Source organism: Lissotriton helveticus, chromosome 11 (genome assembly GCF_964261635.1).
Source record: "Lissotriton helveticus chromosome 11, aLisHel1.1, whole genome shotgun sequence".
In the NCBI taxonomy this organism is placed as follows: Eukaryota; Metazoa; Chordata; class Amphibia; order Caudata; family Salamandridae; genus Lissotriton; species Lissotriton helveticus.
In genome coordinates this window covers 1,164,820,899-1,164,965,077 of record NC_136072.1, presented here as the reverse complement: position 1 = coordinate 1,164,965,077, position 144,179 = coordinate 1,164,820,899, and the positions used below count along the sequence as shown (strand labels likewise).

Here is a 144,179-nt window from a genome sequence, read left to right as displayed (position 1 = left end):
TGAAACTGTTTTTCTCTGGGAGTAGTTTGTTTGTTACCCTCCCACCTCTTTTTTGGAGTATTCCGATTATTTTTAATAAAAGTTTTTTCAGGATTTTCAATTAGTTGTGGTTTTAGTGGTTTCCCACCCAAACTATCTCTACCTAGTTCTTCATAGGATTTTTCTATGATTCTGGCAAGTTCAAAAGGTTGTTCTGCTATATCTGTATCTTTCAATTTCTGGCGGATCCCCACAAATGCTGCTTCTCCTTTTATGTTGGCTAATAATATAGCCGAGACCTGCTTGAAGTCTTTCAGTAATTTCATACCTAGAGTTAAAGCAGGTTCTGGACCGTATTCATTTTGAATCTGTCTTAGTACGTCTGGTATAACCGCCATGGACGGAACACCACGTGTTTTTGTGTAAATTGAAGCATAGACTGTGCCCCAAGTGTCACAGTCCTTCATATGTGGTGCGATCCCCATTGGAAGGCAGATAGTCAGAATCCTGTGTTTCTCATGAGGTGTGGTATCTGGAAATACTGCCTCTATTTGAGTGATTTTTTGAGCTAACCAGAATGGAATTTGTTCCCGTTTTGCTGGTATTTTGCCAATGGCTGATTGTATATTCTGTGGTGTAATTTTATTTGTGTTCCCCTGTTGAGGGGTGTCTTGTGGAATTCTTATTGCTGGTTGGACTGTTGAACTCCTCATGACATATTGGACCAATTGTCTATGTATTTTAATTAGTTGTTTTAGCTGAGCTAAAAGTTCCCGGTCTGACATTTTTTCAATGTCTGGATGTGGTGTGTAGCTGGCTAGAACCGGCCATGTGCCTCCTGGTCTACCTAGTGGACCGAGCCTGGTAATGTGATTTTGATGTTTTAGGGCGCCATTAAACCAGAGCAGGTGCTCTTGGTATGTTAGTGGAATTTCAACGTCCTCGAAAGGAGCGTATTCATCCCGAGGTTCCTCTATTTTGTAATAGTCGAAATCTTGTGTTACAGCGTGTGCTGCTGGAAAATGTATTCATGAATAGAATACCTCTGTCTGCCGATATTCATGGGCCTCTACCACACATATGACTGTACCACCTCTTCATGATAGTCCATTTTCTATAAGTTTAAGAGTTATAGTTCTTCTTACATTTACCGGAATGATTATAGCATTCGGGTCTTCTTCTTGGAGACTTGTGTCATCCGCTAAAAGTTGAGTTGCCAAAGCATCTCTCTCTTCGTCACCTTCCGGCATTCTACTGAGGGAATTCTTTTTGTTGCAGAGCAAGTTTCAAGGAAACAAAGATTAGGTGCACAATATTTTGGAACACTGTATCCTGCAACGTTGACTAAACCAAAAACTAATACATAGGATTCTCATACTACTAAGTTCTGGCGGATACTAACCTTTTACTCACTCCAGACGTCTATTGGAGTTTTTACGGGAAAAAGGGGTCTGTGTGAAAAAGCACGACTGAGTTACTCTAGTGTCTAGCGTTAGATTATCGCCTTACCAAACGTTGGGTGCCAAGTAGTGTAGTTCCTATATTCCCAATAGGCTCTGCGCACTGGAATAACATAAACAATAGTTTAGACATAGGACTGAGGTCGACTAGGTCTCTACTGAATATGTTAGACTTAATTATGAATGCCAGCTAGCTCAGAGGTCACTAGAAACTTTCTCGAATGAACAGCAAGGAGTTAACTTTCCTGATTAGACAAGAAGGGATTAGTTTCTGACAACCGCATAAACATGACAACTTTGCTCCCTCCAGAACAAGGAGAATATCTCCAGAGTCGTGTGAAAACAATAGACAGCTATTTCACTCAGTCAATCGTGCATACTTAGTTTCACCAGGAGTGCAGAGAAATAGAGAGACGGGCGTTTTCAATAAAAGGTGTTATTTATTGAGCAGTCCTCTTTCTCATGCAAGAGAAGTGAATTGCCACAATTGCAATACTTATCATGAAGTAAAGTGCGTACAGTGAAAGGAGTATTATGAAATAATACTGTAAAAGCATTTATATGGTTTCTCAGCCATATGATACTTAAAACGGATAAAATATATACATACATAAAATCATTGACTAAACGTACTCAACTGGTGCTTCTAAGATACGCCTACCCCGGTGTACCTAACCTAAGCCTAGTACGTGGGAAGGAGTAAGTGAGCTGCATTTTAAGTTAAGTTAGTTTTTGCCAAGAATCTGAGTCAAGAATTCTATAAAGATCTAATCAGCTCCGTACCTTGGTTATAGAATGAAGGAGGTCTTGTATCTCTTTCTCAGGACTCGATCTCCCAGCAACCCGCAAGGGTGACTGGAAACACTGGAGCTGGAATTTCTCGGCAGGAGAAAAGACAGCGTCTCTCTCAGTGCGTCAATGGGAGGGTCGGTTTCCTTCGGCTCTCATTACAGCTGGGCTTTGGGTAAGTAGACAGCCGATCTGCTCCAAACCACTGTGTGTTTGCTTAAGGCAAACGTTGGTATATTTATACCTGGAAGGGGCAGAGTCACTAAGAACTTACAGTTCTTTCTGGACTCCAGGAGTTCTTGTACAAATCAAAACAAAAGCAGGGGGAATTCCCGGGCTGCTGGAGGCTTGGTTTGTTTAAAGAACGCGTTGTACTTTCTAGGAGTCTATGGGAGTAGCCTTGCCGTATTTGGACTGCATTGGCTATGACTAAATATGGATGAGATTCTTATGCCTTTATAAGGATATGATGTGTTATAACCACATAAGGGCATGAATCGGGAATATTTAAATAGGGTCCTAGATACATTCACAACACCCACTCCACGTATAATGTCCATCATTTCTAAATACTAAGCAATACTAAACATATAACGATGCATGTGTTTTCCAACCCACCCCAAAATACATCAATTGCATTTGAAATGGTATATGGTATATACACGAAAATGAGTATTTATACTGTACGTTTTTCAAGCAGTGGTATCATTCAAGTAATGCATATATGGTACGTTTGTCTGAATGATTTGCGAAAATTACATTTATTAAATGGCTCTTAATACAGAAAAGAAGGTCGAGACCATTTCATCACATATTTATACAATACTGTACATGTGCTAGAGGCTAAGTCAAAATATTGTCTCTAGAGTCTCTAAAAACAGAAGTTCTGTTCTCTAAGAATAGTTCTACTTTAAGCAGAGTACCATGTGCCAGAAAAAAGGTAAATATTTTGAGAAATGGAAAAAATAATTTCGCTTTCAGGGTAAAAATTAGTTCCAATTGTTTTCAGTAGTGTTGTCTATTAAAACTGAAGGCCGAATTCAGAGTTCAGGGAACGAGCATTCAGGGTTCTGTATGCTCGTTGTTTTAAAAGTTATTCTTGTTTTTGGGAGAGAACATCAGATCAAACAGGCTTGCGAAAAATTGGTCTACAACAGTAGGTGAGTGTTCGACCAAGTTCGAAAAAGATGAAATATTGCAAATGTGAGAATCATTGCCATCATCAGTGTCTGGATCAGCAATGCTCACAGAAGGTTGTACCTGTGTGGTGCTGCTTTCATCTCGTACTTCACCGCCACCTAATCGTAATGGTGAAGTCTCAACGAATGCCGTCATCAGAATAGGTAGCCGCTGGGGACAACACGTTGCATGAGCGGTTACCGAACCAAGCAAAGTATCAATATCCATTGGTACTGCTGATGGTAGTGTAAGACAGACGTCCAACACGCATTCTTCTCCGCATAGCAGGCATCGGAGCACAGGTAAGATGCAATCTTGCCAGATTGGTCTGAATGAGAGAAACCAGGTAGTACTCAGATCTCTGAGCCGGGCAAAGCCGAGGACATTAGTGATCCGTTCTCGGTATCGTATAGCTAGGATCATTTCTTCCATTGTTGCCTGAGTTTTCTCTGTGGCTTGACTTGTCATATCGGAGCAGAAGGAACAAAAATAAAATTCCTGCTACGAGTCCCAAAAGAAGAGGCAGTCCGCCGAATACTGAATGCACAAAATTCGGGAAAATGCCAAGAACTGTCTCAAAGGGTGCTAACAGTCCCGAAAAAATTGTCTTAAATACATGTGCAATGCCACTGGTATCTGACATGTTTAAGATTTGGCTTAACATTTTTACGAAATGCACGGGGCAATTTGTCGATAATAGGGAATGTATCTCTGCCGCTGTCCTTGCAACTTGCAGATCATACGTCTCTTTGGACGAGGTTAAAGGCACAGTTGTCTGTAAAAGAATAGACTTCATTCTGCTTAAAGTATCAATTCGAATAGAAGAAATATTCAAAGAAGGCCATATTGCCGCCTCCATGTCTGGATTGCTGTTTGGATACAGTACTTGCATACAACAAGTGACCATGGAAGTAACGCTCACGAGGCTTTTCCTGGCACTATGCCACAACAGCTGCGATCACTTATTATAACATAGCTGCCGTTGGAAAGCTGTCTGAAAAAAGGCTCTATCTGTGTTGCAGGAGTGCCATGCAGGTGACATGAAAGGTTGTTTGATGAACCTTCGCAGGCTCCATGCAAGTTAATACCTTGACACAGAAGTGTACCGCTTAGTGATTTTTTACAATTGTTACCACTAAGAAATACCTCTTTTTTCCCTTCACTATAACATTTATGTGTATAAGGTAAATTCCATGTTGACTTGATGTATCCTTTACCTAACCTTTCATACAGGCCTGCTGGTATATATTCTTGGCAATACTGAAACTGAAAAGTTGTTATCGGAATTGTAATTGTACCATGTATTATCCATTCAATGACAGGTCTCTCTGACATTGTCAATGGTAATCTCTCAAGTTTTTCAATGCTCAGAATCATATAGTCTGCTCCTTTTTGTGCCAAACTGATTTGTTTATCAGTAAGGTTAAAGATAGAAAATAATGACGTTATGTTGAGTAGACGCCATGGCACGTAGCCTGAACGCAGATTTTGTAACGTCCAGCCTAGCTGTACCATAGAACGCAATTGGGACTGGCCATGTTGTAACATTAGCAAGTCCTGCTCTATTATATCAATAGCAGAGGATACAATGCTGTCCAGTGAATAAATTCTGGAGGACAGAGTCGTTAACCCATTGTCCACTGCAGAAAGTGATTTTTCCAAATTAATACGATCAATTTCTCGTATTTTTTCAGCAGTTTCAATTTGCATCACTTTCCAAGTTTCGTTGTAAGCAGCGTATATACCGGCGTTTATGAAATGTTTTTGACGCTGTTTTGCGTGGTCCCAGTATAAAATCTCGCAAGTCATCACCTTTTTTAAGTAAAGTCAAGTGTTGCTTAATTTCAGCCAGTGTGGATTTCTGTAGCCATTCGAGACATAGCTTTCCTACACTGTATGTTGTAACTATCCCTGGATGTTGTCTCTGGGAGTATCTTGGGTCTGGCCTGGTCTGTTTGAACCCCTGTGTTTTGTTCAGGAATCTATCTTGACATTTATTTGTGTCTGTGGGCCAGATCAACCATTTTTTCCAATCAGGATTTGTTCTGTTTTGTTGTAAAATACGGGATACGTCTATCTCCACATCTGTAGTGCTATTACTATCAGGTATGGGCTTTGGAATAGACGGTTTGTTTAAGTCATTTATCTTGTCTAGGCCGAGACAGGTTGTTTGTTTAATGGTGTCATTCAGGAATATTATCTGTTCTGGGATCATGTAGGCTCTGAATAGTGATTCTAAACCTTGTACCTGCCAGTCTTTTGTACCCCAGATGGTTTTTGTTTCAATGTTGTTTTTCCAAAATTCAAAACCAAATGTAGACATTTTTTCATAACATTTTTCAGAATAAATCAATTTAGTATTTGTCAACATGTTTTTCAATCCTGTCTTATTTAACATTTTGAAATAAAATGTTTCTGGATCAGTTGTGTTAAACCCTGAGAAGTATGGGAATTTCTCATAAAATGTTTTCGAGCTGCCTTTTGGCAGTGTTGTACAATGTTCCCATTGATTATAAGTAAAAACATTTCTAGGATTAGCAGATTTATGCAAATAGTGATGATCATAATGATTATAGCAATACATTTCTTCATAATTTGATGAACCCTGCAAATAATCATGTGTGTTGAATTGTGCTGACATTTCTAAATCTGACATCATAATATTTATATTTTCAAAGTCCCAATCATCAGAGAAAGTACTTGGTTTTACAAAGTCACTTAATGAAACCTTGAACTGGTGTGGATATTTCAAGAGCTCAATCGGGCCATAGATTTCGTAATCCGTTTTGTCCCATGCTATACCTCCAGGTATTGGAATGGCTGTGATGTTCACTGATGACAGTTCTCTTTTCTCGATGTGAGATGATCTGTGTGGCTTTAGGACCAAGTTGATGTTCTGGCTTGCTGTGTCCATTGTACTAAATTTTCCATCAATAAATCTACCCAAACATAAAATCATGATGAGCCAAAGTAGGAGGGAAAGTACACCTAACACAATCCATAATTCAATCCATGGTGAAATCAGATATGTTTCTTTGAGTTGATGAAAGAGTTCAGTCATTTTTTCTTTGAAAGTTTTGTTTGCTGGCGTTTCTTGATGTTCACTTGGATCATCAGAAAAGTCATCGAAATTGATGAAGTAGCCAGATGCAGTTCTGTCAATTGTTGGAATTGCTTCCGGATTTTCTTTATTATTTGAATCTTCTTTCGTCACATTAGTATAGTCTGAAGCTATATCATTGTAGACAGGTGTTTCTCGACGAACTGTTGCAATTTGAGTTTCAAGAGGCACAAGTTCCATGGCTTTGTTGCATAGTCCTTTTTTATTTACTGCAGGTTTATCAAAAGTGATTAGTCTCTCAGTTTGAACCTCTTAGATTGTAGCATGGTTTGGTCTTCTGCTACTTCTTGGGAGTCCACTGGGCCTACTACTTATTATTGGCCACATGATTGTGGTTTTACCAGGTCCATTGATACAACTCTGTTTTCCTTTTTACCAGCAAGGGGCGGTATTACTACTGATCTTGTTCCGCTGACAGCTAAGACAGGTACTGCTTTTCTGTAAGAAGGCGCAAATTCCTTCTTCACCGCGATCTTTTCTCTGACTAGATCCCCAATCTTTGGAATTCAGACAGGTCTTGCTGGGACAGGTGGTTTTTCATCAGTGGCTGTTGGATTTAACTTTGTGTTACTTAGAATTCTTCTTGTTTCATTTAAGTCCTGTAAAACAGCCAAACGATCTTTGATATCAAAGGATTTGAAGTCTGACAATCTAAGTCCTGGATTATCATTCTAGTACCGAACAATAGTTCGTATGGAGTGATACCTTTTAGAGAATTTCTTGGCAGAAGGTAATTGTGATGAACAAATAGGGTCTGCTTAGTGTTGTAAATGTTTTGCACTTAAAATGAAAAACTTTACATATCATATGTTTTTACTATTGGCCAAACACAACCTAAAGTATGCCCAACTTCATTTTGTATTTCTATGTGTCCATGGGCCGTTGTATGAACATTAGGACTCTTGATGAGCTTATTGTGATTTTCTGCAAATCGCAATTAGGTAATCGCTATTCTTAATGTTTGAAACTCCAAGAGTTCATTTAGCGATTCTAGGGGGTCGCAAATTGACCTGCCTCATTCATAAAAATGAGGTGGGTTGCAATTTGTGACCTGCTAGGAATCACTAAAATCACGGAGTCGGTGGCCTGCTGCGGTCAGCAGACCACCATGTCCGTGATTGCTTTTCAATAAAGCGATATATATATTTTTTAATGCAGCACGTTTTCTTTAAAGAAAAACGGGTTGTGTTTAAAAGAAAAAAAATGAAAAGTTTTCTTTTCCCTTTTTTAAGAGCAGGCAGTGGTCCGTGGGACCACTGCCTGCTCTTAAGAACTGTTTTTGCCACCATTCCCAAAGGGGAAGGGGTTCCTGAATTGAAGTTGGTGGTAAAATGCGAACATTTATACATACCACTACGATTTGGTATTTGGAAGCAACGCCGTAAACACTCCCCTTCCAAATACCAAATCACAAACCCATTTTGCGATTCGGTAACAGGTTTCCGAATCGCAAAATAGGGTTTGATAGATAGGAAAAGCCATTGTTGCATTCGCAAACGGGCCGATTCTGCAAATTGCCCTGTTTGTGTACGTAAAATAGGTTAATACATGTGGCCCCATGTTTTCAGTTCTCTCATCTCACGTAGCAAAATGTGCACTAATGAAATGCTTTGAGTTGACATAATGTTCTCAATGCACTCTGGAGGAAGCTTTCCTTCCAAATGTAACTTTTCACTGTCTTTTCTGTCTGTCTTTCAGTAGTCCTATTCAATATATGAGCCATGGTTTGTGTGTAACCAGATTTGTACTGTCACATCCAATGATATTAGCTCAAGACAGAACTAACAATGATGTATTTCAGATCTTATCAGATCATCAAAGATAGTGTCAACATCTACAACAATGGGCTTAGAGTAGGCATGGCGTAAGACATGCTGTGTGTCACGTTGGACACTTTACACTACATGTGCAATCTTTGCACACTTGTTACCGTGTACTCACCTATGGTTAAATATGGCAGTACGTGTTTCCCATGCTGTGGCCATATTTTAAGGGTGAAAAATGCAAAAAGAACAATTGATGGACAGAATACAGAACAATGTCATACATTCACCCCAGTACAGGCTATAAATCCATCTTTTTTTTGCTCACCATGCCCTTCCAGTTTGGAATCAGCCATATGCAAATGTTATGTTATGTTATGTTAAGCGTTTTTCTATAGTGTACAGCTGCCCCAGCAAAGGGGCGTCCCGGCGCTGCAAGGATCGAAATAGCACACACAGCTGCGAAGGTCGTCACAGACGTCACGAAACCAATAGACTACACTGAGGGGAAGAGGAAAGTTTTAATGGCTTTCCTGAAAGCGAGCAGGCCGTCCATACCACGAATACATACAGGCAGCGAATTCCATAATTTGGCGGCCAGACAGCGAAACAAACGCCCTCCTGCCCAGCAAAGTTTGACCCGCGGGACAATCACCAGGTGCTGCCCCAGTGAACGCAGCTGTCGGGGGGGACATACGGGGTCAAAAGGTCTCCCACAAGTGCCGGGCTAGCAGTTTTTAAGATCTTAAAGGATATTCATAGAGCTTTAAACTGGATCCGCTTCTCCATCGGAAGCCAGTGCAGCCCTTGAATAGTGGCCCCCACATGGCAAGAGCGGGGAAGACTCACCAGTAATCTAGCTGCGGAGTTTTGTACTCGTTGCAGCCGAAGTACCTCTGCTTTATTAGCCCCTAAGAGCAGGGAGCTGGCATAGTCCAAGCGAGATAGTATAGTTGTCTGCACAATTAATTGTCGTACTACTGGGTCAAAACATTTCAGGAGAGGTTTGAGTCCCTTTAGCAGTCCTACACAGGTAGCAGCAACCCTCTTTGTGTTGGTCTGGAAACTACGAGTCGAGCTCATCCAGACCCCGAGATTCTTTACCACAGTCTTAGGCATGGGCATAACTCCTAGGAGCGATGGCCACCAGTGTTCATTCCATAGAGCAGCATTTTTCCCCACCAGTAGAACCTCTGCTTTGCTTGCATTTAATTGCAGACAGTTATTGGCCATCCACTGAGCCACCGCCTTCATCCCGTCCCTGGATCTAGTAGCCGTTGTAGATGACCCCTCAGCAAAGGTATTGATGAAGCAAGATTTCGCACATTACGCGACTTGCTGAAATCAAGAACCTCGATTCACATTATAATCCTATAATTCAATTTGTATGTCTTACTAATTTCCTTTATTTTTGATATACATGTATCTTAGTGATGCTTGCCTATGTGTTTATTAATACGAATAATTCTTGTCTTAAAATGGCCGTCGCTTGGGAATTTACTACTGCGCATTCGTTAGTCGCACTCACGTGACGTGACGTAGTTGTAGTTCTGGTGGGAAACTGTGCGCATGCGTATTTGCCTCTAATATGGCTGTCTGGAAACTCACATGGTGAAGCTTGCGCAGATGCTCTCGTGTTATTGTTTGTTGCACTAATCCATAATGGCATAGTATATTTTTATGGTAAGAAATATAAAGTAGCTACTCAAATGTAGTAAAAACATTTATTTCTATGTTTTAATTTGTTTTCGCTTACTTTTCATGTACCGCGGTAGGGAGGGTTGATGGGATGTACAAGAGTCCATACTGGAGTACCGTACCACGCATGTCAGAAACCCGGCAAGTGGCATTGAATGACTGCCAACCAGAAGTGGCAGCCAAGACGTGCCTGGGAAGATGCACCTTCACCCAGCCGGAGAAACTAAAATGTTCTGTGTTGGATACATTTGTATAATTTCCTATTGTATTCTGTAGAATAGGTCATGGGAACCCCAAATCTGCTAGGTGGTTCCATAACATGCAAATACGAGCTTGTAGAAGTTTGTTCTGATTGGTGTGTTGACCTTTCCTACTTGGGGACCAATCGAAATTGGGGATTCTGACACTTTGCAACATTGGGGGGTGGTACACTGACCCGAAAACAGTATATCTAGCCTAGGTTCAGCTAGGGAAATTGTCCGACTTGTGTGAATAGCTGACCTGTCACTGACCCAACGCACTCAATAGGTGACTGAATACAGAGCGCTGCGGAGCACTCTGTCCGAATTTGACCATAGACTTTAAAGCTTTTACTAAACCTTAAGTGCTGGCGGAGCACTTTGCTGGGGAGTTCGCTAACCCAATCGGGGTTCTGCCTGATAGCTGCAGAGAGGGTGGAGCGCAGGCGTTACTTCCAAACTGCGGGTGCTGGTCGTGCCTTGGTGGTCCTGTCCTGATCCTAATCTGGTTTTCCTGTCCTGTCCTGGGGTGTCCAATCTGCACCTGCTGTCCCATAGATGACTGTCCTTCCTTGGGGTATTTCCTGTCCTTGACTGATCCGTGGCCAGGGTTGGTCTGCACACCTTTCTAGGTAAATATAGTGTGAAAAAACTCTCCACTGCATCTTCTATTTTTCTGTCTTTGCTTAAATAAAGACATTTCTTTGCATATGTCAATTTCCATGCTTTCCGCAACCTATTATAAAGGTCATTCAGTATATTTTCCTTAGCATGTTCCTATGTTCCCCTACCTTTTAGAAACATTCTCTCCATTCTGTTTATGAAACATAACTGTGGTATATAAATTCTCCTGAAATCTGATTATACGTAAAGATGCTAGAACTATAGCGTGTTCCAATTTTTCCCCCTCCTATAGATGTATAGGATTTCCAATCCTTACCTTGCAGTATTTTTCCCAACAGTAAAGTCTAGTTCGTGATTCAAGTTTCTAAAATCCGTTTAGTAGACCACATTGTTATAAGTTTCTTAGAGACTCATAAATGGTTGCCCTGATATTGTTCCTCTATGGCTATATTCTTTTCGTTATCTTGATTATTGATTGCCTTCTAACTGTGAACTTGATTATTTCCGAATCTGATTCCTAGATAAACTTTTAAAACTTCCCAGTTGTCTGTGATCATTTAATGCTAAATAGAAATAAGTTGGGTTTTGTATTTTGCCTGCTTTTCTTTTACAGCTAGCTCCCTGATCCATTGTGAATCTTAGGTACCTGTAACGGTGGATTGGTAAGTCAGGTACAATAGAAATAAATAGGAAGGAACTAGGGTTGCTGGTAGACGAAATCGTTAGGTCACCCGATTAATGTATATGATGAATTGGAAGAATATGGGCCTGGTACGTGTATGGTGAAAAAATTATTGGCCTGGTGACCTGCGATCTCTATCAGTAATTTTCTGGTAGCAGAGGTGATGGTTAGGGACTAGTTAAAGTTAGGTAGGACTAGTTAAGCTAGATAAGTTGGATGCTGCTAAAAAAAATAAAATGTTTTATTGCTGCTACAGGGGTAAACAATTTGTGTGATTTGATCACTCACTTGAAATGTTTGCTTTGAAAATTTATGAAAGGTGTTAAATTGTTTTTCTTATTAGTGTATTGATAAATGTACTAATCCATTCGTTAAGTTAAGTGTTATATTTTTGTTGGGAATCCCCGGGGAATTGAATAGCGAGTGGTGAAGAGAATCCACTTGCTTTGAGGTCACTGGCTCCAGGAAAGTTGGTGCAGGTTAGGCAGAACTGGAAGCACTAACTAGGGTTTTTTCTGAATGTATGTTTGAATAAAAGATAGCAACGAGATCACTGGCAAAACTTCTATCGTGATATAACCTAGTAAGGATCACATCGAAGGAGTAGCAGATTCATCGGGGCTTGAGTGATAGCAAAACTTTGGGCTTAGAATATATCCCGAAAAGAAGTGGATGAGTCAAAGAAGTAGCAGGTTCCCTAATGCTTGAGTAACGGGTAGGCAGAAGAGATCTATCCGTAGCGTGTGAAAAGTAGACAGAAGGAGTTTATTCGCAGTGAAACAAATCTTTCCTGTCTAGACACTTGAGTACAGTGGCGAATGTGTATTCGTTGTTAAATAACCAAGCACAAGCACTTTATAGAGAAATTAAGTTTCCGTTACCTTGTGAAGGAGGGAGTCAGTCGCGAAGCTGCTCTGACGTCACTCCGTGCCGCGCTGGGATTGGTAGACGCAGCGGGTGTGTAGCGGAGCTGGAATTGTAAAAAGGAGGGGTGAGTGCCGAAGCGTGAGAACCTGTCTCGCGAAAGGCCGCGCACCCATTGGTCGAGATTATTTGAATTCGTGCATTTCATTGGTAGCACGAAAATAAAAGACGCATTGGGATTGGAAGTGAGTTTGTAAACAAAGTCATTCACAGAAATCGTATGTGGCACTCGTATAGACCGCATACTAGACCTGATCCTCGACACTTAGGGTTTGAGAACGATCAGTGGAAAGGGCATAAAACCGACATTATGTACGGAAATAAGAGAAAATGATCCCTTGTAAATAAGGTGAAGAATTATTTCAAAAAGGACAAGCCGATTAAAACCAGAGAAGGTGTTGTCATTCCGCCACCTAATACTCCCCCATCTTTCATGATGTTTGATAAAGGGTACCACTCGTGTGTATGGTTGGAAAACTGGGCGGAATACACCAAGGATGACGGAATTTTGGCTTTTCCGTTACAGGGTACATTCAATGGCAGAATTCTATTTTATTTGAGAACCCGAATGAATGACTTACATCCCAGACCTGGATTAACGCAGTACGAAGCTTTAGAAGAATGGGAGATCGAAGCTTTCGAGAGAGACAAGCCCCGAATGGATAAAGGGTTAACAAAATTTTATCCGAAATTGAAGCAGGAGACCCGAGACAAAAAGATGAAACAGTGGAGACAGAATATGATTGTAGAAGGGTTGTTTCCAATGATGTCAATGGGTGGTCCTCCCGCAGGAGAGAAGAGAACAGAAAAATGCAAACATTGGGTGCCCATGGGGGAGTCGGATGATGAATTATTAGATGACATGTTTATGAGAAGTCCGCCTCCTTATAATGAAGGACACCGACCCTCTAGTGAAGGGGATAATTTACGGAGACCTCCTCCCCAGGAAGAGGCCAGATCAGTAAGTGTAGGAGAGAGTCGTCAAATACCTCCATATAATGAGGGTTTGGGACCTCTAGGTGCTAGAGATAGCTGTCAAAGAGCACCATTTTGTGGGGAGTCAAGATATTCGATAGAAAGAGACTTCTGCTCTAGACTTCCCTTCGAGGGTGAGGCAAGGCCTTCCACGTCAGGAATTCCGTTCTCAAGACCCCCGTCTGAGGAAGAACCAAGATCCCTAGGTACAGGAAGTCTGTTCCCAAAACCTAATTACGGTGAAGGACCAAGTGAGACACATCCCACTGCCCCGAGTTATGCCCCAACTTTGACCCCGCAGGTATTACATGACAATTCTTTAGACAGGATACTGGAGGACAGGGAACGAGAGGCTTTAGCTAAGCAGAGAGCCGAGATAATTCAGAAGATTTCCCAGTTAAATACAAGTCCTGAAGCCTTGACAATCCCGGAAACTATTGGACCAGTGGTTCCGCTGTATGGGGATAGACAGGGAAGTCCGAAGACTCCAGTTATTACTCCAGTTGTAGCACAGCCAAGACCGGAGCCCTTAATTGTGGATGACCAGACCAGTGAATGTGAGTCCGAGGTCTCACTAATGGACCTGCCCATTAGGGGTGCAGGGAAAAGATTACAGAAAAGACACAATCCTTTTAACACGAGGGAGATTCAAATGGAATCGACTTCGGGTACCAAGAGTGTCACCCTGGTGACTCCTGAAGAAATTGAAAGGTGGAGTCGAGAATTAGAAAAACAAACTCCTCAGTCGAAACCTTTAGATATTTTCAAGCTTAGAATAGAAATGGAAGAACTAATGGCAGGAAATGTAGGTTTAGACAGATTAAATACCTATTCGGAAGAAGAGTTGCTGTTTATCGGCAAGAGTTTTACCCGAAACACCAGAGTGCTCCATGAAAAATTAACAGACACTGCAGCTAGTATGGGAATCGATATTTCAAAATCAAAGCCACTGCAGAAACACTATAGAGCTGATTTTTCAGACAAAGATCTGGAAAATATGAATGTGTCAGGGATAAAGGCGCAGGTCAAAGAATTATTGACTGTGTTGCAAAAATGGGGAGACGTAGAAAAGTGGAAAGCCAGATGGGCAAAGAAGAAAGATGAGGCCAGATCTAAACAGACGACTTCTGAGTTCGTTCTAAAAGAAGCTGACAAACCTGAGCAGTTATACCCTATGCGTGAAGTGCCAGGTGGGAAATACATGCATGTTCCATGGTCCAGACAGGATATTGTGTCCTTTACCAATGACTTTCCAAAATTACGAGAAAAGCCTGTGGACTGGTGCAGGCAGGTGGAAAGGTTTGTAAAGGTGCAAAAGTGCTTGTGGAAGGACCTGGATGGGTTTTTCGACATTGTGGTTCCTGTGGATTTATGGACCGAATGCAAGGTTGCCATTGATTGGCCGAACAAAGAGTATGATAGGGACCCTGTAACTGGTGCTCCCTCTGATGAGGTAATGAGAAAATATGACCAGGTCATGTTACATCTGAAAATGAAGGTGCCTGCAAAGGAAACTGATTGGACTAAGATAGATAGAACTACGCAGGAAAGGGATGAGACAGTGCACTCCTTTTATGAAAGACTGTTACAGGTGTTCAAAACTTACAGTGGAATAGATAACATCGAGATGAAGGACATGACCCACTTCATTTACAGGTTTGTAAATGGTTTAAGACCCGAAATCTGCCAGTGGATCAAAGACAATAAGATTTGTTGGCAGTCTAAGAAAATGGATGAGGTCCTACGGTATGCAAAATACTGTGAGGACGAGATGGCAGATAAGAAAAAGGCACTCAAGGAGAAGGTCATGTGGGCACAAGTGAAGTTAGCAGAACAACAGGAAAAACAGTTGAATAAGATGAATAAGAATACCCAAAATCAAGGCTCTGGGCGTGGAGGGAAGCCCAAGGTAAAAATGAGCAGAGAAGAAGCTAAAAAGAAATTTCCCTGCCACCAGTGCGGAGAAATCGGGCACTGGAGAGACGAGTGTCCATATTTACAGCATGATAATACCCAAACCCCTGATTTAACTCCACAGACGCAGAATGAAAAAACAAGAAAGACTCAGCATCAGGTAAAGGCAAGTCAATTGCCCCGAGCGCCAAAACCGAGTTGTAAGGGAAAATCACCACAGGGTGATGACATAGAGATCTGGGGAGGCAATGAGAATAGAAATGCAGCAACTTCGCAGTTTTTGTTGAATGATACCTTTTTCTGTGACGACCAATACTGACGAGGCCTGAGAGGGGAGGACAAGGAGTGTGTTCTTGGCGCCTCCTTGCCGGTAGACCAGTCAGGGCCATACATTGAAGGAAAGGTTGATGGAAATGATGTCACCTTTCTATTGGACACTGGTGCTACCCGTTCTACTGTGAGAACAGCGGACGTTCCAAACCTACCCCTCTCGGGAGAAGCAATCCAAGTAGTGGGTGTATCTAATCAATTGATTAGTACCCCAGTTACCGAGCCCATGGAGATCACAATAGGGAATTTTAAAGAAATGCATAGATTTGTAGTGTGTGATACCAGTCCAGTAAACTTACTGGGACGTGATTTGTTGTGCAAAATGAACTGCACCATCTTTTCCACACCAAAAGGCGTCGAAATTCAAACCCCAGACGAGGATGGCATATACAAGTTGATGTTAATTAGACCAGACTCAGAAATTAAACAAATGACTATACAGGACTTACCGGAAGAACTCCAAAAGACAGTGAAACCAAAAGTATGGGACTTTACAGGAAAGGTTGTAGGATTAATGGCAAATGTAGACCCAATACAAATAGCCATGAAAGAAAATGCAGTTTATCCTAATACCAAACCATACAAAATGAGTGCCGAAGTGAAAGCAGGAGTTGCCATTGAAATAAAAAGACTGCTAGAAGCAAACATCATACAAGAAGTGATGAGTAGCCCATGCAACTCACCCATAATTGGAATCAAGAAACCTAGTGGAAAGTACAGGGTAGTGCAGGACCTGAGAAAGGTAAACAAAATAGTGGTTCCTTGTTGTCCTATTGTTCCAAACCCAGCAGTGATCCTATATCAGATTCCCTGGGATGCCGAGTGGTTTACCGTGATAGACCTATGTCATGCATTCTTTTCGATCCCATTGCATCCAGATAGCAAATTTCTTTTCTCATTTGCTTTCGACAGTCACGTGTACGTTTGGAATAGGGTCCCCCAAGGGTACATCGAAAGTCCCTCTATTTTTAATCAAATTTTGAAAAGGTATCTTGAATCTTTAGTGTTACCTGGAAATTCTGTCTTGGTGCAATATATAGATGACCTTTTGGTGGCATCTAAAAGTCATAGAGATTGTGTTGTTGACACCATTGCCTTACTGAATCACCTAGGTAAAAAAGGACGTAAAGTGTCCCCTGACAAATTGCAGTTCTGTACAAAATCCGTGACATATCTGGGGCACCAGATAGAAAAAGGCATCAGAAAAGTCACTTCTGAGAGAGTCAGAATAATTCGGAACATGCAGTTACCACGTACCCAGAAAGAAATCCGAATGTTCCTTGGAGTGGTAGGTTACTGCAGGCAATGGATTGTGGGATTTGCAGTCCTGGCAAAACCTTTGATAAAAATGACAAAGAAAGGAGCAAAGGACCCAGTGGAATGGGATGATGAAGGCATGACAGCATTCACTAAATTACGAGAATGTCTGTGTACAGCACCTGCTTTAGGGATGCCTGATTATTCTAAAGAATTTGCACTATTTTGTGACACCCGAGATAATTGTGCACTGTCAGGAGCATGGTTTAACTAGACGTCCAGTGGCCTATTTTTCTGCCACTTTGGACCCAGTGGCTGCTGGATTACCCGGATGTCTGAAAGCAGTAGCTGCAACGTGCACGAGTCTAGAACAGAGTGAATCTATTGTCATGGGACATCCTGTAACTGTGTATGTTCCACATGCAGTTGTAATTTTACTGACCCGAACTAAGACCCAGTATCTCACCCCTAGTCGGCTGACTAAATACGAGAGGATTCTCGTGGGTGCTGCAAATGTGGTTATTTCTCGGTGTAATATCCTGAACGCAGCTACCCTGCTCCCTGACTCAAAGATTATGGAAGCCGAGGGAGAGGATGAACATGACTGCATAGATCTGACAGAATTCAGTACCAAACCACACCCAGACATTAAAGAAGTACCTTTGCCTGTAGAAGATGAGGAGCTGTTCGTGGATGGCTCATGTATGAGACACGAACTTGTAGGCCTAAGGGCTGCTTATGCTGTAGTCACTATTGACGCCATTAAAGAAGCTTCCTGTTTATATGGTGTAAAGTCTGCACAAGTAGCCGAATTGATTGCATTGATAAGAGCCTGTAAAATTGGGAAAAACAAAAGAATAACAGTATATACTGACAGTCAGTACTGTTACGGAGTTGTGCATGACTTCGGCCAATTGTGGCTACAGAGGGAGTTTCTGACTTCTTCAGGTACTCCCATCAGAAATGGGAAAGTTGTACAAGATTTACTGGAAGCAATCCAATTACCAAAAGAATTGGCACTGGCCAAATGCGCTGCTCATAAATCTGGCATTGACCATGTAACTTTGGGAAATAACTTTGCTGATGAAGTGGCCAAACATTGTGCCAGAAATCGCATGTCTGTAAATGTTAAACTGGGGGGACCTGGAAACAGCTGCCAACTTATGGTGTTTGAAGAGGTGCCTACCTGGGAAGAGGTGAGAGATTGGCAGCATGCTGTGCCATCGAAAGAAAAGGAAAGGTGGAGGAAACTTGGTTGTCGACCGAGAAGTGAGGATGGTGTCATTGTGGGCCCAAAGGGTATGCCTGTGTTGCCTAGACATCTGCTTGCTTCTATGGCCAGACTGATACATGGAAATTCACACACTGGTAGGGACGCCATGGTTCTGGTTTTCCAACAAACATGGTCCAATCCGAAGTTCAGGAAGGTAGCAGAGTCACTCTGCCAGAGGTGCTTGACATGTCAGCAGTTCAACGCTGGCAAAAGAACAGTAGTTGAATTAGGAAAGATTGGGAAATCAGGGGGTCCCTTTGTGAGAATACAGATTGACTTCATCACCATGCCTCGTTGTGAGGGAAAAAGATATGTCCTTGTCATTGTCTGTACTACAACAAAGACCTAGTCCTCTGGGCAACATTTCTTCAAGACCATTAAACACACATGGATTGTCGGGAGAATCATTCCAAATACACCTCTAATTATAGAGATTGTTGCTGTGTCACAGTCTGTTGCCATGATAAAAAATAGCCATACTCTGATTAATATATTACACAACAACACAGGACGTACATTCACTAGAGGGACAACAAAAAATTGTGAAGAAGCTGGAAGTCACCTCACGGGCGCACAACCAATGGGACCCCTGGTTGGTACTCACCAGGATGGCCCTGTTCTCATCATTGGTGACTACCAGCTTAACGTAAACGTGTCCGACACCCAAAGTAACAGTGAATGGTGCAGTGTACATACAACTTATATGTGAACAGGACTAACAACATTCAACATATACCACAAACAATACTGTGAATACAAGATACAAAAAACCTTTTTATTCGCACTTTTCTTGTTGCAAACAGTATACACTTATACGTAAAAAAGAGAGTAGCGAATACTACCTATCGACTCGCACTCTACTTACAGCCGACATGTTTCATTGCCTTGGTTTATATCAGGCAATTTCTTCAAGGCAACCACTATTAAACTGCCACTGCCACTGTGTTTTTTTGTGCTAATTGGCCGGTTTGTCTTTCATGCCTTGGAAGAGAAACCTCTATCCCAAAAACGAACTACAACTCCCAACCGGTGAGTATGTTCGTATCTCCCTTCAAACTTTTGATCCATGGAGAATACTCGGTCGGCATCTTCTCAGCACCGGAGCCAAGGTATGAAAGACAAACCGGCCAATTAGCACAAAAAAACACAGTGGCAGTGGCAGTGGCAGTTTAATAGTGGTTGCCTTGAAGAAATTGCCTGATATAAACCAAGGCAATGAAACATGTCGGCTGTAAGTAGAGTGCGAGTCGATAGGTAGTATTCGCTACTTTCTTTTTTACGTATAAGTGTATACTGTTTGCAACAAGAAAAGTGCGAATAAAAAGGTTTTTTGTATCTTGTATGCACAGTATTGTTCGTGGTATATGTTGAATGTTGTTAGTCCTGTTCACATATAAGTTGTATGTGCACTGCACCATTCACTGTTACTTTGGGTGTCAGACACGTTTACGTTAAGCTGGTAGTCACCAATGATGAGAACAGGGCCATCCTGGTGAGTACCAACCAGGGGTCCCATTGGTGGTGCGCCCGTGAGGTGACTTCCAGCTTCTTCACAATTTTTTGTTGTCCCTCTAGTGAATGTACGTCCTGTGTTGTTGTGTAATATATTAATCAGAGTATGGCTATTTTTTATCATGGCAACAGACTGTGACACAGCAACAATCTCTATAATTAGAGGTGTATTTGGAATGATTCTCCCGACAATCCATGTGTGTTTAATGGTCTTGAAGAAATGTTGCCCAGAGGACTAGGTCTTTGTTGTAGTACTTGAATTGAGTGGAGGGCGACCTAGCCCGGTATTTTCCCTCTTGACTCCTATTTTTCTGGATACCTTGTCATTGTCTGCCTGTTTTCAAAATGGGTGGAAGCCAACCCTGCCAAGAAGAGTGACGCCATAACAGTGGCCAAATTGTTACTAAGAGAATTGATACCTAGGTTCGGGGTGCCAGTCACAATTGAATCAGATAGAGGAAAACATTTTCAGAATGAGATAATCGATCAGCTCTGTAAAGCATTCAAGATCACACAAAAGCTGCACTGTGCATATCGTCCAAAGGATTCTGGAGTAGTAGAGCAAATAAATGGCACTATAAAATCGAGATTAGGAAAGATGTGTGATTCTACTGGCATGAACTGGATAAATGCTTTACCTCTTGTTCTGATGGGACTCAGAAGTATTCCAGACCGAAAAGCAGGCCTAAGCGCTCATGAAATACTGATGGGAAGAGTGATGAGACAAGCATGGGTACCAGGATACAAATTGTTAAACATTTCTGATGATTTGGTACTTGAGTACTGCAAGCAACTGGGTGACCAAGTGCGTTCTATCTCTCGCCAGATTGGGGAAGACGCCGTCGCCAATCCAACAACCCCAGTCCACAAATTGGTTCCTGGCGACTGGGTTAGAATCAAGAAACATACTCGTTCGAGTTGCCTTGCACCGAGGTGGGGAGAAAAACACCAAATAATACTGGTGACCACGACAGCGGTGAAGTGTGCCGGCGTTCCAAAGTGGATCCATGCCAGCCATACACAGAAGGTGATTCCAGACGAGAAGACTGACGCTGAAGGTTGTCCAGCTGAGGGGTCTGCAGAAGTTGGTCCTGAAGTAGCTGATGACGAACAACCGAGCACCAGTCAAGAGGATTGGATACCCATAATCGACCTGACTGAGGACCCAATCAGAACAAGAAGCCAAATCTATGAAGATAGAGAGTGGAATAGAGAGGAAGAGATAGGCACAGGCGAAGATCCTCAGATTATTGAGATTCACGTCAAGTCTGAGGAAGAAGAAGGTCAGACAGGGACAGAACAAGTGATCGACACACCTCCACAAACTCCTGAAGTCGAAAAGGGACAGACAAGAGATAGTGAAAAGGTTCAAGCAGAAGAAAATCAAGGGATCGAAGTGCTTGAACAGGATCAGATAGAAATAGAAGAACGTGTTCAGGACACAGAAACAGAGAAGCTCGAAAGTCAAAATAAGAATACATACACCTGAACAAGGCCAGCTTAGTACCCAGGCAGAAGAAATAGAGACAAGAGGACCTGGAACTAGTCAGACAGGAAAGGAAGAATCAGAAGTGCCACAAACATATGAAAATAAAAGAGCATTAGAAGAAAGCCAAATCACAGTGCCAACTAAAAGACTCAAGAAAAAGAAACATATCGAACCAAGATATATTCTGAGACTGAGAATAAAAACAGTAGAGGAGAAACTTGCAGAAAGAAGGAAAAGTTCTCGTATTGCAGAACAAGTTGGAGAAAGTTCACAAAGGAGGAGTGACCGAATAAAAAGACTGAACGAAAAATACCAAGATCCTGAATGGACCTATTTAGTGTTAGAAGAATTCGAAGATCTTGATATTACTGACGAAAGTGACGAAGAACAGACAGCTGATTATTCTGCCGAGGAAGACGAACCAACCTGAAGTTGTGCAGGGTAAGCTACCTGTGCAGAGTTACAAAGAGGGGTTGAGAAATCTTCTTCTGAAACGAAAATGTCTGATTCAAATGTGAATGGAAGGCCTAGACGCAGTTGTTGCAAAACATGCTGCAGAGTATGTATATGTAGCATAGCTATAGTGTTAATAATTTGGATAGGAAGAACAGTTTTCATTCCTTATATGGTGAGCAAAAATACTAATATTGACCCTACTCAGACTGTGACCACTGACACTGAAGAACTGACAACACGAAGTGTAGAAAGACGTGAAAAGGCACTCAGACAAACAAAACGAGATTTAGAAGCATCAGATGAGGAAGGACTACATTATCATGGAGTTAAAAACCAGACACAGTTAAATGTTTTCGCTAATCTTTTAGTGCACTATGTAGAAACTATGGAAATAGAAGACTGCTATGTCTGCATGAAGCTTCCTACTTCTGTAGCTGAAGGCGTGACTTATCATCACCTACCTTTGACCTATGGAATTTCCTGTAGCATTTTAGCTAGTTTATTTTACAAAAGAGGACCGTTACAGTACTACTATTCTAACTCAGACGTGATATTTTCTGAACTTCCCAAACGTGGAAATTTGAATCCTGTACATAATAAAAGTGACGTTACACGTTATATGGGAGAATACTTTCTGACAATAGGTACTATAGACTTAAATGAAGCACACAGAGATAACTTGACCTGTTCATTACATGAACAAGAAAAAATGTTTTTAAACATGGCAGAGAAAAGAAGGGAGAGTTTCCAAAGAAAGGCAAATGATAAAAGACAGAAAACTCCTAAATGGGCTGAAAACATGGAAAGCACCTCAAATGGTGGGAGTGGTCCTGCTTTGTTGCTGGATTTCGAAAGAAAAGGGAAACTCTGTCTTCATCGCGAGAAGACTAGTTATTATAATAACATATTCATTGGTTCCAGTCAATGTGAGCATAATTACAAGGTAATTGGAGGTTGGGGTTTCAAAAATGGGTCAGAACCTGTGTTTCCCGGAATTTATTATATATGTGGAAACAAGGCTTATTTCAAATTGCCGGATCACTGGTATGGAAGCTGCTACTTTGGCATTGTCTTCCTGAAAATATACCATGTGAAGGAAATTGCTGGAAGCAATGAAAACACTAATGGTTTAGTGCGTAGTAAAAGAGAAAGTGTAGGTGAAATAATGGGTAGTATTTTTAGTGCACTGATACCTGGAGTGGGAGTGGTTCTGAACACACACAGAATTTGCAAATTATCCACCATAGTGGATGTGCTGTCTACTGACACAGCTCATGGATTTCTATTGGTCAACACCGAAATGGTTGCGATCAGATCAATGGTTTTGCAGAACAGACTTGCACTTGATACCTTATTAGCAAAAGAGGGCGGAGTCTGCCGGATGCTGAAGGCGCAACATTGTTGCACTTACATACCGGATAAAAGTATACAGATCAAAAGATATGTGAAAAACATTACTAATTTGGAAAAGGAACTCAAACCACTGGAGGTTGACAGTGCCTGGAAGAGACTTGTCGATGGTCTCTCCAATGTAGGTCATTGGTTTGCTAATTTAGGTAAAAGTTTATTGTTTAAGGTACTGATGCCAATAGGAATGATAGGTTTCATCATTTTCCTCATATTTGTCTGCTGCAAATGTCGCAAACACACAAAGAAATACGCTGTGAATAAGAGAGGTGTGAAACGGAGTGTGGATGAACTTGAATTGGAAGACTTGAATAATCAAATTTACAAAAGGGTGAAAAATGTTCACCCTAACAAAGATGTGAAGGAGAAATTGAATAGGATGTTGGAAGAAATCGAAATGCACAAAGTGTGAGAAAAGTTGGCATCTGGTTCCATTAGTTTGTGATGATAGTAAATATCATCAAAGAGGGGATTGATGAAGCAAGATTTCGCACATTACGCGACTTGCTGAAATCAAGAACCTCGATTCACATTATAATCCTATAATTCAATTTGTATGTTTTACTAATTTCATTTCTTTTTGATATACATGTATCTTAGTGATGCTTGCCTATGTGTTTATTATTAATACGAATAATCCTTGTCTTAAAATGACGTGACGTAGTTGTAGTTCTGGTGGGAAACTGTGCGCATGCGTATTTGCCTCTAATATGGCTGTCTGGAAACTCACATGGTGAAGCTTGCGCAGATGCTCTTGTGTTATTGTTTGTTGCACTAATCCATAATGGCATAGTATATTTTTATGGTAAGAAATATAAAGTAAATATAAAGTAGCTACTCATGATATGTAGTAAAAACATTTATTTCTATGTTTTAATTTGTTTTCGCTTACTTTTCATGTACCGCGGTACAAGAGTCCATACTGGAGTACCGTACCACGCATGTCAGAAACCCGGCCAGTGGCATTGAATGACTGCCAACCAGAAGTGGCAGGCAAGACGTGCCTGGGAGATGCACCTTCACCCAGCCGGAGAAACTAAAATGTTCTGTGTTGGATACATTTGTATAATTTTCTATTGTATTCTGTAGAATAGGTCATGGGAACCCCAAATCTGCTAGGCGGTTCCATAACATGCAAATACGAGCTTGTAGAAGTTTGTTCTGATTGGTGTGTTGACCTTTCCTACTTGGAGACCAATCGAAATTGGGGATTCTGACACTTTGCAACATTGGGGGGTGGTACACTGACCCGAAAACAGTATATCTAGCCTAGGTTCAGCTAGGGAAATTGTCCGACTTGTCTGAATAGCTGACCTGTCACTGACCCAACGCACTCAATAGGTGACTGAATACAGAGCGCTGCGGAGCACTCTGTCCGAATTTGACCATAGACTTTAAAGGTTTTACTAAACCTTAAGTGCTGGCGTAGCACTTTGCTGGGGAGTTCGCTAACCCAATCGGGGTTCTGACTGATAGCTGCAGAGAGGGTGGAGCGCAGGCGTTGCTTCCAAACTGCGGGTGCTGGTCGTGCCTTGGTGGTCCTGTCCTGATCCTAATCTGGTTTCCTGTCCTGTCCTGGGGTGTCCAATCTGCACTTGCTGTCCCATAGATGACTGTCCTTTCTTGGGGTATTTCCTGTCCTTGACTGATCCGTGGCCAGGGTTGTTCTGCACACCTTTCTAGGTAAATATAGTGTGAAAAAACTCTCCACTGCATCTTCTATTTTTCTGTCTTTGCTTAAATAAAGACATTTCTTTGCATATGTTAATTTCCATGCTTTCCGCAACCTATTATAAAGGTCATTCAGTATATTTTCCTTAGCATGTTCCTATGTTCCCCTACCTTTTAGAAACATTCTCTCCATTCTGTTTATGAAACATAACTGTGGTATATAAATTCTCCTGAAATCTGATTATACGTAAAGATGCTAGAACTATAGCGTGTTCCAATTTTTCCCCCTCCTATAGATGTATAGGATTTCCAATCCTTACCTTGCAGTATTTTTCCCAACAGTAAAGTCTAGTTCGTGATTCAAGTTTCTAAAATCCATTTAGTAGACCGCATTGTTATAACTTTCTTATAGACTCATAAATGGTTGCCCTGACACTGTTCCTCTATGGCTATGTTCTTTTCGTTATCTTGATTATTGATTGCCTTCTAACTGTAAACTTGATTATTTCCGAATCTGATTCCTAGATAAACTTTTAAAACTTTCCAGTTGTCTGTGATCATTTAATGCGAAATAGAAATAAGTTGGGTTTTGTATTTTGCCTGCCTTTCTTTTACAGCTAGCTCATTGATCCATTGTGGATCTTAGGTACCTGTAACGGTGGATTGGTAAGTCAGGTACAATAGAAATAAATAGGAAGGAACTAGGGTTGCTGGTAGAAGAAATTGTTAGGTCACCCGATTAATGTATATGATGAATTGGAAGAATATGGGCCTGGTACGTGTATGGTGAAAAAATTATTGGCCGGGTGACCTGCGATCTCTATCAGTGACAACAAGCTGCGTGTCGTCAGCATAGGAGACCATCATAAGGTCCCACTGTTTAGCGACAGCAGCTAGAGGCTGGACATATAGATTAAACAGCGAAGGGCTCAGTGCTGAGCCCTGTGGGACCCCCTGTCCAATGGAGTGGGACTGGGAGAGGAACGGGGGGCGGACACGCGGAAAGATCTCCCTGTCAAGAATGACCTAACCCATTCTAGGGCTGGTCCGGTACCCCCTGCTACCTCTAATCGGTGGAGAAGGATTCCATGTGACACCGTATCAAAGGCAACACTAAGATCAAACAGAATCAGCGCTGCACTTTGACCGGCATCAAGGATTGACCGGAGGTGTTTAGTGGTAGCTAACAGAGCTGTTTCCGTGCTATGACCTGGTCGAAATCCATTCTGCGATGGTTCCAGAATATTATTGGAGCACAGAAATTGAGATAAGACGTTATTAACATGGGCTTCTGCAATCTTGGCCACCCAAGGGAGAAGAGATATGGGTCTGAAATTCTCTGGTTTTAAGGGGTCTAGCGTGGGCTTCTTCATGATAGGTGACACCTAGGCCTGTTTCCAGGCACCGGGAACGGTAGCCGTGGAGAAGGAAGAGTTAAGTATTTGACACAGCGGCTGCCGAAAAATCGGAAGCGACTCAATGAATTGGGAAGGTCTCAGAGGATCAGAGGGTGAGCCAGATTTAATTCTACCACTCAGTCTGGTAAATTCATCCTTGTAGATCTCCGGGATTGCCGCTAAGGTAGGACAAGTCTCATCGCTGGTGGACGAGAGGATGGAATCAGGAGACGTGTGTGGAAATGATTGATAGATCTTTTGGACTTTTTCCACAAAGAAGGTCGCAAGCTCTTCACATTGCTGTGTGGATACTATACTAGGCATAGCCCCTTTTTTACTTCTGAGATCTTTAAAGATTTTAAAAATGCATTTCGTCGGATTAGCACTTAACTTTATTTCCTTAGCATAGAAGGCCGCACGAGCAGAGCAGATAGATTTATGATAGAGCTTGATTTGAGAGAGATAATTTATTTTTTTCTCACACGTATAGTCCCTTCTCCAATCACGCTCCGCTTTCTTACAAGCTTTCCTGAGAGTTCTCAGCGAGTCATTATACCAGGGACTGGAGTTGGATGTGCGCCCCTTGATCCATTTTGCAGGAATAAAGGTATCCAGGCCCTTTAAGATCCAGTCGTAAAATGCCTTGAAGGCGACCTCGGGATCCACCATGTCTTGCAGGGGGTTAGCCATAAGGAAGGCATGGAGGTCTTCTAATCTGAGTTTATGCCATGGACGTTTAAAGACCGGGTTGTCTGTATCTAATTTATAAGGTTCTATGACCGGTAACGACATTTCTATCAAGGAATGATCGGTCCATGCCATGGGTTTGGGCATTTCGATGTTGAAGGATTGTATGTTAGAAAAAACAGGGTCTAATAAATGCCCGGCAATGTGCGTGGGGTCAGACACTGGTTGCTCCAACTGTAGAGCATCCAGGTCAGCTAATAGACTGCAAATAGCGCTGTCCTGAGTCAGATCCAGGTGGAGATTAAGATCTCCCAAGAAAGTTAAAATTTTCGGATCCTACAACAAGTGCGCTGACAATCTCCAGCAAAGCTTCTATGAACTTAGAGGCCGGCCCTGGAGGGCGATAAATAAAAAGTCCAGAGAGGGTCATATGCGGGCCAATAGAAACCCTAAAGCGGGTGCATTCACATTCAGTAATGTCTTCCTTAATAAATGTGCAAGAATACTGAGATTTATAAATTATAGCAATGCCCCCACCCCTTGATTCCCTGTTTATGGTACAGATCGAATAGCCTGAGGGGAGGGTGAGATTGGATACTGCTGTCATATCGTCCTTCAGCCAGGTTTTGCATAGAAAAAAAATGTCCGGGCAGTCCTCTGAAATGAGGTCGTAGATTTCCATATAATGTTTGACCAGTGACCTCACATTCAGTTGGAGTACTTTAAGCTGGACTTGATGATACCTATCCGCTACTGCCAGAGAGAGGCCAGGGGCGGGTGTGCTAAAACTGCACGTTGAGCATTTCAGATTTATGTCCCCCACGATGAAAGTTGGCTTACCGCATACCCCGGTTCCTGGGTTCAGTGCCAGGAGGTCCTCCCTACCATAGCATAGTGGCCCAATCTGTTTCTGCCCAGGGGTCTTGGCGAGAGGCGACGTACAGACGTGGACGGGTGCAGACGGGCTTGCCTTTGGTGCACCTTCGGCGCGCCGCCGGCGTGCCCGCTGCGCGCGTCCTTTCTAAGGGCAGCATATTAAGCCTCACTGTGTCTAACAACTGGAACGCTACCCGCTCCGCTACCTCTAAAATGGCGGCGGTGGACCCGGGTGTTCTCAGCGTCTCTGCCCAGTCCTGATCGACTGAGAAGGTAAGTGTGTCTGCCCCAAAAGAGATACACTATGTGCAGAGTAAAAAGCAATTCCTGCGAAAAACACACAATTAAAAATAAGCTCCCAGCTTTCCGCCTCAGGAGTCTTGAACTGGTGAGCAAAGGCAGGAGCAATACACAGAGGGGAGTCTTTTAAGCCTCCCTGTGTCTAACAACTGGAACGCTACCCGCTCCGCTACCTCTAAAATGGCGGTGTTGGACCCGGGTGTTCTCAGCGTCCCTGCCCAGTCCTGATCGACTGAGAAGATAAGTGGTGTCTTCCCCAAAAGAGATACACTATGTCCAGAGTAAAAAGCAATTCCTGCGAAAAACACACAATTAAAAATAAGCTCCCGGCTTTCCGCCTCAGGAGTCTCAAACTGGTGAGCAAAGGCAGGAGCAACACACAGAGGGGCGTCTTTTAAGCCTCTCTGTGTCTAACAACTGGAACGCTACCCGCCCCGCTACCGCTAAAATGGCGGGGGTGGACCCGGGTGTATTCAGCGTCCCTGCCCAGTCCTGATCGACTGAGAAGGTAAGTGGTGTCCGCCCCAAAAGAGATACACTATGTGCAGAGTAAAAAGGAATTCCTGCGAAAAACACACAATTAAAAAAAAGCTCCCGGCTTTCCGCCTCAGGAGTCTCGAACTGGTGAGCAAAGGCAGGAGCAACACACAGAGGGGCGTCTTTTAAGCCTCCCTGTGTCTAACAACTGGAACCCTACCCGCTCCACCACCTCTAAAATGGCGGCGGTGGACCCGGGTGTTCTCAGCGTCTCTGCCCAGTCCTGATCGACTGAGAAGGTAAGTGTTGTGTCCTGCTGGACACATTCTAGTTGATCACAGGATGTGATCTCACACTTTACACCCACCCACTTCTGTGTCAAGAGTCACGTGACACAGTCAATAAAGGGACGCGGGGCGCACGTGCTCGAGGCTCATTAACCCAGCAACCAGTGTGTGTCTGCGTCCAGTCATTACCATAATGCGGGCCTAGGGCCCTGATACAACAATGGTGACGAGGAGTGGTGGCTGTGCCCAGCGTGCCACAGCCATTTTCATTGTGGGTGAAGGGGGGAGAGAGAAGCAGGGCGACATCGTGCCCCCTCCACTCCCCCAGGATCGGCGCCGGCCTCCGAGAAGCCCGCAGGGCGAGTGATAAGCCCCGGGCCTGACGTTAATGAGAAAGTGACCGGGAGCCCACTCCGCACCTCTCTAGCCATGCTGAGTGCTGCCGTGCTGTAGGAGTGCCCACGGAGATAAGCGGACCGGCCAGAGCCCACCTGCACCGGCCGCAAGTGAGCCCGTGTGTGAGCGGACTGACCGGAGCCCACCCGCGACGGCCCCAACTGTGAGGCGACCTCCGCGGAGCCCACCCGCATCAGACCGCAATGGAGATGATTCCGAAGGTGAGGAGTGCCATGTCCCGGGAGCAATGGGAACACCGGATGCTCACCCCGCTCCGTTAGCCCCGCAGCCCCAAACAAAAGTGAACTGAAGCGGAGCCCACCCGCATGACCATGGCGCCTTGCCGGACGCTAATGCGTCCGAAAATGGACACCCAGCGAAGCAAGGCCAGCGGAGCCCACCCCCGGCCTTCTACCAGCGACCCCCACCGCACAGCGCGTGTCTGAGGCTGCTGCGGTGACGTAGAAATGAGGCCCGCAGGCCAGAGGTGAGCCTGTGTGAGGGCAGCGGCCCCAAACAAAGTAAAGCCGGTGCGGAGCCCACCCGTGGCTGGTCTGAACAGCGCCGACGAAGCTATGCCCTAGCCCCCCCTGCCCGTTCGAGGACTGTGAGGCTGGCGGACAGGGAGGGTGGAAAACAAAAAAAAAACACAGTGTATGGCTGCCGCAAATCTGCCCCCACCCCCTGGGTCCCCAGCAGAAGAATGAGGGGTCTGCAAGCAGCCAGCGCGAAAAATAAAAATAAAAAAAGGGACTCACCGGCAATCAGGAGGAGTCCCCCGGTGGTGCCTACATCCGGGTTCCCTGAGGAGTGGCCTGGGTGCGTCCGGAGCAACAGGCATCGGGAGAAGTGCCTCATTCATGAGGAGTGGAAACAAACAGCGGGAAAATGTTAGGAAGCTGCCAGAATAGAAGAGCTCCCCTGCCATCTAGTGGACTGTACCAGGTACTGCAGGAGGGGATACAAACAAGCCTGTGACAAGCCAAGGAATCACAGCAAAAGCACAGCAGGGACCGCCACGTGCAGGAAGTAAGTGCGCAGCAGCGCAGGACAGACGACAACCACCACAGCAAGGAGTCTGCAGCTGCCACATCCAGCGCGACGTGTAAAAAAATAAATAAATAAATAAACACTTTGTGGTACTGCGCCAAAAGAAATAAACAAGCACAAGACAAGCCAAGGGAAAGCCTACAGAGGGAAAGCAAGCCTGCAGCGACGCGGACGAAGACTGAGACCCATCATCACTGTTGAGGTGACGCCTAGTGGCCACAGGTGATCACCGCAACCGCAGAAGAAGACAGGATTACCCTGGACAGTAAGGGAGAGTCAAAAGTCTACTGCAAGCAGCAAGATTCAAAGGCAACCGATGGAGGAGCGCAAGGGTACCCCGGACGCGGACGGTACAGGACAGCGCCTGACAGTAAGGAAGCCACACCTCAAGTACTAGAAGAAGTACGCAGCAAGTACCCAAAGTACTGGAAGAAGCAGAAGTGCAGCATGCATGTGGAATAGAGCGAAGGCGCCAGAGAAGATGAAGAAACGCAAGGAACAACGCTACACTGAAGATGTACCACGGACGGTACGAAGTGAAGCATGAACTTGCAACCGCCACGCACAAAGACAAGGCAAAGCAACAAGACAAGGTTGACGCCCCAAGAAGCAAAAGAGCCTCACCGGCAGCGAGCACGAGAGTGTGCCCACGGGAGAAGGTCCAAGGAGCGGTGAAATAACCCTCCGGAAACAGCAGAGCACAAGAAGAGCGCAGACGAAAGTGCGCCGACGCAAAAGCCCTTCAGCAGAAGAAATGGCGATCACAACGATCGCGGACAGCAAGAAGACTCACGAAGAGGAAGCTGTCTACCCAGTTCAAGTCACAAGGAAGGTGAAGTCGTATGGCAGACAAAGCCAGATTGTCGCCAGCGATGAGAGACCTGTCAGGAGGTCTGCTCAAAAGAAAGAAGATGTCCGTGACCTGAGAGATCAGGATAATGTTCGGAAGAAGACCCGGAGAGACGGATGCAACACCTACAAGAATTGGAAGCAAAAGGAGGCAATAGAAAAGATCGTAACGACCGGTCCAGTCACAGAAGAGTGGAGAGAAGACAGTGTCCTAAAGCCAGGACAAGACCAGAGGGAAACAGGCGGAGTGCACACTGCTTGAAGAAGCCTGGTCAGAAAGACTAAGATAGAAAGGTGACCGCACCGTGTCGTGAAAAGAAAGAATGAAGAAAGAAGTCATGTGGCACGACGCCAAGAACAACATCTGGAAAAGGTGAGGAGAGGTGTGATAAGTCTACACACTTACAAGAAGAAGAGGTGACACACACCACAACATCGTGTACAGTGACCCACACGTCCAGGAGAACACTTATGGCACCAGGAACAGAACAGGCACCTATTCACAAGACCCCGACGACCAGTCGACTACAGGAGAGCACAGGCCGGACCATTGGCAACACCCACCTTTGCGATTGAACGGAAGTCTGGAAGCGGAGGGAGCTCAGATGTCCTGAAGAAGGAGAACTGACCAATCCACACCAGCCCGTGGAGATCCAAGGGGCAAAGGCCTCAGGGACACCGGTGGCAGAGGGTCCCGACAAGAGAGATGGATCCGTCGCGGTCTACCCTGCACGTCCCAGGATGAAGAGGAACTTGTGCGCGAAGGCAGGAGTCAACAAGAACCCTTCGGTGGAGCTACGGACTCTGTGAGGTAGTACTCTCATCAACTCCTCCATTCATATGCAGACTGTGGAGTTGGAGCAACGCTGTGGAGAACACCCGGCCCAGTAGAAACCTGATGAAATGGGCCTCCGGGACATCTCGTGGCAGGAGAACACCCGCGAGAGGGACGTCCTAGTGAGAAGGATATCTTTCAATCACTCCCTCCTTTGCAATGTAAAGCCAAGCTGTCTACAGTGACGAAACCAGACGGACCAGTAGTAGACAACATCCATCAAGTCTACCACCTGGTCATCCTGTTCGGCGTCACCTCAAAAGGAAGATCTCTGTGGACTGACCAACACACTTCCAGGCCGCAAGTCCAGAAGAGCACGCCCACCGAGAACCAGGACGTCGAGCCCAAGAGAACTAACGTTTCAGCAGCAATTTACACCATCGTCATCAAGCAAGCGGCTGAAGAGACTCATTGTAAATTTGTAATTATTGTATATTTATGTATTTCCTCCCACAGGTTCGGACTTTTGTCTTTCCTTAATTTTTATAAAATTTTGGGAGGAATGTTGTGTCCTGCTGGACACATTCTAGTTGATCACTGGATGTGATCTCACACTTTACACCCACCAACCACTGTGTCACGAGTCACGTGACACAGTCAATAAAAGGAGCCGAGCGCACATGCTCGAGGCTCATTAACCCAGCAACCAGTGTGTGTCTGCGTCCAGTCATTACCATAATGCGGGCCTAGGGCCCCGATACAACAGTAAGTGGTGTCCGCCCCAAAAAAGATACACTATGTGCAGAGTAAAAAGCAATACCTGCGAAAAACACACAATTAAAAATAAGCTCCCGGCTTTCCCCCTCAGGAGTCTCGAATAAGCATGAGCGCTAAATCCGCTCCTCTCGCGGATTTTACGAATTTTCGGTAAATTCGCGATCCGCGAACTCTCGCGAATTTACCGAAAATTCGCAATCCGCGAGCGGGGGATTCCTAGGTCAAAAGTTCAAGCCTTGCTGGCCTGTTGTTGTAACTATTTTACGATGGCGCCGGCAAGCTGCAGCGCCATCGTAAAATAGTTACTAAATTAGCTTCAACAGGAAGCACTAATAGATAAAATCAAGTAGGCGCTCGTGCATCTGCTTTATTTTATCTATTCGAGCTTCCTGTTGAAGCTAATGTAGTAACTATTTTAGGATTGCGCTGGCAGCTTGCCGGCGCCATCGTAAAATAGTTAACAGGCCAGGCAGCTGTGCCCTCTTCCCAAAACGGTGGCGTCTTCTTGAATAAATATGAAGGGCAGGGTTCATTCTGGCACGATGGTCCTGGCACAAAATTAAACCTCAACCGGAAGCACTTACAGATATCATGTAAGCATGTGCCCTAGTTGAAGCTTAAATTCAGTGACTCATTTATCGGCCCAAAAAACAATCGTGAGCGTTGTCAAGGCTGGCCAGCTGTCTCTGATCGGTATCTGACCTTTTATACACACAAGAGGCATGTGCACTCGCATGGAATTGAGACCAGTTTATTGCGGAATTAGAGTTTCATGAGGAACCACCGTTCCATGCATACCTTTGGGGAAAGTCAAGGTGGCGGGCGTCTCCGTCAAACGCTGTTTTATTCTGAAGCCACTCGAAAATTCTATCAAAGAGAATTCGAGCGTGTATTAAAGAGACATGCTTACAACCATATGTGCATCACTATTCACAAGGTGACTGCGACAGCCATAACCCTAGTGGTGTGACACAAAGTAGCACCATGGGAGTTGGCAGACCTGCACATTATTTTTCTCCGCATATGATCGTAATATCTCTTGATCTCAGATGACATGCCCAGTTTATTTTAATGCGCAACTCGAGCTGCCTTTGCTGGTGATTTCATCGTCACAGTCATCAGCACACGAGCACAGCGCCATGCCCTTTCACTCAGCACGCTCTGTTCATTAGTCTGCAGGAATGCACTGTAAACTGTCTCACATGGTGCATTTGATGGCAGGCAGCAGTTTCCATCGCTTTAAAAGCTTGAATTTTGGAATAGCAACACACGCCGAACTTTGCACATAATGTGTTACCACAGCATAAAATAAAATAAAACAGCCATTGGATAAATATTTGCTCTGCTAAACAGAAAATAAACTCCCAGAGTTCGGTTAAAGAACAAATTTAATTATACAATCCAAACTTTTTCAGGGTCTTGAGCTACTTTCACAGCTTAGCACGCAATCATTTTATGTTTTATGATTTGCGTGTGTGTTCTGTCAAGGCTGGGCAGCTGTCTCTGATCGGTATCTGACCTTTTATACACACAAGAGGCATGTGCACTCGCATGGAAGCCCCGGCCCAAATACGCAAATATGCAAATCCGCAAATATGCGGATTTTGCGGATCCACGATCCGTGAATACGCAAATCCGTGAATCGTGGATCCGCAAAATCCGCCCATGCTTAGTCTCGAACTGGTGAGCAGAGCTGAGCAAAATCAGTCTTGACCCTGCGCCCAATGGGAACAGTCCAGCCCGAACTTCCAGGCCAGGTCCTCCCTGGACTGGAAACAAGCGTCCTAGGACCGGTGGAGTGAGCTAAAGAATGATGATGGATTAAAGCCAGATCCGTTGACTAGGGGTGAGTGGTTGATTTGCTCAAACGTCCCGTCCATCATCCCCTTTGGTATCGCCATACTTTAAGGGGGCAATGACATCCCTAGCCAAAGGTGCAAAAATGTAAGCCATTCATCAATTGAAAACAAATATTAAAGAGCATGAGAAGAAGAATTCCTACATTCATGATATATTATCTGTGTTTATCAATAACAAACAATGCTGAAGAGCGTGAATATTAATTACATTTATGTGCATTTATATCTAAAGTGAAAATATGAACAAGAATACACAATTTACACATTTGAAAAGTCGTTGACATGCGAGCGGGTGTTATCTTCCTCCATGTGAGCCTGGATCAAAGCTTCCTTTTAAAATTAATGAAACATAATTCTCTGTGAACTAGTCCTGCTCTGAGAGTTGTTTGGTTTCATATCTCTGTGTTCAGAGCAGCCCAGGCATCTTTAATTAGATGCAATATTGGGACACGTCCATTCCCGGGAATGAGGAAGATATTATTTTACATTATTGCTGAACGCTTGAAGCAAGTGCAACTCTAGGAAAGTAATAAAGCTTTAAATTCATAATCCAGGAAACTTCACATTTAAATCCCACAGGGGAAGTGTGGGCGTCAAAGTCTGGAGATTCGTTTGAGAAATCCAGGTACACAATATCCCTATTCATAGAAAGGTCAGGGCTGTCGAAAATGCTTAATTTGTTTTCAAAAGAAACAACAGGTACCGGTTGCAAAAACTCTTGGGAGCCTGAAGTGGGTAAATGCCAGTGAGGAAGAGTTTTCCCTCTTTCCTGCAGCTGGAGCTGCACTTCCGGTGGTGCATGCACCCATCACCTCTGATGCTGCCTGACTTCCTGTTCAGCCTGGCCCGGAGCAGCATGCTTGCCTGACCATGGAGGCCACCGACCCACATCTTGCAGGTTTATCTTGCAATTATGGCTCCTTGCCTGCTGGCCTCAGGGTGGGGCTGGGTGATGACTCCTGTCACACATGTATGTTTCCTGCACCTTTAACACTCTCACAGGACAGGCAGTACCCACACCTTCAGCCCATTATGAGCTGTAAAAGTCGCCCCTGTCAGTGGATGGAGGGAGGAGCCTCAGCACAGGAGGGGTCCTGCACGAGGCAGCTCCAGGAGCAGGTCAGCTTTTGAGATGCAAATCCAGACAGCTGTGAACGAACAGCCTTGAATATGCAAACAGAAGCCCTGCTGGCCACCTGTGCTGCGCGCGTGCCCGTGGGGTTCATTCCTTCAAATAAGCCTGTTTCAAAGTGCTGACATATTGACAGGTGAGTGGACGGAGGCACAGGGACAGTACGATTCGCCCAGGATTACACAGTTTGTTAAAGTAGTAGACCCAAGACTGCAGCACACAACTACTTCCTGCAAAACTCATGTGATGCCCAGTCCATATGCTATTAGCAGCTTTCACATTTATTCTTAAAAGTCCAGATCTTGGCAAAAAGGAAGTAGAGGAAAAAGCGATTGCCCAGGAGTACACGTGTGGCTGGATTAAAAACTATGGGTCCGATTTAGAGTTTGCCAACTGGGTTGTTCCATCACAAACTTGACATATATCCCACCCACCTAATTTCAAATATATCTATATTATACTCTGAGGGGCAGATTTACGAGAAAGTGACTCAGTGCATTCCGCAAGCCATTTGGCTGCGCCACGCTGAGTCACTTCAAGGCAAAGGAATGCGACATATTTACAATGATATGTCGCATTCCTGTGCTCACACCTCCCTGCATGAAAACTAATACTACAGGCATTTTCCTCTTTCAATGCATGCTGTAGAATGCAGGGCGCATTGAAAGAGGAAAAAACGAGAAGAAATGAATACATTCCTCCTTGTTGCAAATCCGGAAATGTGTCATGTTCCATGGGTGATGCGTGGGAACACCCATAGCAACACCCATGGAACGCCCCTTTTACACAAAGTGCTGTGTGTAAAGGGGCCGTATTTACAAGGACAGGAAAAGCCACACAGGGTGGCTTTTCCTGTCCTTGTAAATACAGAGCAGTGAAATACGCCACTAGTACATCACAAAAAGTGACATACTGATGGCGCAGGGGGCTGTAAATCTGCCCCAGAGACTCTACATGTGTAACAGGATTAAAAAGCGTTTCCGACTATCTTCTAGACCATAACTGATTCTGACTCGGTCCGCCTGCTGTGCTGTGGAAGAGCATTCCAGAGTCTAGGGAACAGGAAGGCGAACGACCGCCCTGCGCTCCTGGCTCCTATTATCCTGGGGACTACAAACAGTTGATGGTGGCTCGGCCGCAGTAATCGGTGGGGCTGTAAGGGTATACACCCGTTACAACGCATCTTTTACTCCGCACTACCATTACAACGCGACTTTTACTCCGCATACCATTACAACGCATTGCGCTGGGGGGCGCTCTAGGATAGGGAATAAGTATAATTTACTATCCAACACCTTCCCTAGGGTCCACGGGGACTGGAGTTAGAATAGTAAATTATACTTACCACTATCCAGCGCCCCAAGGCGCTATGCGTTGTAACGGTATGCGGAGTAAAAGTCGCGTTGTAATGGTCTGCGGAGTAATAGTATGCGTTATAACATCATACATCCGGCTGTAAGGAGTAAGCAGCCATTGGATCAGTTTAGGGCCCTTTCTATGCATCGCTTAATGGGTGAGGCAAAGTGCTTTGAATGGTTTCCGTTTTATTTTTTATGAATCTTTTTATTGAACAATACAACAAAATGAATGGTATTCTTTAAACCGCATGCGCGCTAGCGGTATTCCCGCTGTGCGCGGCACTTTTAAAAAACCCGCGTTACATGACGAGCTCAGCTCGTCATGAGCGTACGAGAGGCGTAACTCATGACGAGCTGAGCTCGTCATGAGCGTCGAAGGGGTTAAGCACTGGCAGCCAGTGTAGGCTAGCCAGCACCCCGGTTGCTGAGTGGCGTTTGGGCTGTGGCATTCTGGATAAACTGGAGTCTTTTTATGACCGCTTTGAGACTTCCCAAGTGAAAGGAACTCTCATAGTCTAGCCAAGATATGACTAGGGGCCCGATGTAGGTGGATAAATACGGGTTGGAAATCGTGAAATTCCGTAAGATTCACCGTCTCCGACCGGCATTTAGCCATGTGTGATGTAGGTAAGGAATCGGTAAATAAGGAATCGGTAAATACCGTTTCCTTAATACCGAATCCTAATAGCTCTTGCATTTAAGGAATCGGTAATACCGATTCCTTAAATGCAATGTAGGAAGCACTTTAAAGAGTGCTTTTGGGCCTTAAGAATTCGATAATTACCACCAACTTCAAGTTGGAGGTAATTACCGAATTCCTTTAAAAAAGCACTTTTTTGCTTTTTTAAAAGTGCCATGTGGCGCACATACATGCCCTTAGGGCATGTATGTGCGCCACATGTGCACACATGCACATTTCAGGGGTGCAACAGGGTGTCCTTTGGACACCCTGGCACCCTTGAAATACCTCCCGGTATTACGGATTCGGTAATACCGAATCGGTAATACTGAATGACTTCACATTCATTCCTATGTGCCTCCAAGCCCATAGAAATGAATGGGTAGGTATTCATTATTACCGAATCTCAATTACCGATTTGGTAATAAGGAATATTACTGATTCAGTATTTTTTACCAAATATTTACCTACATCAGAAATACCGATTTCTTAATACCGAATCGGTAAAATTCGGTATTAAGAAATCGGTATTTCACATTTACCAACATCGGGCCCTAGGTCTTGTGGCCTGCGTGATGGTTCGGGTAGCCATCTCAAAAGCCTTCTCGGGGTTCACCAAGGTGACTTGCTGCGCTGCCCTAAGCCAAAATAATGTAAATGAGGGCCTATGTGCATTGCATTTCTTCATGCATTTAAAGCCACTCAGACATTTTGGCACCTGTGGTGTGGCATGGGTGGGGAGTGGCCTGCAAGGCTGCCTCATCCATGCATCCCCACCAGAAGAAGCACCATCATGGATACCTCATCCATGCATCCCAGAGGAAGTAGCACCATCATGGCTACCTCATCCATGCATCCCAGAGGAAGTAGCACCATCATGGCTACCTCATCCATGCACCCCACAGAACCTAGCACCATCATGGCTACCTCATCCATGCATCCCAGAGGAAGTAGCACCATCATGGCTACCTCATCCATGCACCCCACAGGAAGTAGCACCATCATTGCTACCTCATCCATGCATCCCAGAGGAAGTAGCACCATCATGGCTACCTCATCCATGCATCCCACAGGAAGTAGCACCATCATGGCTACCTCATCCATGCACCCCACAGGAAGTAGCACCATCATGGCTGCCTCATCCATGCATCCCCACCAGAAGCAGCACCATCATGGCTACCTCATCCATGCACCCCACAGAAACTAGCACCATCATGGCTACCTCGTCCATGCATCCCAGAGGAAGTAGCACCATCATGGCTACCTCATCCATGCATCCCAGAGGAAGTAGCACCATCATGGCTACCTCATCCATGCACCCCACAGGAAGTAGCACCATCATGGCTGCCTCATCCATGCATCCCCACCAGAAGCAGCACCATCATGGCTACCTCATCCATGCACCCCACATAAACTAGCACCATCATGGCTACCTCATCCATGCATCCCAGAGGAAGTAGCACCATCATGGATACCTCATCTATGCACCCCACAGGAAGTAGCACCATCATGGCTACCTCATCCATGCATCCCAGAGAAAGTAGCACCATAATGGCTACCTCATCCATGCACCCCACAGGAAGTAGCACCATCATGGCTGCCTCATCCATGCATCCCCACCAGAAGCAGCACCATCATGGCTACCTCATCCATGCACCCCACAGAAACTAGCACCATCATGGCTACCTCATCCATGCATCCCAGAGGAAGTAGCACCATCATGGCTACCTCATCCATGCATCCCAGAGGAAGTAGCACCATCATGGCTACCTCATCCATGCACCCCACAGGAAGTAGCACCATCATGGCTACCTCATCCATGCACCCCACAGGAAGTAGCACCATCATGGCTACCTCATCCATGCATCCCCACCAGAAGTAGGACCATCATGGCTACCTCATCCATGCATCCCCACCAGAAGCAGCACCATCATGGCTACCTCATCCATGCACCCCACAAAAACTAGCACCATCATGGCTATCTCATCCATGTATCCCAGAGGAAGTAGCACCATCAAGGCTACCTCATCCATGCATCCCAGAGGTAGTAGCACCATCATGGCTACCTTATCCGTGCACCCCACAGGAAGTAGCACCATCATGGCTACCTCATCCACGCATCCCAGAGGAAGTAGCACCATCATGGCTACCTCATCCATGCACCCCACAGGAAGTAGCACCATCATGGCTACCTCATCCATGCACCCCACAGGAAGTAGCACCATCATGGCTACCTCATCCATGCACCCCACAGGAAGTAGCACCATCATGGCTACCTCATCCATGCACCCCACAGGAAGTATCACCATCATGGCTACCTCATCCATGCACCCCACAGGAAGTAGCACCATCATGGCTACCTCATCCATGCACCCCACAGGAAGTAGCATCATCATGGCTACCTCATCCATGCACCCCAGAGGAAGTAGGACCATCATGGCTACCTCATCCATGCACCCTAGAGGAAGTAGCACCATCATGGCTACCTCATCCATGCACCCCACAGGAAGTAGGACCATCATGGCTACCTCATCCATGCACCCTACAGGAAGTAGCACCATCATGGCTACCTCATCCATGCACCCCACAGGAAGTAGGACCATCATGGCTACCTCATCCATGCACCCCAGAGGAAGCAGCACCATCATGGCTACCTCATCCATGCACCCTGCAGGAAGTAGCACCATCATGGCTTCCTCATCCATGCACCCCCACAGAAATTAGCACCATCATAGCTACTTCATCCATGTACCCCCATAGGATGTAGCACCGTCATGGCTACCTCATCCATGCACCCCACAGGAAGTATCACCATCATGGCTACCTCACCCATGCATCCCAGAGGAAGTAGCATCATCATGGCTACCTCATCCATGCACCCCAGAGGAAGTAGGACCATCATGGCTACCTCATCCATGCACCCTAGAGGAAGTAGCACCATCATGGCTACCTCATCCATGCACCCCACAGGAAGTAGGACCATCATGGCTACCTCATCCATGCACCCTACAGGAAGTAGCACCATCATGGCTACCTCATCCATGCACCCCACAGGAAGTAGGACCATCATGGCTACCTCATCCATGCACCCCAGAGGAAGCAGCACCATCATGGCTACCTCATCCATGCACCCTGCAGGAAGTAGCACCATCATGGCTTCCTCATCCATGCACCCCCACAGAAATTAGCACCATCATAGCTATTTCATCCATGTACCCCCATAGGATGTAGCACCGTCATGGCTACCTCATCCATGCACCCCACAGGAAGTAGCACAATCATGGCTACCTCATCCATGCACCCCACAGGAAGTATCACCATCATGGCTACCTCACCCATGCATCCCAGAGGAAGTAGCATCATCATGGCTACCTCATCCATGCACCCCAGAGGAAGTAGGACCATCATGGCTACCTCATCCATGCACCCTAGAGGAAGTAGCACCATCATGGCTACCTCATCCATGCACCCCACAGGAAGTAGGACCATCATGGCTACCTCATCCATGCACCCTACAGGAAGTAGCACCATCATGGCTACCTCATCCATGCACCCCACAGGAAGTAGGACCATCATGGCTACCTCATCCATGCACCCCAGAGGAAGCAGCACCATCATGGCTACCTCATCCATGCACCCTGCAGGAAGTAGCACCATCATGGCTTCCTCATCCATGCACCCCCACAGAAATTAGCACCATCATAGCTACTTCATCCATGTACCCCCATAGGATGTAGCACCGTCATGGCTACCTCATCCATGCACCCCACAGGAAGTAGCACAATCATGGCTACCTCATCCATGCACCCCCACAGGAAGTAGCACAATCATGGCTTCCTCATCCATGCATCCCCACAGAAATTAGCACCATCATAGCTACTTCATCCATGTGTGGAAAAGTAAATTTTGCCATGTTCTGTGTCCCTACGCCTCATCCATCATATGTTATGTGTGCATGACCAATATGCATATGTTATTCCCCATGTCCGATTAATGACGCAATTATAGTTGTGTCCCCCTCTAGTATGCCAGTTTCCAGTCCTCGTGAATACTACGAATATCAGGCCTATGTAAAGTTATGTTGCCACGTTTCTCAGTGTGCACGTTATTCCATTATAAAGTCCCCGTTTCTAGGCCTCAAAAGGGCCCGGACATCAGACTCAGCTCCTGTCTCCTGAAAAGCCTCGCTAAGGAGCGATACAGCCCCCACCTGTATCCTCGACCCTTCACTTACTTCCTGCCTCGCAGTGCCCGGTGCAGCTTGGCTCTGCCTCTGAGTCTGCCAAAAGTATGTTATAGTTCCAGCTATCAGTTCAGTCCTCCTTCTCTGCATTCCTAAGCTACTGAACTGCATCAATAGTTTCCGTCATTGTCTAGCCTTCTCGTCTCCACGTTAGAGAAATACTGCATTTACTGGTCATTTAATATTCCTCATCACGCACTACATGTAGAATAATGCATGGTCCAGTCTTAGAATCAAGTTAGCTTTTTCCCTCATGACTTCTAGTTTATATCAACATGTTCCCTAAACATCAGATACCAGATAGGGTTTAGGTACATGTCGCTCCGACCCTCCAGACTCTAGTCTCTGCTCCTAGCACAGAGTTCATAGCCCCCAGCTTCTCCTAGTAACACGTCATTGCCAGTTTTCGCGCACCACCAGGTTAGAGGTCCCGGCTCCTTAGGTAGCCCCCTCCAATGTTTCCGCCCCATTCATGACATATTCTGTTACGTTTGCACCACATGTCTATGTATACGCCCAGTTACACCTACTTTCACTGTTATCTTTCGCGACTGCTACGCGTCACGCCTTCTGCTCCACCCACTGCTACGCCTACTGCAATGTAATGCTATGTGTTTGCGCTATGTATATAAGTTGATGTATTGTTATTAAAAGTTAGCGCGCTCATCCCAGACCTAGCCCCAGCAGCTGCTGGGCCCCTGTTCCTATGCAGGTTGTCCTGATCCTGTCCTTATGCTGTAATAAACCTGCAAAAGCTCCTACTACCTCGAATCTTGACTCTTATTTATTGAGCTATCTGTTATGCTATATGCCTAGTCAAAAATAGGGTATTATTTATTTATTTACCACATAATGGCGCCCGATTAGGGACTTGCCCTTTCCCCACGCGTCGGTGAAGCCACGCCGACCCCCTGACCCTCTGCAGCCGTGACGGAACCATACCGGCCACGTGCAGATATTTCTGCTTCAAGTATCCCTCAGGCCCACGGAGGAGACGGAGGAGGCGGTCCAGCATCCGAACGAGACGGTGGAGGAACGCGGCGAGTCCCGACCAGAGCCCAAGCCAAGAGTCCAAGGTCCGAGGTATCCGGAGGCCCACCCGTAACTGAAGTCCGAAGTTCGTCGTCCGTCGTTGTAGCAGTCCAGTCCAGTCCGAGGCCTTCCGCTCTTGCTGCCCGGTGAGTACCGTTGCTGGGGTAGTATCTAGACAGGGTCACTTTAATTGACTCTGGTCTGTGGGTTGGTGGTACACAGTCCCACAAACGAAGTGTCCACTTCGGTGGATGCGGGTTCTGACGTGTCTCTTTATGAGACCGGTAAATGTCGTACTGTTACAGCAGTGCATCCAGTAATTCTAGTCTGTTCCGTTCTCGAGAAATTCTGTTCTGTTTCTGTTTTCAGTATTCCAGGTAATATTCTGTTCGAACTGTTATTTATAATGTTTTTCATGTATTTTAATGTTGTGGTATGAGTGCGACGTGAATTCGTGTTTTCATTGTGTATCGTATTATGTCTAGAATACAGTTCAGTCATGCCTATATTTTCCAAATTACGTCAGTTAAAAACTAGAAAGGGTTTATTGGAAGAAGCAGTTCCTGTCCCGCCCAGGGACAGTCCAGGTCATTTTATGTATCAGAAGCATGGCATAAGCGCCATATTATATCTAGATTTATGGGTAGAGTATACCAAACAGTTAGAAGAAAAGTATAGATGGCCCGTATCGGGTACATGGGATGCCGAATGTATCATGCGAGTAGAAGAAGCATTATGGAAAAAGAAAGCCAGACAGTCACAGAAAGATGCCATCGAGTTATGGCGTAAAGAAGCTCATAAAAGAACCGAAAAGGAAGTCAGAAAGTCAGAGTTAAGTAGAGAATCCCAAGAACGAGCCCAAGAAAGAGAATTAATCGAGATAGGTGAACGAGTCAAAGCCGAACAGTCAGACAGACAGAGGCATGCCCTCATTAAGGGTATGTATCCTCTTCTTGCCGAAGGCTTGCCAGGAGCGACCCCGGAGGCATCCAGTAATTTCCCGCCACCATTAGTTCCGACCAAGCTACGTCACAAACCGACCGCAGCTGATATTTTTATTTCGTCCTATTTGGACGACACAGTCCCTGAATATGCAAATCCTGTTCGCGCTCCGCCAGTCCCTGTAAATCAGGTAGTTCCTGCTCCTCCAGCCACCGGGGTGCCCTTAACAGCACCCCCGGTTCAGCCCGCCATACAAGTCCAGCCCACGTTACAATTACCGACCCTGACAGCACGAAAAGCATCAGTTGATGATTCTGGTTTAGGGGCCGCGGGAGGAGGTCTTCCTCAAACCCCGCCGCCACACAAGCGTTTAACATTACTCGAATTACATGCTCAAGCGTTACAGCGTACGCCCAAACATCAGTCTGTTACAGAGATCAGGCAAACCCTTACCGAATGTGTCTATGATCCAGTTCCAGGCGAATATAATATGGTTTTATATTCCTTACGTGTAAGGAGAGTGACCGAGTATCTAGTCACCTTGCCGAATATGAAAGAAGATCTAGACAGAATATATCGTTTCATCCGTACAGGGGATGATCCAGAAAGTATTAGTGATGCCATGTCTCAAAGGAAAGCTGAGATTCAGCGTATGATATTAAAGTTCTTAATTAATTGTCTAATAAGAGAACAAGATTACCCGTCTACAGATCCAGTCGAAATGAAAACTCTAACAAAGTGGAGTGATAATATAGCCGAAGGAAAGCACAATACCATTGGTGCCATGGAAAGTATGTACAAGAAAATCCGTAAAGAAATAATAAAGATACACGAACAGCGTAAAGCAGCACAAGTAAGCGAGAAAGAAAGTACCTCTGATATTGAAGAGGAAGAGGACGAGAATCCCGTCAGAATAGCGTATGTAGGAAAATCTAGATTTCCAGATCGCCATTTACGCCTAGAACGCAAGTCTATTTTTCATCATTCAGCACCAGAACAAGGTTCCCTAGAACAAGTATTTCAAGCTACCGATCACATTCTGAAATCACGAATCGGTTATAGTGAGTTAAGTACTATGCATGAACAAGAACTAGCCCGATCAGCAGTCCGATGGACTACTGATTCTACCACTTTTCCAGACGAAATAGTGGCACAAATGTTTCTGAAATTGCCCCCAGCCGAGCAGCGACTGGTGGGTATGTATATGATCCAGCACCTCATTACTCTGTATGAGGGTCAACATTCTGATCCAGGCCCGTTACACGATGTCCTGAACGAGTTACTCCAGTATAGATGGAGAGGTCTAGGTACCGATTTAATTAGTGTCATTTTAGAACAGCGCCACAAATATAGAACGTTCTTGAACCCGCATTTTGTTCATGTCTCACCCCCAGAAAGTAAATCATTCTACATAGACAGACAGAATCCGTTACGAGAAGTCCACCCAGTCCAAGGGGCGGGTGGCGAAATGCAACGAGTGTTTGTATACACTCCGATTTCAAAGATGGAACTCCTTGAAATGAAGAAATTAATTCCCTGTCATGACAAAGATCCAGCGGGGTTCCATAGAGAATTAAAAGACATGCTCCGTATGGGAGAATACACTTACCCAGATATCATTAAAATGTTAAAGGTCCTGTTACCCGCAGGGGTGTATGAAAAGCTAAAGGAAAAGGAATGGGAGGTGGGAGAGAAAAAGATCGATTGGGCAGTTCTAGAAGCTGAAGACAAGGCACGAGTACCAGGTACCGGTCTTGGAGATAAATGTAAAGAATTACCAGAATTATTGATTCAAGTTTTACCCAGATTATTGACAACGAGAAAAGAAGACTGGGATGCAATCTCAGCCTGTAAACAGAAACAAGATGAAGATATTAGTGATTTTTATTCTAGATTTGAAAAATGTTTCAGTATCAACAGTGGTCTCAAGAAAAGTAGTGAGTCATATCCTCACCTTTTTGTTACTAAATTAGTCGAGAATTCAAGTCCACAAATTAAAAATCGAGTTTTAAAAGTCGAAAGCACCTGGCAAGCAAATACTCCGTCCCAGATGCTCCAGATGCTCCAGTACCACCAGAATAGAATCAGGGAAGAGCAAGAACATGAGAGAAAACGTATGAAAGACACGAAAATGAAAGTGCTAGTTGCACAATCTGTTCCTCAAGACAGTCAGAAGAGGGGTCCAAATCAAGCCAATCAAGCCAGTCATTCTGCAGCTCCCGTTAGAGGGAACTGCAATTATTGTAAACAGCCAGGTCATTTTATAAATGAGTGTGCAGTTCTGAAACACAACATAGCTACTGGTAAGACTAAAGAAAGACCACGTCCGCCTAGACAAGAACAAGTTTCACAGATTCCTCAGTCACAGAATGCACAACAGACAGTTACAGTACCGCAGCCTATTGCTGCAACACAGCATGTCACATCGCAGATGTACCAGTATGCTCAGACAGAGTATCCAGAGTACCAGCCATATTCATGAAACAGCCTAGAGAGGGAGGTAGGCTTGCCTCTCATCGAGATACCTGTAGATCAAGAAGGTCCCTATGTTCACAGTCAAGTATTAGGGAAAGACAGAAAGTTTTTGATCGATACAGGGGCAAGTAGGACCACAATTAGTCATGCCGAAGTTCCAGGGGCTCCGCTCTCAGGCTCAAGAAATGTTTCCCTTGGATTTTCAGGAAAGCCAATAGTTAACGAGATTTCCAAGCCAGTTACTCTAGAAGTAGGTCCATTGTCCCGCACTACTGATCTGTTACTTACTAAATCATGTCCAGAAAATCTATTAGGCATTAAGACACTAAAAGAATTAGGTGCAGTTATTTGCTGTTCCCCAGAGGGAATACGTCTGTTCCTACGTGACTTTAAGGGTCACTATGTATTACGAGATTTTGATTCAAGATTGTCTAACGTTCCGCAGCATTTATGGGCGCAAGGTCCAACTGATGTAGGTTACATGCAAATCACACCCTATCGTGTGACTCTCAAACCAGGTGTAGTGTTACCACGAATCAGACAGTACAGATTGCCACCCGAGGCTGTAGCCGCCTTATCCAAAATTATCGACGAGCTCATCGCTCAAGGAGTAGTTGTAGAAACTGACTCCAATGTATGTAATTCCCCGATCATTCCAGTCATGAAACGTACTGATCCAAATGCACCCCCAGTTTATCGATTAGTGATTGATTTACGAGAGCTTAATAAATGTATTATTCCGCAGTACCCAGTTGTCCCAGACATCTCTTCCCTATTAACAGCCATTGATTCCGAAGCCATGTTCTTCACTGTCATTGACCTCAAGAATGCATTTTTTAGTGTTCCAATTCATCCAGACAGCCAGTTTCTTTTCGGATTTTGTTTAAATGGAAGGAGCTATATGTTCACACGCGCTCCTCAAGGTTTCACAGAAAGTCCTAGTATTTACAGTCAAGCACTTAAGAGACAACTAGACAATATTCACATGCCAACTGACACTGCCCTGCTCCAGTATGTCGATGATCTACTGATCACAGCCCGTTCTGAACGTGATTGCGAGCGGGCATCCCTTACAGTCCTGTATTTTTTAGCCGAGATGGGGCACAAGGTGTCACCTTCGAAGCTTCAATTCTGTGTCCAGCAAGTGGTATACTTAGGACACTTGCTGTCCAAGAGGGGTAGGCAGTTGACACCAGACCGTATCCAGTTAATAGCGAGTCTTCCCCAGCCCAGAACCCAGAAGGAGGTACGTGCCTTTATCGGCCTTACTTCTTATTGTAGACAATGGATTCCCCAGTATGCATTTCTAGCCAAGCCACTGATACAGTTAACGACACAGGAGGCAGCCGTATCGACTGTTCTCCCTTGGACATCTGAACATACACTTAGTTTCAATGAGTTAAAGAAAGCCTTATGTCAAGCTCCAGTTCTAGCTACACCGAACTACAGTAAGCCTTTTACACTTTTCGTTACTGAACGTGAAGGTACAGCATTATCTGTTCTCACACAAGATCAAGCAGGACAATACAAGCCCTGTGCTTATTTTTCGAGCACACTAGATCCAGTCGCCCAGGCGTTGCCTGCGTGCCTCAAGTCAGTTGCAGCCACAGCACTAGCTATCAGACAAAGTGATTCCATAGTTTTAGGACATTCCCTGACAGTACAAGTTCCACATTCAGTAGAAGTTCTTTTAAACCGAACACAAACTCAGCACTTAACAATTGCACGTTTAACAGGTTATGAATTGACACTGTTCCAGCCACACATAGAAATCAGACGCTGCAACGTCCTGAATCCTGCTACACTGTTACCATCAGTTAGTTCAAATCCTGACCCACATGACTGTGTGGAAGTAGTTAATATTACGACAAAGCCAAGACAAGACCTGACAGACATTCCGTTACCAGATCCTGACCTGACACTTTATGTGGATGGTTCATGTATGAGAACTAGTACAGGAGAACTAGTCGCCGCGTATGCAGTGACTACTGACACCGACGTTATTGAAACCCACCGTATTGATACCCTGTCCGCTCAAGCAGCAGAGCTAGTCGCTCTGACACAAGCCTGTATACATGCCAAGAACCTGAAAGTCAATGTTTACACAGATTCACGTTACGCATTCGGAGTTGTACACGACTTCGGAGTGCTCTGGCAGGAGAGAGGTTTTATGACTTCTCATGGAACCAAGATTCAGCATGGTCTCCTTATTTCAAGCTCTGTTAGATGCAATACATTTACCGACATCCATTGCTATTATGAAATGCAAAGCACATACGAAAGTCACTGACATTATTTCCCAAGGTAATGATCTAGCAGACCGCACAGCCAAGCTTACAGCACAGACTCCAGACATTCCAGTTAACCTGACACATACTCCAGATCCGACTACATGCATGACAGTTAAGGACCCTACACAAGATGTCATAGATATCCAGTTACATGCTACTCCCGATGAAATCAAGAAATGGTCTGAACAAGGAGGGGTCCAGACAGATCAAGGATGGTTAACGAAGGGTAGAGCCACATGGTTTCTCCCCGACTCTATGGTTCAAGTCATTATCAATACCGCACATAGTCCAGCACATTTAGGAGAAAAAGCTATGTTAGACAGTATCCAGAACATTTGGTTCAACAAGCATTTACGAGCTGCAGCCAAGCAGAAAGTTCGTACCTGTATGATATGTTGTCAGTTCAACCCAGGTAAAAGTGTTCCGGTGGAACGAGGTGGTTTCCAGCCTCCTGACCACCCTTTTGAGGTCCTCCAGATGGATTATATTCAGATGGAGCGATGTCGAGGTTTCAAGTATGTCCTTGTAGTTGTATGCGCTTTGTCCAGATGGACAGAAGCATATCCAGTCCCAGATTACACAGCCGCGACCACTGCCAAGCAGTTGGTTCGTGAGTTTTTCCCTAGATACGGACTCCCTAGAGTCGTATATTCTGATAACGGTCAGCCATTCTCATCTGAACTCATGAAGCACGTTTCCCTGTTGTTAGGGTACCAGTGGAAGTTCCATTGTGTACGCCATCCTGAAGCAGCCGGTCTGGTCGAGAGACATAATCAGACTCTGAAAATCCGCATTGCAAAAGTCTGTAAAGAAAAAGGTGTGGACTGGCTAGTAGCTCTGCCAGTCGCTTTGTTTTATATGCGCATGGTTGCACATTCCAGATCAGGTCTGTCCCCGTACGAGGTCGTATTCGGCCGCCCCCCTAACATGTGGGGTACTCCTAGACCCCGAAGTATTACCGATGTTTCATGTAATATGCTGACAGATTACCTAGCTTCCTTGATGTCTGCCCTCAACTCATGTCGTTCACAGGTTGCCGCCGCATTTCCAGACAATACCGAGGTGGCACCACATGAAATCGTTCCAGGTTCCCTTGTGATGGTCCGGAATTTTGACAGATCAAGTCCGCTGGAGCCCCGATGGAAGGAGCCCCGTCAGGTCCTCCTCACCACCCGTACAGCCGTGAAGTTGGAAGGCAGGAAAGGATGGATCCACCTGTCTCATGTTAAACTTTTTAAAGGACTGAAATCAGTTTCTAAAAACATTTCCCAGGATTCGAAGGACTACCAAAATATTGCTCTTAAGGACTGTCCCGCAAAAGACATTGTTACAACCCCTCCCTTGGTAGAGAAAACTCCGCAGCAGGAGTATAAGCAAAAACTACGGTCTAGTAAAATAAGTCAGTCAGTTTGATTGTATAAGTCCTCCCCTAGGTGAAACGGTTAGACTGTTTCTGACATGTATAAAATAGACCCCCATAGTGAGAGAGTCAGTCTGAACGCAAACCGATGTATCGTTTTTCTGAGTTTCATATTATTCATCAGCATAATGATTTCTTGCACCAGCTATGCATTCTATCTGTATTTTCCAGTTCCTCATGTAAATATGTCTGCTAATGCTACAGTAGAGCACACGTTTAGTGATCTGCCTCCTCACGAATATTCATACCGCCTCGCTATGCGCAACAATTCATTCATCCGTATGTTACATTACTCACACCAGACCAGCAATGCCACTAATTGTTGGGTGTGTGGTCGACTCCCCCCTTTCCAGACACCGAAGGGAGTTCTGCCACTCTTTCCTTATCCATTCTCACATAATGGTTCGTGTGGAGCATGGTCCACGTTAACGTCATCCTCAACAGATATGTCTTTTCTTAACAGTACATGTTTCCCAGACAAGCAAGGTCTCCCCCACAGAACAGGTTTAGATCTAGAAAATGAAGTATATAATTTAGGTAATTATTCATCGAATTTCATGGTCCTGAATGTTCAGTCTGATACTACTCCAGACTTACCTGCTATTTCAGTACTACCAGTCAAAGGTGAATTATGTGTCCGTAATTATGGTTCCGTACACGTAGGACATAGTGATTGTACTACTATTGTCAAGTATAGTGACAGTGGGAAATCTATTTTTAAAGCTTCACGTCATTCCTATTTTATTTGTGGTCAAACTGCCTATGTTCGTCTGCCCCTCGATTGGGAGGGAACCTGTTACATTGCCTTCCTACTGCCACCTGTTTTTCTAGCCCCATCTGATTATCACAGAAACACACATCTAGTACACATTAGACATAGAAAGGAGTCCCCAATTGTCGATTATACTGAAACTACTCTAGAACAGTATACAGATTTCAATAAAGGTTTCTTCTTCTTCGTAGGACCTGTCCAGAATAGTAAACTGATCCGTAGGTTAACAAGAACCCTTGAAGCTGTAGTTAATGAGACTGCCTCTGCTCTAGGTAACTTAACCGAAGAACAATCTGCTATGAGATTTGTCGTTTTGCAAAATCGTCTCGTCCTTGACGTCATACTGGCCGATAGGGGCGGGGCCTGTAGAGTCATCGGATCTAGTTGCTGCATTTTCATTCCAAATAACGCGCCGTCTGTTTATTCAGCTATAACCAGACTCCATAAAATTGCCCATCTGTTACACCAAGATCCAGGCACCTGGACATGGTCCGGTTGGTTCTGGAACATAATTTCCGCATGGGGATGGAAAGTCCTGTCCTTTCTAGGTATTGCAGTAGCGATCATATTTAGCTGCTGCCTCTGTATACAATGTGGCCCTGCGATTTGCGGCATTTGTGCTACCTCTTGTATTCCTAGTCCCAAGCCCCGTTCTAAATCCCGTTCCAGGATAATTCGAGACGAGCAAATGATACTGTATGAAATGATAGATGGTATCATGAATATTGATGTTTCCTGATGGAAACGTAGTGACAAGGAGGGAATGTGGAAAAGTAAATTTTGCCATGTTCTGTGTCCCTACGCCTCATCCATCATATGTTATGTGTGCATGACCAATATGCATATGTTATTCCCCATGTCCGATTAATGACGCAATTATAGTTGTGTCCCCCTCTAGTATGCCAGTTTCCAGTCCTCGTGAATACTACGAATATCAGGCCTATGTAAAGTTATGTTGCCACGTTTCTCAGTGTGCACGTTATTCCATTATAAAGTCCCCGTTTCTAGGCCTCAAAAGGGCCCGGACATCAGACTCAGCTCCTGTCTCCTGAAAAGCCTCGCTAAGGAGCGATACAGCCCCCACCTGTATCCTCGACCCTTCACTTACTTCCTGCCTCGCAGTGGCCGGTGCAGCTTGGCTCTGCCTCTGAGTCTGCCAAAAGTATGTTATAGTTCCAGCTATCAGTTCAGTCCTCCTTCTCTGCATTCCTAAGCTACTGAACTGCATCAATAGTTTCCGTCATTGTCTAGCCTTCTCGTCTCCACGTTAGAGAAATACTGCATTTACTGGTCATTTAATATTCCTCATCACGCACTACATGTAGAATAATGCATGGTCCAGTCTTAGAATCAAGTTAGCTTTTTCCCTCATGACTTCTAGTTTATATCAACATGTTCCCTAAACATCAGATACCAGATAGGGTTTAGGTACATGTCGCTCCGACCCTCCAGACTCTAGTCTCTGCTCCTAGCACAGAGTTCATAGCCCCCAGCTTCTCCTAGTAACACGTCATTGCCAGTTTTCGCGCACCACCAGGTTAGAGGTCCCGGCTCCTTAGGTAGCCCCCTCCAATGTTTCCGCCCCATTCATGACATATTCTGTTACGTTTGCACCACATGTCTATGTATACGCCCAGTTACACCTACTTTCACTGTTATCTTTCGCGACTGCTACGCGTCACGCCTTCTGCTCCACCCACTGCTACGCCTACTGCAATGTAATGCTATGTGTTTGCGCTATGTATATAAGTTGATGTATTGTTATTAAAAGTTAGCGCGCTCATCCCAGACCTAGCCCCAGCAGCTGCTGGGCCCCTGTTCCTATGCAGGTTGTCCTGATCCTGTCCTTATGCTGTAATAAACCTGCAAAAGCTCCTACTACCTCGAATCTTGACTCTTATTTATTGAGCTATCTGTTATGCTATATGCCTAGTCAAAAATAGGGTATTATTTATTTATTTACCACACATGTACCCCCATAGGATGTAGCACCGTCATGGCTACCTCATCCATGCACCCCACAGAAACTAGCACCATCATGGCTACCTCATCCATGCACCCCAGAGGAAGTAGCACCATCGTGGCTACCTCATTCATGCACCCCACAGGAAGCAGCACCATCATGGCTACCTCATCCATGCACCCAACAGGAAGTAACACCATCATGGCTACCTCATCCATGCACCCTACAGAAAGTAGCACCATCATGGCTGCCTCATCCATGCACCCCACAGGAAGTAACACCATCAAGGCTACCTCATCCATGCACCCCACAGGAAGTAGCACCATCACGGCTACCTCATCCATGCACCCCACAGGATGTAGCACCATCACGGCTACCTCATCCATGCACCCCACAGGATGTAGCACCATCATGGCTACCTCATCCATGCACCCCACAGGAAGTAGCACCATCACGGCTACCTCATCCATGCACCCCACAGGATGTAGCACCATCATGGCTACCTCATCCATGCACCCCACAGGAAGTAGCACCATCATGGCTACCTCATCCATGCATCCCCACCAGAAGCAGCACCATCATGGCTACCTCATCCATGCACCCCACATAAACTAGCACCATCATGGCTACCTCATCCATGCATCCCAGAGGAAGTAGCACCATCATGGATACCTCATCCATGCACCCTACAGAAAGTAGCACCATCATGGCTGCCTCATCCATGCACCCCACAGGAAGTAACACCATCAAGGCTACCTCATCCATGCACCCCACAGGAAGTAGCACCATCACAGCTACCTCATCCATGCACCCCACAGGATGTAGCACCATCACGGCTACCTCATCCATGCACCCCACAGGATGTAGCACCATCATGGCTACCTCATCCATGCACCCCACAGGAAGTAGCACCATCACGGCTACCTCATCCATGCACCCCACAGGATGTAGCACCATCATGGCTACCTCATCCATGCACCCCACAGGAAGTAGCACCATCATGGCTACCTCATCCATGCATCCCCACCAGAAGCAGCACCATCATGGCTACCTCATCCATGCACCCCACATAAACTAGCACCATCATGGCTACCTCATCCATGCACCCCACAGGAAGTAGCACCATCACGGCTACCTCATCCATGCACCCCACAGGATGTAGCACCATCATGGCTACCTCATCCATGCACCCCACAGGAAGTAGCACCATCATGGCTTCCTCATCCATGCACCCCACAGGATGTAGCACCATCATGGCTTCCTCATCCATGCACCCCACAGGATGTAGCACCATCATGGCTACCTCATCCATGCACCCCAGAGGAAGCAGCACCATCATGGCTACCTCATCCATGCACCCCAGAGGAAGCAGCACCATCATGGCTACCTCATCCATGCACCCCACAGGATGTAGCACCATCATGGCTACCTCATCCATGCACCCCACAGGAAGTAGCACCATCATGGCTACCTCATCCATGCACCCCACAGGAAGTAGCACCATCATGGCTTCCTCATCCATGCACCCCACAGGATGTAGCACCATCATGGCTTCCTCATCCATGCACCCCACAGGATGTAGCACCATCATGGCTACCTCATCCATGCACCCCACAGGAAGTAGCACCATCATGGCTACCTCATCCATGCACCCCAGAGGAAGCAGCACCATCATGGCTACCTCATCCATGCACTCCACAGGAAGTAACACCATCAAGGCTACCTCATCCATGCACCCCACAGGAAGTAGCACCATCACGGCTACCTCATCCATGCACCCCACAGGAAGTAGCACCATCATGGCTACCTCATCCTAACTTTACTCCTAAACTGAGAAAAATCCTAACTTTAAGACTTTCGGTATTCACAGAAGGCATTTAGGAGTCCTAAAGTTAGGACTCCTAACTTCTGTGAATACCGAAATGAGTAAGTGCCTTCTGTGAATACCAAAATGGTAGTAAGTTTAGAATTTTGTCTTAAGTTAGTTCTGTGAATCGGGCACATAATGTCTGTCCAAGTCCATAAATCTCCTAAATCAACTCGACTGCTTGAAACGTAAATGTTTGCATGTATCACAGACTACAGATTAAAACACTAAAAATAAATTTTGATCAACCACGTTCATTGTAGATCTATCAGCAAATAAAGTTAATACAGTACATAAGGCTCATAACTTTGTGCATGTGCAAGTAAAGTTACAGCTGGGCCCTAATGTTAAATGAATAGCAACCATTTGGGAAATTTTGTGAGAACGTGCAAAAATGTACCATTGACTGTAAACGGATGTATGACGTTACAACGCATACTTTTACCACGCATACCTTTACAACGCGGTTTTTACATCGCAAACCTTTACAACGCATAGCGCTTAGAGGTGCTGGATAGTGGTAAGTATAATTATCTATTTCAACTCCAGTCCCCGTGGACACTAGGGAAGGTGTTGGATAGAAAATTAAACTTATTCCCTATCCTAGAGCGCCCCCCAGCGCAATGCGTTGTAATGATTTGCGTTGTAATGCCTGCGTTGTAATGGTAGTGCGTGGTAAAAGTTTTGTTGTAAACGTTGTTTACCACTGCAAACATTGACCTACACCCATGCTAGCCGAGTTGTCATATACTGGGCAACAAAAAATCAACGTGTAGGCTAACCTGCACATCCTTATGCTGTACAACCTTATAATAAACTGTACTGCTCATTAAAATGTGACCATTAATAATCACAATGCAGTGGGGGACATCTTAAATAAACTCTTTGTGTGCACCACATGGAAAGCAAGAAACCTGCGACCAAAGAAACTATATGTACGCTGGCATTGTAATTCAAAATCCTGTAAGCCTCTACGCAATGCCTGATCCCCAGGTGTCTGCAGATCTGTATAAGCCATCATTTTCTAGCTTTCTTATATCCAGGGCAAGGGTGGACTATTTTCAGTAAAAAGGTGAGTTGCATGGGCACCCTCTCAGCCTATGAAATAATTCAACAAATGAATTTCTGTGGAGACAAATGACAGAAGTACTGTGTAAACCTAAATCCTGCTGGTACCATGCTTAGAAAAGTCCTACCCATTACAGAAATGATCTTTAGGCTTCTGACCAAGAACATACCAATGTTTTTCAATCCAAAAGGGATGTTGCTTTACAGTGGTTTCCTGAGGCCACTGAAGACCAAACTCGCAAGGACGTTCTGAGCATTGTGAAGCCTTTTTATCAACCAAGAAGTCAAAAAAGGAACACGAGAAAGACAGCAGTCCAGAAGATTAAGAATTGTCACGTGCACCGCTAGTGAGCGCACCCAGGGTGGTACAAATGTTAATGTTATTGGCATTTATAGAGCGCACTGTTACCCAATGGGTGTCCTGGCGCTTAAAGATTAGTGTCCAAACCAAGGCATGACCAAGCGGGAGATAACCATGTTCACAAGGATTGGAAAAGCCAGGTTTTTACTGTTTTCCTGAATTCCAGATGGTTCGAGATGTGTCTAATAGGCAGTGGTAACTCATTCCGTGCCTTAGATGCTCCAAGCATACAACGGTTGCCTCCCCAGTTAGCTCTTCTAACCCGGGGAACCTGGACCAATTTCGCTTCTGATGAACGCAGCGCTCTCCTCGGCACATACCAGTGAAGGTTTTGTCTAAGATATTTAGGGCTCAGCCCATAAAGAGATTTATGAATCATGCATAGAGCCTTAAAGCGGACCCGCTTTTTGACGGGCAGCCAGTGAAGCTTCTTTAGCTCTGCTGATGCTGCAAATGGAAGAATTTTGTGCAATGAGTGCAAAAGAAAAGAAAAAGGTGGCAGATATTTGGAGGGCCTGGCTACTCAACAACTCTGTCGCTAAAACAAAACCTACATCTTGAACACTGCTTGGATGAGTGGTGAAGCTCATAATAGGACTGGCCATACTCTGATATGACGGGCAGAGGGAGAACTGAAGTCAGGGAAGAACAGCACCTCAGTCTTGATCAATCTAAACTTTAAGAAGTTGTCTAAAACCCAAGAGGCAACAGCAGCCTCGAGCTGGGTCGAGCACCGTCTTATCAATGGAGATAAAAAACTGAACATCATCAGCTCCATTCATGACATTGACCCCAAACCATCGCTTCAGCTGGGCCAGAGGTTCATATAAATATTAAAAAAGGGTAGGGCTCAATGATGACCCAAGACCTTACGCCCAGAGCAGAGGGTGGGCAAATAACGAGCCGGGTACCCGGGCTCCAAACAGGAGCTAATCCATTAAAGAGCTGGTTCTTGAATGCCAACCTCTGCCATCCAATGGAGCAGCTTATCATGGGACACTGTGTCAAAGGCAGCAGACAAGTCTAACAACACCAGGGCCACAGAGTCTCCTTTAACTTCCATCACTTGACGATCATCAGAAACGGACATCAACACGTTTCGGTCCCATGAGCTGGGGGGAAGCCTATTTGTACTGTGTTCAATGTGTAAAGCAATGTTGAAAATTGTGGATGCCGGCTAATAGTTGCACAGGATGCCAGGGTCTGTACTAGGATTCTTCATCAACCATGTTTTGTTTCCAGATACCTATCACACAAGCTTGTATGATGGATTTATTACAAATGTTTACAAGGGGTTCATCTAGACAAAGAGCTGTCATCTTTCAAATAGTTGGAGGAGTAAGATCCAGTGGAGAACCTGACAGTATTGGAAAAATCCCTAAAGTTATCCAGTTTTAACTCCAAATCATTAACACACACAATCGCTGCAGCAGGTGCCACTTCATGTGCCAAGGTTGCCAAAATGGTGGTAGTCCCTGGGCCAGTTACCAAGGCTCCCTGGTAATTTTGACTCAACACATTTGGAGAGGTCATCTCAGGATTTCTGTAACGCTCAAAACTTTGCATGGAGCAAGAAGGAGCAGCTACTGAAAAACCCTCCTGGGAGGGGCTCCAAGTTTAAACTTATGAACACAAAATTGCCCTTAGCTCATTGTCCCCATTTTTATTTGACTTCACTGCTGCTTTTACCTAAATATTTGCTTTGGAGCTTGGTCTACTCTTTACAAACTTTTTATCTTATTGCATCCAATTTTTACTTCTCACAAAGGAGCATCGCTGGGTATTGCAAAATTGTTTCCTCTCAGAGTATTCCTAAATTTCTCATCTGATAATTTGGCCCGGGAAACATCCTTTACAATGCAACTTTTACCACGCAGTGCCTTTACGACGCAACTTTTACAACGCAAACCATTACAACACATTGCGCTGGGGGGCGCTCTAGGATAGGGAATAGGTTTAATTTACTATCCAACACCTTCCCTACTATCCATGGGGACTGGAGTTGGAATAGTAAATTAAACTATTCACTATCCAGCACCCAAAAGCGCTATGCGTTGTAAAGGCATGTGTTGTAAAAACCGCGTTGTAAAGGCATGCGTGGTAAAAGCATGCGTTGTAATTTTCATACATCCATTTGGCCCTTCAGCAATCGTTCTTTTTTTGTCACAGTACCGCACACTTCAGTATCACCTTAAATGATCTTAATATAAATTTAACAAAATGCTCAGATCACACCAAGAGAACAACCCACCAGCATGCCAGGAACAAAGATTAGATCAAGCGTATTTCCATTTTGATGCTTACTTGTAACATTTTGTAAAAGATCTAACGTGAGCAGTGTACAGATGAAAGTCACAACTTGTGAATTATTGGGAATCTTTGCCCAAGTATTTAATCCACACAAAATTAAAAAAGCATTGCGGGTAACTAACAATGGAGCTAGAATATTCACAAAATTAGAAGAATTTCCAGGAAGACGATATGGAAAATAGCATAAAATACCTCTGAAGAATGAGGTAAAAGTGTGGTTGTGACCCTGTCACTTCTGCCAAGGACAAGGGTATCAGCTGTAAGGCCCTGACGTCAGGTCTTCTTTAAAAGCTAAAGCCACTCCACCACCTCTTCTATCCTGGTGGGGGGAGGGGAAAGATTGTATAGCCTTCAGGACAGGCGGCAGCGGAAATAAATGATATAGTTTAGTCGGGGCGTGGACGGGCACAGACGAGCTTGCCTTTGGTACACATTTGTTGAACCTGCTGCACACTCCCACTGTCCAGATGTGCTGCAGGAAACCTTGTCCACCAAAATGGCTAATGGTCGCGCCTACATTGAGCAGAGGAAACATGGTGGTCATGCTGACGAGTACCCCACGTCTGTCTGTCAATGAGAAACGTGTCTCAGACAGACCTTGACAGTATATGTCTTGGGCGTATGCCTACATAACCTAACGTGTGTATTTGTAAAGCGCACGTGCACCCAAGGGGTATCTAAGCACTGAATAACAGATGTTTATTGTTACCTAACGGTACCCACTTTATCAACCTCAGAAGGATGAAAGGCTTAGTGGACATGCCATGATTTGAAACTATGGCCATGAGATTGAACACAGGGTCCTAGGGGTAGACGCATTAGTCCACTGAGCCACCAGACCCAGACGATTACCTCACTATTTCTGAGTATTGCCTGGGTGAAAAGAGCTGAGACAAAATTACTAAATAATCCCTCGCTTACCATCTGTCTGTCTCCACTGGCCCTCTTCTCTCACCCCCAGGCCCTCAATTTAGGTCTGTCATAGCCCACTGAGCCCCACTCTTTGTTTCTCGCCACATCCTCCAATATAACTGTTGTAAATATAATCATCACAGGAACACAAGATGTGGGAACATCTATCAGGTTTATTCGTAGTACAGGAACAGCAAGTGACAACAACGCTGACCAGTCACCAACTGACCAGCATTGGAATCATAGCAAGGAAAGAACACATTACTAGAACATTGGTAATGTTCTAGGGTGGTACACTTAGCAAACAATATAAACGATAGACTACACTAAAGTAAAGAGTTAGAAACCTATTTACAACACATCTCCTTCCCTTGGGACATGTAACAAACAAAACAAAGAATAAATGCTCAACAGATATAGTCATTCAAATATACTTGTGGATGACGAGACCTTGAACTTCTAAAAGAATTGCTAACTTGATTAATGTTGGCTTGTACTACATTTGGTATTCCAGAATCAAATGGTCTATTCACATTGAGACTATGTGAAGCATCACCATCACCTTCCTCCCTTCTACTCTCTGATTGTACATTGAAGTTTTCTTGTGTTGTAAACATATAACCATTGCTGCACAATTCTTCATCACATGTCTTGTTATACGCATCTGAACCAGGATTTTTTTGATACAATGCAACCCTGCGATTATTCCACTTCTCCCCATTTTTCAAGACAACGTAATGAGGAAAAACTTTCCTAACAACAAATGGTCCTCTAAATTTTGTGAGACCTTTTCGAAAATCTACCCGGTTTTACTTTCACAAGATCCCCCACTGAAATGGTAGAACACGGTTCTGTTCTATTCCGAGAAGAAACTACCACATCTAAATTCTTTAACCAAGAAGGAATTAATTTTGTGCTTGGTGGTCTCCCTCGCATCAATTCAAGAGGAGATTTCATATCTTTCTTGTGAGGTGTTGAACGATAGGCCATACCATCTCTTTAACCTTATCACATGAAAAGCATCCCAGAGCAGTATACATTTGAATTTTACCTTTTACTAGCCTGTTTACCCTCTCACAAATTCCATTTACCTGAGGATTATACAGACAAGTACGATGATGTGTGACTCCACAATTCTCTAAAAATACTTTCATTTTGTTTGATGTCAACTGAGTTCCATTATCAGTTATCAAAACCGAAGGGAACCCTTCATCCAAGAAAACCCTCCTAAGAAACTCAATGGCACAATCTGTAGTTATTTATCTGACAAATGAAACGGACAACCATTTTGAGAAAACATCGATGACAACAATAGCAAACCTCTTGTCATAAGGTAATTCAGCAATAGGTCCTATAAAATCTAAGCATATACTATGCCATGGTTTATCTATGACATCCAATGTCCCAATTTCCTTGCTAGGCACAATCTTCAACCTTTTCTCACCTTCTCTACAACTTAAACAACGCTCAACACAAGACACAGCATCTGAATCTATTGAAGGCCACCAAAAATTCATCTTGACTCTGCGCTGAGTAAGAGACTGGCCTACGTGTCCTTCATGCGCTAAATTCAACGCCTTCTTCCTTAGGGAAAATGGAGGAACAAACCTATCACCCACTCATTAAAACAACTCAACTCGAGATTGACAACTCATCCAGAACTTTTATGTACGGTCTCACTGAGGGATGAACTGTACTCTCACGCCTACTTCCCTTCCTAACAAGGTCCATAACATTCGACAAAGTCACATCTTCTTCCATGCCAGTGACCCACTCCAACTTGGAAAATGTGCCTTCACCCAAAGAAACAACATCTTGGAGAAAAGCAATTGCATTATCCTCTTGCCTGTCAACACTGTCATCTCCATCAACCTTTACCGGAAGCCTCGATAAACAATCTGCTTGAACATTGCGCCATCCATGCACAAACTGTATATCATACTGAAAATCTTGTAACTTTGACGTTAACCTCGCTAACCTTGGAGATCCTTTGCCTGCTCCACCAGGAGCCAATACATTCAATAAGGGCTTATGGTCCGACCTCAAAATAAATTTTGTACCCCATAAATAATTTCGAAAATATTGCATACCCCAAGCTGCAGCAAGTGCCTCTCTCTCTATCACGGAGTAATTTCGCTCAGATGAACTCAAAGGGCGAGACGCAAAAGCTATGGTCTTGTCCTCATTACCTTGCCTTTGGAATAAAACTGCCCCCAAACCAATGCTACTAGCATCAACCATTAAAATGGAAGTGCGTCTGATATCAAACGGTGTCAACACTTTAGAATTGCACAACTCTTTTTTAATGTCATCAAAACACTTGGTATGTTCATCACTCCAAATGAACCTAACTCCTTTCTTCAGTAAACTCCTTAAAACTGCAGTCTTACATGAAAAATCTTTGACAAACTTTGCATAAAATTCGATTAGGCCCATGAAAGACGTTGGTCCTTATCCCCCGGGTAGGGAGCTGATTCAATGGCCAATAACAATTTTTTTTTTGGTTTGATACCAAGCGCACTAATGGAATAACCCAGATACTCTATCTCTTGTACCATAAATGAGCATTTCTCCTTCCTTAACTTTAAACCTGCCATATCTATCCTAGATAAAACAGCTCTCAACACATTGTTATGTTCATCCACAGTGTCTCCAAAAATCAGTATGTCATCTTGAAAAAATAACACTTTGTCAATGCCTTTCAGAATTTCTGTGACCATCCTCCGAAAGACACTGGCTGCAGAAATTAGCCCAAATGGTAGCCTTGTGAATTGAAATGTTCCTTCACCAGTTATAAAAGCAGTCAGATGTTTCGAATCCTTGTGTAGATTAATCTGGTGATATGCACTCTTAAGGTCCAGTTTACTGAAGAACTTTGCACCACTTAATGTTGAGACAAGCTCACCTATATTAGGCAAGGGCAATACATCTGCTATCACACTCTTGTTCAATGATCTGAGATCCACACAGAATCTGATCTTATTATCCGCCTTTTGGGTGATAACGACCGGAGAAATCTACATTGAAGATTCAACCGGCTCAATTATCCCCCCTTGAAGCATTTCTTCTAAACCGCCTTTGACTTCATCCCTCACTGCTATTGGGACTCTTCTCGCTTTATGCTGAACTGGAAGTGAATTCTGCTTCAACATAATCTTGTGTTCATACCCTTTTAACTCACCCAGTTCATTTCTAAAGACATTCTTAGCACCCATTAAGATGTCATTTATATTTAGGTCATCTATGACCATCACTTGTTCATCCGCTCTTGGATTAACTATAATGTAGAGATCATACTGATGAAACCAACCTAGAATAGGCAGTCCATCAGCTGATGCATACATTTTCCCAACAATTGATCTATTTTTAAAACAGAGATCAATTCTTTCTCCCTGGAAGCCTGTGGGGAAAAAGGACTTATCACCCCACACCTCTTTCAACATTGATTGTGGAATAATAGTCCACTTTGATCCAGAGTCAACCATTAGGCTAACCATTTTCTTATCAATTACAAAGTCTGCTTTAGGTCTTTTTTCCCTTCTCTCCTGACATGTATTGACATCTGAATCTTGCACTACTAACAACTTACTGAACTCTCTCTTCAACTCTGACGCATCCTCCACTATAGCTACTTTTGATTTTCCTTTCGACTTACACATCTTTGCAAAATGTCCCAATTTTCCACATTTCAAACACTCCTTATTGTTCGCAAAGCAGAACTTTGCATCTGAGGAGTGTGCAGAGCTACCACACTTACTTCAGCATTTCTACTGACTCTTATAAACAGTGTTCTTCTTTTGCAAAGTATAGCCTTTTTTTTAACAAAAGCTATGGCAGCACTCTCATCTTCGCTACCATCACTCATAACATTTTTCTTTTCAGAAATCTCAGCTACTTTCTGATCTAACCCACTTTTCTGTAACTCCATCATACATTTTTCGGATTCTTCCACTACTTTTGCTAGATCTATAGCAACCTTTAATGTGGGTTTTTTCGCCTCCCATAGTCTTTCTTGGATTTTGCGATTGTTGCACTGAACAATCAATTGATCTCGTATCAATTCATCATTCATTTGCCCAAAGTAACTGACAACTCCCTCAGTCTAGCTACAAAATCATCAATTGATTCCTCATCTCTTTGTTTGCTAACACTTGCGGAAGGTATTTGAATACTCTCTGACCTTCTTTTCCTATTGTGGTCATAAGCAAGGCTTTTTTCCTTTTAGCAGAAAACACTTCCCCATCAATTGCTTCAATATAGTTATAGAACATTACAATCCAATCTTCCCATGAAATAAGGGGATTGCCGGGTTCACTTAAAAATTGTGGTGGCAAAGCTACATTTATCTGTTGTGCCGTTGTTGAAAAATGTAATGTAGTCAAATATGTATATATATATCTTCTTTTTAGAAACTGTATGTTCTAAAACAAATAAATTAAACACTAAGGGCCCGATGTAGGTAAATCTTTTTTACCACTTCTTAAATACCGATTCATACCGAATCGGTATTTAAGAAGTGGTAAAAAAGAGGAGGGGAGATGTAGGTATTTCAGATTCGGTAAATACCGAATTGTTAAGATTCGGTATTTACCGATTCTGTAAATACCGAATCGGTAATGCCCATTGATTCCTACGGGCATTGAAGCCCATAGGAATCAATGGGCATTACCGAATCGGTATTTACAGATTCGGTAAATACCGATTTCAGCAAGGGTGCAGGGGGTGTCACTTTGACACCCTCTGGCACCCCAAAAATAGGCATGTGTGCCATGTGGCACACAGACATGCCCTAAGGGCATGTCTGTGTGTCACATGGCAGAGGTGTGCATGCACACATGTGCATGCACACCTGGATTCGGTATTTTACCACCCAATTGGATTGGGTGGTAAAATACCGATTCTTAAACCCCTGTGGCACTCTGACATGTGCCAGCTATATCTGCATTTACAGAATCGGTATTTTACCGAGTCTGTATTTACCAATTCGGTAATTTTACCGAATCGGTAAATACAGAATCGGTAAAATACCGATTCTGTAAATGCATGCCCTACATCTGAAAACCCTAATACCGGTCGGAAACGGCCAAAATCGGCCGTTTCCGACCGGTATTAGGGCTCCTACATCTGGTCCTTAATGTTAGTACCAGAAGATTTTTTTCTTAAAATTATATATATAATAACAACTACACTATATTGTATTATATCTCATATTTATAATATAATGCCTTGTATATGAGATCTTTCTTGTTGGTCATATATATGTATCCTCTTGCAATCGTTCGTGTCGAGATGAATCCTGCAACTGAAATGGAAATAAAAATGAAGAGATCGCTGTAATAATAAATACAGCAAGTCAAAGTACCGTTTAAAGTAAAGTATCCTTCCTCCCAGTTGTCTGTGGGTGAGCGTATCACCGTGTGAAGTGACGCTCCTTTCTCTTCAACAGACAGTGTCTTTACAAGGGTTCACACTTCTACACTTCAATAAGATGGCCGCTAGCGTGATAAACGTAATCACGTCAAAATGAACCTTTTGATAAGAGACCGACTCACAATTCCGCAAATAAATTCCAGTGAGCTTTCAAATCATTGGTGTTCCCTTTATATGACGCGCTCGCTTTCAGATGATTGGTGTTCTTTTCCAATGACGTGCTTGCTTGCACATTCAGCATGACGCGCTCACCAACAGCATCATTAACTTCATCGCGCTGCATTCAAGAATAAACAGAGCACGATCTGAAACAGTTGACATGCGACGTCAGAACACACTCCAGTGTCACGCTCACTCTTTGCCCACAAAATAAGCGGTTAATTCACTTTTTTTTCAATTCTTGATCAATGATGGAATTACATACCACAGATTTCCTTCGCACGCTGTGAGTCCTTTTTCGTTTTGTCACTGCTTCTTGGTCCTGAGAATTATCAGTAAAAATATATTCTTCTACTACTGATAGAGCGCGCAGGTCACCCGGCCAACAAATTTTACTACATACGTATCGGGCCCATATAATTTCAATTTACCATATTTATTAATCGGGTAACCTTACACTCTACTATCAGTATCCCAGTTCCTTCCTATTTTATTTTCAGCGTACCCGACTTACCAATCCACCGTCACGGGTACCTATGACCACAATGGATCAGGAGCTAGCTGTGAAAGAAAGGCAGACACAAAAATACAACAATACTATTTACTCTATTTGCATTCATATAATAACCATAGACACGGGAAGTTTTAAAACCTTTATCTAATATTCTTCAGATTCCATAAGCATAAGATTTACAATGAGTAAGCAATCAATGATCAAGATTACAAAGAGCACGTATCCAAGAAAAAGGAAGTAAATGAGACCAACCATTTATAAGTCTAAAGGAAGGTAAAACAGGGAACATACTAATATAGGTTTCAGAGTTTGGACTCAGTATGTTGTCTAAAAGACGGGAAAAATAAGGAACATACTAGAATTTCACAGTGAAATATTTCCCCATGAAGAGGAACTATAGGTAAAGTAAGAATGAACCATACTAATAAAAAGGTGCAATTACTTGAATCGGCTAAAGGATGGGTAAAGAAAAGGAACATCTATATATCATCAACTTAAAATAAGAATGTACTTAAAGAATGGGTAAGAAATGGAACATGCTAGAATAACAACGATAAGGTATGACCTGTTCTTTTAGTGGTGCGAAAAGCATGGAAAATCAAATATGCAAGAGTATGACTTTATTAAAGCAAAGAACAGAAAAATAGAAGGTGCAGTATAGAGTTTCAGCACTATATTTACCTAGTATGGTGTGTAGACCAACCCTGACCATAGGTCAGTCAAGAACGGGAGGGACCCCAAAGAAAAACCGTCATCAGTAGGACAGCAGGTGCAGAATGGACAACCCAGGACAGGACAGGGAAACCAGATTAGGATCAGGACAGGACCACCAAGGTAAGACCAGAACCCGCAGTTCGGAAGCAACGCCTGCACTCCACCCTCTCTGCAGCTATCAGTCAGAACCCCGATTGGGTTATCGAACTCCCCAGCAAAGTGCTCCGCCAGCACTTAAGGTTTCCAAAAACCCCGCTTCAGTCTATGGAAATTACGGACAGAGTGCTCCGCAGCAGTCTGTATCAGTCACCTATTGAGTGCGTTGGGTCAGTGACAGGTCAGCTATTCGGACAAGTCGGACAATTTCTCTAGCTAAACCTAGGCTAGTTATACTGTTTTTGGGTCAGTGTACCACCCCCCAAATGTTGCAAGTGTCAGAATCCCCAATTTCGATTGGTCCCCAAGTAGGATAGGTCAACACACCAATCATATTTCATTTCTACAAGCCTGCATTTACATGATCTGGGACCACCTATTGAATTTGGGGTTCCCATGACCTACTCTACAGAATACAATGAATAAAATACAATTGTTGCAGTTGCAGGACAGTTCATCTTCTTCTGCTAGGTGAGGGTGCATCTTCCCAGGCACATCTTGGCTGGGACCTCTGGTTGGCAGGGATTCAATGCCACTGGCAGAAGACTGTCATGCGCAGAAAGGCTGTTCAAGATGGATTCACGAGTGTACCTCAGACCCCTAAGACCGCAGTACATGAAAAGTAAGCGAAAACAAATTAAAACACAGAAAAAAATGAATACACTGTATACCATGAATAGCTACTCTATACCCCTTACTTTATAATATCTATAGCGTTAGGGTTAATGCAGAACAAACAACTTTGCAAAAGCAGCTTTGCAAGCACAGAGCATATGAGAAGACAAAGCGGCCATTTTAGCTGTATTGCGCATGAGCAAACATTTCCCACCAGAACTGCGAGTACGTCACGTCACGTGAGTGTGACCAACGCATGCGCAGAAGAAAATCCCGCCAAGCAGCGGCCATTTTTAATGACAAGCGTTGTTAAGGTTAATACACACATAAGCAAGCATCTCTCGGATACCTCAAATGTCAGAATAAAAGGGAAATTAGTAAGACGAACAGGTTGAGTTAATGTATTATAATTATTCGAGGTTCATGAATACGAGCAAGTCGCGTAACGTGCGAATCCCCTCTTTGATGATATTTACTATCATCACAAAACAATAGAATCAGATGCCAACTTTCTCACATTTCGCCCAATTCCATCTCTTCCAACATTCAATTCAATTTCTCTTTATTTTCTTTGTTAGGGTGAGAATTCTTCACCCTTTTATAAATTTGAATATTCAGTTCTTCTAATTCAAGTTCATCCACACTCCGTTTCACACCTCTTTTGTTCACAGTATATTTCTTTTGATGCTTGCGACATTTGCAACAGACAAATATGAGGAGTATAATAAAACCTATTACTGCAATTGGCATCAGTACCTTAAACAATAAACCTCTACCTAAATTTGCAAACCAATGACCTACAGCGGAGAGACCATCAGTAAGCCTCTTCCAGGCACTATCAACCTCCAGTGGTTTAAGTTCTTTTTCCAAATTTGTAATGTTCCTTACTGACCGGTCGTCTCGAGTTAACACTTATTTCACCTTGCATGTTTAAAAATAGATTCCAAATGAACCGAAGGTATTTTAATTTTAATGCAATTCCGAAGGTGAAAAGTGGAGCAGTGAATCTGTTTTCTTGAGAGTTTTTGTGGACGCAACTAAAACAAACACGACGAGTCCTTGGGTGTATCTTTCAACTCGTGTGTCGGACACTTGTATATAAAGCCATTAATAAAGTACTAAAAGGTTTTCAGCTGCACTGTAGTTTTATATAAGTTGTAAGGGAAATGTATTTGCTTATTAAAAGTGGGAAAATATATGAGGTGCTAAAGGGAGTTTTTTTTTTTTTTTAGAACCTGTATACTCGCATTTTCCTGGGGGTCAAAAAGTATGGTCTGTTTTGTGATGGCGGGCCGCACCAATGCTATGGGAGGGAGGGCGCATGGGGGTGGAAGGTGAAGGCAAGGGAATCGAAGCATGTATATAGTGTGCACAGCGAGTTGTACAGTTATTTTGAGGGTTATGTTCTAAATTTGCCTTTAAATTAAGCCCATAGTATCAAGAAAAATTATAAATTTGACAAAACTGTGTTGCATCTCAGCTGCTATCCCTCTACAGGACCCCAGGGTGAGCCTTTGATAGCGTTAAAAACCAGGATCAATACTGTTTCCGTACTTGACCAATTTGTGTGCTTCTAGGCCATTAATTTATTTCATTTTCTCCTTCCCCCTCCCCCTATTATCGCTAAAGTGAGCACCCTGAAATGAGTTCAGGATTTGTGCTGTACAAAACCTATTGTGTTTGATATAATAAACTGTTAAGTGTAAAAAGGTAAGCTAGGCCACATCGAGGGTGCACATGACAACCAACTTGCCTCTTGGCTCACAAATGGCATTGTTGTCAGGGTGGGGAAAGCATGAATGCTTCCACTCACTTAACAAAAGCCTTTAAATGTAGTGAGCGTTTGAGCGAGGTGGTGGCAGCGCCTTGCGATAGCGCTTGGAAAAATTAAGGCGAGCAGACTGCGAGTGAATCTCTTCTGCCCTCCTTGTCTGCACAGTACTAGCGCAGCAGGCGCTCTTAACCATTTTAATCCTTTTTAATAACGAGTTCGTTTTCACTCACTCAATTGATTTGATAATTGTGTAGTGTTGCTATAACTTGTGTGTTTTTTAAACTTACCTAACTGTTGCTTGCTGGTCCCCCTGCTCCCCGGTCCACCGCGGCTTGCCAGTGCCGATTGTGTAGAGGGACAGGTCGGGCGCCATCTTGGGAGTCCCGGACCCCTACTGGAACGGAGTTAGCGCTCCAGCTCGGGGAGGGGCTTGTGCATTAAATAGGATTAGTTCTGGCAGTCCTGGGCGTTTGAGCGAGGTGGTGGCAGCGCCTTGCGATAGCGCTTGGAAAAATTAAGGCGAGCAGACTGCGAGTGAATCTCTTCTGCCCTCCTTGTCTGCACAGTACTAGCGCAGCAGGCGCTCTTAACCATTTTAATCCTTTTTAATAACGAGTTTGTTTTCACTCACTCAATTGATTTGATAATTGTGTAGTGTTGCTATAACTTGTGTGTTTTTTAAACTTACCTAACTGTTGCTTGCTGGTCCCCCTGCTCCCCGGTCCACCGCGGCTTGCCAGTGCCGATTGTGTGGAGGGACAGGTCGGGCGCCATCTTGGGAGTCCCGGACCCCTACTGGAACGGAGTTAGCGCTCCAGCTCGGGGAGGGGCTTGTGCATTAAATAGGATTAGTTCTGGCAGTCCTGGGCGTTTGAGCGAGGTGGTGGCAGCGCCTTGCGATAGCGCTTGGAAAAATTAAGGCGAGCAGACTGCGAGTGAATCTCTTCTGCCCTCCTTGTCTGCACAGTACTAGCGCAGCAGGCGCTCTTAACCATTTTAATCCTTTTTAATAACGAGTTCGTTTTCACTCACTCAATTGATTTGATAATTGTGTAGTGTTGCTATAACTTGTGTGTTTTTTAAACTTACCTACCTGTTGCTTGCTGGTCCCCCTGCTCCCCGGTCCACCGCGGCTTGCCAGTGCCGATTGTGTGGAGGGACAGGTCGGGCGCCATCTTGGGAGTCCCGGACCCCTACTGGAACGGAGTTAGCGCTCCAGCTCGGGGAGGGGCTTGTGCATTAAATAGGATTAGTTCTGGCAGTCCTGGGCGTTTGAGCGAGGTGGTGGCAGCGCCTTGCGATAGCGCTTGGAAAAATTAAGGCGAGCAGACTGCGAGTGAATCTCTTCTGCCCTCCTTGTCTGCACAGTACTAGCGCTGCAGGCCCATAACCATTTTAATCCTTTTTAATAACGAGTTCGTTTTCACTCACTCAATTGATTTGATAATTGTGTAGTGTTGCTATAACTTGTGTGTTTTTTAAACTTACCTAACTGTTGCTTGCTGGTCCCCCTGCTCCCCGGTCCACCGCGGCTTGCCAGTGCCGATTGTGTGGAGGGACAGGTCGGGCGCCATCTTGGGAGTCCCGGACCCCTACTGGAACGGAGTTAGCGCTCCAGCTCGGGGAGGGGCTTGTGCATTAAATAGGATTAGTTCTGGCAGTCCTGGGCGTTTGAGCGAGGTGGTGGCAGCGCCTTGCGATAGCGCTTGGAAAAATTAAGGCGAGCAGACTGCGAGTGAATCTCTTCTGCCCTCCTTGTCTGCACAGTACTAGTGCAGCAGGCGCTCTTAACCATTTTAATCCTTTTTAATAACGAGTTCGTTTTCACTCACTCAATTGATTTGATAATTGTGTAGTGTTGCTATAACTTGTGTGTTTTTTAAACTTACCTAACTGTTGCTTGCTGGTCCCCCTGCTCCCCGGTCCACCGCGGCTTGCCAGTGCCGATTGTGTGGAGGGACAGGTCGGGCGCCATCTTGGGAGTCCCGGACCCCTACTGGAACGGAGTTAGCGCTCCAGCTCGGGGAGGGGCTTGTGCATTAAATTGGGATGCCTCCTAGGACGCGCAGCGGTCGCGCGCAGCGGGCGCGCCGAAGGAGCGCCAAAGGAGGGCCCGTCTGTGCCCGTCCGTGCCTCGGACGGGCCCAGGGCCAGCCACTCTGCTCGGCGATCTCTGGGGATGGCCATATCAGAGACACGCAAGTACTCACGCCATGACCTCTGGAAACTTGCTCCCCCAGCCAATAGTGTGCCTTGCACACGTGCGGATTTGAACTGTGATATGCTCAAATGCCCCACCTGTGGTTTTCTCCCCCAACCCTCCCCCCTCCCCCGCTCTGTTACTAACGCCTCTGTTACTAACATTCGGGCGGGACTGATCAACGCTAGATCTGCGGTTAGGCATGCCGCTGAGATCTTTGAACTACTGGTGGACGGCCAGCTGGAGGTGTTGTTCCTCACGGAGACATGGATGACCAGCACCTCCGCACCTAGCGTAGAACTTGCTGTCCCCAGGGGGTTTAAGATCGTTAGGGTGGACCGACCCCTGGGTAGAGGGGGTGGATTAGCAGTTGTTTTCAAGGAAGAGTGGAGCTTTGCTTCTGAGCCTCCGATTGCGGATGTAGGGGGTGAGATTCTCCACTTTTCTATCAAAACTTCTCCCCATTTTACCTTAGGGGGAACTTTGATCTACAGACCCCCGGGTCTGGCTACCCACTTTCTGGACTCCCTAGAAGAATATTTAGTCCCGAGGGCCCTAGGTTTTCCTAAGTTTCTTTTGGTCGGGGACCTAAATATTCACATGGATGTTCCTGACTCCCCTGAAGCCTACAGGCTTGGTGAAATCCTGGAGCTCGCTCAGCTCAAGCAATGGGTGACTGCCCGACACATACGGGTGGCCATCTGCTTGATCTGGTATGCTCTAATTTCCTCATCCAGTCCGTGGCTGTTGAAAAAACGACCTGGTCCGACCATGCTCTGGTCAGATTTAAGTGGGAGATTGCGGAGCTTTGTCCCCCGCCACCTATTTGTCACTCTCAAAAGATCAATTTACCTGCGTTTAGACAGGCTCTGGCTAAAACTCGCCCTAAATCTAAGTTGCCTCTGGTCGATGTGGTCTGCGAATTTAATGTGTGGGTACAGCAGGCGGCTACCGCCTCCACTAAGCAGACCACGCTGACCAGATCCAGACGCTCCCCTTCCCAACCTTGGTTTTCCCCAGAATTGAGGGAACTGAAACTGGGGTGTAAAAAGCATGAACGTGCGTGGAGACGTGATTATAGCCCTGAGGCTAAATCCACTTTACGGCTTGCCCAAAAAGATTATTATACAGCCATTAAGGTTGCTAAGGGGAACTACTATGCTGGGCGCATCGCCAAGGCAGACAATAACAGCAGAGAGATCTTTGCTATTGTTAAAAGCTTTGTGGCACCCGTCGCTGAGGCCGTCTCCCACCCATCCTCGATGCAATGGTGCGAGGAGTTGTCCTCCTTTTTTATTACCAAAATAACGAGGATCCAGCAAGACCTCTCAGCGGCTCTTCCCGCCGACTGCTTAACAGCTGGCCCATGTCCCTCCCTATGCCCTAGTTCCGAACAGCAGTTCACGAACTTTGAGCAAATTGCGGAGGATATTACTCTCCCTCTACTCCAGTCCCTGAAATCTGGCTCTCCAGCCGATCCGTGCCCAGCCCGGGTGCTTTCGGAGGTAGCAGAAATAGTCTGCACTGCGATCACGCAGATAGTGAACCTCTCTCTGGCTACGGGCGAGGTTCCTCCTGTTTGGAAGCAGGCTAAGCTTCTGCCGCTTCTGAAGAAACCAGGACTGGACTGGACGGCTCCTGGGAATTATCGACCCATTTCCCTTTTACCGGCACTCACGAAAATCTGTGAGAAGGTGGCATTTCAACAATTAGAGAGCTTTGTTGAAACCTCTAACGCCCTCCACCCTGCTCAATCGGGCTTTAGGGCTGCTTACAGCACCGAGACGGCCCTGTTAGAGATGAGCGAGGCCATTCGGGACTGCTTAGACGGAGGTGGCAGAGCGGTCCTAATCCTATTGGACCTCTCTGCCGCGTTCGATACCGTCCCTCATGAGCTTCTCCTTGGCCGGCTGGCTGACATAGGCATTGGGGGGATTGTGCTAGACTGGCTGTCCTCCTTCCTTTCTGATAGGACTCAGCAGGTCTGGTTGCCTCCCCATGCCTCCGAGCCCAAACCTCTGCTTACAGGTGTCCCGCAGGGATCAACTCTTAGCCCCTTACTGTTCAATGTTTACATCACCCCCCTGGTTTATCTAGCGGAACAGTTCGGGGCTAAGATCATAGGGTATGCAGATGATACCCAACTGCTGTTCACCTGGCCAGATGATAACCTTGACACATCTATAGTCCATTTGTGTTTGTCCTCTGTATTTCGCTGGCTGGCGAAGGCACAGTTGAAGTGCAATGAGGACAAATCTGAAGTGCTTTTTTATGGTTCCTTTCCCCCCTCGTTCATGAGCACTTTATGGCCTCCTGACATTCCCAGCCCGAAAGAGATGGGGAGACCTGCCAAAAATCTTGGCATTTGGTTCGCAGAGGATTTAAGATTCGAACATCACATTAAAAAACTTACTGGCACCTGTTTTGCTACTTTAAAAATGCTCCGCAAATTCTTTCCCCTGCTCCCAAGAGAGGCCAGGGAGTCTGTTGCTCGAGCGCTCATACTGGCCAGGCTGGACTATGCAAATGCATTGTTCAGTGGTATACCTTCTTACTTGGTAAAACGCCTGCAAATTATCCAGAACGCGGCTGTCCGTCTATTATTTAATATCCCTAGATGGAAGAGCGTTCGCGCTGAGATGCGCACACTCCACTGGCTCCCTGTTGCACAGCGCATCTTGTTTAAATCTCTGGTTCTGGCGTTTCGTGCTACCCATAATCAGGGTCCCCAGTATTTGAGGAAAAGATTTACTAGCTATGCCCCTGCACGCACCCTGAGATCCTCCACTTCGTTTAAACTGTCCCTTCCCCGCTTTAAATGTGCCAGACTTGGCGGCCAGTCGATCTCGGTGGTTGTGGCTCGCGCCTGGAACGCTCTTCCTTTTCATCTGCGCTCCACACCTACAGTAGCTGCCTTCAAAAAACATTTGAAAACATATCTGTTTAATAGTGCAATCTAAGATTCTTTCCCATGTTCTGCTGTCTGCTTTTCTTCTTCCCGCGCCAGGATACTCTCCAGTAACGGAGCGCGCTATAAAATGGTTTATACATACATACATACATACATACATACCTTTTGATTTCCACACTTTTGTCCGGTATGTAAGTGCAACAATGTTGCGCTTTCAACATTCGGCAGGCTCCTCCCTCTTTTGCTAATAAGGTGTCAAGAGCAAGTCTGTTCTGCAAAACCATAGATCTGATCGCAACCATTTCGGTATTGATCATCAGAAATCCACTAGCAGTGTCAGTAGACAACCGATCCACTATAGTTGACAATTTGCAAATTCTGTGTGTGTTCAGAACCACTCCCACTGCGGGTATCAATGCACTAAATATAGTAAGCATGGGCGTAAAATCCGTTCCGCTCGCGGAATTTGCGGATTTTTGGCAAATTTGCAATCTGCGAACTCTCGCGAATTTGCCTAAAATTCGTAAATTTGCGGATTTTTTTTGCTTGGTGATACAATTTTGCGGCGCGCGGCATTCACTTACCGTCATTCAGCGTTTGCAGAGTTTTTTTTCTCCATATTTTGCGTGTGCTGCGCCATTTTGGATCTTGCTGCGGGATCCCGCGGGAGTTTGGCGACCGCGATTACGTCATCGCGGCTTGCCACCTTGCACAGCACGCATCGCGAGAGTTCGCATTTGCGAACACGTAGATGCGGCGGGCAGCAACAATTTCGCACTTGCGAAATTGCTAAATTTGCAATTCTGTACAAGAAATCCACCAGCAAGCAGCAAAAACCTTCTGGAAATGATGATTTTTATCAGATTAACTCCTCAGGTTGACATTTGCCTGCACTTTTCTTTGCAAGGAGTCCACTTTGGGGGGGGGAGGAAGGAAGTGCCCCACAGTCTCCAACTTCCTGTTCCTGTCCAGCAAGCTCCTCCCAGTGCTTTCTTCATGTGCTGGTCACTTTCATTTGGATCTTGACCTGGAAGGATTACTTTTTGTGGATGCTGCTGGATATTTGGATTTGAGGCCTTTTTGACTTTCTTTGGATCACTTTTGGATTAGAAATCAACTTTCACAAGTTAGTTTGTCTGGGGCATTACAGTTGCTGCAACTACAATTTTGGAACTTTTTCAGAACATTAAATAAAATATATTGTGGGTATCCACAGTATCCAGTAGGACCAGGGTTAGTTATGGGTGCATGATACAACTGTTTTGTTGAATTTAAACATCATTGAGGGCATGGATGGCCTGGGATTGTGCTGAATTTTGTGGGGTTTTTAGATTTTTTTGGGCTGCTGTTGGGGCCTTTTGTCCAGGGGTAGTGAGTGGTGCATGGACTGATTCTGCCTGTGGGGTCTCTTTAATGTAAACATCCTGGATGGCATTGGATTGTGGTGATTTTTGTGTGTTTTTCGTTTTTTTGGGGTGTACTGTTGATGTGGACTGGCCATGTGGGTGGTGGTGGCCATCTTGAGTGCTGGTACAGGCAGGCCCTGCAAATGTGCTTGGGGTGCAAGGGGCCATTTTGAAGACAGGCAGTGTCTGAGGCCTGTACCCATTTTGCCTAGCTTTCATCCATTATGCCCAGGGGTAGTGAGTGGTGCATGGGCCTAGTCTTTCTGTGGGGTGTCTTCTTGAATTTAAACATCATTGAGGGCATGGATGGCCTGGGATTGTGCTGATTTTTGTGTGTTTTTCGACTTTTTGGGGTGTGTAACTGATGTTCCTCTGTCTTCCATTGCTTTTAGGTGCACAAGAGAACCACCAGTGCCAGGAAGAAGTCCTGCTGCGGTGTGTGCAGCACAACGTCACGTGTGGCCACAGACAACTCTGCAACTTGTGCAACTGCGGCCTGCTGTTCTGAGTGACATCTGAAGAAGATGGCCCCAAAAAAAGTTGCCCGTAGCTCCTCTAGCAAGAAAGTTGCCAGTAAGGAGCAGAAGAAGCAAGTGGCGCCACTTACCAAGGAGACTGGTGTGACGACCGCCACATTTTTTGGGATAAAAAAAAGTACGCCTGCAGCAGCAGCGGGGTCTGCTGGGGACCAAGCTGGGAGCAGCACCTCCGCTCCATTGGGCTCAGTGCCACCACCACCACGCCAACTTAGGTCCAAGCCCTTGAGTGCTGCAGAGGCAGCCAGTATAGTTGTTCAATCACCATCGACCAGTGATGTTGGCTCATCGCAAGAAAGTAGCAGCATCCCTTAATCAACACAGGTTGTTGTAACTCATCAGACGAGTGTTGAACAACCACAGCCGCAACAACAACCACATGTGCAAGTACAAGCCCAAGTACATGTGGAAGGAGAGGCGGTGCAAGGAGAGGAGCAAGCAGAGGTGCATGGAGCGGCACAAGTTCCCACAATAGTTGTTCCTCCCGAAGTAGGGGCACATCAGGAAATCGACATTCAGGCCGAGGTATCACATGAGGAAGCCACTCCTCCTGATGATTCATTGTCTTCCAGATCCCCTGCAAGGAAAAGATCAAGGATGGTGTCTACTTCTTCTTCAAGCCCCCTTCCTTCTGATGATACGGATCTAACTTGGGAACCACCACGGCCGTCTGAGAGTGAGGCACACCATGATCTGACAAAGGTAGCTAAGCGTAAAAGGAAGGTCCCCGAAAGTCTCAGAGTCATGGAGTGTGATGATGACGCTGAACAAGAAGGGGCGTATACTGCTCCTGCTGATGAAGACTCTCACGACGACGACGCAGTCATCATAGGCGTCACTCCAGCCTCAGCGGACATGCAGCACACAGACATTTTCACCCTAGCCCGAAATGCTGCTGAGCGTGATGATGATAATGGCGACGTGGGAATGGGACCACCAGGAATGCAGTTAACTAGTACACCAACACCACCACCACCACCTACAGCTTGCATATTTTCTCGCCGGAAGGGACCTCCATCCACCTCGACCTCCATGTCCTCAATTAGTGGTGCTGTAAGTGCACAACGTACTAAATTTCGGCAACACACATCCTCCAGTTCATCTGGCATTAGCAGCATTCCCAGTATCGCCTCCTCCACTTCCCACAGACATTTGAAGTCCGCAGTTTGGGGCTTCTTTAGTGTTAGCCCAACAAGGGAAAACATAGCCATTTGTACCATTTGTAAGGTTCGAGTTAGTCGTGGTAAGCTTGGTACCAACTATGGTACCGGAGGCCAGAGAGGTCATCTTGAGAGAAAGTACACTGTCAAATGGCTGGCGCACCTAAGGGAGATCAAGGATGCCCGAATTGCAAGTCAACAAATAGTATCCGTTGATGTTTCATCTGCTGATGACGAGGAGGAAGAAGAAGCGTCAGACATTTCTTCACTTTCACCTAGTACCCCTGTCAGCAGCAGATCTATGAGCCACACTAAGAGTGTGGGAGAGAGTGAGATACCAACGCGAAAAAGTTCATCACGGAGCGTAACTGGGTCGCAGAAGTCATCATCAACCCGTAAATTGGTCCAGCCCACCATTAGAAGCATGTTGGTTTCAGAAGCGCCATATGAACGCAACCACCCAATGGCGCGTCTGTATAACAGTAAGCTGGCTAAAATGCTAGCGCTGGACCTTCTCCCTTTTTCTTTTGTGGAAGGGGTGGGTTTTCTTGAAATGTTGGCAACGCTCTGCCCTAAATGGAAGGTTCCTAGCCGGTTCTATTTTGCCAGAGTTGCGATTCCAGCACTACATGAAGATGTGCTCGAGGTGATTGGGGCAGCTTTGCAGAAGATTGCTGTTCACACTATACATCTGACAACAGACATGTGGAGCAGTTGTGCAGCTACTGATTACATGTGCATCACTGCACACTGGGTCTCTTTTTCAGGTGTTAAAGGCAAGATAAACGCAGGCGATGAGGAGGACAAAGTTTATAAAGCTGCTTGGAAACATGCAACAATAGCCATGTTTGCCATGGAGAAAAGTCATACAGCAGAAAACATTTTTTCATGAGTTTAACACAAAGGTCTTTCAATGGTTGTCCCCAAGAAAACGCATGATTGGTTATGTTTCCACGGATAATGGCGCCAATGTAGTTAAGGCCATGGATATGGGTAACTATTTCAGAGTGCCGTGTCTGGCGCACTGTATAAACCTGGTTGTTAAAAAATTCTTGAGTGAAGAAAGTCCAGTCTCCGAGTTACTGACCACCTGCCGAAGAATGTGCACACATTTCAACCATTCTTTTAAGGCCCGGAAGCATCTGAGGTGCCTGCAATATGAACGTAAATTGCCAGTGAAAGCACTCATCCAGGAGGTGGCAACACGTTGGAACTCAACCTTCTACATGCTTGAGCGTCTGTATGAGAAGTATGCGGTAGTCGATCAGTATTTCTTTAAACTGGGTACAGCTATGAAGGACATGAGGATACAGGTGGAGCAATGGCACCTAGTTAAAAGCCTGACAGACATGCTTTGTCCTTTTGAGGTCTTCACGCGTGCAGTCAGCAGGGAGGACTGTAATTTGGGAAAAGCTATCCCATTGTTGAGCATGCTAGAGCACCGACTGAAGGCGGTGTGTTCTAAGTTTGAAAAAGATGGAAAGGAAGAAGCATTAGAGTTGGCAGAGAAGTTATTACACCGCCTACTTGGCGATGATCGTCTTGAAATGATCAAGACAGAACAGCATTACATTTGTGCTACTTTTCTGGATCCACGGTACAAAAAGGCAGTGGCAGGCAGAGTATTCTTTCCTTTTGATGACGCAGATGTTACAAAGTACAAACATTGGCTAGCTGTGTTAGCCACTCGGTTTGAAAGAGAACGGCAGGAAATTGAAAGAAAAGGCAGTACATCAGCATCAGCAGGCCGTCCGCAGTCAAAAAAATCCCTTTCTGCATTTGTGGCTGTGGCAGAAGTGAGTGATTTTCCCTCTGAGCCGCTAACGACACCAGCAACCGTATCATCTGCACCAGACACAACAGTAATATCGGGTGATGAAGAGGATTGGCTAAGTGAGCTTGGGTTTGCTTCTGAAATGGTCCCAGAAAAAAGTAAGCAAAGTGGAGGAACCCGGGAGAACCTTGAGTTGATGGTGCAGGCCTATCTGAATGACTCAACAGAGGTCCATCTTTCTCATGACCCATTGCCGTATTGGCATGGGAAAACAGTTGCTTGGCCAGAGATCACCAACCTGGCTATAAATTACTTGTCTTGCCCACTTGCAAGCGTGTCTTCTGAACGTGTTTTCAGTGCTGCTGGTGGCATTGTAACTTCCCAAAGGACCCGCCTCTCGCCCAAAAATGTTGTGAGGTTAACAATGATCAAGATGAATCAGCACCGGTATACAACCATTACCACGCAACTTTTACAACGACCTACCATTACCACGCATTTTTTACAACGCAGATCCATTACAACGAAATACCATTACAACGCATGTATTTACAACGCAGGTACCTTTACAACGCATACCATTACAACGTAAGTATTGGTAAGTATATAATTTTATTAAAAATATTATAAGTTTGGGTTTTTGGGTAATGGTATATTTTTAGGGTTCAGGGTCAGTTTTGGGTTTTTGGGTGAAGGGGTATTTTTAGGGTTCAGGGTCAGTTTTGGGTTTTTGGGTAAAGGGGTATTTTTAGGGTTTAGGGTCAGTTTTGGGTTTTTGGGTAAAGGGGTATTTTTATGGTTCAGGGTCAGTTTTGGGTTTTTGGGTAAAGGGGTATTTTTAGGGTTCAGGGTCAGTTTTGGGTTTTTGGGTAAAGGGGTATTTTTAGGGTTTAGGGTCAGTTTTGGGTTTTTGGGTAAAGGGTATTTTTAGGGTTTAGGGTCAGTTTTGGGTTTTTGGGTAAAGGGGTATTTTTAGGGTTTAGGGTCAGTTTTGGGTTTTTGGGTAAAGGGGTATTTTTAGGGTTTAGGGTCAGTTTTGGGTTTTTGGGTAAAGGGGTATTTTTAGGGTTCAGGGTCAGTTTTTAGTTTTTGGGTAAAGGGGTATTTTTAGGGTTCAGGGTCAGTTTTTAGTTTTTGGTTAAAGGGGTATTTTTAGGGTTCAGGGTCTAGTTTTTAGTTTTTGGGTAAAAGGCTATTTTTAGGGTTCAGGGTCAGTTTTTAGTTTTTGGGTAAAGGGGTATTTTTAGGGTTTAGGGTCAGTCTTGGGTTTTTGGGTAAAGGGGTATTTTTAAGATTAAGGGTCAGTTTTGGGTTTTTGGGTAAAGGAGTACAGGGTAAAAATTAAATACAATTAAATTTAAATTACATTAAAATAAAGTAATTACATTAAATTAAATTTAATTAATTAAATTAAAAAACAATTAATTAAATTAAATTAAATTATATTAATTTTAATTAATTTACATTAAAAAAAATATTTTAAACTTACCAATACTTACGATGTAATTGTATGCGTTGTAAAGGTACCAGCGCTGTAAATACATGCGTTGTAATGGTACTGCGTTATAATGGATCCCACGTAAAAATTGCGTGGTAATGGTAGTCGTGGTAAAAGTATGCGTTGTAACGTCATACATCCATCAGCACCTCATACCACCAGATTACAAAATACGAGAATGCACGCCGGAAGAAGTCGAGGAGGACACCAACTTAGATGAGGGAAGTTCTTCTCTGTTACGTCACCTACTCCCGTCTAAATTCGCAGAGTTTGAGGACGAGCTCTTCTTCCCTGACACCGAGCCTTGAAAATAAATGAGTCAATGAATCACTAACTTTCTGTTTCGTCCTTATTCACTTTTATTCCTGTGTGTCTCTTTCTTTGTTTTGCAAAATCTATATAACAAAAACTTGAATCACCTAATCACAAAAAACAAGCCCATCAGCAGAACTGTCTTCACTTATTTGCTTATTGATTTGAAGGTGCCGCAGTCTGCATTCCTCAGGTTCACAAGTTCACAAGAACATGCTCCTCTATCCTCCTCCTCCAGACTCCTATTTCCCTCAAAGCAGATGGCTGGATTAGGCCCAATGACGAAAGACTCTGCACTTGTGGGGGTGTTCTACTTCTTTGCGGGTGAGTAGACGGCTCTGGGGCCATTGCTGGGAAGGTCTAGTACCGGATAAAAGTGTTTTGGAGAAAATCGGAGCAAAAAAAGTTTTTGCCTTTTTGCTCACTTTCATGTTTTCGGAGGCCTGTTTGGGGGGGTTCCTGGTGTTTGTGGGTGGGTTTTGGGGTCTGGGAGCAACGCTGGCACAGTCTAATTTTGATTGCATTTGTTTTCCAGGACATCCATGGTGGAAAAGTAGAGTTATGACCTGGCTGCACAGCGCGTTTGGACAGAATTGAAAGAAGGCCGGAAAATATGAGATTTTCCATTTTTGCTTTTTGACTGTTTGGGGGTGTTGTGCTTTTTTGCGGGTGGGTTGGCGGGTCTTGGGGCATTGCTGGGAAGGTGTAATACCGGATAAAAGTGTTTTGTAGAAAATCCATGAGGAAAAGCGTTTTTGCATTTTCTGACATTTCGCTCACTACAGCGTTTATGGGGGCCTGTTTGGGGGACTTCCTGGTGTTTGTGGGTGGGTTTCGGGGTCTGGGAGCACTGCTGGGTATGAATAGTTTTGATAGCAAGAGGTTTGAAGAAAATCCATGGAGGCAGAGGGGAGTTAGGGCCTAGCTGCAGAGCGTGCGCGGAGTGATTTTGGAAATTTCCCCAAAAGTGACAAAGTCCCCATTTTTGTACTTTTGCTTTTTGGCTGTTTGGGGGTCTTCTACTTGTTTCCGCCTGTGTTGACGGCTCTGGGGCCATTGCTGGGAAGGTCTAGTACCGGATAAAAGTGTTTTGGAGACAATCGGAGCAAAAAAAGTTTTTGCCTTTTTGCTCACTATCATGTTTTCGGTGGCCTGTTTGGGGGGGTTCCTGGTGTTTGTGGGTGGGTTTTGGGGTCTGGGAGCAACGCTGGCCCAGTCTAATTTTGATTGCATTTGTTTTCCAGGACATCCATGGTGGAAAAGTAGAATTATGACCTGGCTGCACAGCGCGTTTGGACAGAATTGAAAGAAGGCCGAAAAATATTCTAAGTATGAGATTTTCCATTTTTGCTTTTTGCCTGTTTGGGGGTGTTGTGCTTTTTTGCGGGTGGGTTGGCGGGTCTTGGGGCATTGCTGGGAAGGTGTAATACCGGATAAAAGTGTTTTGTAGAAAATCCATGAGGAAAAGCGTTTTTGCATTTTCTGACATTTCCCTCACTACAGCGTTTTTGGGGGCCTGTTTGGGGGGCTTCCTGGTGTTTGTGGCCTAGCTGCAGAGCGCGCGCTGAGTGATTTTGGAAATTTCCCCAAAAGTGACAAAGTCCCCATTTTTGTACTTTTGCTTTTTGGCTGTTTGGGGGTCTTCTACTTGTTTTCGCCTGGGTTGACAGCTCTGGGGCCATTGCTGGGAAGCTCTAATACCGGATAAAACTGGTTTGGACAAAATCCATGAGGAAAAAGTTTTTGCTTTTTCTGACATTTCGCTAAATGTAGCGTTTTCGGGGGCCTGTTTGGGGGGCGTCCTGGTGTTTGTGGGTGGGTTTCGGGGTCTGGGAGCACTGCTGGGTATGGATAGTTTTGATAGCAAGAGGTTTGAAGAAAATCCATGCAGGCAGGGGGGAGTTAGGGCCTAGCTGCAGAGCGAGCGCGGAGTGATTTTGGAAATTTCCCCAAAAGTCCCCATTTTTGTACTTTTGCTTTTTGGCTGTTTGGGGGTCTTCTACTAGTTTTCTCCTGGGTTGACGGCTCTGGGGCCATTGCTGGGAAGCTCTACTACCGGATAAAAGGGGTTTGGACCAAATCGGAGGCGAAATATTTTTTTGTGCTTTTGCTGACTTGCTTGTCTTTGAGGTGCTCTTTGGGGGGGTTCCGGGTGTTTGTGGGTGGGTTTAGGGGTCTGGGAGCACTGCTGGCACAGTCTAGTTTTGATTGCATTTGCTTTTCAGGAAATCCATGGTGGAAAACGGGAGTTATGACCTAGCTACACAGCGCGTTTGGACACAAGGCAGAAAAATATTGTAAGTAATATGAGATTTTCCATTTTGGCTTTTTGGCTGTTTGGGGGTGTTGTGCTTTTTTGCGGGTGGGTTGGCAGGTCTTGGGGCATTGCTGGGAAGGTCTAATACCGGATAAAACTGGTTTGGAGAAAATCCATGCGGAAAAGCCTTTTGGCACTTTTTGTAACTTAGGGTTCGTTAGGGTTAGCCCTAGCAGCAGGATTGCATGTGTTTCGGGGTGTTCTAGATTTTTGCAACTGAGTTCTGGGGTCTTAGAGCACTCGTGGGAATGTGTAATTTTGGTTGCAAGTGATTTGAAGAAAATCCATGGTGGGAAAGGGGGAATTTGGCATAGTTAAAGAAAGCGTTTGCCACTATTCTTAACTTAGGGCTCGTTAGGGTTAGCAGTATTTAAATTGCATGTGTTTGGGCGGGGGGCTGTTTGTGGGGGGGGGGGTTTGCGAGTCTTGAAGCGATGCTGGGTATGGATACTTTTGCTTGCTTGCAAGTGCTTTGAATACAATCCACGGTGGATCTTTGTAGTCCCCTTTACCTTATGTAACATTTTATATACACACTGATTTACACGTATGATTCAATGTCTCTATATGTGTGTGATGTAAAGTGCTCTGACATCCTACAATGGTATGAGAGATGCTATAAAACAAATGAAATCCATGTGACAGAGGGTTCCTTCAATATAAAATACTAAGGGCCAGATGTACGATCCGTTTTTATATGCGCGAATGGGTTCGTGAACCCATTTGCGCATGCAAAAACCTATTGGGCCATGTAAATAGCCTATTTCATGAGTCGCAATTTGTGACTCGCTAATTAGGTTTTGCAACTTGCTATTTGGAAGGGGCATTCCCTCCAAATAGCGAGCCCAAAACCATGTACAAATGTTTTTTGGTCGCAAAACACTTGCAATTACCACGTACTTCAAGTAGATAGTAATGCATTTGCAAATAGGAAGGGGACCCCAGGGGACCCCTTCCCCTTTGCAAATGCATGCAAAATTATTTTTTAAGGGCAGGCAGAGGTCCCAGGGACCCCTGCCTGCCCTTAAAAAATGAAACTAAAATGTTTCATTTTCTTTTTTTTTCAAATCCATGGTAAACGGGCTGCATTTTTTTAAAAAACTACTTTTTTTAAAAGCAGTCCCAGACATGGTGGCCTGCTGAGCCCAGCAGGCCACCATCCCTGGGAGGGCGGGAATTTCCAATGGGCTCGCAAATTGCGAGAGGCTCATTAATATTAATGAGCCCGCAATTTGCGACCCCATTGGGAATCCCAAACAGTGTTAACACACTGTTGTACATTTCATTTAGCGACTCGCAATTTGCCACTTGCATTGTGTCGCCAATTGCGAGGCGCTAAGTGAAATGGTCGTACATATGGCCCCAAAATCCTTAGTACTTTGAGTATTTGTTTTGTGTGAACACGTGTGTTTTTTTTTTTAAATTACTGTTTTAATATTTGAAATTTAACTCATACAAATTGCTTGATGGTCCCCGGCTTCCAGTGATGACTCAATGGGGGTCCTCAGGAGTCAAAAGTTTGGGAACCACTGGTTTACAGTACACCTAGCTTGAGGGGAAAGATCTGCTAAATTAATTTGCCCATACCTATTTATCCTTCAAAAGGAGACTCAGACAGAGTACGCACTTTCAAAAATATTGTACTGTCTATTAGGAAACTAAAAGTGTGACTTTTTGCACTACACAGCTTACATACCTTATATTTATTTGTCAGTGGTGTTCTAATATCACTTCCTGTTTTTCCATCAATAATTACAGGCCGGGTTTCAGTCTGTGCAATGGGAAAAAAAGGATGAAGTCAGGCTTCACATTAGCGAGCCGCAATTCAGCATCCGCCAGGCAGGCAGTGGACAGGGTGTCTTCTGGTCACCAACATTGATGGATGGAGCGTCAGCTGGAATGGAGGAGTCCCGCTAATAAGAGGAATGGTTTGATGCATGCAACTTACCAAATTCAACAGGACAACTACAACAACATACAGATACAGTTATTGCTGTGAACTTCTATGAGTGTGACTCTGCATTTCTTGGATCTCCATTCTCTGCTTCTAAATTCATCCATACAGCCATTCTATAGGTTTTACTTCTGCTATTTTTTAAACCTAATTTAATATAAGAAGTGTTTCTCTGAGTGCAGAGATAGGCAAGTGAAAACGCTGCAGCCCTGTACTGTCGCATTCTGTCATTCACGGTTGTCGAAAATAGTACTTACTTTTCAGTAACGATGCATGCAGTCATGCATGCACTTCCTTTATGTCACTTAAAAGATTTATGGTTAGCTTTGTACCCAAAGATTTCTTTATCTTCAATTATTGTTTGTCCATGCTGTGCTTTTTTTTTCTTCTCTCAACAAAACTTACCCAAAAAAAAAAACCCATTCCCATCCATTTTCCAAACCCTAACCCTCTTCCCCCAGGCTGTGTGGTTTTGATTGATGTGTGACTAAATGACAGCAATAATTCCACACACTTGCTGGCGAGGATAAGGTCATAGCAACAGGCTGGTGAAGGAATCCGAGGATATATATTCTATTCTTACTCAGCTTGACACTCAGTCACTATTGGCAAATGAAAGCAGATTTTCATGTGCGCCATCAACTTGATAGGTCATCAAGATTAGAACATCCTCCTCCTAGACGTGGCAAATTATTACACTGCTGTGTCCTTCACCTTCGGTACTATTTCTTGTAGTAGTAGCCAATGTCAAATAAATTCAACGCAAGTACTAGTTATACTTTCAATACGTTACCATTTGTTAGGCTACATTGTGGCACTGTTCTAGTGTACTGTCACCTGCTATATTCTCTATCGTACCGTTCTAATGCTATGGTAAGGACAAACAAGGTTTAATTTTCTTTTTTTTTTCAGATACTGCAACTGCCACTGTGTAACACCACTAGTACCAACGCAATGATGACATTTCATCCGCCCAGGATTGCCAACCTTAATCTCCATTTGCCGTGCAGCCAGCCCTGTGCCTAGCCCTATTTCAAAACACAAATTACAGGTAAGATAAGCGTTTGGGGGGAGGAAGTATAATGGAGTATTAGGAGAGACGAGAGACTGACGGTAGTACTAGTAAAGTCCTAGGACTATTGAATTCACTTACTCTGTGAGAGGCACTTAGTTTTGAAAACATTTGGGCAATTAATTACACAACTTGAATCAAGATGCCACTTCAGTTTCACAAAATCAAAGTTACTGTTAAACCCCCACCCACCAGCCTCAAAAGCAGTAAAAAAAAACACGTATGCTAAGATAAAGTTTAAAGTATATTTATATCCCTGACAAAAATAATCTCCCACAAGACCCAACCCAACCCACCCCCACTCCCTAACCCCAACAAATGTCCTTGAAAAGTCCAAAAAAGTGAAAAAAAACAACTCCCACTTCCCACCCCCCAGAAGTCTTTAAAAAAGGGGCAAGGGACAGTCTCTCCTCCTACTGCTGGCTACTGCTGTTGACTTTTCGGGCCAGGTCGGAATGCTCCTTGCGGAGGGTCTCAAGCAGGGTTTTCGTGTTGAGCAGCTCCTGCTCGAGGTAGGAAACCCTCAGGGAAAGGCGGTGCATACGTTTTTTGCAACTGCTGTGGGGGGCAGCTGATTTCTTTGCTGCCCGGCGGTGGCGGGTGGCTGCGGCAGCGGTACCCCGGCTCCGTACCGCTGGAGACCTTCTGCGCTGACTGGGTGACCCAGGGAGCGCGGAGGAGGATGCAGCTGTGCCGGTAGATGTTGTTGTAGACTGCATGTCCCCCTCCTCCTGGGCCACCAGCCGCCGATATTCAGCGACAGTGGCCGCCAGCCTCCGTTGCCGGGCCCGTAAAGCGAGCTCCTTCCGGGTTGGTTTGGAAGGAGCATCTATATGAAGAAAGAAAGACATAGTCTGTAACCAATGCTCTTTAAGATTAACACAAAATGATTCAGCAGAAAGTTGTGTCACAGTAGAAGTCGTAACTTGCAAGCGCAGTACATAACTGGAGAAGCGTGGCTCAGTGGTTAGAGGCGGCAGACCCGGAAGCTGAGATCGACCGTGGACCAGGGTGCGATTCCCCGCCTCGGCGGGTCTCGGGCTCAAAAATTCCACGGACTCGACAATTCTCGCTCCGGTGCCTACTCGAATCACGGGGTCACACTCTGCAACTCTGGGCAATAGCTTGCTTAATCTCCACTACGGCCCCTCGCGGCGGGATGCCTGGCTTTCACCTTGTGGACACCCTGCCGGGGTTTCTCACAGGGGAATACCAGGACGGGTTCCCTAAGCAAGCGCCAGGATGCCCTTTGGGTGACAGGTTTGCGCTATATAAGTACACCTACATTTACATTTACATAACTATTGTGTCCTGTATCTATCTAACCTCCCACTTCTTCATCCTTGCTCTAACATTAGTGGGAGTTTAAGGAATCAATTCTACAAGCACTATGGACTCACTCCATTAGAGTCGACTATGACAGTACACCAGTCTTATTCTTCTTCTTCTCTCTTGTTTAGCAAAATTGGTACGTTAACTTCTGCAAGCCGGCATAATGCCAGCGCAGTCAACTTGCACCCAAGAAAAACAGACGCCCGCCATGATGAGTGAGACAGACTTGCGTTACTGTACCAGTCCACTACATGCAGGTGGTGATGCTCTTACTTTTCTATTACGGGTGGCACTGAGAATACTCTGTTACAAGGGCTACTGCTTAATTAATTTAACTTTCAACTTTCAACCTACAGTGCCAATGAATAGATACTAAAAAAGGAAAATGAAGAAGATAAATAATCTGATTATCTATCACTGCACATGGTATGTATTTCCTTACATATGGGATGACTTTAGGTGCTTTGCTTTTTATTGAGTTAACAGTGATAAATCCACACAAGAATGACCAAGTTCTACTAAACTTATTAACAGAGGTAGTGAGTGGCCATCGTAATAGCCGGATATATGCTGTGCTTGCAATACAAACTACTGCTGCTATTCATGGTAGTATTCTGACAAAATTACAACTTCTTTTCCTTGCCTTTCCTACACTGGGACGGACGTGCGGGTGCAGTGTTACATGCTCTTCAAAGTAACACTTAGTTCATCCAGTGACCGTGTACTCTCTCGAGATACACATATGCTATCTAAGAGTCAGATAGTACCATGTTTCAGGCATCCATCCATTCAAACTATATGTCAATCATTCTTCTTCATGTCTCTCATATGGACAAACCTTACATTTTCTCACGGGGAGCACACTATGCAGTCTGAAATCTCAATAAGTAAGGAATATAAGAGCTTACCACTGCCTTCCACTACCGTGGCAACCCGCACAGCAGTTTGGTCCGGCACTTGCACCGCCTCCTCCCCAGAACTTTCCCCCTCCACCTCCGCGCTGGGCCCAGCACCAGATGTTCCACCTACAAAGTACATTTAAGAATGTTAGATGTCATAGACATACACCAATCACTAGTATTTTGTCTAGGAATGAAGAAATGTGAATACAGAAAACAATCTAATAATTTGTGACTGTCTACTCTAAAGTAAAAATGTCCCTTTTTCCACGGAAGGGTGTTGTTTTGCTGCACTTTTTGGCACAACTGATGAATGCTTGCTTTTTAACACGCACCATTTGTCTCATAACAGACAGAAGCTTCACTTCTAAGAACAAATCATCATCACTAGGACGGAGGGACCAACGATTCAGCACCAAAAAGAAAATTAAAGTTCAAACCAGGTGAGGGCTTGGCTCGCCCACAATAAATGTATGAAATAAATCACTATAAGCACTTTTCCATTTTTAATCAACCGTTTATGTTTTATGACAAGCTTGATTTTAATAAATATTTTTACTTTTAATAAAGCTTTAAAACTTAAATAGACTCTGTGGTTTTTGGTCATGAGTGAATGAGCAAAAGGTTTTGCAATTTGCAATGCATGAGCCCGTGCCTCTGACACTTCTGGACTCTGACTCCGTACTCTTGTCCTGCGTTGGATAATCATCATTGGGGATCAATCATCGATGAATACAGGAGCTAAATTACTCTGCCACACTATCTAGTCAGTAAGGAGATTGGGGGTTCTTCAAAGTCTGATATCACTGAGGTATGTGGAAAGTCTACCTGCGCCTATTATAATTGATAAACAATGCACTATTTAGTGTCCATAGTTCTGTTTGTACAGATTTGTCCCTGCAACAGTAGTAGTATGGATTGTCCTCCTATCCAAACCAAAAGTAAAGTATATCTTATTCTTTCTTGGTGGTCATTCACCTTTTTGTTGTTGGTAATTGTCAAAGCATAAACATTTAGAAGACTTGAAAAGACATTATGGACAATCCCAGAGGACTGCACTCAGTGCATAGAGCTATTGCTGACTAGAATGGGAGTTTGGTTTTACACCTTTTGCCAAATGTTCAATCTTAGTTAGCTACACAGACAGACTAATAAGAATAATCTAGTAATACCACAGGGAGTCATAGTCGAGGCAGGATAAGAATTTAGATAAGTCTACAAGAAGATCAAAGACGATTTAGAAAAAAGCGAATGAGGAACGCTAGGAAAAAATAGGTACTGTATATTAAAATTAAAACTTACCGGGGCCAGCAAAGGAGCCCTCGCCAGACCGATCCTGACCTTGTTTAGCAGCAGCAGCAGCCTCCTCCAATGCCCTCTTGCCCCTGGGGGGAGCTGATGTACAACATGAAAGAAAGAAAGACCAGAAAACATGGATGATATTTGTCAACCAAATCAAACATTTGAAAAGAACAATAACAAAATATTTTGGCAAAATAGCAAATGGACAAGTATTCCACGGGAAATATTGACCTATCTCATGTGGTCTACTACGATATTAGTATTGCTTGATTTGCGGACCGTCGACTTGGAAAGTTATGTAACTCACTAAACAAACTACTAAAAAGGTTCACCTAGGACTGGCAGGCAGCAGTCCGCAGCACGCGAAGTGACAGACAAAGTCCATCGTGATTGCAGATCAGCGACAACACTAAAAAGTTTCCTACTACATTAACCAGTCATTAAAATACTCAAACTTACTATCAATCCACCACCACTATTTCTTCTTATTGCCAGGTGTACAAAGGAAGGAGTGGACTTGAGTCTGTAGGGGCTGATTTAGAAGCCCCTTGCGGCTCTTTTGCTCCATTGTTGCGTGACTTTTGTGATGCAGCGGCAGTACAAAAGAGGTGCCATGGTGCGGCGTGTATTAACAACGTGACGCATATGGGAGATGCATCACGTTGTAAAGCCCTGCGCCATCAGGGGGCGTTCCGGCGCAAGGGAGGGCGTTCCTGCGTAGGAACGCACCCTAAAAGTGGCTGAGGGAAATCTACAAGATTTCAATCAGTCACTTTGAGGACAATGATGCGTGACTCAAACCCTGTGCCTGCTTGAAGCAGACGTACGGCTTGACGCAGCATTGGGGAGATAGGGCACCCCAGAGCATTGCTGGAGCTGCGCCATCGTTGCGACGCAACTCCAGCAATGCGCCGCCTTTACGGCACAGATGCGTAACGCTTCGGTGACGTTTTGGGCCATGGTGCGCCACATTGTAAATACGGCGCACCATGGGTGGTGGTGGCGTGGCGCACAATTACTGGCGCATCCCTGCTACTTTGCAGGGATGCGCCGGTAATGAAAAATCTGACCCTTAGTGTCTAGCATTACGCAGTTATTTAAACTACACTCATACATAATTTCACAGACCAATGAAATTAACACAAAATCGAAAACAAATAAGCATAGTAGCAACGCTACTGAGAAGGAGAGCAGTGCACCTGAAATGCACAGAAGATTTTGAAATATAATTTACCTACAATGTAAGCAGCAGCATTATTGCTCTTGGTAAAAAACAAAAATTTGCAATATAAACACAGAGCAGGAGAAAACAGAGTTGTAAAGAAATAGCTACTACTACTCACCAAGCCCGGGGATCTCAAGGCCGAGCAGGTCCAGCAGATCGCGTTCCCGGTCCAGGAGATCCGTCCAACGGTGGGTGGCCTGGTTGTAGGTGCGCCGGACCCGAGAGTGTTGGTACATGGCCCGGCACACCTTCTCCCACCGCTTCTGGCGCTCCCGGATCCCGTACCCGCTAGCGATCTTGCCGCCTGCCATGATGGTCATGGGGAGGCGGCGCTGAACATAAAAAACTAGTGCGGCCACCTCCTCCGCGCTGAAGATCTCCCGGGCTGTGACATTCTCCCCCCTCAAACGCCCGCACGGGAGCCGGGCACGGGGTGCGGGACCCTTCCCCTTCTCAGGATGCTTCCCGGCTCCCTTTACCATGGTCTGGGCAGAAAGGAAGCTAAATAATAAAGAAGAAATAGAATAGGGAAGAAGAAAAGAAAAGAGTTTAAAAAAGTAGTTTAAAATTAACCAAAAGTAGCAGAAAACACAAAAATATAGAGCTAGAAAAATAGAGAGATAGATAATAAGTAAAATAGATCAAAAAAACTTCAAACAAGCAAAGGATGGCAGAGATTCAGAGAGGATACAGAAAGCATGCCCAGAACCATAGCAATGAATGAGAAACAAGATGGCCCGTTCACGACCGCGTGGGTAAGTTCGCGCGAGATTTTCCTCGCGATCACATGCGAAATTGTACTAGCGAGCCGCACACTTTGCGAGATTACACATAGCGCCCGGAAACTGAAATACGTCACACAAACAAGATGGCCGCGCCCATGTACGACCGCTAGGGTAACTTTGCAAACGTTGCGCTACAAGCGGCTTGCGAGCACGCACAAAATCACGCGAACAAACACGCCGCAAAAAAAACTAATCGTGTATTCGCACAAATTCGTGGCTTCCGAAATCGATCTCGGACGAATTCGCGAATCGCGCGAAATTGCAGAAAAATGATTTTTGCAAAACTGAAAGCACTCAGCAGGTGCAAAAGTTCAATCTTAACATTAGTAACCATTCACTCTAGTGCTTCCTGAGGGGCCCCTCCAGAGTTCATTTGTCTATTTGCAACTATTCTATGACCCTGCTCTGACCCTCACAGCAGGCTCATAGAATAGCTACAAGTAGGCCACAAAGGTCCTGTGAAAAAAAATTGCACTGCAACAGAAAGCAAATTACAGATAAGGAAGCAGGTGCCAGCCAGACTGGAAGTTTAAATTCAGTGACACATTAATCAACCCCAAATTAATTCATGTCAGTTGAAGCAGGGCAGGTGTGCTTGCTTTTTTTCACCCCCATAATCTACAGTGATAAACCAACCAGAGGGTGGCAGTGATGTACCAGAGGGTGGCATGGGTGTACCAGAGGGTGGCAGTGGTGAAACAGAGGGTGCTGTGAACCTGTGATGATGAACCAGACGTAGAAACAACATAGTCGCGGCCGTTGCGAGCCGACAAGTAAGTTCGCAATTGCGAACTGGTACACAACCCTCGCGAACTGGCAGAAACCCTTGCGAACACAAAAAAAATCTGCAAATTCGCGAGAGTTCGCGGATTTTGCGGATTGCGAATCCGTAAATACGCAAGTTCGCGGATTGCCAATTCGCAAAATCCTCCCATGCTTAAAATATACTACCCATTATTTCACCTACACTTTCTCTTTTACTACGCACTAAACTGTTAGTGTTTTCATTGCTTCCAGCAATTTCATTCACATAGTATATTTTCGGGAACACAATTCCAAAATAGCAGCTTCCATACCAGTGATCCGGCAATTTGAAATAAGCCTTGCTTCCACCTATGTAATAAATTCCGGGAAACACAGGTTCTGACCCATTTTTGAAACCCCAACCTCCAATTACTTTGTAATTGTGTTCACATTGACTGGAACCAATGAAAATGTTATTATAATAACTAGTCTTTTCTCGGTGAAGACAGAGCTTCCCTTTTCTTTCGAAATCCAGCAACATAGCAGGATTAGCCCCACCATTTGAGGTGCTTCCCATGTTTTCAGCCCACTTAGGAGTTTTCTGTCTTTTATCATTCGCCTTTCTTTGGAAACTTTCTCTTCTTTTCTCTGCCACGTTTAGAAACATTTTCTCTTGTTCATGTAATGAACAGGTCAAGTTATCTCTATGTGCTTCACCTAAATCTATAGTACCTATAGTCAGAAAATATTCTCCCATATAACGTGTTATATCACTTTTTGTATGTACAGGGTTCAGATTTCCACGTATAGGAAGTTCAGAAAATATCACCTCTGAGTTAGAGTAATAGTACTGTAACGGTCCTCTTTTGTAAAATAAGCTAGCTAGTATACTACAAGAAATTCCATATGTTAGTGGTAAGTGATGGTAGGTCACTCCCTCAGCTACAGAAGTAGGTAGCTTCATGCAAACGTAACAGTCTTCTATTTCCATGGTTTCTACATAATGCACTAAAAGGTTAGCGAATACGTTTAAATGAGTCTGGTTCTTGATTCCGTGATAATGTAGTCCTTCCTCATCTGGTGCTTCTAAGTCCAATTTAGTTTGTCTAATGCTAAGTGCTTTCTCATGTCCTTCTACACTTTGTGATGTCACTTCTTCTTTATTTTTCGTCACAGTCTCTGTAGGGTCAGTATTAGTACTTTTGCTCATCATATAAGGAATAGTAATGGTTAGTCCTATCCATAATATTAACACTAAGGCTACACTACATATACATACTTTACAGCATGTTTTACAGCAATTACGTCTAGGTCTTCCATTCACACTTGAATCAGACATTTCTGCTTAAAAGAAGCTTTTCTCAACCCCTCTTTGTAACTTTGCACAGGTTGCTTACACTGAGCAACTTTCAGGTTGGTTCTTCTTCTTCGGCAGACTGATCAGCCGTCACTTCTTCGTCACTTTCGTCAGTTATCTCAAGTTCCTCAAATTCTTCCAATACCAAGTAAGTCCATTCAGGATCCTGATATTTTTCGTTCAATCTTTTTATTCGATCACTTCTTGGTTTGGAGTTTTCTCCAGTTTGCTCTGTTTTACTGGAACCTTGCTTTCTTTGCTCAAGCTTTTCTTCTACTGTTTTTAGTCTTAGTCTCATTCTTTTGATGTACCTTAGTTCTCTATTCTTTTTCTTGAATCTTTTAACTGGCACTGTGGTTTGGCTTTCTTCTAATGTTCTTTTATTTTCGTTTTGTTGTGGAACTTCTGCTTCGGCTTCCTCCCTTTCTATCTGACTAGTTCCAGGTCTTATTTCAGTTTCTTCTGCCTGGTTGCTAAGCTGGCCTTGTTCAGGTGTAGTCTGGATTTGACTTTTGGATTTTTCACTTTCTGTCTCCTGAACACGTTTGTCTACTTCTATCCGATCCTGTTCAAGCACTTCGAACCTTTGATTTTCTTCCGCTTGAACTTTCGCCCTTGTTTCTGTCTGTCCCTTTTCGATTTCAGGAGTTCTTGGAGGTGTGTCAATCACCTGTTCTGTCCCTATCTGATCTTCTTCTTCATCAGATTTGACATGGATTTCGATAATCTGATTGTCTCCTCCTATTCCTGTCTCTTCCTCACTATTCCACTCTCTGTCTGAATAGGTTTGACTTATTGTTCTTATGGGATCATCTGTCAGGTCGATTATAGGTATCCATTCATCTTGGCTGGTGCTCGGTTGTTCGTCATCAGCTGTTTGAGGACCAACGTCTGGAGACCCCTCAGCTGGACAACCTTCAGCGTCAGTTTCTCCTTCTTCTGTTACCCTCTTGGTATGGCTGGCATGGATCCACTTTGGCACACCGGCCCACTTCACCGCTGTTGTGGTCACCAGAATCACTTGTCTTGGTTTTCCCCACTTCGGTGCAAGGCAACTTGAACAAGTGTGTTTCTTGAGTACCACCCAATCACCTGGTTTCAATTTATGGACTGGAGTTGCTGGACTGGCGACGGCGTCTTCCCCAATCTGGTGAGAGAGAGAACGCACTTGGTCACCCAGTTGCTTGCAGTACTCAAGTACCAAATCATCAGAAATGCTTATCAGTTTGTGTCCTGGTACCCACGCTTGTCTCATCACTCTTCCCATCAGGATTTCATGGGGACTCAGGCCTGTATTTCGGTCTGGAATACTTTGGATTCCCATCAGAACAAGAGGTAAAGCCTCTATCCAATTCATATTAGTAGACTCACACATCTTCACTAGTTTCGACTTGATAGTGCCATTCATCTGTTCCACCACTCCAGAAGCCTCTGTACGATATGCACAGTGCAGCTTTTGTGTAATCTTGAATGCTTCACAGAGCTGACCAATTATTTCATTTTGAAAATGCCGACCTCCATCTGATTCAATTGTGACTGGAACCCCTTACCTAGGTATTAGTTCTCGCAGTAACAATTTGGCTACGGTGATGGCATCATTCTTCTTGGCCGGGTAAGCTTCTACCCATTTTGAAAATAGGCAGACAATAACAAGGACATATCTCATTCCTTTACAAAGAGGCAACTGAATGAAGTCAATCTGCAATCTTGTAAAAGGACCTCCTGCTTTCCCAATTTTACCTATTTCAACAACTGTTTTCTTCCCGGCGTTGAATTGCTGACATGTCAAGCACCTCTGGCAGAGTGACTCTGCTACTTTCCTGAACTTCGAACTGAACCATGTTTGTTTGAAAACACGAACCATGGCATCCCTACCAGTGTGTGTATTTCCATGTATTAACCTGGCCATAGACGCAAGCAAGCTGTCAGGCAACAAAGGCATACCATCAGGGCCAACCATGACACTATCCTTGTTTCTCTGTTGACAACCAAACTTTCTCCACCTTTCCTTTTCCTTTGGTGTCGCTGCATTCTGTAAATCTATCAATTCTTCCCATGTAGGCACATTCTCAAACACCATAAGTTGGCAGCTGTTTCCATATCCCCCCAATTTGATATTGACAGACATTCGATGTCTGGCACAATGTTGGGCTACTTGGTCAGCATATCGATTACCTACTGTCACATTATCGTCACCAGATTTGTGAGCAGTACACTTGACCACTGCCAATTCTTTTGGTAACTGGATTGCGTCCAGTAATTCCTGTACCACCTTTCCATTTCTGATAGGAGTACCTGAAGAAGTCAGAAACTCTCTTTGCAGCCACAATTGGCCGAAGTCATGCACAACCCCGTATCCATATTGACTGTCAGTATATACGGTTACTCTTTTATTTTTCCCAATTTTACAGGCTCTTGCCAGTGCAATCAGTTCAGCTACTTGTGCAGACTTTATTCCAAATAGATAGGATGCTTCTATAGCGCGTGATACTGTGACTACAGCATAGGCAGAACTTAGGCCTCCATTCTCGTGTCTCAAACATGAGCCATCTACAAACAGCTCATAATCTTCTACAGGCAGGGGCATCTCTTTGATATCTGGACGTGGTTTGGTACTAAACTCAGTCAGGTCAATGCAGTCATGCTCGACCTCTCCTTTTGCTTCTGCAATCAGTGACTCGGGTAATAAGGTTGCTGGATTCAGTATGTTACACCGAGTAATGACTACATTTGCAGCACCTACAAGAATCCTCTCATACCTAGTCAGCCGACTAGGTGTGAGATACTGGGTCTTAGTTCTGGTCAGTAAGATTACAACTGCATGTGGAACATACACAGTTACTGGATGTCCCATAACGATGGATTCACTCTGTTCAAGACTCATGCAAGTTGCAGCTACCGCTTTCAGACATCCAGGCAATCCAGCAGCCACTGGATCCAAAGTAGCAGAAAAGTATGCTACTGGACGTCTAGTCAAACCATGCTCTTGGGTTAGGACTGGCAGTGCACAATTATCTCGTGTATCACAAAACAGTGCAAATTCTTTTGAAAAATCAGGCATTCCCAATGCTGGAGCTGTACACAGACATTCTCGTAATTTTGTAAAGGCTGTCATGCTTTCTTCATCCCATTCTACTGGGTCTTTTGCTCCTTTCCTTGTCATCTTTATCAAGGGCTTTGCTAGGACTGCAAATCCCACAATCCATTGCCTGCAGTAACTTACGACTCCAAGGAACATTCTGACTTCTTTCTGAGTATTGGGTAATTGCATGTTTCGAATTATTCTGATTCTTTCCGAAGTAACTTTCCTGACTCCCTTTTCTATCTGGTGCCCCAGATATTTTACTGAATTGGTACAGAACTGTAGTTTGTCAGGGGATACTTTATGTCCTCCTTCACCTAAATGGTTCAGTAAGGCAATGGTGTCAGTCACACAGTCTTTCTGACTTTTAGACGCCACCAAGAGGTCGTCTATATATTGCACCAAAACTGATTCTCCTGGTAAGACCAAAGATTCAAGGCATTTTTTCAGAATCTGATTAAAGATTGAGGGGCTTTCTGTATACCCCTGAGGGACGCGATTCCAAACGAACACGTGACTGTCGAATTCAAATGAGAAAAGAAATTTGCTGTCTGGATGCAATGGAATTGAAAAGAATGCGTGACATAAATCAATTACGGTGAACCACTCAGCATTCCAGGGAATCTGGTACAGGATCACTGCTGGGTTCGGAACAATAGGACAGCAAGGAACAACGATTTTGGTTACCTCTCTTAGGTCCTGCACTACTCTGTACTTACCACTAGGTTTCTTGATTCCAATTATGGGTGAGTTACATGGACTACTCAACACTTCTTGTATGATGTTTGCTTCTAGCAATCTTTTTATTTCAATGGCAACTCCTGCTTTCACTTCTGCACTCATTTTGTACTGTTTAGTATTTGGGTAAACTGCATCTTCTTTTATGGCTATTTTAATTGGGTCTACATTTGCCATGAATCCTACATCTTTTCCAGTAAAATCCCATACTTCTGGCTTCACTGTTTGTTGGAGTTCTTCAGGTAAATCTTGTATTGTCAATCTTTTGATTTCTGAGTCGGGTCTTATTAACATTAATTAGTATATTCCATCTTCGTCTGGGGTTTGAATTTCGACGCCCTTTGGTGAGCAAAAGATGGTACAATTCATTTTGCACAACAAATCACGTCCTAATAGGTTTACAGGACTGGTATCACAAACAACAAATCTATGCATTTCTTTGAAATTCCCTATTGTAATCTCCATGGGCTCAGTAACTGGGGTACTAATCAATTGATTAGATACACCCACTACTTGGATTGCTTCTCCCGAGAGGGGTAGGTTTGGAACGTCTGCTGTTCTTACAGTAGACCGGGTAGCTCCAGTGTCCAACCAAAAGGTGACATCATTGCCTTCAACCTTTCCTTCAATGTATGGCCCTGACTAGTCTACCGGCAAGGAGGCGCCAAGTACGCACTCCTCGTCCTCCCCCCTCAGGCCCCGTCAGTATTGATCATCACAGAGGAAAGTATCATTCAACAGAAATTGCGAAGTTGCTGCATTTCTATCCTCCTTTCCTCCCCAAATTTCTATGTCGTCACCCTGCGGTGCCTTTCCTTTAGAATTCGGTCTATGTGCACAAGGCAACTGACTCGATTTTACCTGTTGCTGGGTCTTTCTTTGTTTTTCATTCTGCGTCTGTGGATTTAAATCATGAGTTTGGGGGTTATTATTCTGTGCGTATGGACATTCGTCTCTCCAGTGCCCTATCTGTCCGCACCCGTGACAGGGAAACTTCTTTTTGGCTTCCTCTCGGCTTATTTTCACTTTGGGCTTCCCTCCACCCCCCGAACCTTGATTTTGGGAATTAATATTCATTTTACCCAATTGCTTTTCTTGTTGTTCAGCTAGTTTGACTTGTGCCCACATAACCTTTTCCTTTAAAGCCTTTCGCTTATCAGCCATTTCGTCTTCGCAATACTTTGCGTATCGCAAGACTTCATCTATTTTCTTAGACTGCAAATAGATTTTATTGTCTTTGATCCATTGGCAAATTTCAGGTCTTAAACCATTTACAAACCTGTAAATGAAGTGTCATGTCCTTCATTTCAATGTTATCTATACCGCTGTATGTTTTAAAACACCTGTAGCAGTCTTTCATAAAAGGAATGCACAGTCTCATCTCTTTCCTGTGTAGTTCTATCTATTCTGGTCCAATCAGTTTCCTTTGCAGGCACCTTTCCCTTCAGGTGTAACATTACCTGATCGTATTTTCTCATTACCTCATCGGAAGGAGCTCCTGTAGTAGGGTTCCTCGGGTATTCCTCACTAGGCCAACCAATGGCAATTTTACATTCTGTCCACAAATCTACAGGAACTACTATATCGAAAAACCCATCCAGATCTTTCCACAGGCATTTTTGTACTTTCACAAACCTTTCTACCGGTCTGTACCACTCCACGGGTTTTTCTCGTAATTTCGGAAAGTCATTAGTAAAGGACACAATATCTTGTCTGGACCATGGAACGTGCACATACTTTCCACCTGGCACTTCTCGCATAGGATATAACTGTTCGGGCTTGTCAGCTTCCTTTAAAACAAACTCAGAAGTCGTCTGTTTGGACCTAACCTCATCCTTTTTCTTTGCCCACCTGGCTTTCCACTTTTCCAAGTCTCCCTATTTTTGCAACACGTTCAACAATTCCTTGATCTATACCTTCTTTCCTGACACATTCATATTCTCTAGATCTTTGTCTGAGAATTCTGCTCTATAGGGTTTCTGTAATGGCTTTGATTTCCCAATATCTATTCCCATACTGGCGGCAGTGTCTGTTAATTTCTCATGGAACACTCTGGTATTACCGGTAAGACTTTTACAGATAAATAGAAGCTCTTCCTCAGAATAGGTATTTAATCTGTCTAACCCCACGTTTCCGGCCATCAGTTCTTCTATTTTTATTCTCAGTTTGTAAATATCTAAAGGTTTTGACTGAGGAGTTTGTCTCTCTAATTCTCGACTCCATCTCTCAATCTCTTCAGGAGTCACTACTGTGACACTTTTAGCACCTGAAGTTGATTCCATTTGAGTTTCTCCTGTATTAAAAGGATTATCTCTCCTTTGCGAATTCCTTCCTGGGTCCCTTATCGGTAAATCCATCAAAGAAACCTCAGATTCACATTCACTTGTCTGATCATCTACAATTAAGGGCTCTTTTCTTGGCTGCACTACAGTTGGAGTAATGATCGGAGTCTTTGGACTCCCCTGTCTATCCCCATACAAAGGAACAACTGGTCCAATAGTCACTGGGATTGTCAAGGCTTCAGGGCTAGTATTTAACTGGGAGATTTTCTGAAATATTTCGGTTCTTTGTTTGGCTAGAGCCTCTTGCTCCTTTTCCTGCAATATCCTTTCCAAGGAATTCTTTCGCAATTCCTGTGGAGTCAAAGTTGGAGCACAACTCGGGGCAGTGGGATGCGTCATACTTGGTCCTTCACCATAATTAGGTCTTGAGAACGGATTTCCTGTGCTTAAGGGTCTTGCCTCACCCTCGTAAGGAGATCTTGGACAGAAGTTTCTCTCACTTGAGTATCTTGACTCTTCACTGAACAGTGGTCTTAGACAGGTATCTCTGGAACCTATGGGTCCTAGGCCCTCGTTATAGGAAGGTATTTGACAGCCGTCTCCTACATTTACAGATCCAGTCCCTTCCTGATATGGGGGTCTTCGGGAAGCATCCCCTACACTAGAGGATCTGGGTCCTTCGTTATAAGGAGGTGGATTCTTCATGAACAAGTCCTCCAAATAATCGTCATCCAATTCCCCACTAGTTACCCAGTGTTTGGTCTTTTCGGCCTTTTTCTCCCCCACAGGATCACCCATTGCCATCATTGGGTAAAGTCCTTCTACTATCATATTCTGTCTCCATTGTTTCATCTTTTTAGCTTGGGTTTCTTGTTTCAGTTTCGGTTACCATTTTGTTAAACCTTTGTCCATTCGGGGCTTGTCTCTCTCAAAAGCCTCTATCTCCCATTCTTCTAAGGCTTCGTACTGCGTCAATCTAGGTCTGGGATGTAAATCATTCATTCGGGTTCTCAAATTAAATAAAATCCTGCCATTAAATGTACCTTCTAATGGAAAAGCCAAAATTCCGTCTTCTTTCGTGTATTCTGCCCAATTTTCCAACCATACACACGAGTGGTACCCTTTATTAAACATCATAAAAGATGCGAGAGTGTTAGGTGGCGGAATGACAACACCTTCTCTAGTTTTGATAGGTTTGTCCTTCTTGAAATAATTCTTTACTTTGTTTACAAGGGTCAATTTTCTCTTGTTTCCGTACATAATGCTGGTGTTATGACCTTTCCATTGATCGTTTTCAAACCCTAAATATCTTGGATCAGGTCTAGTCTCTGGCCTATACGTATGCCACATATAACTTCCTACAAGCGACTTTGTTTACAAAATCACTCCCAATCCAAACGCGCCTTTTCGTGCAACCAATCAAGTGCACGGTTTCAAATAATCTCGACCAATGGGTGCGCGGCCTTTTCGCGAGACAGGTTCTCACGCTTGGCACTCACCCCTCCTTTACAATTCCAGCTCCGCTACACACCCGCGGTCTCTACCTATACCAGCGCGGCACAGAGTGACATCAGAGCAGCTCCGCAACTGACTCCCTCCTTCACACGGTAACGGAAACTTTATTTCTCTTTTATAGTGCAAGTGCTTTAGTAAATTAACAACGTAAACACATTCGCCACTGTACTCGAGTGTCTAGACAGGAAAGATTTGTTTTACTGCAAGTAAACTACTTCCATTTACTTTTCAAACACTACGGGTAGATCTCTTCTGCCTACTCTTCATTCAAGCATCAGAGAACCTGCTAATTCTTCGACTCATCCACTTCTTTCCGGGATATATACTAAGTCTAAAGTTTCACTAGCGAACTCTTTTGCTATCACTCAAGCTCCAATGAACCTACTACTCCTTTCTCGTGTGACCCTTACTAGGTTATATCACAACTGAAGTTTCATTAGCGAACTCGTTGCTATCACTTATTCAAATATTCATACAGAAACCCTAATTAGCGCTACCAGTTCTGCCTAACCATGCACTAATTTTCCTCGAGCCAATGACCTCACCACGGCGTGGATTCTCCTCACCACCCGCTATTCAATTCCCCGGGGATTCCAGACAAACATATAACAATCACTAACGAGGTTTGTTAATACATATATCAATATAACAGCAAGAAAAACAATTTAAAACATTTCATAATTTTCAAATCAATTTCAAAACATTACGATTGATCAATCTCTGTAGCAGCAAAAAATAAATTTTAGCAGCATATAACCTACCTACCTATCTTAACTAGTCCTACCTAACTTTAACTAGTCCCTAACCATTTCCTCTGCTACCAGAAAAATACTGATAGAGCGCGCAGGTCACCCGGCCAACAAATTTTACCACATACATATCGGGCCCATATAATTTCAATTTACCATATTTATTAATCGGGTAACCTTACACTCTACTATCAGTATCCCAGTTCCTTCCTATTTTATTTTCAGCGTACCCGACTTACCAATCCACCGTCACGGGTACCTATGACCACAATGGATCAGGGAGCTAGCTGTGAAAGAAAGGCAGACACAAATATACAACAATACTATTTACTCTATTTGCACTCATATAATAACCATAGACACGGGAAGTTTTAAAACCTTTATCTAATATTCTTCAGATTCCATAAGCATAAGATTTACAATGAGTAAGCAATCAGTGATCAAGATTACAAAGAGCACGTATCCAAGAAAAAGGAAGTAAATGAGACCAACCATTTATAAGTCTAAAGGAAGGTAAAACAGGGAACATACTAATATAGGTTTCAGAGTTTGGACTCAGTATGTTGTCTAAAAGACGGGAAAAATAAGGAACATACTAGAATTTCACAGTGAAATATTTCCCCATGAAGAGGAACTATAGGTAAAGTAAGAATGGACCATACTAATTAAAAGGTGCAATTACTTGAATCGGCTAAAGGATGGGTAAAGAAAAGGAACATCTATATATCAACAACTGAAAATAAGAATGTACTTAAAGAATGGGTAAGAAATGGAACATGCTAGAATAACAATGATAAGGTATGACCTGTTCTTTTAGTGGTGCGAAAAGCATGGAAAACCAAATATGCAAGAGTATGACTTCATTAAAGCAAAGAACAGAAAAATAGAAGGTGCAGTATAGAGTTTCAGCACTATATTTACCTAGTATGGTGTGTAGACCAACCCTGGCCATAGGTCAGTCAAGAACGGGAGGGACCCCAAAGAAAAACCGTCATCAGTAGGACAGCAGGTGCAGAATGGACAACCCAGGACAGGGCAGGGAAACCAGATTAGGATCAGGACAGGACCACCAAGGTAAGACCAGCACCCGCAGTTCGGAAGCAACGCCTGCGCTCCACCCTCTCTGCAGCTATCAGTCAGAACCCCGATTGGGTTATCGAACTCCCCAGCAAAGTGCTCCGCCAGCACTTAAGGTTTCCAAAAACCCTGCTTCAGTCTATGGAAATTACGGACAGAGTGCTCCGCAGCAGTCTGTATCAGTCAACTATTGAGTGCATTGGGTCAGTGACAGGTCAGCTATTCGGACAAGTCGGACAATTTCTCTAGCTAAACCTAGGCTAGTTATACTGTTTTCGGGTCAGTGTACCACCCCCCAAATGTTGCAAAGTGTCAGAATCCCCAATTTCGATTGGTCCCCAGGTAGGATAGGTCAACACACCAATCATATTTCATTTCTACAAGCCTGCATTTACATGATCTGGGACCGCCTATTGAATTTGGGGTTCCCATGACCTACTCTACAGAATACAATGAATAAAATACAATTGTTGCAGTTGCAGGACAGTTCAGCTTCTTCTGCTAGGTGAGGGTGCATCTTCCCAGGCACATCTTGGCTGGGACCTCTGGTTGGCAGGGATTCAATGCCACTGGCAGAAGACTGTCATGCGCAGAAAGGCTGTTCAAGATGGATTCACGAGTGCACCTCAGACCCCCAGAACCGCAGTACATGAAAAGTAAGCGAAAACAAATTAAAACACAGAAATAAATGAATACACTGTATACCATGAATAGCTACTCTATACCCCTTACTTTATAATATCCATAGCGTTAGGTTTAATGCAGAACAAACAACTTTGCAAAAGCAGCTTTGCAAGCACGGAGCATATGAGAAGACAAAGCGGCCATTTTAGCTGTATTGCGCATGAGCAAACATTTCCCACCATAACTGCGAGTACGTCACGTCATGTGAGTGTGACCAACGCATGCGCAGAAGAAAATCCCGCCAAGCAGCGGCCATTTTTAATGACAAGCGTTGTTAAGGTTAATACACACATAAGCAAGCATCTCTCGGATACCCCAAATGTCAGAATAAAAGGGAAATTAGTAAGACGAACAGGTTGAGTTAATGTATTATAATTATTCGAGGTTCATGAATACGAGCAAGTCGCGTAACGTGCGAAGAGTTCCTTGTTTCTTCTTGACTGGTCAGACTGCAAGCTCTCGCCAAAATGTTGTAAATATAATCATCACAGGAACACAAGATGTGGGAACATATGTCAGGTTTATTCGTAGTACAGGAACAGCAAGTGACAACAACGCTGACCAGTCACCAACTGACCAGCATTGGAATCATAGCAAGGAAAGAACACATTACTAGAACATTGGTAATGTTCTAGGGTGGTACACTTAGCAAACAATATAAACGATAGACTACACTAAAGTAAAGAGTTAGAAACCTATTTACAACAATAACTCTTTACAATTCACAGCGCAGATCTCAACTCTCTCAGCCCGGAGAAGGCAGCTTTCTCCATTCGCTTTGTTTATATTCCGATTTCAGTTTTTCCTAGCTCCATTGTCAAGAGGTAGAGAGCCCCCTCCCCCCGAGCCTCCTCCACTCTTCTGTTTCAATCAATATAAAAAGGCGTGCCAGCGGGCCAGGATGTCTTTACAATGACAACAGATATATTCTGTCAATAAATCCTCCCTGCATTGCTTCTTTCTTCCTGTGATGCTCTCACCTTGTTGGAATGATTCACTGCACTATAAATGCTGTGGCATCTGATGAAGCACATCTGGCAGGGTATATTGCTGCAGGCAGCTTGCACCACAGCTGGGCAGCAAAACACTTCAAGTCACCGCCATTGCAATATGAGGAATGTGGCACAAATGCCTGTGATTGATGCAAATTGCTATCTCTATGTGACTTCTTTTCTATCATTAATGGATAATTCTCTTTTCTATCGATAATGTTAATAAGAAGAGATCAAGAGAATACTCAATAGCTGTGTCTGGGGGCTTAGTGGACTATGTTCAACCTCATAATCATATGTTCAAATACCTGTGGGTCCACTCAGCCTTTCATCCTTCTGAGGTCGATAAAATGAGTACCAATGAGTTGGCTAACAAAGAACATCTGTTATTCAGTGCCAAGGTACCCTAGGGTGTTCCTGCACTTTACAAGTACACGTTATAGTATTAATTACAATGTCTCCATAATGCTGAGATTACTTGAATGTCTAAGATTCCGTCTTTAGTGTCATTTGATTAGATGGTGCTTCTGTTATGAAATAATTGCATTGTGCATAATCTGTACAGTCACTGCCCAGCACTTGACCTCGATATAAGTGGTCAACCTACAACTGGAGGCGTTGGCCAGATGTACAGACCGTCAGGTCACAACGACTTAGTTGAAAGTAGCTGAACAACTTTTTGTCACCTTCCTCTCATTTTGCAATATCACACAAGTATTAATAGATGAAATTGCAAAATACCCTTCTTTGGAAGGGGGTTTCAGAAAGATGTGACTAATTAGAATTAATTAGAGATCCCATCACAGGAAACAAGTTTGCCTCCTGCCTGACCGAAGTCGCTAACTGGATGAAAGGCAACTGTGTCAAGCTCAACACCGACAAGACAGCAGAAGTGATCTTCGGCAAGAAGACCTCACCATAGGACTCCGATTGTTGGCTGGCAGAACTCAGACCCACACCTACACCATCGCCAGGCACCGCAGAATAATCATCAAAAACAAATTGGATACGACTAGAGAGTGAACCATGTCACTTCATCCTGCTTCCACACCCTGCAGATGCCGAGGAACATCGTCAATTGGCTCCCAACTAACACTAGAAAAACTGCCCCATTTACCAGCAAGTTGGAAGACCATCTACACCGGGAGCACAATGCAACTTACTATAAGAGTCCAAACCATCCAAAACATGGCAGCCAGACTCATCCTTAACCTCTCTCGCAGTGCTCACTTCACACCACAATGAAGGGAGAGCCACTGGCTCCCGATACTCCAGCGTGCTCATTTCAAACTCCTCACACACACATTCAAGGCACTACACAACTTAGGCTCCACCTACCTAAAAAGTCACATCACCTTCCACTAACCATCCAGACACCTCCGTTCCTCAGGACTCCTACTTGCACACATCCCACACATATACAGAGCCAGATCATGAGGACGGGCATTCTCTTACATTGCTCCTAAAGTGTGTAATTTCCTCCGTTGTCACAACAGAGCCTCCTCAGCTACTCATGAATTCCACAAGAAGCTGAAGACATGACTTTACAAATACCAGCTGACTATAGGTAGGGCTAGGCTAACACCGGCTCAGCACCTGGACACCTTCACAGGTGGTAGTGGGCTTTACAAATACACATAACATAACAACATAGCAGAGAGGTCGCTATTTGCCACAGCGTGGAATTGGCTAGCAATATAGGAATGGTGGCAAGGGACGTCGATTCTTGAACCCTGTGTTTACATGCCCAAACTGGATTTTTTTTAAAAGCAGCCTATGTTCCTCAAACAAACAGGTGCTGCTTAAAAAAATTGTTTCCTCTTTGGGAAAGCAAAGAGGAGCAGAGGCGGTCTTTTAAGCCACTGATCATGTTTCTAAAGCCACAAAACAGTGCAGAGAACACACACCCCTCTGCCCGCGTTTTACTTAAATTGGTGCAAATATATCACTGATAAAGTGAACTAGATCCAACAAACACACTGTCATCCCATATAGGATACGTACATATAAATTGGAAAAATATATATTTCTTTAGGTGAAATCTCAAAAGGTTAATGTCAATTAATATCATGAATCACACACATTCATTCTGTCTAACCATCACACAACCACATACTCATACATATCTAAACCATTCAACACATACAAAGTCATTAAATAACAATGATAATTATCCAAAATCACCAACAAGTCTTCCCCAAGGTCAATTCAGACCAAATGCAATGCAGTAATAACATAGGCAATTGTATATCTGGAGTGTACAGTTGTTCACTCCTCGTGCAGTTCTGTAACACAATGTTCGAGGCATATGGGCTTCAGACCACACACTATCAATCAATCAATCATTTGTAGAGCGTGCTAATCACCCGTTAGGGTCTCAAGGCGCTGGGGGGGCGGGGCACTGCTATTGTTCGAAGAGCCAGTTCTTGAGGTGCTTCCTGAAGCGGAAATGGTCCTGGGTCAGTCGTAGGTGGGTGGGAACGGAGTTCCAGGTCTTTGCTGCCAGGTAGGAGAATGATCGTCCTCCGGCGGTGGTTCTGCGGATTCGTGGGACGATGGTGAGGGTGAGGTTGGTAGGTCTGAGCTGGCAGGTAGGGGTATAGAACGCGAGTCGGCTGTTGAGGTATTCTGGGACCATGTTGTGGAGTGCTTTGTGTGCGTGGGTGAGGAGTCTGAACGTGATTCTTTTGCTGACGGGGAGCCAGTGAAGGTTTCTCAGGTGGGTTGAGATGTGGCTGCGGCGGGCGATGTTAAGGATGAGTCGTGCGGAGGCGTTTTGTATGCGTTGGAGACGGTTCTGAAGTTTGGCGGTGGTTCCAGCGTAGAGGGCGTTCCCGTAGTCCAGTCGGCTGGTGACGAGGGCCTGGGTGACTGTTCTTCTGGTTTCGGTGGGGATCCATCGGAAAATCTTTCGGAGCATGCGTAGGGTGTTGAAGCATGATGATGAGACGGCGTTGACTTGTTTGGTCATTGTGAGCGAGGAGTCTAGGATGAAGTCCAGGTTGCGTGCGTGGTCCGTGGGTGTCGGTGCGGTGCCCAGCATCGAGCGCCACCAGGAGTTGTCCCATGCAGAGGGGGATTGTCCGAGGATGAGGACCTCCCTCTTGTCCAAGTTGAGCCTGAGACGGCTGTGCTTCATCCAGCCTGCTACCTCTTTCATTCCCTCCTGGAGGTTTGTTGTGGTGGTGGCTGGGTCCTTGGTGAGGGAGAGTATCAGCTGGGTGTCATCGGCGTAGGAGATGATGTTGATGTTGTGTTTTCGTGCGATGGCGGCGAGGGGACTCATGTAGATATTGAAGAGTGTTGGGCTGAGTGATGATCCTTGAGGTACACCACAGATGGTTTCGGTGGCTGAGGAGCGGAAGGGGGGAGGTGGACTCTCTGGGTTCTGCCGGTGAGGAACGAGGTGACCCATTCTAGGGCCTTCCCCTGGATTCCCATGTTGTTGAGGCAGTGTACTAGGGTACGATGGCATACGGTGTCAAAGGCAGCTGAGAGGTCTAGGAGGATGAGGGCCGCTGTTTCTCCGTTGTCCATTAGCGTTCTGATGTCGTCTGTGGCTGCGATGAGGGCGGTCTCGGTGCTGTGATTTTCTCGAAATCCGGACTGAGAAGGGTCGAGCAAGTTGTTGTTCTCGAGGAAGGTAGTCAGTTGTTTGTTGACGGTCTTCTCGATAACTTTAGCTGGGAAGGGGAGAAGTGAGATGGGTCGGAAGTTCTTGAGGTCCCTGGGGTCTGCAGTGGGTTTTTTCAGGAGGGCGTTGATCTCTGCATGCTACCAGCTCTCAGGGAAGGTAGCTGATGTGAAGGAGCTGTTTATGATGGTGGTGATGGCTCTGTTGAAGATGTGATGGGGGCATGGGTCGGAGGGGGATCCGGAGTGGATGGTGCTCATGACTTGGATGGTCTATTCAATGCTGATGGGGTCCAGGCGTTGACGATAATGGTGGGGTTCGCTGGGCTGGTGTCCGGAGGTGGAGTTTGGGGTCCGAAGCTGTAGTGTATGTCTGCGATTTTGCATATAGCATTAGATCACCATCTGGTAGTGGGCCCGGAAGATTATACTTTGTTGTTCTCTTGGAAGAGTCTTTGTCTGTTGGATGACTCCTACCTTAGATCGTAGTGCGCATGGGCATCGACTCCATCCTTAGATTGTTTTTTTTCCCCCATCGGGCTCGGATGTGTTCATCGTTCGGTCAGGTTACTGATCTCTTTTCGAATCCATAAATCAAGCTACAACATCGACACCGTCTTCGACACTGATTCCGGTTACCCGCGTCGGAGAAAGTCTATACTTCTCAATTCCAGCGTTCGTCGGGGCCGTTGGGCCCAACTGCGCCATTGGCTCATGGAAAGAACACCCTTCAAGAAGTGCCCTCAGTGTGGACACAAATTTTCCCACACTGACCTTCATGAGGTTTGCAACCTGTGCTTGTCTACAGAGCACGAGAGTCGAGACTGTGAGACTGCGCTTCATTCCGGTCCAAGAAAACAATCAGGGACCATCGAGCTCGAAGAGCCACGGAGCAGTCATCGTCATCGACACCAGACCTCATCATCAACGAGGCGCCGATCGAGGTAGAAGCCGAAGATCAGCAAGAAGACGTCACTTCTGAAGCAGAGGATTCTGCTTCCGGAGCCGAGGATCGATCCGAAGATGACGATCTTTTTCCAGTTGGTCAACAGGTCGTGAGTAAGAGCTTCGACCCTGTTCACCCCACCATACTGGAACAGGCTTCGGTCCCACCTCCACCTTTGGGTCCCGGTGCACACTGACCAAAACCTTCCGATGCCCCGCCTTCAGGCTATGCAGCGAAGAGTACTAAGTTCTAGTTTCTGTGTTCTGTGATTGAAGCCCGACACGGAGATGAGATGAAGCCCATATTCTTTGTGATGGAACTTATCATGGCTCCACGACTATAAAAAATGAAGATTACCATTAATATTTTATGCGCTTGGACAGATTGGACTATAATCTTGGTGATTTTTGTACCAAGAATCACAAAAAGTGGCAAGCCTTCACTTTAACCACTAAAGTGCTGAATACGTGGTGAATTAGCCTTGAGGAAACCAGCAAAGGGTGAAACATGCGTCGGCTGCGAAGCACTTTGTTTTAAGAAAGAAAAACTGCATTTTCTACACAACGCGACTCTCTTGGATTGAAAAGGAGTGCCTCTGCGAGAATACGAATTGGAGAAAAGTGCTGACTGTGGAAGGATAAAAGTGACTTTATGTGATGTGCGCTGGTGTTTTTGTTCTCTGTTGATGTGCCATTCTGCAACACTTTGGGTGGTCAGATAGTCCTTTTCAAATGCTTGTGGTGGATAAGCATTTAACACCAAGGCTGCACTCAATACTCAATATTTGAATCTCACATATGGATGAATTCTTCTTATAAGAAGGGGACATCTTTTGATGTGCAGATCTGAAATAGCAAATCCACCTTCTTGTGATTTTTGTATGAATGGGTACCATATTTACAAAGCAGCGTTAAGTCACAAAAAGTGGCTTAACGGCACTCTGTAAATATGGAAAAGGGCAGAGCGCCACCAAAACTTCAGTAAAAGTGGCGTTCCAGTGGCGCAATCTCCTTACAAATACGCCCGAGTGTTTTTTTTATGCCTATCTTCAGCTCTCTTTTACAACTTACATCTCCCCTCTTTGCCCTCTCTGCTGCCTCTGCCTGTGCTGCCTGGTATCTGTTCTCTCACACAAATTACTTCCTTCTTGAATATTGTTCCTCCTCCATTCTATGCCCTCTCTTCATCTCATCAGCCTGTGTTGATTTTACAATCAATGCTCTCTTACCATTCTGTGACTTCTGTGCCCTCTCTCCCAGTGTGTACCTTCACTCTGTATATCTGATTGATAGACTGCACTCACTGTCCCACACAGGGACCTCTAACCCATCCCACTTCTGACACCTTCAATTTTCTCCCACATATCTATTTGGTATACCCTAACAACAACATTAGTTTGTCTTCAGTACAGAAATATATTTCCGAGGAAAAAGAAAACACACCCCTGCTGCCTGTAATTTCATAATTCATCATCAGATTCTGGGATCCAACTGAGTCGAATTTCGGAGAGCTCTGCGTTGACATCAGAGGGCAGAGTAAGTGAATACGTGTCTGCAGCCATCCACGTAGCAGGCAAGGTCTTTCTTTCTTGTTAAATCGTTTTGTTAAAGCAAAAGTAGGTATGCCTTGTCAGGCCTCCATTCTCCCACCTCCATCCATCCTTCCTCCAACTATCCCTATCTCCTAGCTCCCATTCCGCACATCACCACCACATCCTATTACATCATTCACTCTCAGCATTCCAGACACCAGCACAGACATGCAGAAAGTAAGAACATATAGGATACTACACTTCTGTAATGATGAACCACACACACATACCAGTGTGCTGGGTGAAGATATGGTCTCAATAGCATGTGCGCCTGTGTCTTTAGAAAGCTGTGGTCCTCCTCCTCCTCACCAGCAGAGGCCTCAGAGTCTACAAGACACCCTTCCACGTTCACCAGTCGAACTGAGGAACTTAAGGCCTAATTTATATGTTTGCAAAGAGGGAAAACCATGGAAACAGCAACATTGTTCCATCTCCAACAACATAGTGGTCTGCCCGCTCAGTTTAAATATGGACGAACCATAGTTTGGCCATCCTCGGTGACAATTTCATCATCACCATCGCCAAACTTTTCTGACGGCCCGAAGGAGTCAGGTCTGACAAAGAATTGGCTTTTTGTCCGTCCACCCAATGAGGATGGGCGGAAAAATAGCAGTTTTTAGGTCTCGCTGAGTCAGCGCACATGCGCTGCTTGGAGAGACTTTAGTAGGGGAGTTTTCAAAGTGCTGCTGGCTCGCGACAAGCTTGCGTTCACGCGAGCGTGCACGTGCGAACCGCCAGCCTTCAGCGCCATCTGTCTTTCCTCTTGCTTGCTCCCTGCCTCCGCCCCTCCCTCCGCCTTCGCGCTTACAAGCGTTCGGGATTCTCCCAGTGGGTGCATCTCCGTCGGGCAATATCACGCCCACCTTAAATTTTTCTTCCATCGCTGTCTCAACGTGCTTTCTCTTTCCACAAACTCGATGTTTGTGTTCCTTTATTTTGAGATGCTTTTAGTATTACTGTTTTGTGACTTAAGGAACATTAAGGAAATGTTACCGTGAAACTGGACAACGTTCACAGTGTTTATTTCTGATCGCAGTGGCTGCTTCATGTCCGTTGCACCATTCAGGGAGTCCTTTTGTTGACGCTTTCATGAGGACATGATGAGGAAGCTGGAAACTTTAGGCACATTCTCTTTAAAAGCACAGCATGTTGGCGACTGGTTAGTCGATTAGACCTATGTTGTGCTTTAGATCTCAAGGCGCTATGGTGGGTGCAGCAGTTATAACTCATGCAACTCACAAGGAGGGGGCAGGTTTGAGTGCACATTGGTTGCAATCGAACTCTTAAGATGATGGTCTGTGTGTATCCATTATCAGCACTCAGTTTTCGCTAAGTGATCTTGTTTTGTTGTTGTGTCAATGCTTTGCTGCGCCTGTTTGACTCACAACCAATGTTCCCTCTAAATATTTTCCTCTGTGTGCGGCAGAGTAAGGTCTCTCTGTGCTGGAGCCAAGGCTATGTGCGCCAAGAACCTGACTGTGCGTGTAGTCCAGGGCTTTGAGTGGGATGAAAATACTCAGGTATCTTTCAAAGGGGCGTAACCAATGCAATTAAGGCCTTAAAATCATTTAAGCTAAACATATATGCATCGCATAGTGTGCCACCCTACTGATATTTCGCTGCTTCTGACATTGCATCCAGATATATAATACAAGTAATATTACACCTACAAGAAGCCAAGACTATTGGCTTCGTCAATGGTTGTTTTTTGTATCAAGTTGTATATAATATTGAAAATGCTTCCGCTCTTGTGTTTGGGTTTGTGGCTTAATACTTGAGCTGTCAATTTAGGAGATGGGTTTTTAGTCTCGGGTCAGCCTATCATCCTGTGATTCTGGGCAAATCACACAGGGTTGCTTATAGAAACTTCTAAAAGGGCGTAATCTCGTCTCTTGTGTACCAGTTCCTGGTTTGAGAAAACAAAGAGTACGAGCTGCAGAGAGCCGAGGCCACTGTAGGGCACGCGGAAAACACGGTGAAGCCCGGCTGCTTCAGCAGCGGTAATGATTGTTTTTTTTTTCTTTTAATATCCTCCAAAGCATGGAAAGGGCTGTATTACTTGTTATCGCTGAGCAAAGGGCAGGCTAGTGTGAAAACTGAGGCAAGTGCGAGGGAGATGTGCCACGAGGACTGTTTGAATGTGTGAGAAAGGAGGGAAACAGACAGGGGCCACGTGTGTGAGACAGACTAGGAATGTTTGAGAGATCAGGACAGTTTATATGTATGAGAGGGGGTTCGGGAAATAATGCACGTGTGAGTGGAAAAACACAGCCAGTGGGAAACTGACAACATGTATGCGTGCAGGAAGCCGAGAGACTTCCGGATGCAAGTTTGTACGAAAAACAGGATAAGAGATGTCGAGTGTTGTGTGTGTAAGATAGTCAAATTGATAGTGTGTGTCTACTGGGCATTAAGTGGGAGGAAAAAAGTGCGGGGTCTCTTAAAAGGGGCATTGCCTATGCAATTTTGCAATTCAGGCCATGGATTAAATGAGAAAGAACAACGATTTTGTTGTAAATAATGAATATTGAAAATGTATTAATTCTGAAATGATTAAACTGTGAAGTAAATCTTATTGAGGCCCGTGGAAGAGGTTGTGATCTTCAGAGCATTTCAATCACTCCTGTTATGTTTGTTCTATGTTGCTCCTGCACACTCTTTTCCTCTCTTTCATGTGTTCACACACACACACACAACCACACACAACCAAACAAACACACACAACCACACACACACAACCACACACACATAAACACACACAACCACACACACACACACCCACACACACAACCACACACACTCACACACAACCACACACACAACCACACACACAACCACACACACAAAACCACACACACACAGCCACACACACAACCACAGCCACACACACAACCACAACCACACCCAACCACACACACACACACCCCGCCCCCCGGCCACGCACTGGCTATCAGCCTCCTCTCAGCCAGGCAGCGCGTTCGCGATCAGTTTCACCTTCACGCGTTCACCATCAGTTTCACTTTCACGGCTGCATCGCTGTGAAAGTGTTCACGTTTCTAGTTTTATTCAGCATTCACTCTTGTTTCCTAGTGCTTGACAAACCAATCTCTACCATATGGGGGCAGGTTTGAGTGCACATTGGTTGCAATTGAACTGGTAAGATGATGGGCTGTGTGTATCCATTATCAGCACTCAGTCTTCGCTAAGTGATCTTGTTTTGTTATTGTGTCAATGCTTTGCTGCGCCTGTTTGACTTACAGCGTGCCTTCTCTTTCTCCAAACTCGATGTTTGTGTTCCTTTATTTTGAGATGCTTTTAGTTTTACTGTCACACACACAACCACACACACAATCACAACCACACAACCACACACACAACCACATACACACACAACCACACACACAACCACACACACAGCCACACATACAACCACACACACATACAACCACAGCCACACCCAACCACACAATCACAAACACACAACCACACACACAACCACACACACACAACCGCACCCACAACCACACACACACACACACACCCACACACACACACAACCAGAAACACACACACAACCACACACACAACCACAACCACACACAACCACACATACAACCACAACCACTCCAAACCACACAACCACAAACACACAACCACACACACACAACCACACACACACACAACCACAACCACACACACACACAACCACACCAAACCACACATCCACACACACAACCACACACACACAACCACACACACAACCACACACACAACCACACACACAACCCCACACAAAACCACACACTCACCCCCAACCACACACACAGCCACACACACCACACACACACAACCACACACACAACCACAAATACAACCATACACACACACAATCACACACAACTACACACACAACCACGCACAAAACCACACACACAACCACACACACACACACACACAACCACACACACAACCACACACACAACCACACATACAACCACACACACAACCCCAGGCACAACCACACACACACAACCACACACACACACAACCACACACACAACCACACACAAACAACCACACAAACAACCACACACACAAACACAACCACACACACAACCAACCACAACCAACCACACAACCACACACACAACCACACACAACCACACACACACACTACCACACACACAACCACAACCATACACACAACCACAACCACACACACAACCACAACCACACACAACCACACACACCCTGCCCCCCAGCCACTCACTGCTAATCAGCCTCCTCTCAGCCAGGTAGCGCGATCAGTTTCTCTTTTGCAAGATCGCGATCAGTTTCAGATTTACGGCCGCGTTCGAAGTGAAAGTGTTTGCATTTCTAGCTTTATTCAGTAGTCACTCTTGTTTCTAAGTGCTTCACAATCCAATCTCTACAATATTTAAGCAGCCTGCACGTCTCCTGTCAACCATACCCCTCCATGCATTTTCTCCGATCCACATAGATATCAGTGGTACAGACAAAGGTAACCAGGTTTCTCATCCTTCCTTCAAGCAATAACCAGAATACTTAGTTTTAAACAGCAAACAGTTATTCTAATCGGTTAGTTTCACAGAGATTGTGTCTTAGGAGAAGGGCAGTGGCACTCGCATGGGACTATACGCTAGTGTGTTCAAAAGAGTTGTTAAAAAAAATATATGAAAAATTTACTCTTTTAAAAATTCTGATTCCACTAGAATCCAAGTCCTCCACAACACCCTGGGGCAGATTTACAATAACAGGCGCATCCCCAGGGATGCGCCAGTTATTGTGCGCCATGCCACCGCCACCATGGATGCGCCGCATTTACAATGCGGTGCACCATGGGGCAAAAACGGCACAGATGCGTCACGCATCTGTGCCGTAAAAGCGTAAAAGCGGCGCATTGCTGGAGCGACGCAACTCCAGCAATGCTCTGGGGGCCCCTATTCTCAAAATCGTGCTTCAAGCAGGCACAGGGGTTTGACGCAGCATGGGCCCAAAAGTGACTAAGTGAAATCTTGTAGATTTCACTCAGCCACTTTTAGGAGGCTTTCCTGAGCTGGAACAACCCCCCCCTTCGCAGGAACGCCTCCTTCTGGCGCAGGGCTTTACAACGTGACTCATTTCCCAGATGCGTCACGTTGTAAATACCCAGCACCATGGCGCATCTTTTGCGCCACTGCTGCGTCACAAAAGTGACGCAAACGACGGCGTAAAAGATGCGCAAGGGGGATGTAAATCTGCCCCCCTGTTTTTTTGGCTGTCAGCTGTGAAAAGGAGATCAATATTGCCCCTATTTTTATTATTCTGTATCCTCGGTTCAATTCTGGGGTGCTTTTTCAACTTGTTGCTAGTTCATTGTGAATCTTACCGTTAATAATTCAAATTGTGTTAGCTTTGGCTTATTTGCAATGCAAACTTTATCTCAATAAGTTGCTGTAACAAGCTGCACGTCTGCTACGTAAGCCCATTATTTGCTAATTATTTTCCACATAAGGTTGCAAAACCATAAAGTGGAGTTTTCAGGATTTTGAATAGTTTCTTGTTTGAAGATGTTACTCTCTCCTGCGCACCCCACTCCTGTACTAAGGTTACGAGTAACTTGGCACCCGGCTTAAAGAGGTTCTTGCATCCACCCAAGTCCTTCTAGACCCCAGCTTACTACTGTTTGCAGTCTGTCACTCACCCCTCACCTCCCTGGCACTTACCCTTCACCCCTTAGGCCTGGCAGCCACTCCTCACCCTTCTCTCTCTCTGGCCCTCAGCATTGACTCTCCGTGACACTCAACTGTAACCTCCCTGACACTCACCCTCGACCCTCCTGTTACTCATACTTCCCCTACCTGGCACATATCCTTCACCTCACTGACACTCACCCATGTCCCTCTTGGCATTCACTACTCGCCCCCTTGGCACTCACCCTTCACCTCCATGGCACTAGCCCTTCATCCCCCTGGCCTGGCAGTTACCCTTCACCCCTTGCACTCACCCTTCCCCTCCCTGGCACTCACCTTTGACCCTCCTGACTCTTACATCTCACCTCCATAGCACTCAACCTTTATCTCCCTGGCACTCACCCTACATCCCTCTGACCTGGCACTCAACCATCACCTCCGTGGCACCAGCCCTTCACCCCCTGGCCTGGCAGCTACCCCTTACCCCTGGCACTCATACTTCCCCTTCTCAACACTCACCCTTCCCCTCCCTGGCACTCACCGTTAACCCTCCTGACTCTTACATCTCATCTCCCTGGCACTCTCTCCTCACCTCTCTGGCACTCACCCTTCACCCCAATGGCCTGACAGTCACCCTTGTCCCTCCTGGCATCTCCTCACCTCGCTGCCACTCACCCTTGACCCTCCTGGCACTAGCCCGGTTTCCCCCAAGAACAAAAAATAACAAGGATTAGCATAGCCAATAGGTCTTGCTTTTGGGACCTTATAAGTGTTTAGCCACGCATTAGTTGATGTTGTTGCACCAAGGATATTGTGCTGCATAACTAAATACTTATAAGGTCACAAATGCGAGAGGGAGAGGGGTTAAGGACACAAATGCGAGAGGGAGAGGGGTTAAGGTCACAAATGCGAGAGGGAGAGGGGTTGGCCTAACGGCTAGGGCGCTCGATCTCGGACCTGGGGATCTGGGTTCGAGTCTCGGTAACGACGCCAAAAACCCCCTGTGATTCTGGGCAAATCACTTAATCTCCCCGTGCCTAAAATGAAAGTGTGTCCTCATGTAACGTAACTGGTGCTATGTAAAGCGCTCTGATAACTGATTCGGTTCGGTTCTAGTTTGCGCTATATAAAACTCTCTAAAAAAAAAAAGATGCGAGACCTATTGGCCATGCCAATGCTTGTTTACTCTCTGTCACTGCCAGGCAAACCCTGGTGGTAAGGACTGTAAGGAACACTGAGTGCCCCCTCCCTACGGGAGATGACTCCCATGGGGTTTTGTGATGGAACTACGTCCATTACCATGCATGCCAGTTTAATGCGTTCTTAACCATGCAAGTCTTAACCACACATAAGCTTTTACTACACAAGCTTTTCACAACAAACTATATGTTGTTAAGACATGTATGGCAAAGACAATTGCGTGGTTAAAACTTACCTACATATCCTGACACCTGCCCCCCGCCATGAGCCCTAAAACAACCCCCCAGGGCAAAAATCTACCTTGACCCCAGCTGCCTCTGCCTCGACCCCCGCACTGAGCCCTAAAATGCCCCTAGGGCAATAATCTACCGCAACCCCAGCCCTCCCTGCCCTGAGCCCTAAAACAGCCCCCCCCCCCCAGCCCAGAACACTAACCCAATTCCTGGCCTCTACCCCAGCCTTAAAACTGCTTTCTGGCCAAAAAACGACGCTTATTCCCTGCCATGAGATCTAAAACGACCTCCCTCCCTCCTGAAAACCAGCCCCTCCTTAAGCCCTAAAAATGTCCCTGAATTCTCCAAGCCCTCAAATCTCCCCCTACTCCCCCTGAGCCCTAAAAGAAACTATTCCGCCACTCACAAGCCCTAAAAAGCACCCCTATCACAAGGCATATGTGTGGTAAAGGTAAGTGTGGTTGCACTTGCTTTGCTCAGGCATGCGTTGATGAAGCCACTTTGTTCAGTTTTTTACCCTTCCCTGGGGAGGAGGGTATTATCTTTTTTATTTTCATAAAGAAAATCCCGCTTTGGGATTTCCTTTTTTTTTTTTTAAAACGATATATTTTGGTGCAGGGCTTCGTTATGTTGGCAGAGCCCTGCACCAAACCGTAAAAAACATTAGAAGGAGCTGCGATTGCGGCAGTCCCTGGCAATGCTTTAATTAATGATCTGCCTTACATGCACTCTTCTTGTTCAGGTCAGGTAGCTAGGAGCTAGACATGCACTAATTGCGCAGGCAACTGGCGGCCCGGGTTGAACTTTACCAGGCTGAGGATTTCACAGACCTGTGGGCATGACCTCCTCAGCCTTACAAAAGTGCCTCAAGGCCCTCCCTCTCATGATGAGGGAGAGCATCACTGATTGCCTCAGACCTGGCCTCTTCAGTCTTAAGCCCTGAAGTGCCCACGGCTGAGTGTCAATCACTGACACCGTGGCACAGAGTGGATTGGGACCAGCAGTCTCACTGACCCTATCACACTCTACAACGAGGTAGGGGCTGCTGCCTCCCCAAGAGGCTGACCTAAGGTCAGCCAATGAGAGAATGATGCACTCTCAAACGTCCTTGGAACTTGGAATATTTCCTCTCCGCGAGCTGCAGGGCAGGAAAGTTTTGTGTTTTATGAATGCTTGGTGCATGCGTGTGTGTGTGTGTGTGTGTGTGTGTGTGCACATATGTATAAATGTATTAATTTGTGTTGTGAATGTGTGTGTGTGCAATCTTGTGAATGCATGGGTGTAAATGAGTGTATGAGAGGTAAGAAGCTAAAGTTTACTAACCAGAAGAGGGTCTATAACTGATCACAATGAACAAGAGAATTACCAGGTTTTAAGATGTTTCCTGAAACTGGATAGGTCAGGCTGACCTCTAAGCTGGTCAGGTAAGCCATGCCAAATTTGAGATGTGGTATGTATAAAGCTCCTACCTCCCCACCCCTTCCTTTGGATTTTGCAGACATTAACTGTCCTAGAATTTGCAGAGAACAGAGCTCTTCTACGAATATACCAGGAGAGATTTATTTGCAAATATACTGGATCATACAGTCTTATGTGCCAAACATAAAGCCTTGAACATCACTCATATCCTCATGGGGAACTTTTCTTTAGAGAAGGTTGGCGAATGCCTAAATATAGGCAGAACTAAGGCAGTGACCACTGATTTCTGAAGTTCATGTGGGATAAAACTGAGCACTTTCCTTAAGGTGCACCACAAAAAAAAGCAGGAATAGGTGAGTTTATTAATGTGTGCATTGAAAGACAAACTGGGATCTAAAATGATTGCCAAATTCCTGACTGATGGTACCAGAGTGGGAGGAGAGCCAAGCATCTGAAGCCACCAGGATTAGCCCCAAGAAGCTGTGTTCTTGCCGAAAAGGAGAACCTCTGTTTTATCCGAGTTCAACATAAGGCTATTGTTACTCATCCATTCTACAATTGCACCCATATAGGCATTAAAGCGGTGTGCAGTCTCATCTACGTTATTCAGAATGGACACTGGATGGACACAATATGCACCCAGAGTGGATAGGAAAAAAAAGCAAGAATCCTTATACTGTACAAGTGGGACTAATAAGATTGTACGCTCGATTAAATAAAATGGAGCCTAAAATGACTCAATAGGAAACAATGGGCCCGATTCCCAGAACTAAGTTAAGACAAAATCCTAAACTTACTACTTTTGGTATTCATAGAAGTTAGGATTTTGTCTTAAGACAGACTTAAGACAAAATCCTAACTTAAGTCTGTCTTAAGTCTGTCTTAAGACAAACAAAGACAAAATCCTAACTTCTGTGAATACCAAAAGTAGTAAGTTTAGGATTTTGTCTTAAGTTAGTTCTGTGAATCGGGCCCCTTGTTCTGGCAAAAGGTCAAGCACACACTGTAATGTGTCTGCCTGTGAGGATTTCGGGGCACAAATACCGCCATAGTGTGCACTAATGTCAGTGAGATATGATGCAGACACATATTTAAGAATTAATAAAGAATCTTTTCGCATATCTATTGCCTTCAATTTGCTGCATTTGAAAGTGTCACTAGTAACCTGCTCGGATATTTACAAGAAAACTTTGCAGCATTATTCTTTGGTCCCAGCCACAGACAGATTTAGCTATGTGTCGGCAGACCTTCATTCTGAAACATAGAATTGGATTAGAGTGGGCTTTGGGTCATATGTTGCTCATGAATGGATGACTTTTGATATCCATTTCAGTTGTCTGCGCTTGATTCAATGGCTTTCCCCTTCTATTCCTTTGTTTGTCAAGTCCTGAAGATATCCGTATCACTGTGTTCTAACTGGATGAGTTGTATCCTTCCACTGATGACTTGAGGGGACTCTTTTCTGTTTTGCAGTGAACAGTCCATGAAAGTGCAGGTCTTTCTTCTCCATGCTTGTTACTCTGCCCTCTCCTAACTCTATCTCTTCTTCCTACCCTTCCCAGCTCCTTAATGCTCTCAATACCTCTCCATGTCCAGGTCCCTGCCCCACACTCCATGATAAATATACCTGTTTTAATTTGTTAATTACCTTTTTATAAGGACCTGACAACTGCAAAGTGCTACCAGACTGCAGCTTTATTTTTTTGTTGGTGTTCACTTATTAGATCCGTAAATAAAAAATGGCCGCCATGCATTACTACGCATACGGGAAACATCCTTTACAACGCAACTGTTACAACGAAGTACCTTTACGACGCAACCATTACAACGCAACTTTTACAACGACTTGCGCTGGGGGGCGCTCTAGGATAGGGAATAGTTTTAATTTACTATCCAACAACTTCCCTACTATCCACGGGGACTGGAGTTGGAATAGTAAATTAAACTATTCACTATCCAGCGCCCCCCAATGCAAGTCGTTGTAACGACTTGCGTTGTAAAACTTGCGTCGTAAAGGCATGCGTTGTAATAGCATGCGCTGTAACGTCATACATCCACGCATACACAAGCAAATAGTATAATACATGTATGTGCATGTGTCACAGTGCACATGGCCATGTTTCATGATGCTCCCTTGCACATCTGCAGCCACCTTACCAGCCATCCATGCGCGTTGGTGCATGCACCTGCATGCAAAAGTTAAAAAGCATTGGCAAAGCTAGCAGCTCAGCCTTGTAAAGCACAGACCTATTGGCTGTGCCAGTGCTTAATATTACGTTGGAGGGACCCAGCTATTCTGATTCTGTGCACTCGGGTCCTTGTCTCTGCGATATTTATCCTAATAAATCTGCAGCCACTGCGTTCAATCCTGATAAAGTGGGAGCCTCCCCCAGGTGCTGTAGATCCAGGATAATAACTCCTGGAGCCTCAGAGAGTGCTTTATTACATTTATATTGTCTGCTGAAAGCACACTCGCCCCAGCCTGTGGGGAACAGCCATAAGCTTTAGAATAACACAGAAACCAATTTTACATTCTGAAAAGCAACTCCAAGCAAGAAAGTGAATGTCTAAATAATACACAGAGGGAGCCAGCTACTGAATATTACTTTTGTAAGAACAAGTGTCGCGGGATTTACTCTCTGGGAATTTAAAAGTGACTTGAAGTATCCAGTATATGCAAATTGATGCAAAGTAGCCCAGAACAGGGACTTGTATGGAAGATAATGTGTCAGGCATTCTTCCTCCAGTGGGATCTCAAGGGCATTTCAACCGAGAACCAAATTTCAGTCCTGTCTGCCCTCACAAAGAATGTTTTTCAACAGATAGAGTGGGTGAGTGAGGAATAAAGCCTTCGAGGGGCTAGGTGAGTGAGTGAGTCAATACATAAGTTAGGAAATGAGCAAGCAAAGGAAGTTAGTAAGAGAACTAGGGGGCACGTGAGTGAGTAGGTGATAGAGTATGTGACTGTGTGAGTGAGTAAGGCGGTGCGTTAGTGAGTGAGGATGCAAGTGAGCTATCAAGCAAACTGGTGAGTGAGTGAATGTGCAAGTGAGCAGATAAAGGAGTGAGGTACTAAGTTATTAAAAGAATTAGGGAATGAGTGAGTGATTAGGTGAGCATGAGTGAGTACAGAAGTGAGTAAATGGTTGGGAGAGGGAGTGAATGTGCAAGTGACTGAGTGATGCACTGAGCTAGTGAGTAAGGGGCAAGTGAGTGAGCAAGGGAAAGGGTGAGTGAGTGTGTAAATGAGTGAGTGAATGAGTAAGTGAATTAGTGAGTGATGGAGCAAGTGAGTGAGTTATTAAATATGTGAGTGAATGAGCATGGCATGAGTCAGTACGTAATAAGTGAGGAAGCAAGTGAATGCATGAGTGAGTGAATAAGCGAGTAAGTGTTTGAAGGATTTTAGTTTCCATCAAAGCCAACTAGTTATGAGCAGCCATTGCTCCAACCCATGGTGTAACTCATGGACTATATTTTGGCCCTGGCATGGATTGAGCCCACTGGTAGGCACAGGACAGATTTTGGTCCGAGGGATGCTGACATTAAAGATGTGTGTCAACCAGCAGACGCTGCTGAATCCACATTTACCCTGATCCCCCTTCAGCTCGCTGCTGCAGCTTCTCCTCTTCACAAGAACATTGCCAATGTAGACGGATGGGGGTCCTTCGGGGGTTGCTGCACACGGTGCCCTCCTATGGAGTAACAGTTTATGGGTCTAGTTTAAGGATGGTGAGATGAGGTCTGTGGTTGGTCCTGATGAATAATGCGAGAGCTGATGTTGTATCAAGAGAGAGAGCTAAAGAGCAGTATCTAAGGGCTGGGCTGCTGGTCACAGGCTACCCATACAGCTGGATACTGACCACTGTGCTGCTGGCGACCCGATCGCCCTCTCAGAAACCAAATGTAAGGTGATCACCAGGGATTCCCTTCCAGGTAAACATCCATGGATTGGCACTCTTCCCCCATCACAACAGAATCTGCCAAAGGTATTTGTAGTTGCCCAGGGAAGTCCTTAGGGGCTTTAGGAACTGAGATTGAAAAGATGGAAAGGAGGTTAAGATGCTGACTGGGAGGAGACTCATTTACAGTGTGGAAGAAGCTGAAAGGAGGAGCTTTGAGCATCGGAGGCAGCTGTTCTCTGTGGGTAAGAGGAGACATTTGAAACTGTGCTGAGTGGAACACAGAGAGGAGAGGTTGGGCTCTTTGGTGAACTTTACACTGGGGACAGACACCATGGAGCAAAGACTGGTCACTGCATGAGTTAGACCCATGTAGAATAAGCCCCACTCCGATGACAGCCGATGTTTGAGGGGAAGCGGCAATCTGTTGTGATGAGAGTTGATAGGGCAAAGCTCGTCCCTGAAAAAGTAATTATTGTATATTACACGGGTAACCTGCCACCAGATAAAACAAACCACAACTAATAGGCTCACTCTGCTCCATGATAATGTTAAAGCTGTGCCCGCAAGTTCTCCATTCCGTCCATCAATTGTGTGTCTTTTGCTTTCTTGCCCTAAGTGCGCCAGGCATGCCCAGACGTGGGTCCTGGGCTCACTGTGCCACTGGAATCAAGCTATCCGGGCTGATGAGGGGTGAAACCCCAAAACAGGTCCTAGGATGCTTGTTTCTGGTCCAAAGAGTACCTGGGTTGGCAGTTTGGCTGGACTTTTCCCATGAGGCACAGGGTCAAGACTGATTTGCATATGGCCAGGTCTAAACGGCGGTGGCACGGTGAGCAAAAGAATGACGGATTTAACCCAGATCTCTTGACTGGGGGCGAATGTTTTGATTTGTTCTGCATTCCGTCCATCAATTGTGTGTCTTTTACTTTCGTACCCCCAGGACCTGGCTCTTCAGGCTAACAGACCAGGGGATTCCCCCCCCCCCCTCAGCGCCTTGAGACCCTAGTGGGTCAGTAGTGCGCTTACAAACCTCCTGATTGATTGATTGATTGATTGATTGATTGATTGAAAGCCAGTGTGTTAACGTCCAGAGCTGCACTGACACCCACAACATGCCTGGAACTACAGCAGTGTTTGCCATCAGAACTATTATTGGCACCACATCACTCCTTGAACCTATAGGCTTTGAGGTAGGTCTGACCTGAGAAGAGGTGAGACTATAGATAACCCTAGTGGGAGGCACAATTGCTGCACCGTAGACTTGAGTGATGGAGCTGCTGACGTCAAGTCATGTGGGTGGTGCAAAGTGGTGAACAAAAAAAGAAAAACTGCAAAAAAGAAAGCAGAATTTGAGAATTTGTGTGGATTACTTAGGGGGTAACAGTACATAATTTTACCATCTTACATCAAGTGAATAATAATAAATGATGGTTTTCATTTGAATATTGTTGACGACGTTTTAGCCTTCAATGATTCAACAGGTCATCATCAGGACGGAGGAATGAGTGAGAAGGAAGGGGAAAGATTTCTGCATTAAAAGACGGGGGTGAGTTATTAACCAAGGTTACCGACTCTGCCAAAAATATTGGAAAAACAAGGGGCCATATTATCAAGAAAGGGCAATACATTATCGCCGCTTTTATCAGCAGGAAACTGCGGCTAAAGCGGCGATAATGGGCTTGATAATATGCCCTTGTGAATTCCCATTGAAAAACAGAGAGATTGCTGGCCCTTACAATCATTATTCTCTCAAATTGTTGAGAATACAAACAAAGAGAAATCTTCTGTTTGTTAGGGTTACTTTATTTCAACCCATTTGTAATTTTGAATCATTTTTATATATTTTTTTCATGAGCGAGAAAAAACACTTTACACAAAAACATTTACAATATTTACAACTATCATACAACTGACATATATACAAATAAATCCACATTTATATACAAACTTCTTTTACATGAAAAAATGGCGATTGTATATCCACAAATAATTATTCTTTGTGAAAACTCAAACCACTATAGTGCCCAAAAAGGTCAAAAACAAGCAAGGCAACAAAAATTGGTTTTTACTCTTTCCAATTAGTTTAAAGTGATGAATAATCAACTAATTCAACTAAAAAACTAGTGTATTATGGTGCCTGTTTGCCGTCAGGCACCATAATACACTAGTTTTTTAGTTGATTATTCATCACTTTAAACTAATTGGAAAGAGTAAAAACCAATTTTTGTTGCCTTGCTTGTTTTTGACCTTTTTGGGCACTATAGTGGTTTGAGTTTTCACAAAGAATAATTATTTGTGGATATACAATCGCCATTTTTTCATGTCAAAGAAGTTTGTATATAAATGTGGATTTATTTGTATATATGTCAGTTGTATGATAGTTGTAAATATTGTAAATGTTTTTGTGTAAAGTGTTTTTTCTCGCTCATGAAAAAAATATATAAAAATGATTCAAAATTACAAATGGGTTGAAATAAAGTAACCCTAACAAACAGAAGATTTCTCTTTGTTTGTATTCTCAACAATTTGAGAGAATAATTATTGTAAGGGCCAGCAATCTCTCTGTTTTTCAGTTATATTAGGTCCAGCTGCCCCTTAGACCCAGGACCAGACTCCGTTGTTTTGCAAACTTGTGAATTCCCATAGCAGCCCAGGTTAACACCAGAACCTGGGCTTCTTTGGAAATTCACAATGGCATATTATCAAGCCCATTATCGCCGCTTTAGCGGCAGTTTCCTGCCGATAAAAGCGACGATAATGTATCGCCCTTTCTTGATAATATGACCCAAAATTAAGCCATATTAGGGGCGCCTGTGAGGTGAGTTCCACTTCCAGGGCAATCTAAAAGGAAGAGTTGATTAAATAAGGATTAACACATAAGGAAAATGGCTTAATAAGGATGTGAGGTCTTGTCAAAGGAGTGTACGCAGTGACACGAATGAGCAAGGAAGGAAGCAGAGAAACTCATGAAAGAATCTTGTAAACGCCTGCTCGTGCAGAATGAAGAAGGAGTATTGACTGGCTGTACATATATACACATACATACACATACATATATATGAACATGAGGGAGGAGAGAGGATGCCTCTGCTCACAGCGGTGATTAACGTCCAGCCTGGGCAAAGGAGACAGGGGGCAGGGCTGGAGAGTCAGTGCACACTTCGGGAAGACCTGGATGCAAAAGACAAGGAGGGAAATATGAAATGAGTCAATAACACACCATAATAAGAGGGAAATAAAAACAAGGCGAAAAGCATTATCTGTAGGGGTAGTATTCCTCCTTCAGAGCAACGGTGACGAGGTCTGGTATGCAAATACATCTATTCTAAAGGAGGGTGCATAAAGTGAAAGTAAATAGGAGGGTGCAGGACCATTCCATGGGGGGTGCATCACATGTATGTAGGTAAAGGAGAGAAACACTAGAATGCCCACACAGAGGGTGGTGCAGGAGCAAAGAATGCTGGGAGAAGGGATGGAACCCTGTGTGTGACACTTGGGGCATAGCACAAAATGCAAGTTAATTCAGGGAGGAGCACAATATGTGTCCAGCGGGGCATGTGGTGGTGAAAGGGGAGGCAGTATTTCCACCTCGTAAATTCCTCCCACAATGGAGGGTGTAAATGAAACGGAGTCACTGCTGTTGTTCACAAGGAGAGGACTAGTGGGGGCACCCATAGGTGGGGAATCTACTAGAATAAACAAGTCCACCTGTTTGGATCACAAGAAACTGAGAAGAAAGTGAATCCAATAAAAAGACCCTATTAAAAAGTGGTCTGATCACAAATAATCACCTTAAATATGTTCCCCCTATATGGGGATTGTCTTCCAGAGGTATGCCAATTGAACCTGTGGTAACCATATAGTTATATCCATGCACAGAATTAGGTACAAAAATTGTTTGGAACATAAATAAAAATGTGGTGCAGAGCACAGCATGTCAGATAGACTGGTAAAATATTACTCAAAGACAGAAGTAGAGGTAGATGGATAACTTGCATCAGTAAAATCTCACACAATACGGGTATAGATTCTGGAAGTTATTGAATACAACAACTATTAACTCATAGTGCCAATGCAAAGGGCCAAGTGGAGGAGCGAACAGGACGGCTTACAGTTTAGGGTGGTGTCAATGGTTTGAGTTGTAGATGAGATTGACTACCACAGCTATAGCAAGCTAGAATACCATTGCTTTTCCTTCCTTCCTATATATTGATTTTTGCTTTTCATGTTTTATTTGGTATTGGATTGATCTGTTCTTTATGATCACGTCTACTTTGCTGTATGAACCATTCACAATGTTCTACCCCTTTAGCTAACTTTATTGCTGCATTCAATGTTATATCAGCATTATCCCATAATGTTCTGTTTGTTTTCATTAATATCTAGTCATTCGTTACCTGTTGATAAATATTGTGTTCAAAGTCACATGTGGATAAGGCTATTAGCACAGATAAATGGTCTTCAAAGGACTCCCCTTGCTTCCTAGAGTAAAATGTAAACCTTTCCATTAGGATATTGGCTTTCCTCCCATAGTATATAAACATTTGCTTTGAAGTCTACCTATATACATCAATTTCACCAGGTCCTTCTAGTCTTGATACATTTATCCGTTTTAAAAATTGCATGACCCATATCAACAACTGGATGTGCACCAATCACTTACAGCTTAATGGAAGCAAGACGGAGATCATTCTTTTTGGGAAAGCCGATGAGTACTGGTCCAGTAACTAATGGCCCCATAATCTAGGCCCATGTCCATCTCCCAAACAAGTAGTGCGGAACCTCAGAATAATGATTGACAATCAGTTGTCAATGAAAAATCATATAAACCATGTAATAGGTGTCTGTTATAGCATCTTGCGTAATTTTACGCAAAATCTTTCAATTGATTCCTATTGAATCCGGAAAACTGCTGGTGCAGGAGCTTATTATAAGCTGTATGGACTATGGCAATGCCCTAATAGCTTCCGTAAATGAGGAGCTCCAATCTCAACTTTAAGTCTTGCAGAACACCGCTGCTAGACTGATTTTAGACCTCCCATCAATAGCTCCATCAGGACCTAGCTTGAGGACTCTTCACTGGCTCCCTGTTAAGAAGCGAGGTTGTTTCAAAATCCTGTGTCTCTCTCACAAGAGCTTGTATGGAACCGGGTCAAGCTATTTAGCTAAGAAACTTAGTTGGTATCATCCAAGTAGACCACTTAGATCTAGTACTAAATATCTCCTCAACCCGTGACAAATTCGCACTGCAAGGAATGGCGGTCAATCCTTTTCTTTTCTTGCACCTGCCCTCTGGAACAAGCTTTCGTCTCCTATTCTCTCCATCTCTGATCACAAGCTCTTCCACAAGGAATTAAAAACCTGGCTATTTGACCATCAATAATGCCGTCATATCAGATTGTCAGTTTGCACGGAGTCTTCGCAGGCACCATGAGACCTTTTGGTGATTTGTGAGCTTAATAAATTCCTTTGACTGAACGAGGGAGGATTAATTGCAAATCATCTTAATGCCGATTACCTGTTCAGTAGTGATGCTTCACATCCAGATACATTGAGTAATTAGAAGACAAATTGGCAGTTTCATAAGGGAGCAGGACAGCGAGTCATTGATCAAACCGGAAAGTGAAATTACAAATGTGAGACAGTATTCCAGGAAAATTGAGAAAGCTCACCTTCCAGTGTGTAAGAAAACAGAGAATGAAAGACTAATTGTACTTTGGAGCTATATTCAGCCTCTTTCCTCATAATTACAGACTATTGATGACTGATGCCGCACACCTGGCTAGGATTCTGCAAAGAACAAACTTCAGTTTCAAGAATACCAGTTTTTGGCAGATTAGCATATTGCCCTCTTCAGAGCTATCCAGTGAATAGTATGGTTACAAAATACATCATAGTTGATTCACTGAGCAGATATTCCAGTGAGCTCCATGATTTCACTCTAGGAACAGCAGGATATATAGCATATCGTATTCAAGAGGAAATCCATGCTTTCTCTGGCATAAAAGATATACTTAAACATAAATTGTGTCTGTTGTTTTTTTAATTAAAATATTTTGTGAACCCATTGTACCATCAATTAAAAAAAAAAAATCCTTTGCATAAATGAAGTAGTCACCATAGTCCAACAATGTATTACAGAAGAGCAAATTAAGTAAAGTGGCCACTGTTGTCCACAAGACAAGGTACAACTAAATAGAACAAAAACATTCTCACTACAAATCCATGACAGTATTGACTACAGGCCCGATTCACAGAATGAACTTAAGACTCAATCCTAAACTTACTACTATTTTGGTATTCACAGAATGCACTTACTACTTTTGGCATTCACAGAATGCACTTACTACTTTTGGTATTCACAGAACGAATTTACTACTTTTGGTATTCACGGAAGTTAGGAAACTTAAGACAGACTTAAGACAAACTTAAGACAGACTTAAGACAGACTTAAGTTAGGATTTTGTCTTAAGTCTGTCTTAAGTCTGTCTTAAGTCTTTCTTAAGTCTATCTTAAGTTTGTCTTAAGACAAACCTAAGACAAAATCCTAACTTCTGTGAATTCCAAAAGTAGTAAGTTCATTCTGTGAATGCCAAAAGTAGTAAGTGCATTCTGTGAATACCAAAATAGTAGTAAGTTTAGGATTGAGTCTTAAGTTCATTCTGTGAATCGGGCCCTATGTCTTCTATAGCTCTTCTCAAGTTTATAAATGATGAGAGAAAAATAAAAAAGAATATGGCTGCTATGTGTGTTTGCCCAAATCAAATGACCTTAAATCAGAAACATTTTGTTGGCTACAATTTTGTTGAATAAAATATAGCAGCACACGGTGGACAGCAGGATGTTAGCAATGGTCTTCAAAATGCACATATAGCCATTATAGCAGGAAAATAGGGGCTGATTCACAGAACTAACTTAAGACAAACTCCTAAACTTACTACTTTTGGTATTCACAGAAGTTAAGATTTTGTCTTAAGTTTGTCTTAAGACAAACTTAAGACAGACTTAAGACAAAATCCTAACTTAAGTCTGTCTTAAGTCTGTCTTAAGACAAACTTAAGACAAAATCCTAACTTTTGTGAATACCAAAAGTAGTAAGTTTAGGATTTTGTCTTAAGTTAGTTCTGTGAATCGGGCTCATAGTGTGCACTGGCGTAAGATCATTGGCGATAGTGGGTGAATCCAACGCTTTTCCCTAAGATATCACAGTAGCAATTTCCTGTTTCAAGGTTTCTGCAACGTCCAGGGAAATGATTTAGACACAGATGATGCATACACTAGGCTCTCAGGCTGAGCAGTTGGGCGTGAGGAGTAAGAGGTTATGTGAGCAAAATGACTGCAAAAACCACAAAAGTACATCCCAAAAGTAAGATTTGGGGTAAAGCAAGCGAATGGTACTTCTGAGGTCCCCAAGCAGTTTCATCCTCCAGCAGCATTTAGTGGATAGCAGAAGCTCCATTTGTATTCTTTCATTTCTCCATTCATTGCCAGAGCTACATCATGAAAAGAAGACATCAGGAGGTAGCCACACAGGAGGTAACAGGAAGGCCAAAGTGTATTCCAACAGGAAGAGTACATGGTGGGAAACAAAAGAAGCCACTGCCAGGCTCCGGTCTTCGTTGCTCCTTGCCTGCTCCCCCTTACTCATAAGATACCCACAATCATTTCAGACAGGATGGCACAGTACACATCAGGGTGCCCAGAAGAATGCCACATTCATGAGCCCTATCATTGCTGGTTGAGGATGAGGTTCTTTGAACAGAGTTTGGCAAAGCCAAGGTGGAAATCCTGTTCATCTACAGCTTACTCAGTACTTAGAAGATGACAAGATGATACAGCCAGGACACATTATTTCATGCATTGATATTCCAAAAGCCCTGCGATGGTAGTAGGGTGTACTGCTACACAGCCCGGATACTTTACACAGCTCAGTACTGCCCTCTGCTGGCTTAAACTCTTAGGACACTTTGGACCAGAAGGAAGCCTGACATCTGGGGAGTGAATAAGCTCCGGGTAAAATTGGTTACAGTTATCTTCCCCTGATTGTCCCAGTAATAGTTACTAATTGGACTTGCAAGTGTTTCCAGGTGACCGATGGCGTGCCATCCTTTGGTATGTCTATTTGGGATAGTGCTGACAAAGGGAGATGATAACAGTGAGTTGAGTGGTGCTGGAGGCAACAACTTGCCAGAACGTGGCTGGAAAATAACAGGCCTGATGCTTCTACATTGAAATAAGGAACTAAAACATATTAGAGGGTGGAGGTGGCACTGTCCTGAAAAGAGGAAAAAAGAGGCTAAAAGAAGGTGAAGTCCTTTGCTTGGGAGAAACTTTAATAACACTGTCAACAGTTCTGAATTTGCTGCATTTGCAGACCTGTAAAAAACATTGTAAACGCCTAGAGAGGAAATAGCAAAAAAAACTATAATATGGCAAACAAAGATATCTAGAGAGGAGCATTAAAAGACTATTATTCTCGGTTCAGGCTGAAGAAAAATAATTCCTTGAGAAGAAAATTGAAAAAACAAACAAAAAATCAAAAGAAGTTTTCAAAATTGTGAACACATTTCTGAATCCAGAGGTTTTACCAAATGGAAACACTCTTCTGCCGAATGGTGTAAACAGTTGGCAGGGTATTTTCATGATAAAATAACTAAGATCCAAGCAAGCCTGTTGAGAGTTTCTCAGGTGGCAGACCTTTTTTGTGAGGTGTCTTGTTCTAGAAGAAGAACTTTAGAGTCACTCCCTTTTTCTATCCTCCCAAATATCTCTTTGGATGAATCCTTGATGGCCATCAAGGGTCTTCAGTCAGGGTCCCAGTCTGATCCCTGTCTGCCCAGCCTACTTGCCAGAGTGGCTCAGACTATTAATCCTGTTGTAAACAGAGTTTTGAGTGATTCATTGTGTTTTGGATTGGTGCCCACCCGATGGAAACAGCCAAAATCCTACCCTTACTTAAAAAGCCAACAGCATATGCAAAGGGATATTTGTCAGATTGATAATTGCTGGGTAGATGAGTGCTGATAGCTGGGTGGACATGGACGCTGATGTCTGGGCTGACATGAGTGCTAATTGTGTGACTAGGAGGGGGAAGTTGATAACAGAATGGCCATATGTGCTGAAGGATGCTGTTGCCTAAGTAACCATGGGGCCTCTGAGTTTGGATAACATGTTCATGGCTGGATAACAACCAGTCCTCCTGTGCCCCGTCCTCTGAAAGGTGTTGCTCTCCATACTGTGCTGTCATCCCATGGATGGTCCTCTCTCCAGACTGATCTTCATCTACCCAGGCAGTACACACACAACTGGTTAGTCCTCAGATAATGCTGTTCTACCCCATGTGGCAAAACATGGGTCTGTATCTGAACTGCTGTTCTTTTTCTTACAAACCTGCTGAGATTTAGCTAATCCCCAGCACAGGTAGGTTGGTGCAGTTTGAAACATTTGCACTTGAGCAGCTTGTAGCAAGCCGTGGCGGTCATTCTGCTAGCCTCCTATTTATTGGGGAGTTTCTTTTCTTCCACCTGGCAATATTAAAATATTCTTAACAGGAATGGTTACCTCAGTAGTAGTGGGGTCATATAGAACAAGAATTTGGTGGCCAACCGGTGGTGAACAAGCCAGCAGGCAATGTGCATCGCCTCTGCATTCCACTCTTCAGCTCCAGTGGGCAACCACCATTGACACAGGAGAGCATAAACATAATAAGTCACGATGGAGCACTGTTAGACCTGGCATCCTTGGCATGGTTCTCCCTTATCGTTTTGCCTTCAACCCTCCTATTTTGCTGACTTTGCTTTCGCTGGCTTTAAGACTCTACACACTTTACCACTGCTAACAAGTGCCAAACTGCTTGTGCTCTCTCCTTACAGCATTGTGATGTGGCTTACACCCACTTGGCCTATTTAATTTGCTTGTATGTCCCTAGTGAGGAGGTACCACATGTGCCCAGGGCCTATAAGTGTAATGCTGCTAGTGGGCCTGCAGCACTGATTGCGCCACCCACTTAACTAGTCCTTTAAACATGTCTCAGGCCTGCCACTGCAGCCCGTGTGTGCAGTTTTAAACTGTATTTTTAACCTGGCAAAATAAACTTTTTACCAGGTCCAAACCTTCCTTTTTAAAATATTAGTCACCCCTATGGTAGGCCTTGAATAGCCCAGAAGGCAGGCTTTGAGTATTTAAAAAGTGGGACATGTACTTTAACTTTTACTTATCATGGTAGTGAAAAACGAAATTCATTTTTCACTACTGCAAGACTTACCTCCCCCATAGGATGACATTAGAGTTACCTTAATACATTTAATAAGCAGCACCAGCGAGAATAACATCAGGGACAGTGGACACCCTGACGCGTCCCCCTGTGTAACACTAAGGCTCTGGATATGACCCTGTTAACCCTAACGCGTGCCGTCAGAGCAGTGTATAACAACCTGATCCAATTTTGCAACTGCGGATCAATGCTGACCTTCTCCAGCACAGCAAAAAGGTAGGACCATTCAATGCGGTCGAATGCCAGCTCCCGTCCAATGAAAGGAGAGAGGCTGGGACATCTGGCTACATTTGAGTCATGTGCATGACTCCATACAAGTGTCTCAGATTGAGCCTTGTGCTTCTATGAGCCATAGAGCCAAATTGGTCTGGGTGGGTCACGGATTGTATGACAGGGCCCACACGGTTTGCGACAATCTTGGCTAGAATCTTGGACTCAAAGTTTAAAAGGGAGATAGCCCGTAGGAACTACAGAGTTCATGGGGTTTGCCCTTCTTGAGGAGTACTACTATAGTCGCCATTCTTGTGTCCTCAGGGAGTTGGCCTACTTCGAATGCTTCCCTAAACATGCAAATCTTGTAGGAGGCTAGCTTGCCCACCACACATTTCAACAGCTCGGTTGGGAGCCTATTCAGGCCCCCCTGCTTTCCCTGATTGCAAGTCCCTAATGGCGTTTTCTACTTCCTCCACATGGAAGTCAGAATCTAACGCTTCCCTGTCCTCAGACCCAAGAGTCGGAAGAGAAATGTCACATAGGAATTCAGTACAATCTGACTCCACCCACGTGGATTGGGACTGGCAAATTTTTTCGTAGTACTTGGCAATGATTTCTGTCAAGGCCACCCCTGTACTACCCTGTATTCCTTCTTCGTACTGAATCTCGAAATCCCAATTATGACCCCTGTCCCTCCTTTCCAGCCACACAATCAGTTTGTTGGCTTTATCGCCCAGATCATACACTCTTCGCTGTGTGGCAATCGCTTGAGCCTGCGCCGCATTTTCCTCTAAGTCCCGAAGGGATTTTATTATTAGGGAACATACACAGAGCATATATTTACCACCTGTCCCTCCCAAGTACCTGAAAGGGCCGCATAACATGGCCGGTGGTCACAACATGTGCGTTGTATCACCAGAGGTATCACATTTTCAATGAGTATGGCCGCGCCCCTGGACCCCAGCGTGAAACCAGCATGAGCCTGTAGTCTATAGCCGTATCTATTAAGGACTAAGTAATCGTTACTCTTGAGGTGCATCTCTTGAAGTAAGACAATGTCTGGAGAGTATCTGTGCGGATATTGTAGAACTATAATGCATATAATTTTTATCCCCCAGGCCCTTCACATTCCAAGAAAGGATTGTCAGCGTTTTAGTAAGTCATGTGACCATGCTGTTAGCCTATGCCATCACCCCCCCTTCGAGCAAGTAGAGACCCACCCCTTACGCGCCGCACAGCCCAGCCCATAGAAACATGTCTCATGCCACAATTGTTGATTTACCTCTTTATTTTACCGCTTCTTGCTGCCGCCCAAATGGCCAGTTCTCTTCCTCATGTCCTCGTCCCAATTCTCCTATTCACTCCTTTTTCTTCCCCACACCCCATCACTGTGCTTTCATGCGTGTTTTTTACTCTTCGTAGCATACGGTAAAGCAGCATATGGGCTATTGCTTTATTTTTCTTAAATATGTATGTCTCATTATTGTCTGTAAGGTGCCTTTATGAACATTTGGAGATAATAGTGTTAGATAAAACAGTTAGTTAAGTAAATACATACACAAAACAACTACAACACTATATTAAATGCAGTGGCAGCTGTACCGCTATGGCAGATGAGCGTCACCCTCCACGCCAGCCTCAAAACTTGAATAATAAAACAAATAAAATTGGCTTGTTATCATTTTATTTTATACGTTTTACGTGCTGGGCCGAGTCTTGGGGCGCGGGGCTATCACGTATGGGGGGCAGTCACGAGAGGGAGTGGTGGGCACGGATGTACGACATTACAACACATGCTTTTACATCGCATGCTTTTACAACGCGGTTTTTACAACGCATACCATTACAACGCATAGTGCTTTTGGGCGCTGGATAGTGAATAGTTTAATTTACTATTCCAACTCCAGTCCCCGTGGACACTAGGGAAGGTTATTGGATAGTAAATTAACCTATTCCCTATCCTAGAGCGCCTCCCAGCGCAATGAGTTGTAATGGTTTGCGTTGTAAAAGTTATGATTTAAAGGCACTGCGTGGTAAAAGTTGCGTTGTAAGTGATGTTTCCCGGTGGGCACTGCTATGAGTGTGCATGTTGGTTTGGCCGGCTGTCTCATGACATCCAAACCGACATGCGCACTGAGCTGACTTCAACCCTAGCTGAGTTGCCAGGTTGCAGACAGCAAGCCCAGGCTCCCAATCTCTCTGGGAGTGCAAATTCATGGTGCTCAGGCCACTCCTGGAGCAGCATCAGGATTGGCCGCAGCGGAGTCTGGGAGCCTGTGCTGCAGCGAGGACTCGGAGCAGAAGAGAGACAGTCACCAGATAAGTTCTTTTTTCCCTTTTCTGTCTGTTTCCTTCATTGTACCCTGAACCCTGCCATTCCACCCACACACCAGCCACTACTGACTAAATGACAGCACATTGACAACATGAACACGGTACAACTAAATAAATCACTGTTGAACTACAAAAGCGCACAAAAAACAACACAGTGTACAACCAACAACACAACAACACAAATGCAATAGAATCACAACACAACAAACAATAGAATGACAGCACAAAGAAAATACAACAAAAACATAAACAACGCTACACCTAATGACATCACAACTATAAAAGCAGAATACATTCAAACTCTACAACTTATAACATGACACAATGGCTTTTATGTATGGTTTTGGTGGTATCTTGTTGTTTGTTTTGTGCTTTGCATATTTAATATTGCCCTGTGGTTATGCTGTTGTATTATCATGTTGTGTTGGTTTGTTGTTGTTCTGTCCTATTGCTCCTAAGTTATTGTGTTGTAGGTTTTCTGTGTTTTTCTAATGTGTTGTGTTGGTTTTTTCATTGCATCTCAACTCTTTTCTGCTTACTTTTCATGTGACATATCACAACACCCACAAATCCATGTCAGTGATACAGTGAGAACGGTGTCATTTTCACTTTTCCGTGGAGGTCCTAGTCTGAAGCCACTCCCAGTTTGTGTCACTGACGTGTGAGCGTCTTGTGATATTACACTGGAGGCTGGTTTGGACATGGTGAATGGACACAAAGACTTCTTTGTAAGAGACAGGACAGCTGTGGGTTTTATGAATGAAATGCTTTGTTCTTCTGATGACAGCAGATCATGGGCTAAGCCACATTTTCTGGTTTCTAGAGAATGAGGCATGGGATTGAGAGATGTATGCTAGGTTGAAAGCACAATTTGAGATTTGAATTTTGGTATCCTGAAGTAATCGAACCGGATTTAGAAAGTTAAAGCAACACGCCACAGTACACATAGAATTGGGTGTTCTTATTCATATGCTTTCAGTGGAAGGCAGAAGTGTTTATGTTCCATTTAAAGAATAAATGCACAATTCTTGCACCATTAAAGTTCACACACCCACTTACTCTGATTTGGCACACACCTACCCAGGTATATGTCAGCTTTCCATCCCCTGGGCCTCCAAGGCCAATGTAAAACTTCAAAATATGTCATCATTTCTTATAACATACAATCAAAAGTCACATTATTTACAAACTGTTTTCAATATGTTGAGAAAGGACTCTGTTACTTTAATCATATCCACGTGTGACTGTCCACACGAAGTCTATTGTGGAATGTGATCGGTCTTACACTATTTGTGCCTGTCACTGCCTAAAAAAACAAAACCCCTCAGCCACCATCGGGGGGGGGGGACTTTGGCAGTGTTAGATCCATGGGGGGCTTGCTGTACGTACTTTGCACTGTATCCCCGGCAGCTCTGCACCGTTTCCCAAGTCGCTCTGTGGCGCAGAAGGCTGTGATCAGGGCTTTAAGTGGCCCGGGTCCTGGTGGTGCTCAGCGCTGCAAGTTCTTAAAAGCAGGTGCTGAGATGGGTCCCTATCAGGCTCTCCATTTTTGGGCCCAGGATGAAAAAATAAATCTCAACTCTGCAGCAGAACCTCTGCTCAAAGCCTTTGATGCAACTTCGAAAAAACTTGTTTTGGTTCTTTCACAGTTTCATCATTTCAGAACTAAAGCATTTTCAATATTATAAACAAGGAAGCCATAGTTTTTGCTTATTTATCTTATGCAACTAACAACCATTGACAAGGCCAATAGTCCGGGCTTGTTGTAGGTGTAATGTTGCTTGTTGTATATCTGTGTGCAATGACAGAAGCAGCAAAATACCAGTCGGGCGGGACACTACGTTAAGCCCATGTGTTTGAAAGCCCCCCTGGTTTTTTCATGCCACTTAAAGCCCTGGCTGTGATGCACTGCACACAGCAGTGAGATGGATACAGGGTACCAGAGATGCTGCTGCAGATTCACAGCCCAGTTACCACGCATGAGGACCCAACATTTAGGGGACCACGGTGGCGTCCCCAGCCCCACTGCCTGCACCTCATGACACTATTTACAACAAGGGGTGGTGATGGACAGAGTCTCTGAATTAAGCAGAGTACTCTCACCCAGTCAAGAGATCAGGGCTAGATCCAACACCGTTTTTTAGCTCATTGCACCATCCCAGTTTCAGAACCTGGCTGTATGCAAATTAGTCTGTCCCTGGCCCAGTGCATCATGGGAACAGGGCAGACCAGACTACAAAAGCCAATTCTTACACTGGGAAGGAAACAAGCTTCCGGGGACCGGTTTCTGGCATTTCAGCCGTCTTCGGCCCGGCTTGCTTGAATCCTGATGGTGCAATGAGCAAGGGACTCACATCTGAGTATACCCTTCCACGCTTAGGGTGGACAAAATTATTTACAACAAGGGGTGGTGATGGACAGAGTCTCTGAATTAAGCAGAGTACTCTCACCCAGTCAAGAGATCAGGGCTAGATCCAACACCGTTTTTTAGCTCATTGCACCATCCCAGTTTCAGAACCTGGCTGTATGCAAATTAGTCTGTCCCTGGCCCAGTGCATCATGGGAACAGGGCAGACCAGACTACAAAAGCCAATTCTTACACTGGGAAGGAAACAAGCTTCCGGGGACCGGTTTCTAGCATTTCAGACGTCTTCGGCCCGGCTTGCTTGAATCCTGATGGTGCAATGAGCAAGGGACTCACATCTGAGTATACCCTTCCACGCTTAGGGTGAACAAAATTATTTACAACAAGGGGTGGTGATGGACAGAGTCTCTGAATTAAGCAGAGTACTCTCACCCAGTCAAGAGATCAGGGCTAGATCCAACACCGTTTTTTAGCTCATTGCACCATCCCAGTTTCAGAACCTGGCTGTATGCAAATTAGTCTGTCCCTGGCCCAGTGCATCATGGGAACAGGGCAGACCAGACTACAAAAGCCAATTCTTACACTGGGAAGGAAACAAGCTTCCGGGGACCGGTTTCTGGCATTTCAGACGTCTTCGGCCCGGCTTGCTTGAATCTTGATGGTGCAATGAGCAAGGGACTCACATCTGAGTATACCCTTCCACGCTTAGGGTGGACAAAATTATTTACAACAAGGGGTAGTGATGGACATTGTCTCTGAATTAAGCAGAGTACTCTCACCCAGTCAAGAGATCAGGGCTAGATCCAACACCGTTTTTTAGCTTTTGTAACTTTAAAGCTCCCTTGAGCAGCGGGCTGACGAGCCTGGGATCCCGCACCTACGCGCCTGAGTGGTACTATACCTGGCAGATATTGGCAGCCATCGGCAACCCCAGTACACGGCCTATCCCTGCTGATGAGGGGTAATACCCCGAAACACGTGTCCAGGGATGGCGAAGACAGCGAAGATAGCAGAAGATCGAAAGATGATGCATCGCGAACACTTTACTACATTGACCAGAGTCCTTAGGGGCGACACCGCCGGTGTGTGAGTAGTGTGCGACCCCACCCCCATTTGTAACTTTAAAGCTCCCTTGAGCAGCGGGCTGACGAGCCTGGGATCCCGCACCTACGCGCCTGAGTGGTACTATACCTGGCAGATATTGGCAGCCATCGGCAACCCCAGTACACGGCCTATCCCTGCTGATGAGGGGTAATACCCCGAAACACGTGTCCAGGGATGGCGAAGACAGCGAAGATAGCAGAAGATCGAAAGATGATGCATCGCGAACACTTTACTACATTGACCAGAGTCCTTAGGGGCGACACCGCCGGTGTGTGAGTAGTGTGCGACCCCACCCCCATTTGTAGCATCATGGGAACAGGGCAGACCAGACTACAAAAGCCAATTCTTACACTGGGAAGGAAACAAGCTTCCGGGGACCGGTTTCTGGCATTTCAGACGTCTTCGGCCCGGCTTGCTTGAATCCTGATGGTGCAATGAGCAAGGGACTCACATCTGAGTATACCCTTCCACGCTTAGGGTGGACAAAATTATTTACAACAAGGGGTGGTGATGGACAGAGTCTCTGAATTAAGCAGAGTACTCTCACCCAGTCAAGAGATCAGGGCTAGATCCAACACCGTTTTTTAGCTCATTGCACCATCCCAGTTTCAGAACCTGGCTGTATGCAAATTAGTCTGTCCCTGGCCCAGTGCATAATGGGAACAGGGCAGACCAGACTACAAAAGCCAATTCTTACACTGGGAAGGAAACAAGCTTCCGGGGACCGGTTTCTGGCATTTCAGCCGTCTTCGGCCCGGCTTGCTTGAATCCTGATGGTGCAATGAGCAAGGGACTCACATCTGAGTATACCCTTCCACGCTTAGGGTGGACACAATTATTTACAACAAGGGGTGGTGATGGACAGAGTCTCTGAATTAAGCAGAGTACTCTCACCCAGTCAAGAGATCAGGGCTAGATCCAACACCGTTTTTTAGCTCATTGCACCATCCCAGTTTCAGAACCTGGCTGTATGCAAATTAGTCTGTCCCTGGCCCAGTGCATCATGGGAACAGGGCAGACCAGACTACAAAAGCCAATTCTTACACTGGGAAGGAAACAAGCTTCCGGGGACCGGTTTCTGGCATTTCAGCCGTCTTTGGCCCGGCTTGCTTGAATCCTGATGGTGCAATGAGCAAGGGACTCACATCTGAGTATACCCTTCCACGCTTAGGGTGGACAAAATTATTTAGGGGTGGTGATGGACAGAGTCTCTGAATTAAGCAGAGTACTCTCACCCAGTCAAGAGATCAGGGCTAGATCCAACACCGTTTTTTAGCTCATTGCACCATACCAGTTTCAGAACCTGGCTGTATGCAAATTAGTCTGTCCCTGGCCCAGTGCATCATGGGAACAGGGCAGACCAGACTACAAAAGCCAATTCTTACACTGGGAAGGAAACAAGCTTCTGGGGACCGGTTTCTGGCATTTCAGCCGTCTTCGGCCCGGCTTGCTTGAATCCTGATGGTGCAATGAGCAAGGGACTCACATCTGAGTATACCCTTCCACGCTTAGGGTGGACAAAATTATTTACAACAAGGGGTGGTGATGGACAGAGTCTCTGAATTAAGCAGAGTACTCTCACCCAGTCAAGAGATCAGGGCTAGATCCAACACCGTTTTTTAGCTCATTGCACCATCCCAGTTTCAGAACCTGGCTGTATGCAAATTAGTCTGTCCCTGGCCCAGTGCATCATGGGAACAGGGCGGACCAGACTACAAAAGCCAACTGTTCATCACTGTTGGACAGGCCCCATGAAGGGCTCGCTCCCTCCCGCAGGACAGGGCCCGGGTCCCGGCGTTCCAGGTACTACCCACAGAACAAACCCGCAACCCGTCCCCCATGGGACCCCTGCTCCCGGATGTCCCTGTGTCACGGGCCCGGGCCACCGTCAGCACCATTGCCCGGCCCAGCCGCCATCTTGGACACGGCACCACGCGGCCGCGCGGCCTCAGCCCGACCCCGACCCTGGGCCTGGCCAGGCCCCTCATCCCGGCACCACCATCCACCCAGGAGGTGAACGGACCACTTGGCAGGTCAATGGGAGTAAGAAGTGTCGATGGCTCTCCCCCGCCAGGTGCCGATCACCCCAGCCTCCTCGGGCGCTGGCTCCACCCCCCTGCTGGGTGTCTGGACTCCCTCATCCCAGACCTCCCGACCTCCAAGAGCGAGGGTCCGGACATCAAAGGGCGCCAGACCTATAACTGAGGCAGCCCCAGGACAGGAAGGCAGTTGTATCCTGGAGTCGAGAGACACCGCGACGAACTCATCCTTGACGGACTGCTGGCGCTGCCACAGCCCTGCCTTGTGAACTATTGTCCTGCCTGCTGGTGCTGCCGCGGCCCTCTGCAACCTTCATCCTCGTGGGACCTGCTGGCGCTGCCGCGGCCCTCTGCAACCTTCATCCTCGTGGGACCTGCTGGCGCTGCCGCGGTCTGACCCGTCTGAACACCGAGCTCGAGGATTGTGAGCTACCACCATTACACCTCAGTACCTGTGGGTACCAAGACTGTCCCGCTACCCCCTTCCCCTACTAGAGACTAGAATTGAGAGGATCATCGTGTCCTGATCTCCTTGTATCGTACCACCCTACTCCAAGAATTGCCTATAAAAGGTGTTACCCTGATCTTCGCGTGGTGTCCATCTGTGGGGGGGAAGTTACCTGTCTGTGCGATCGCTAGAGACGGTCCTCACTGGAGGCCTCTCCCTTGTGCTCGGCCGACCCTCCAGGTCCCCGTCTAACATTGGTGGCCAGCGGCGCGATCCGAACCAACGCGTACCGTACAGACAGTAACTCACCCTACGACTAAAACCACAATGACGACCAAAGAGAGCGGATCGGCAGAGAAGTTCCAGATGGAAAGGCTGGAAGAATACAACCACCGAGAGCTCAAACAATTTTGCATGGACTTAGGCATTGCTACCACCGGGCTAAGCACAAAAGAAGACTTCAAAAACGCCCTAGAGGCCTGGACAGAGACGAATACCGCAACCCCCCGGGACCCCGTAGCCCCGGAAGTCAACACCACCCTGACGGAAGAACGGAGAACAGGCCCCTCCCGAGAAGAGATCCAGGAGCGGGAAAAAAATAGATTACACGAGTTAGACTTGGCACGACTCAAATTAGACGGAGAATTGAAGCTGGCGGAACAAAAAATAAACTTAGAACACTTACGGCTCAGAGAAGAGCGAGAGGAAAAACAGAGACAGAGGGATCTCGAAGAAAAAAGACTGGCATACGAGCACGAGTGCAAACTAGCGGAGATAGAAATACGCAAACTGAACAAAAACCTAGGGGTGCCCGAGCCACCGCACTCCCCGGGTACTACCGAGCAGAAGGTCCACATCCCCAAGGATGTGGTCCGAGAATATCACCGAAACGACGACATACAGCAGTGGTTCAAGGCCTATGAGATCGCCATGACTGCCCACCGGGTCGCTCGAAGTGACTGGGGAGCCGGTCTATGGGGGAGATTCGTCAATGAGGGCCGTGATGCCCTGCTGCAGCTTCCGGACCATCAAATGACGTCCTATGACCACATGAAGGCCGCCCTCCTCAGTCGATATGGGCTTACGCCCGAAATGTACCGCCAGAGGTTCCGCAACTGCACCCGGATCCCAGGTACAACGTGGTTGGAATACGTGAACTATTTCAGCCGGGCCTTCGAGGGATGGATCAAGGGTAACAACGTAACCACCTACGAACAACTCTTCAATCTCATTGTGTGGGAGCACCTCTCCAACAACTGATTCGTCGAGCTCAGGCAGCACCTCCTCGACAGTAAATTGACTGACCCACGGCAGCTCGCCACCGAGGCTGACCGGTGGGAGAGCACCCGAGTGGCCCGGAGTGGGCCGAACGAGCAGAACAGAACCAACCCAGGTCATCATCGCCCCCGGGGAGGAGGTGGAGGACAGGGCCGGGGCAGAGACGCGGTCCCAGCCACTCCCGCTAACGCCACCCCGCCCCCAGCAGGCCGGGGAAACCCCCCGATGCGCCCGGGGTTCCGAGCCAACGTGACATGTCATCGATGCCAGCGAGTTGGCCACTATGCCAGTGACCCGACCTGCCCGAAGAACCAGGTTCCCGGGCCCCGCCAGGTGGCGGCCGCCGCCCTAGGAGAAGAACAAGTCTCCGAAGGCTCTGAGGCCTACGAGTCGGAGCAGTTCGAGTGGGAAACCGCCGCCATGACCCTGGCATGCCTAGGAGGAAGAGACATGGTCCCGCGGACTCCCCTGCCCGCCAACACTCGGAAGTACAGCCAATGGGTGAGCATAAATGGGCGCAAGGCCGAGGCCCTGCGTGACACCGGGGCCAGTGTGACGGCCGTCCGTTGTCACCTGGTGACCCCAGAACAAATCCTGCCAAACGTGCTTTGCCCCGTCCGATCGGCAGATAACTCAGAGAGCCTGTGTCGGATGGCCTGCGTCCCCTTCGAATGGGGAGGAGTGTCCGGCATGCTGAAAGTAACTGTCCGCGACGATGCCCCCGTGGACTGCCTCCTGGGGAACGATCTCGAGAGCTCCCCGTGGGCCGCTGTTGAAAGAAAAGAGCATCTGGGGATGTTGGGTCTCCCGGACTGGGCGTGCGTGACCACCCGGTCCATGGCCACCCGCACCATCCCGAGACCAGAAGAACCCGAATGGGCAGCACCTCCGCCCTCGATCGCTCCAGAAGAAGACTTCCTCCAGACCGACCATCCGGACCCCA

At 44.9% G+C, this 144,179-nt stretch overlaps 1 pseudogene; it reads left to right on the top strand.

Annotated features, from left to right (window-relative positions):
* The first annotated feature begins 52,812 nt into the window (after window positions 1-52,812).
* LOC144790957 (telomere repeats-binding bouquet formation protein 2-like) lies at window positions 52,813-129,228 on the top strand (annotated as a pseudogene).
* The last annotated feature ends 14,951 nt before the right edge of the window (window positions 129,229-144,179 follow it).